This window comes from Crocodylus siamensis, chromosome 9 (genome assembly GCF_052110815.1).
Source record: "Crocodylus siamensis isolate JL-2025a chromosome 9, ASM5211081v1, whole genome shotgun sequence".
In the NCBI taxonomy this organism is placed as follows: domain Eukaryota; kingdom Metazoa; phylum Chordata; order Crocodylia; family Crocodylidae; genus Crocodylus; species Crocodylus siamensis.
Window position 1 is genome coordinate 49,346,691 of NC_143403.1, and position 144,179 is coordinate 49,490,869.

Sequence of the window (144,179 nt, forward strand, 5' to 3'; positions counted from 1 at the left end):
CTTGAGTAGAGTACTATCCCTTTTAATTCACAGCTTTAACCCTGTTTCTTTCTGCAGAAACTTGGGCTCTATCCCTTGCTTTTAATAATCCTAAATCTGCTTTCTTGGAAACAAGCCAAGGTTCTTGGGGCTATATTTGCCCTGAAGTGACAGGGCAGTAAATCTGATTGTGCCGAGCTCCATGACTCCATGGCTAAACTCCTCTTGGTATCTGAGCTACCTTGTGTAAAGATGGTTTGGGTATCTCTCCATTACACTGCAGTCACTGTGTAGACTTACCCGCACAGTCAGCTTGAGATACACAATATCACAGTAATCTAACCTGGAGGATGCTAAGATCACGATGGAGTGGTTTCCATCAAGCAGTCTGGTGCAGTTTGACAATCAGAATAAAGGCCACCTCTACCCTCTGAGACTTCAGGGACAGATGAGTTCAATGGGAACCTGGGCTGAACAATGTCACGGCAGTCAGAGGACATCTGCTTTCCACAAAGGATGAGAACTCTATGGCCACCAGCTCTTCACAGCTGCCTTGATCAACAGTATCAGCTCTGCTTTTCCTGGTGTGAACTGGAGTCAGGCATTTTGCATCTAGACTTTTTCAGGGCTCATGTGAAAACAGAAGTTATTCTGTATAATGAAAGTCATGATGCTGATCAAGTTTAGTTACACTGGTACCCCTATGCATGGAGATGAGGCCTCAGAGGCTACAAGCAGAGTGTCTTGTCTGTGCTACATGAGGAGACCCAGGACTGCTGTTACCAGTTGGCCAATAGGACTAAAACCTTCTTAGCATCTTACAACCTCACTTTGAAACCTCATGTCATAATTGTATTCATCTGGGAGATGTGAGGAAAGCTCACAATTCCTTTTCAGAGTTACTCTGAATAAGTAGGACACCAGGAGCCTTTCTGCTCCTGGCAGCATCCTCTTGGCCTCTGTCTAATATTAAGAAGCAATATTTGTAACCAAATAGGGCTAGATTGTGATTTGCACTGAATGACTATGCAGGGGAGTAAAACTCCCACTCCCCTTCAGCTCCAGCATTGGCTACCTGGGCCATGAGCTCCAGGGTTGGCTGTCTGAGCACTCTTGCTGTACAGCTGGTGGGACAGGCAGTGGCAGCTCCAGAAAGCTAAGCCTATGAAGGTTTTTGCATCAAAATTTGGCCAGTGGCTAAGAACAGTACCTTAGAGTTTAGATACAGCAAGGAGGGACTTATGCCTCAGAACAGGGTGTCAGAGTGCTCTTGGAGGCTGCTGCAGGAGTGGTGCAATTTGTGCATCACTCCTTGCCCCTACGTCCACCTGAAGACAGTCTAGCCCTTGGCAAGCACTCTAGCTGGAGCACTCAGATCCAAATTAATTAATGAAGCCCAGCAACAAAAATCACAGACCGGGGGATCCCCTGGACTGAAATTCTGGCCACGTAAGACTAAAGTAATTATGAGCCTAAATACATTTTCCATAGATAGAGCAGAGGAATTGATCAGAAAGCTGTTAGTGAAATCAGCAGTGTAGCCATCAGCTCCTGGAGACCTGCCATAGCACTACTATGTCAAGTTATCTTTAGTTTCTCTTTCAATTAGGAGCTCTCTTCTTGCAGTTAAGCTTGCTGCGGAACTCAGATCTTCCCACATATATTTGTGTTAATTTTTGCAAAGACTGAACTCTCCTGTGTAGAAAGAATCAACTTTGTAGCTGAATTATATTGTGGACACAGAAGGTCTGGGTTTAATTCCTTGGTCTACTTGCTGTGTGATGTGGAGACCTCTGGTGTGCTGCTGACCCACTCAGGCACGCCTGTGAGGCATGAGGCATTCCCCTGCTTGCAGACAGGGTCAGAGCAGTGAGGGCACAACAGTGGGAATTCCCAGGTCATACAATAATCAAACAGAAATCTTCCCCTACAGGGTATCACAAACTGTAACTAGGTTTGGTTATACAACATTTCTGGGCAATCGGAGCCGTGATGAGAGGAAGGAATATCTATTAGTTCACAACCTGTGCTGCCATAAAAATTTCTGTGGCAGTACGAGGGCAACATATGTTTGCACCCCTAGAGTGAGAGAGTTCTTCCTAATCTCCAACCTAAATTTCCCTTGCTGCAATTGAAGACCATTGCTCCTAGTCCTGTCCTCTGTGGCTACAGAGAATCCTCTGCCTCCAACCTCTGTGTCAGGGGTGCTCAACCTCCAGCCCATAGGCCAAATGAGGCCCATGGAGCCATTGCATTTGGCCCATAGGGCTCCCCGTGTGGCAAGAAATTTGGCAGCTGGAGAGGAGTGGCCATTAATACCCCCCTCTTCCAGCTGCTAAATGCCCAAGCCCCACATGGTGGGTCAGTGCCAGGTCATGCCCCCTTCCCCCCATGTGGCTGAATCAGGGCTGGGCCATGCCCCTTCCCTCCACACAGTTGGATTGGGGCCAGGCTACCCCCTGCTCCCCACTTCACAGCTCGATGGGGCCCTGCCACACCCACCCCAGGCTCTGGATCAGGGCCACTGGCTGGATCCAGTCTGGGGATGGACTTGGCACTGCCCATCTGTCCTGCCTACTACTATATGTCAAACTCTGCACTAAGCAACATCCTCTGTTGCCAAGTTCTGTGTTACAGCTGTGTCTGTTCTGATCCCATCAGCTAGGATGCACTCCTCAGGGGTTTATAATAGGGTTTACAATACAATCCCTAAACCATAGACACTCAAATCAACAGAGCCAAACTTAGACTTTCAGCACGCTCCAATACCAACCCTGTGACAAGGACAACAGTATCCCTCTAATCATCACTTACAGTCCCCCAGAGTGAACTCCTTGGAGGTATCATCAATGACCTGTAACCCTTCCCAGAAAATGAGTCCTTCCCCAATCTGTATTTGTGTAGGTGATTATTCTGGCCCAAGTGTGGGACTTTGCACTTGTCCTTACTGAATTCAATTTGATTGATTTTGGGCCAGTTTTCCAATTTATCAAGGTCATTCTGAATCCTAATCCTATCTCCCAAAGTGTCTGCAGTGGTACCCAGTTTAGTGTCATCTGCAAATAAATGATAACAGACCCAGGACAGACCTCTGGTGAACTGTGCTTCCAATTAGACATTGAGCCATTGATGACTGCTCATGAATGTGATGATCCAGCCAGTTATGTACTTTACTTCATTTTGTCTAAAGTGTATTTCCTTAGCTTACTACTGAGAATGTCATGAGATATGGTGTCAAAAGCCTTACTAAAAGTTATATCAGATCCATTGCTTTCCCCCATCCACAAAGCTCATCACCACAATGTAAAAGGAGAGTAGGTTGGTTAAGCATGACTTGCTGTTGATAAATCCACATTGACTAAGGTTGGGCCTAAGATTGCTAAAGGAAGGTCAACCTCTGTGTAGTAGAATGAGCTGAGGCCCAGCTGGAGCAGAGCCAGTCTCAGGCCCCAGGTGGAAGTAATCAGAGAATCAGGCTGTCATCCCCCAGGAAGAAGGACCTGCCCACAGTGGCCTATACAAGCTCAAACCAGATAGCAAAGAGGTGTCTAGGCAGCATATCACTTTGTTGTGCCTCTGGCCTACTGTCGCAGTGCACTCAGGTGCCCTGCGCCTGAACACGAAGACGGCTCAGGAGAGACCCCTACTGGCAGGAAGGGGGAGGCTCAGCTGCCAGTCACCAGGGCTGCACAGGTGCTGGTTGCCGGGGCAACCAGTAAAACCAGCTGACAGGAAGGGGCAGGGCTTAGCCCTTCTTAAGCCCAGGCAGGAGGCCAGGAGGGCAGTTCCTCTCTGATGGCCATGGGAATAGGAACTCGGCTAGGGCAGACAGAAGGGAGACTCTGGTGGTGTGAACATCCCCCAGTTGCTGTTGGGGTTGGGGAGCTCTCCCTCCCTCTCTCTTTCACTCTCTAGTAGGGAGTGAATCTAGTTTTTATGTTGTAGCCCAGGGGCTTTGGTTTCTTATGTTCACTGTTTTGACTGGAGGACCGGATGAGGCTATTAGGGGTTGGAGGAGGCCTCATAGGGACTCCCCAGTAGTGTGGGGCTTCCTGGTGCTGGAGAGGGCACAGCATTTGCGGGTTGCATTGGCCCCAGCCCCGAGCGAGGAGGGGGCAGCAAGGAGCCCCCAGAGCAAGGGGGGGGCAGCGAGGAGCCCCCAGAGCAAGGGGGGAGCAGCGAGGAGCCCCCAGAGCAAGGAGGGGGCAGCGAGGAGCCCCCAGAGCAAGGGGGGAGCAGCGAGGAGCCCCCCAGGAGTAAAGAGGAGTGTCAAGACACAACAGGGCCCAGGTCAAACCACGTCAGCACCATCTGCAAGGCTTGGGCTGTGGTGTAGGGGAGATAAAGGTACCGCAGGTAGTGCCCCCTGTCACTGGGGCACGGAAAATGGGCAGCCTCCCGCTGATTACAACAATCTATTAATCAAATAAGATCAAGGCATGGCAGGCGAGTAAGCAGGCAGTTGGCCAATTACAGGAGAGTGGAGCCACTCCCGGAAAAGCTCCGATAGTGATACTCCTGTCACACCTACCTAAACCTGTCCCAATGCTCTGGATCTCCTGCCTGTTCCTGTGTCTGTCTTGAATCTCCTGGTCTGCATCAGCTGCTTTCCTTGACCATGATCATGTCTTGATTCTCTGCTTGCTGTCCTGGACTGACATTAGTTTCTACTTCTGCTGACTTAATGCAATCCACTTGGGCTGTCTTGGTCAACTCTTATGTAGAGAGTGTAAATAAATAGATAGCACTAACAAAATGTTCCATGTTACTGATTTATCCCATAGGAACCTAGCCTAGAAGCCCCATCCTGCTATGCAGAGTGGTTTTGGATCTCTTCCTCTTCCTTCCCCCCTCACTTGTCCCCACCTAAATTAGGTTGTTGTTGTAGGTCCTGGCTCTCTACCAGCTTTGGTCTTACACATCATCTTTGGTTTTGGATATTATTATCTACTCAAATTAAAATAATCCATATTTTTTGGTATATTTTCAGGATTTTCTAGTTTTTGAAATGTTCTTTTTAATCACAAGGTGTTTTTTTCTAGTTACGGTTTAATTGAATTAGCAAAGAGCATTCCTGCTTTATTATTGTAGTAGAATTCCTGTTGATACACAAGGGAACAGATTGTGTAGCAGCAGAAATTAGGGACCCCAGATCCTTTCCAGTTCCTTGCAGTTGCTTATGCATTGGAGTCTGGAGCTGGGATTTCCCAAGATGCCTGAAGAAATATGTACTTCCAATCCCCATTAACTTGAACTGAAAGGCCTTGAAAATCTGAGCTTGCAGGATCATCTTATTCCTTTTATCTGCTGCTTCTTTAATGTTTTTTTTTCTTTACTGTATTACATTTACTGGCAAACTGAATAGTTCTTTTGATTCCTTTTGGTTATTAACTGTGCCTGGAATAAAGGTGGTCAAAACACTTCCAAAAACTGCTTTTGTTGGAAAATACCTTGACACGGAGACTGAAACTTTGTGCAGGATTATAGAGATTCAGATTTTTCATTTAAAAAAATATGAAAAACTGCATTTTAGTAGGGTTGAAAGATGATCATATTGGAGTGGAACATTTCAACTCTTCCTTTTGAAAAGTATTTTATTTGATATTATATTACAAATAATATAGGCAAAACCAAACCAAACTTTTGATTTTTGTCATAATGGAATGGTTTCATTTATGCTAATTAAAAAAAACTATTTAAAAAACCATTTTTTAGAAAATTGCAAATGTGTCTGGTTCTGAGATGCTTCAGAATACTCACGTCTGAAAATATCAGAATTTCCTGCAGAACAGAAGTGCCAGATTTGATCAGCTTTTTCTATAATAATTTGCCTTCTAATAAAAACTTTATGGAATTTTTGTGGTCACATAGGTTTGTTCTTCTCTTGTGGGTTGTTAGTAAACCCATTATAGAGTTTCCTATTTGGGGGATAAATTAACTATTTGGGCCAATTGTTTCCTAAATTATAAATAGTGTAGCTGCATCTGTGTGGTGCTTTGGGCAGCTAATTAGTGCTTTGGGCAGCTAATTAGCACAATGAATGTCAGTGTCAATTAGCCTGCTGTCAGGCTAATCATCCTGCCTGTGGCACTAAGAACTATACTGCTTTGAGGGGCAACCTAGAACAAGCCGTGTGCTTGGGAACCCCAGGGCTCTCATGCCTACCATTTGCCAATGCCCAGTACACAGTGATCTTACCATATAGATATGGGCTTATTGTTTAATAGCCAGGTTTTCTAAATGCTCTAAAGTTCATATTCTTACTTGGATTATCTTGAAAATGGCTCTGCCTTATGTGGGTCTTGGGTATGACAATGGTCTAAATTGTGTGTGTTGGCGGGGGTGGGGAAGGGATTGAGCAACTTTTTTGATATCAAATTATGTGATATCCTGACCCCTACAAATTCCACTTTGGCTGAGCATGCATGGACTCATCTTGAAATGTAAACAAATGGTGAGCTCCCACCATGGGTAACAGCAGGATGTTGCACTAAAAAGACATCTTATGCTTGAGCTAAAGGTCCCTATAGCTGGCAGTGGTATTGTTTTTTTTAAACTTCCTATATAGAATAGCCACTAGTGGGATATTTCTCTGTATTATGTAGGGCTGATGGTAGTTCCTCCAAGTATCTGCCTATTTCTAAGTCTTTATATAATTCTTGTGCTCTCTGAGGACTCGCATGCATTGTGTGAGCTCAGTTCTGTGAGGGAAGGAAATGCTATTATCCTCATATTACAGGTAAAGTAAAAGAGAGGTTGATAAGCGGCTTACTCATGGTCACAAGGAAAGCCCAGGGCTGAGCATGGAGTCAATCATTCAATCTGCTCGGCCATCCTTCCTCTCTCTTTCCTGACTCATCCTGCTCTGTGTTGATTCAGCTCTTGGGGCCAGGATCCATCCTACCATTTCCCTGGATTTCACAGAGGTCCTTTTAAAAAAATTCTTGCCTGCTTTGGCTTCCACCTTGGCAAATGGGGAGTCCAAAATAATGCTAAATTTCCATTATGTTTTTCATGGGAAGGATAGACACAGTTCCTTTACAACAGTATTATAATTCATTGATTGGTATTGTTGTACTGTCTAGGAGCCCCAATCAGAGCCCCAATAGAGCAGCTTCATGCTTAGGCAGCTTTTGTGCATGGGCAGCACTAGCTGCTGGTGGCAGTGTGTGGCCAAGCCATCACCTATGGTGGCAGCTATTTTTGTGCCCTCACTCCCTGCAGTCACTACCTGGGGCTTCTGCCTGTCTCAGGGGCTTTAACAGACAGCCTAGTCTGGGTTAACTGCCCAGTTGACTACACTTGCCTGGGATTTTGACTGGCAGCCCTACCCTAGTCCTACCACGATTCCAGCTGGCCACAGTTTGCACCTCCCAGACGGCTGCTGGGGATAGCAGCCTTTCTATTTAGTCCCACCTGTGCCAGCAGGCTGCAGACCAGTTAACCGTTCCTCTGAAGATCTGCTGTGGTAAGTGTATTAATCTCAAAAGACGAAGGAGTTAAGTTTATGAAACAATAAAGCTCATTTATTCAGAGAGTCGTTTTAACCTACTGATCTTGCTGTTCCCTCTTGCAATCCCAGGGCCAATGTAACAACTTACACATCACACTTTTAAAGGTATCTACACATCTTCCCCCTTTACATGTAACATATCCCCATGTGATACTAACATTGGAAGTTTAGCTGAACCCATTATTAAAGCACATTTTAGCAAGTCTCTATTCGTCTTTGTGTTGGCTTTTTAGCTCTAAGTGATCTTCTCAGTTTCTCTGTAGTCTCAATCCTTATTGGTTTAGTTCTTGTTTGGTTTTCTTGTTCAGACGTCTTTACTTCTGTGTCATTTTCAATCTCCTCTGTTGTTTCTTGTTGCTTTGTTGTTAACTCTGTTTCTTCTGGTGAATCTCATGATGCTGCTTCTTTTCTCCCTTTTACAAGCTGCAAGTGTCATCTGTTCTTTCTTAATACCTGTTCTTCTGTTGTGACTACTTGATCGGATCTGGGAGCTATTTGATGGGAAACTAGTACTTTTTATTTCCACATTCATCCATCTTCAATAAGCACTATATCTTTGTTGTACAGTTGTGATAACTCACTGGAACCCCTGTCATAATACCATTTTTGTTTGAGTTTGATTTAAAAAAAAATGTTTTCACATTTTGCTTTTCATTCTGATGAGCATCATCTACCAGATTTAGTAGCCTGGTTTTGACTTTCCTGTGAAACAGCATTTGTGCTGGGGACAATCTCTGTTTCATGGGTGTTGCCCTGTAATTTAAGAGTGACAGGTAAACATCTGTGTGTGAATCTGTAGCTTTTTTTTTCAACAAGGGGAACATTACTTCACTATTTATACTCCATTTTCCACCATTGGATTGTGGGTATTTAGGACTTGAAATGTTGTGACAGAATCCATATTTGTTTGCAAACTCTTTAAAATCAAGATAGTTGAATTGAGGTCTATTGCCTGTTCTCACAATTTGTGAAATCCTATGTCTAGCAAAAATTGATTTGGTGTGAGTTATGATATGGTCTGCTGTCGTGCTTTCAAGCAATGCAATTTCAGGATAGTGAAAACAATAATCAAGCACTAATACATAATTTTTCCTGTATGCATGAATAAGTCAATACCCACTTGATACCATGGAGCTATGGGCTCCTCCATGACCATCATTGGGCTGTTTTCTTTGCACTGATCTGTACTTTAGGGATATTGTACAAGCTGGTACAGCATCTTGTATGTCATTATTTATATTGGGCCAATATAGAGCAACGCATTGATCTCTTTTTGCATTTTTCAGTGCCTAGATTCCCTTCATGTATTCTGTTTAAAATGTCTTTTTTCAGCATAGCTGGAACAACAAGTCATGAGCCTTTGAACAAAATGCCATCCAGTACTGACAGCTTTTCCTTGAAATGAGAGTAGGGGCTAAGGATATGTTTTCCAGGCCAACCAGCACAAGTAGCTCTTATCACTTTTTATAATGTGGTGTCCTGAGCAGTAACTTCTGCAATTAGTGCCCACACTTTATCTGTGACAGGAATCACTCTTAATTAGATTAACATGTACTATGTCTGAGTCTGGAATTTTGTCATTTTCCATTGTCTCATGCTCTGGACGACGGATCTGCAATGAGTAGACGGTTTTTCTGGCATGTATGTCTAAATCATACATTTGCAGTTGAAAGGAACATCTCTGTAATCTGGGTGGCATGTCTGATACCCCTTTTTTTGCTATAGTTACCAAAGATTTGTGATCAGTTTCAGCTATCACAGGCTTCCCATAGATAAATATATGAAATTTCTTACAGTCATATACCAGAGCTAAATTTTCTTTCTCAGTTTGTGCATATAGACACTCTGACTTAGAGAGTGCCCTTGAAGCATATGCTACTTGTCTTTGGCTATTCCCACATTTTTGAAGCAAAGCTGCCCCAATGCCTTTAGAAGCATCTGTTGACAATTTAATGGGTCTTTTAGGGTCATAGTATTTTGGAACCAGAGCTTTCATTATTTTTTCTTTCAAGTTTTAAATTCAGCTTCATGTTCTTGTTCCCATATCCATTGAGCATTCTTTTGTAGGAATGATTTAAGGTGTTTGCTCTGTTTTGCTAAGTTAGGTAGATTAGGGTTACCATATTTCTAGTTCCAAAAAAGAGGATACCTGTCTGGGAAGTGGAGGGAGAAGGGGAGGGGGTGATGGAGGTGGGGAGGGGGGTGAGTTTCTAACATTTACAGTAAATAACAAGTGTTATTGCCTCAGAAATTTAATGAGAAACAAAAGCATTAAGTAAATGCTGAAGTTGCACTCAGAGGGCAGACTGCGCTCCTGCTTTATGCAATATCTGGTCCATCACTACAGTAAGCACTAGGTTTTCTTTTTCAGTCAGAAAATTGCAAATTGTCTGATTAAAAAAACCTGAATTCACCGATTAAAAAACCCCCAAACTCACATTTTCCATGATTAAATTGAAATGCCACTACACACACACACACACACACACACACACGTCAATTTAACACAATGTTTTATTGATTTATTTACAATTTTAAAGCAATTTGGAAGCCTACCAACACCTCAATCATTATAATAAAATAAATTTTAAATACCTATATTTTTTAACTTTAAAAAAAAAAGAAAATCAGAGCTCCCCCGCCCTCTTGGCTCAATAAGCTGTGGGTCCAGCCGTGGCTGTATTCCTCCCCCCCCCCGATGTTTTGTAGCACCAAGTAGCCCTGAGTGATATACCAGGGCCTGAGCCCTGCCCTGCCTATGGTGATGCCCCTCAGTCCCAACCCAAATTCCCCACAGCCAATCCTGCCAACTGGGGGGCGGTACCCTTGGGGCTGATCCTGCCGACTGGGGAGGGGGTGCTTCCCCCACAGCTGATCATGAGCCGGCCACTTCTGGAAGCGCCATGGTGCTCCACTCCCTGGCCGGTGCTTGCAAGGGGGGCACTGGCACTCCCACCTGCCCCCTCTGCCCATTGCCTAAGCGGTAAGTATGGCCAGTCAGGGGGTGCTCTTAGGGGGTGCATGTGCACTCCCATGCACCCCTTACACATCACCACTGTGGAGAAATATTTAGCTTCTTCCACGTTGCCAAAAACCTCTTTCCTGGTGGGAATGGGAAAATGTTCCCTTCTGATGTATCTGTTCATTTGTGTCTGGCTTCTAAGCAATCTCAAGGATCCATCTTTTTTTTTTCTATTATGACCAGTGAATGACCCCAAGCAGCTGGTTGCTCTACTTTTTCTATTATGACCATGTTAATTAATCTATCTAATTCCTTTCTCAGGTTCTCCCTTAGTACAAGGGGAACATTTCTTGGAACATGTATGGTGGGAGTATTTGGTTCTCTTAATTCTGTCTTGTTGACAGTTTCCCTATGCCTTGAAACACATCTTAAAACTCTTCTTCTATGTTCTTGCTTTCTATTCCCTCAATGGTATCCATTCTCTTAATCAAACCTAGAGTTTTACACATTTGCAACCCAGTAATTGTCACCAGCTTTCCTGGGACTGTTACAAACTGAACTTTTACTATATTACCTTTGTGTCTAACAAGCAGTGCACAAACACCCCTTGTTACAATCATGTTCCCATTATATGCTCTAAGTTTCACTTTCTTCTTCTAATACTACTTAGGTTTAGTTTTCATTTTTTGAATAATGTATTTTGGTATTACATTGACCTGTGCCCCTGTATTCTAATTTAGAAGTTACCATTAGTCCATTGGTGTCCAGGGTGACTTCCAATCACCAGAAGAATGAACTTCTTCTTGCATTGTACCAATGAGGAATTCTTCCTCTTTCTTGTTGCATAGAGCCTGCATGTGCTGTTTCTTGTGTGGTACATTCTGCTCCTTTCTGCAATCTCTTGCAAAGTGATTGAATGTTTTGCACTTGTTGCAGCACTTACAAAATGCAGGGCATTGCATGGATTTGTGATAACCCCCACAGCATCTGCAGCTGACCATTGTTTCTTCATGCAATTCTCTTTGGCCTCCAGTTGCCTGCTTCATAGTAAGGCCCTCCTTTCTGTATTGTTTGTGTGTTGTCTTAGGTTTTTGCAGTCTTGTAATCCTGTCTAGTTCATCTTGTTTTGGTTTTTCATGCAGATTCTGCAGTCTGGCATTTGTTATCTCAGCCACTTGGCACATTCTAACTTATTTTTCCAAATTAAGCTTAGGATTCTCTAGCAGTCTTTTCCTGAGGTTTGTATCCCTTATACCTAATACTCTTTGGTCTCTGATCATGTGCTGTTTTAGGTCTCCAAAGTTGCATGTCTGGCTCATCAGTCTGAGGTCTTTGACAAACTTCTCTGTTGTCTCACATTCTTTTTGCTGTCTCATGTGGAAATAATATCATTCAAAAGTTTCATTTTGTTTGAGTATACGATATTACTCAACCTTTTTTATTACTGAGCCCCAGCTTTTCTATTCTGCTTCTGACAGTTGTGGGCAATTATAAAGAGATGGAGCTTCTGGGCCTCCTATATTTTAAAAAATAGCTACCTTGAGTAGATCCTCCTTCTCTGTAGCTCCACTGGTTGTCATATATGAAGCTGTGCTTAAATTTCTTCCAAGTTTTCTGCTGCATTGCTAGGAAGCTTCAACTCCTCCGGAATTCCAAGATGCTCCATTTTTCTGTCTTTCTTCACACCCCACTCCTGGTACTATGTGTTATTCTCAAAAGACCAAAGAGTTAAACTTATAGAATAATAAAGCTTGTTTATTCAGAGAGCCTTCTTAGCCTACTGGTCTGCTGTTCCCTTCTACCGTCCCCAGGCCAATGTAACAACTTATATATAGCACTCTTAAAAGTATTCATACAGTAAGTCTGCCTGATCTTGTGCTTTCTGGTTTCCTGACCCTGGCTTTTGGATTCTCCCTTGTATCTGGTAATTTGATCTCTGACACCTGAACTCTGACTCAGCTTGTGATTTGGACCCTGCCCCTGGATATCTCCTTGGATTTGGTAACCTGGTATCTGACTTGCTCCTGAAATTTGATTCAGTCTGTGTTTTGGACCCTGGCCCAGGCTCTGGACCATCTCTGGTGGCCTAACTGCTAAGCCAGACCACCCATAACCCAGTCCCCCTCCTGCCCTAGTTACATTACTGGCCTCAGTCATGACCCATTTGGTTAAGTGCTGCACACATGTGGAACAAAGTGCCTGCCTTGGGGTACTTGCAGTCTAAATTAATCCTAAATGGCCTCTTGGCACAATTCTTTTTATGGTTCTTCATGTATGTGTGTGTCTTATGCATTGATAGTGCTTGTGTAAAATGCTGGCAGTGACACAATCATGTCTTGGCCCAAGGACAACCAGGACACTGTAAGGCCAAGAAGAAGAATTGCACCAGCAGAGAAAGTGCTGCCACATATCCAAGAAAACGATCTGTGAAGTTCCAATTACTGTGAATTAATATCACTTGAAATCTTCAGTATCATGGAGTAATTTGTATGTCATGTACAAAGTCTAATATGCACTTGAGCTCTCCAGTACAATGAAGTGCTTAGACATAGATTCATAGCAGGCATAGAAAAAGGAAATTAGTGATGGGTAAAGTGAATTAAGTAAAAATAAAATGCCAAGTTAGAGCATTTATCTGTCATATACATGGTTTTAAAGCTTTGAAAATCTTGGATTAAGAGTTGTATTAAAATGCTGCTACAGCAGAATATTGTTCTAAAATCATGGTCTGGTCAGAGGTGAGGACAAAATCTCTTCACAGAATTTGCTCCTAACAAAGTATATTCACATGCTGTCCCTGCTGCAAGATGTTGGAGCAGCCCCATACTGTCACCGCCCCAAGACCCTGGCTCCAGCTCCAGCCCTGCCTGCCTGTCCTGCTCCCAGATGCCACTCCCTACCTGCCTGCAGCCCCATTCCATATGCCGGGCCATGCACCCTGCCCATGTGGGTCGTGGGCCAGTCTCCACGGAGCTCCCATCTTCCTGCTTCATCTGGTGTCCCCTGTGGTAGGGACAGGGTGGATGGGCTGGGGTGTCCAGGCAGTGGAGCCAGGTCCAGCAGCGGCAGCAGTGGAGACTGGCAGCAGCAGCTGGAAGGAGCTGCCACTGCAGGGGCTGCTAGGAAGCAAGCCCAGCTGCCCCAGTCCCCTTTGTGTGCCCAGGGGTGGCAGGACTGGCTGCCCGTGTCACAGCCTGGACTGTCTCTCATGCCTAAGCCATGCAGGGCTGAGGGACCTGCCGTGGGCCAGACAAAATCTCTTGGTGGGCCAGGTTTTGCCCACCCTGCCCTAGCTGGACCTCTGTACAGCATACAGAGACATGTAGTGACTGGATGAAATACTGCAGTTCAACACTCTAGGAAAGAGGAGGAACAAAATGTCAGGGGCCTTCTTTCTTTTTCCAGGGTCTTACCAGTGTTTGCTTCTCTTTTTCTCTGTTGTCTCAGACAGCACATACTAGACAGAGCCAGGCATATAGCAGGTGGGATGTCTGCATGTGTGATAGCTGAAAATTATGTCTGATAAAGGTGCTTGCTGATGGCTCTATGAAGATTAGACCAAGTGTTTTTCTGTCATTTGTTCAGATATTAAGGTATATGCTGTTGTCAAGAGCTTAATTAAAGTCTAAGATGTAGTGAAGCCTTGTATGTAGTATAAGGCCTAGTAAATTTAGCAAAGCCTTATAGAAGTGATGGTAGGCCCTGTGGCATAGTGAAAATTAACCTTATCAGAAGAATGCAAGGCTTTTACTGCTATTGGTCAGTCTAAGGACAGTTAAAGTAAAAAGAATCTGAATGGCTGTAAGTTATCAGCATAAGTCAGAAGTTATAAATTGGCCGGCACATCTGGAAATCATTTAGAAGGAAGATACAGCTCTGTGAAAGGAACTACTAATTAGCTGGTGACCTGGATCAGTGGGCCTGTGGATCTCAAGGAGCCCAAGGACTGAATACCAGGGTCCTTCCCCGTACCTCTTGGACAGCGCTGATCAGGGATGCCTGACTTCGCTGAGCTTTGTGGAAGAGAAACTTGTCGTACATCAGAGGGTACTGCTGATAAGTTGCTGACACAAATTATTATTGTCTGTCATTATCTGTATTAGTATACTACGCATAGTTGTGTTTTTGTTAAGTCAATAAACCTTTCTTACCTTTATACCCTTGACCATACTCTCAATTCCGAACCCTCTGCAGGTGGCTGGGACATGCATGCTGAATGCTGTTGTATCCAAGTTCCTCCTGTTCCTGCACATGATAACACAGTGAGAGATTTTTTTTCTTCGCTGTTTAATTTAGTGTCCAGGTTGGGCAAGCCATTGGAGGCTTGCTGTGTCAGCACTTCTAAATACTGACCTGTAATGGCTCTAGATATTTCAGTCTGGAGGCTCCCATGCTGCCCTGGAGGTGCTCCTCAATCCTTAGACGTGGTTCCTGCTACTCTTGTCCTGGGCTCCCTACACAAATCCACTGATGCCCCTGAATCCTGACTAGCAGTGTCTTCATCTTATTCAAAATCTGGGTCTGCCAATATAACCCAGTCCTCCCTTTATTGCAATCCTGGGCTCCAAAATCTCTGCCAGTGTATCTTGATTCTGTTCTGCTGCCTCATGGGCCACTTAGCCCTAGCACCATAATTCTGATAATGCCCCTTTGCCCTAACTGGCAATATCCCTTGCTAGTCTAGTGAGTTAACTGGCCAAAATAGGAAAGCCCAGGACTTTAAAAGTTTTACCTACCTTACTCCCACTGAAATCCACTGAGATCCTACCTTAAAATCCATGAGGATTAGACGCCTAAGGCTTTATGAGCATCTGGGTCCAGACACCTAATAAGCCACAAATATCTCCCTTTCTCAAATATCTCCCTTCTGGTCCCAAGCTAGCATGTTGCACTTCCCATTTCTTTCCTCTTCAACATTTTAATGGTGATCCCATAAATGAAATATACATGGAAACCAGAGTCTAGACACAGGGGAGCAGGAATTAACACTGACTTATGCTAACTGCTTGTAGCGTTTACCATGTTTATATTTATTATTTTAATCTGTTTTCCATTAAAAATACATTATTTGAGGGATTAAGGGAAGATTATCCATTAGGCTGGAGGAGGAGGCCCCCCCGGTGTGTATGTATAAATTATTTTTTTTAGGTGTTTTATATAAACAAGACATAATTTTCATTAGTGAAATGTTGCTGCTCAGCTTGAACGCAACATGTTTCAAGGGTGGAATTGTTATACAGCAAAGGCATCAGGAGGGATTCCAAAATGGTTACAACAGTTTAGGTTTGGACATTAAGTTGACATCAAGGGGCCATGTTATCATCTTTGTTAGACTGACATAAATCTGAAGTAATTTTGCTGATCGGATGGGGCAAATTCTACTTCCAAGGACCCTGATTCAGCAAAACACTTAAGCGTATAGTGCTCTTTAACGAGCACTCATCGTGTGTCAGTTCCAGTGAAAATCAACAGGATTTAAGCCCGTGTCTAAGTATTTTTCCAAACAGAGATCAGATTATTCAAATGTTGAAAATCAAGCAAGTGCTTTGCTAAATGAAGCCCCAGATCTGAAGTCATATCTCTGGGCTTGATTCTCAGTTGCAACCAAGGCACACTTGACACCACAAGGAGAGATGTGCTCCTGATCCCTGCGTAATTTACAGCTGCCTAGGGATGCTCTAAAATATGCCCAGCTGACCTTGTCTCAAGAGACCTGTCCAGCAGCCAGGAATGACTGGAACACAGAAATGATATAGCTTCCCTTTCCCCCCTGAAAATACTCTCTATGCAGATGGCTGGAAGAGGGACTGCTTAGAGTTTGCTAATCCAGCACTAAGCCAGGCAGGGATTCCAACAGATGCCTAGCTGGGCAGATTTGCTGAACCAAGACAGAGGAAGAATACGAATATAACACCCTGACTTTTATAGAGTGGCACTAGATTTACATCTCTGGGACTGTGAGCAGAATCCAGCTCACTTTTCTTACAATATCCAGAAGATTTATAAATTCCATTTATTCAGTCTTGTGTTCCCTCCTTCCCCCTCTCCCTCTTGCTCTTTCCCTTTATATATTTCTTCTTAAAAAACCTTATGTTGGTTTATTTTGCATTTAACAGTTTGGATGGGGAGCCTTGGCTCCTCAGCATTTTATTCCCATCCCTTTCCAAGGCAGAGCTAAATGACTTCTGAACACTTTGACCAGAGTGTTTCCATTTGTTTTTTTAAAGATAGTTCCCTTTATGGCATCTCGTCTACTCGCCTGTGGCAGGCTCTCTTGACTATATTAGTGGTATTCAGCACTGTCCTTTCCAGTCAAAAAAGCCAACCAGTAGCTCTGGAAGAAGCAGCCTGGGAAATGTGGGTCAATCCCAAACAAATTAACTGTTTCACTACTGCAGCGATGCTCAATGTTCTGCCTCTGCAAGTCAGATGAGTGGCATGGGGATGGTCTGTGGGGCAGATTGCATGCAGGACCATGCATGCAGGGTTGTTTTGTAAGTGCAAACCCACACACAGGCCCAGCCATGTGCCTGCCTAACCCCACATGCTGGTGTGATTTAACGCACAGGGGCATATCATCTAACCTGCAGGGCTCCCCATTGGTCAGATCTTTATTAGAAGAACCATGTGCTCAGTGCCATTGCTTGCAGCCATGAGGTGCAGCATGTGCTCGGAGCTATTACAAAATTCTCCAAACACGTGGAGTTTCCTGGCGTCTTAGAATCATAGAAAATTGGGGTTGCAGGGGACCTCAGGAAGTCACCTAGTCCAACCCCCTGCTTAAGGCAGGACTATCCTCAACTATTGCTCCACAGTTAGCTGTGGCAAAATGCCATCTCAGTCTCTTCCCAGACCCTGCTATTAGGTTTCTCTTTGCCAACGTCTCCTCACCTGTCTGTCAATCTGGTTGCCCCTGGTTATGGCTACTATTTCATAGATTTCATAGACATTAGGGCTGGAAGGGACCTCGGGAGATCATCGAGTCCAGCCCCCTGCCCAAAGGGCAGGAAGTCAGCTGGAGTCATAGGATCCCAGCAAGATAAGCATCCAATTTGCTCTTGAAGGTGTTCAATGTAGGTGCTTGAACTACCTCTGATGGCAGGCTGTTCCAGACCTTGGGGGCTCGGACAGTAAAGAAATTCTTCCTTATGTCCAGCCTGAAACGGTCTTGTAGTAGTTTATGACCATTTGACCTTGTCATCCCTTGGGGCGCTCTGGTGAACAAACGTTCCCCCAGATCTGGGTGGTCACCCCTGATAAACTTATAGGTGGCCATCAGATCGCCCCTGAGCCTACGCTTTTCCAGGCTAAAGAGCCCCATGGCTCTCAGCCTGTCATTGTAAGGTCTGCTTTCCTGACCTCTTCTCTGGACTCTCTCAAGCTTGATCTCAAGCAGGTTCTGGGGGAGTAAACCTGGTCTCTTTTGTTTCAGCCCTATCCTCATGGCAGAGGGGTGGTAGTGGCTCAAGACTTGTCAATCTCTGAGTTGTCTGGTGATGCTTTTTAAATTGATTGGGTAACACCATTGGTGATGCATAGGGGGTGCACATGGGTGCACATGCACCCCCTGAGATTGGCAGTGCGCTCCCTGTGAAAAGAGCTGCCAGTGCTGCCAGCAGTGTCTGTGGGCAGTTGCCACTCGCCACCCCACCACCCGTCACTGCCGACACTGCTGGCTGCATCTGCAAGCGGTCTCGAATTGCCGGTGGCACCTGCAGGTGGTCACTGGCCACTGGTCAATGCTTTCACCCGCCCCCCTGCTGACGCCACCGTGGTCACCTGCGGAAGCTCCCTGCTTGCCGCTGATACTACCACCTGTGGGTGGTCGCCATGCCCCCCAGCCTCCAGGGGCACGCGGCATTCATGGGTAACACCCAACACCTGGTCTTCATTGGGCCCCAAAAGTGAGGTCATTTGAAAGCACCAGACATCAGCCAATGGGGCTGCTTTTGGTGGGACCTTAGTGATGAGGTCACAAAAAATTATTTAAGAGCCCTTCTTCCTGGAAGAAGGGAAGAGAGCCATATTGGGGAACGTGTGAACAACTGACCAGGCAGAGAGATGGGGATCTCTCTGGAAACTTACTGACGCACGATGAACTGCCTGCCTTCAGAGGAAAGCTCAATCATCTTCTGAATGATACTTGTGAGTAACTTACCCAAACCTTATTTAAAAACATAGCTTGCTATAAGGAAGATGCGTGTTCAAAGGCTACCTAGCCACACTGTTTCCTGTAAAGTTATTCTGTGATACCTCTCTATCCTGTACCCTTCCCCAAGCTTCCTCTCTCTAACCAATAAAGTTCTCCACTGTACCAAGTGTGGTGGACTTGCTGGGAGAGGGTTTGGGCATGACTTTTCTATTCCCCTGGTTCGGATGACCAAAGGAGGCTGTTTTTTGTGCTTCAGGCTAAAGGAAGCACCCCAAGTAATGTTCCTCGATTCATTCCTTGGAAAAAGTTGTTTAAGAAGAGCTTGAACTGATGGAGCTTGAACTGAAGCAGTCTGCAGGCTTCTCTGTCTATCTAATTCCAGGCTTGTCTGGGATCCCAGTCATGCTAAGAATCCCTTTCTGGTTGGCAGGCTCCCCATATTTTGTTGCCTTTTTTCAACTGTGCTGGGACACCTGGGTTCACCTTCCCTCCATTTCCAGGATTTTATCATTAGCTCTGGCAAATGCTCCCTCTCTCTAGTAGCTTGCAGTGCACGTTCCCTGGCTTTAGGTACTTTGTAAGGCAAATAACCCTAAAATATTAATCAAACATGAACATGAAATATCAAGGCTTAGGGAAAAATCAGATTCTGCACAGTTTGCATATTACACAGGGACGCATGGGATCGATAGCAGAGCAGATGAGAGCTGGAGCATCAATGTGCTTGCTGCTGCTCCTTGCTTGGGAAGTGAACAATCAGTGGGATGTCTGGGTTCTCACACCCTGGGGATTTGGGCAGCACAGCAAGTATGCTGTGACTGGAGTACCTCAGTATGGTAAGCACAGCAGGTCAATCCTACATGGCTATACTTTCCATACTGACCAACACACAATGCATACCCAGACTGTACCAGGTACATTCAACAGCTCAGCAGACACATTGTACCTGGTGTGTTGCGCAGGTTAGCATGCTTTACCTGGCACATTCCTGAGCATGGTGAGTCCCTATGCCAGAAAGGGCATAGTATATTAAGCTAGTAGCCTCTATTTAAACTATTGTTGGCACAACAACCAGTACATAAGGTGTGTTATATCAGGCACAGTCAGCAGCTACCCCCTACAAACTTGTGGTGCATGTATGTGTTTATATCTGGGAGATCCTGGGCCTGTTTAGCTGCATAGCAAATGATCCCTGTAATACTTACAATCTTGGTATGTAGTATCTAGTCCCTTTAGTGTAGGAATCAACATTTAATCTAGTTAAAATAAACATATTACATTTCACACTGAATTTCACTCTGGTGGAGCATACCCAACCACTGATCACTGCAGAAGCTGAAATCCTCCATTTACTCACAGTATGGTCAGCAGAGGAATTGCCAGAATGCATCAGAGCCAATGCCCATCTCACTCGGTGGCCAGCACCAGATGCTCCTGAGGAAGGTCCATGAACTCACCCCCTACAGGATCAGATGTGGGGTAATATGTCTCCCCGCATCAGCCCTTATCCTGATGTCTGGTAATTAGAGATTAGTAAACCCTGAAGTGCCACATTTAATATCCTTCTCAAAATTTGCTGTTGTAAATGCATGCTTTAATAACGTTGTCCCTTGCCAATGCCTCAGTCCTGACCAGAGGTGACACAACACGAAGAGTGCAGCTCAATTTCCACAGTGCTTTTAAACCCTTTGTCTTTCTGTTGACATGTCTATTGTCATGGAGTGAATTGGGCTGAGACCTACCAGCTTCTTTCACCTGCTTGCTCTGAATCATTAAATGGCACAATTTATGCTCTCCAAGGACCTACTTGGAACCAAACTGGCAGCAGCACGTACTTCATACCCCACCCCCTGCCCCGATCCATGAAGTTTCACAGCTCTTCTTTCACACCAGAAGGAAAAGATTTCCAATTTGCTTTCAGCTAGTTCAAAAACCAAAGTGCCTTCAGTTGGAGTCTAGGAATTTTGCAGTCCCAGCCAGACTGTGACCCTTGGAATCACATTGTGCTTTTTATATTTAAGGCACTTCTGCTATTGCAAATGATTTCTTCTTTATAGTGAAAATGAGCCAGTTTTCTATATAAGGGTGAAATCTGCAGCTGGAGAGAAAATTAACAAAGCTTAATGACTAGGATGCTGTACACTGAGAGAATAGTTAGTGAAAGGGCTATATACTGCCACTGGTCCACAGCAGGCTTTCCTCTGGGGATGATTGAGGGCTATAAACTGAAAATAGCACCCAAGAGGTACTGTTATGAATAAGCATATTGCCTTAACGGGTCTCAATAATGGAATCTATCTACAGGCTCCATCATTGCAGTACAAAAGTTTTCCATCGAATGTACGTCTCCTCTCAGCCCCCCACCCTCCAAGGCAGGAAAGTGCTGTTATCTTCTTTGCGCAGATGGGGAGCAGAGGCACAATGCTGGGCAGAGGCCTAAGCTAGTGCTGATTGAGCCAGCTCAGGTGTTGGGACCAACACAGCCTGGGGAAGCAGGGGGAAGTGGGACTAGCTGGAATGTGTCTCAGTCCAAAACTACAATCTTGGAGACCCCTGCTCTGCTGCTGCTAAACCCTGGAGGCAGATGATTGCCAGAGAGCTTTTCTGTGTGACCTGCAAAGTCCCCAAGCCTCTCAGTGATGCCCCAGCCCAAAACTGCCCCTGTCTTGATGGAGCTGAGCTGAGCTGAGCACCTTGGTATCAAGCTTACAGCTGGGCCGTATGAGGATCCAGGACTGATGTGTTCTCTGCCTGAGTCTGCTGAGGGCTTGACTTAGTAAGCATCCTCAGAGCAAGCCCCGTATGTGCTGACAGCTTTGGGTTCCTTCCAAAATGCAGTTGCTGCCGTTGATTTCTCTTAAAATGTGGCTGGAGGCAAAGGCTAGTGGTTAAATCACTCCCCCAGGAACTGAGATGCGGGGTCAGTTCCCACTTCTACTTGAAACGATGCCAACCCACATGCCCCAGGGGTAGGTCCTAACCACTAGGCCTTACTGGGGTGGGGGCACCACCCACCTGTTAGAGTTTGGCTACTGTATAGAAAAGGATTCAACATCCATTGGGCCCGAGGGAGAGAGAGCGCATGAGAGGGCCTGTTTTCTATTCTGGTAGTTAGGACACTTACCTGTGGAGAGGAGTCCTGGGATTTAGTCTTTTCTCCCGGGACTGGTTTGAGTCATACTGCACAATTCTTTAATACATGTTCAGAATAATCCCGGGAGCAGATCTGCAGGACTTGTTATGGGGCTGTGTTATGTGCCCTTGTATTGGGGCACTCAAAGGTCTTTCTCTCTGTCCCTCATGCAGAGCGGGGCAGAGAAAGAAAATGCTGCAGAAGCTTCTAACAGATACCTGCTGTTGGGATCCCCAGGCTCTGCAGCTATCCTCATTGATCTGCACCCATACTTTGGGTCCTGAAAGTTACTTAGCTGATGCCTTTATTAGGTATCATTTATTAGCTCTCATTTATTTATTAGTTTTGACATGCCTGGGCAGAACAAGCTGCTGGTTGTTCTTTGCTGATGTCATGTTCTGAAACGATGTCATCATGAGACTTGTTTTCAAGCCAGTTGTCTAATCTGACTGTACAAACCCTATGTAGATAAGAGACACTGTTCTCCAGTCAACTTGGAAGGGCAATCAGGAGTGCAGTTTGATCAGAGTGATTTCAGATGCTGTATTGGCAAAGGCAGGTCTGTGTTACAGAACATGTTGCTGCCATATGGGGATGGGATGAGGTTGTTCTGAGATATGATGGCATAGAAATCTCACTGGGGTTGCTTAATGAGCTTATTTTAAGAGACCACTCACTGCTTTCAAAGGCATGGTCACTCAGAGTACAGCCAGTCGCAGAGAACTGGGACCGACATAACCTCTCCCCACCCTGGATTACCAGCCTACCTCCCACTGCCAATGCACTCCTACCTCCATGCTCCTCCCCCACAGCTGCATACTCCCTATGCCTACCAATCTTCCTCTGCAATTCTCAGGGCTTGGCCATATCAATGCAGACTTTCACTCCAGTCACTTTCCTTTGCAACCATCCAGAAATGCCTCACTTGCCTGAGACACCCATCTCCCACCCCCTTGCCCCACTAGCTAGCCTCATTCTCCAGCCCTTCCTTTCACCCAAGCTCACTTTCTCTTCATCCACTTGCCTTTGTGCCTACACACAGACCCTGATGCAGCCTATAGAAAGCCCTTTGGATGTCATGGGGTCCACTCCTGGACTCATCATCTAACAGGATACCTCCCTCCCCTCCCCTCAACCTGCCGCCCATCGCAGCCAGATCCAAAGGAGCCCAAAGCAGTTTATAAATTACATTTTTATTTGGGTTGGGGGAAAAAAATGAAAAACCAAAATCCAAACCAGTCTGATGAACAGGTGGATGCTACATACAGGCTAGAGGGTGTGTGAGCATGTACAGTGTTCAGATACAGATATGGGCAGGGAGCAGGTACAGGTGATGGGAGCCAGGGTGAGTGTGTGTGGGTATAGGGCAGTTCAGAAGTGCTCCCTCAGGACATTCATTTACCAGACCAGAGAGGTGGCAGCCGTCTCTGGAACTGGGATGGAGCAGCACTCAAAGGCAGCTTATAGCCAGCAACCTTTGGGGATGGCTGATTAATAGTAGTGGGGTCCAGCATTTCCTGCTGGTTAATAACCCACCTCTTATCAACTGTAGATCTCAAAGTGCTTTACAACAGAGGTCAGTATCATCACCCCCATTTTACGATGGGGAAACTGAGGCACAGAGAGGGGAAGGGACTTGCCCAAGGTCCTCCAGCAGGTCCGTGGCAGAAGCAGGAAGAGAACCCAGGTGCCCTAAGTCCCACTCTAGTCCTCTGCTCAGTGGTCCACACTGCCTCTCTGGAATGTAGGATGGATTGGGCACTGCTTCTAGTGACAGTGATGATGACCATACCCAAGAGACAGTGCGGTCTTGAGTCAGAGGGGTGCTTCCAAGGCCAAAATCAGGTGAGTCACACCTGCCGTGAACTCCTCCAGGGTGCTTTGATGCCCATCAAGCACCAGTCACACCTGGTAAGAATAGCTAGGGAATGTCCCGTGTGTGGGTTCTCTGATGGCAGCAAGGACTGAGCTGCAATACAGACTAGACAATACAGAATAGACTATAAACCAGCAGCGATCGCTCTCTCCTTCCACTGGCAGCATACCCTCGTTTGCACAGAGCAGGCTTAATGACAGGACAGGGATAGATATGGTGAAGAGTGTGAATTTCTGGGAAGGAGCCTGCTAGGAGGAGGTTAGAAGCATGGAGGTGGTTCTGGGGTGGTGATGCTTCAGCAAGTGGTGGAATCCAGCCCTTGTTACTGAGGTCCATGCAACACCCAAATCTCCAATAGAAAATCTTGACGAGTGTGTATTGCTTAAGGGACGATTTGGTTTATCATAAATATAGAGATATAGAATATAATATATATCTGATAGGATCCTAGTACCCAGTTATAAAAGCACACGCTATTGCATCACTCAGACAGGAGGGGGGTCCATGCACGTTGCATGCACTTTTAGTTTAAATGTTCCGCAAACAGCCATGCGAATCCAGGTGACCTCTCCAGCCCCAGGTGATTTCCAGACAAAGGGCCCTGTCTCCAGGAAGGGCATTCCCATCAGAGGCGGAGTCAGAGGAGGGAAACAAAGGATGTCAGTGAGGAGCCGGTGGGTGTCCCCAAGACGTGTGCCATGGAGGAATACAGTTTGCTTTCTCCCCCCGTGGTGTATAGATTATATATATTTTTTATATATATATATATATGTGTGTATATATATATATATTTATATTTATATAGGTATCTCTGTGTTTGTTCTTCTGGCTGATGGTCTCTCTGTCTGAGCTACTTCATCCCACTCCGCAGCACCTGGTTGGCGGCGATCAGCATGACGCTGATGATGAAAGCGATAGCAAAAGCACAGATGAGGCTCTTCCGGACACACGTCTGCCTGATCTGCTGGTTTGAACAGGCTGCAGAGAAAGCAGTCAAGGAGGTTGGGGGCAGAAGAGGGACAAGGGGTAAACAGGAAGGGAGGGATTGGACAGAGGACGCATGTTAGTTTAATGTCCCCTGCAGCCCTTCATTCTCAGGCTGATGTGGAAGATCCATCCCCACCTGCACACCAAGGGTGTCTTCAGACATCCCTGTGCCCTCCCTGCTTTTAGCTTGCAGCCCACCTGCTAGGAAGACCACCTGCTAGGAAGACCCTCGTACATGAAGCACCATCCTGCTTGTCTGGCAAGTGCTGCTGAGGATCGCTCCCTGATGCGAGATGGGTGCTGACGGGTTTGCTAAGGAGCCCTGCCACAGCCTGCTGCCATTTGGCATGCTGAGCAGCAGCTCTCCTGCATGGCACCAAGTGGTCCCTTCCTGTATTAACATTCGAAGCAGCCTGGAGCCAGAATAGAACTGCCACTTTCTTAATTAAAAAGAAAAAAAAATGGGCTAATAGGACTCAGGTGATCTGGCTTGCTTGGTTCATGAATGCTTGGGAGGCGGGTGGGGGAAGATGGCATGTCACCATCTTCCTCACCCACAAGGCTGGTGGTGCCAGAGTACTCAGTAAACTCACTATGTTTTATATTGGGGGTTGGTAATGTTTTCTGGCAGCGGGCTGGAATGACCCTGTTTTGGCTTGAGGGTGGGCCAGCATTAGGACCTGGCCACCACTTCTCACTGCCACTTCTCTCTGACACCCAGTCTCAGTGTGGCATAGGTAAAACCCCCTTCATCAAACACTGCCAAAGCCCCTTCTCCAGGGTCTGGATTCAATGGCTCCAGCCTATGGGCCACAGGTTGTCAACCCATTTTCTATGAATGAAAATTCCCATGGCTTCCACAGCGAACTAGTATAGAAAATGTGCTGCTTCTAGTGGCAGAGGACTTGTGGTGCATGCATGGAGTTCTGTGACCTCCACAGCCAACATGTTTAGGAATTGCGGCAATCTTGTGTGTCAGCGGGAATGGCCAGTGTGGTGGGAAGCTCGGCTACATGTGCACGGAATGGGATGAGCACAGCTGTTTGCTCCACATTTGCACCAAATGTAGTTATCTCCACCATCCAGGCATATGTGGAATACAGAGGCCTTTACTGCAGATGCATAAAATGTACTAGCAACTGTGCTGCCTGTGGTGTGCATGTGGTGTGCATGTGGGAATGACTAGAACAGCGCTCCTTAATTTGACAGCATAGAACAGGAGATTTATGTACAGAAGGCAGTGACATGAAGGGGTTGTATACAGATCGTGGCAGCTCAGTGGTCTGTGTGTTGCCCATGTGCCCAGCACATGGGGACTTGACTTGTTTTTGAGTTTGATGAGGAGTAGGATGGGGGCAAGGGAGCCTGGTATCAACCAGTCCTATTTGCAGACCTGATATTAGGCACAGAAGCCAGTAAGAGCAGAAGAGTTTATAGTAGCCTATCAGAGTAGATATAGTCACATAATTTTGGTGTAGTAAGTCTCAACTGAATATGCACATTCCTGTGTGTGTGGCTTAACAATGGCTGTCAGTTAATTGGAATGAGCTAATTTGCTTAGAAAACAGTTATTGGTAAATAGTTGTCAAGAAAATGTCCTCCAACTCCACCAGCTCACAGTGCCTAAGGCATGCCAGGGACACGCACAAAGACTAGCATCACGTCTGGCTGCCTTCAGTTCCCCAGGCTGAATGAACAGGTACCCATTTACAACTGGGTCACTGAGGACAGGCTTTGGCACAAGAACAGAGTGGATCTCAAGCTCATGCTTCAGTGAGATTCCCCCATCCCTCAGCATAATAGTGCAGTCATACAAATTGGAATGCAGCCAATCAGAGTACAGGAAATCACCCAGTAAGATAACTTATAGACCAGTTAATGTTCTTAGGCATTTACACGGCAGCAGTATAACTTCAAGCCAAAATGCAGCCACCTCTGGAGTGGGATACATCTATGGTGAGCCCTCTCATTTATTCTCCTCTCTAAACTGAACAGTCTTGGCTCCTTCAGTCTCTCCTCCTAGGTCATTCTCTCTGGGCCTGTAATCATTGTTGTCACTGTCAGCTTAGGGTCACTTTTATCCTATGAGACGGTTTGATGGACAGATGTGTATAAGATGGGAAACTGCCTTCTGCATAGGGTCCTAGCACCACCTGCACACAGTGCCACTCCTGGTGGAAGGGCAACCAGGACTTTTCTCCCAGACTTAGGCATTCCTGAGGGTCACGATCAACTGATTCCTTTTAATGGATCACAAATGGCTTTCACCTACAACTTACTAATGTTTCTTTTCAGGTTAAGACCCAACAGGGCTGTGTTACATTGCTTGGGACACAAGAAGGAGGCATAATCCCAAGTGCAGTAGCTGCAGAGTACCATGTGAGCAGCAGGGAGGACAGAGGCCCTACTCAAGAACTTGTTCAAGATCAGTAAATTCCCGTGGGTGGCACCACACATCCTGGCATCACTTGGCCACCCAGACAGCATGCACAAAACTGACCCTGGGTCAGAGCGGGGGACAAAGCACATGGCACCAAGCCATACATCTGAGGCCTGCCCTCAGAACGCTTGGCCGTCCCAACCCGCACTTCAGTCAGTCCCTCAGCTAAGACAGGGTAGCTGGTCAAGGAGGATGGTGCATCTCCCTGATGTTACCCAGCCCTGCATTAGCTTCTGCTGTATCAAAGCAAACCCAGATCCTGCTTCCGGTGGAGACAGTCGTGCCTCTTCCACAGGTAAGGCTTGTTAGGGGCAACATGGCTGGTGAGGGCTGGTGTCACAGTGGGAACAGAGACAGCACATTGTGACTGCCCACATATGGAGCTGGGTGCCCCTGCACGGCAGGCTGTGACGGGAGCTGGGGGAAAATTGTCTGACAATTTTTTTCAGCAAAAAATGCAGATTTGACAAGCGAAATGTTTTTGTGAATTTGGGTTGGTTTCACTGAGTTGTTGCACAGAATGATCAACACAATTTGCTCCAACATTTGCTAAACAAACAGTTCCAGCTTCTTATTCCAAACAGCTTTTGAAATTTCCTTCTGTTTTCTTTAAAAAAAAAGTTCAGAACCACGCGAAATGGGGCATAGAGCCATTTCTTTGGCATTTCAGTTCAGGCTGACCTGAAAAAGAAAATTCTTTTACATTTTTTGGAACTTCCCAAAATCTGAAAAAAATGGCTGTTTGCATTGATCTAACTGTGATCTCCTGGGCACCCTGACTATCCTTCTGTCCCGTATCTACACAGCATCTTGCACCATAGGGTTCAGGTCCATGACTGTAGGGCAAATACCAATAAGGAGAAGCTCTGCCTGTGTCTGCAGCTGTTGGTGGAAGGGGGCACTTACTCTCTACATCAACGGGGCATTCCTCAGCATTGCCCATGTGGCTCTCCTCTTCAGTCATGATGATGTTCTCAATGTCCTTCATGGACAGATGCTCGCAGAAGGTGTCATACAACAGCCTCTTCAGCTCGTCAACTGTCAGTTTCTGCATGTCGCACTGTGGTGGAGGGGGAAAGATCACGAAGAAGTTATGGCTCTCTCATGGGGGAATGCAACCCTTGCATTATTGTCATGGAAACTCGCATGGGCATCGCGTGACTTCTCTTTGCATGTTACAGGGTTGCCCTCACATGGGCTGCCCAACCCTTAAGCACCAGCCCCCTTCTCACAAGGGGTGCAGATTGTCACTGCCACCATCCACTCACACTTCAGCACAGTGGTCCCCATCATGCATGGGTCATAGCTATCAAAGAGTTGCTGCCTGTCACAAGTCATGTCAGAGCTGTCATATGGTCAACAACTATGTCATGCTACGGGGAACAGAATGAGTTGAAGGAACAAAGCGACAGGGTGCAGCACTGTATACAAATGTGACAGAGGTGCTTCAGGCAGGGGACTCTGCTGCCTGCAAACACAAGATGACTATTTGCCATCCCTTCCACCCCCACACCCTTAGTCACACTTAGTGACACCAGGCTCCCAGACACCTAGAGAGCTGGAGACAAATGCCCTGCCTGAGCTCCATTTTCCCTTCTGACCATCCCTGCTCTGGAGTGCAAAATGCACCGAGAGGAAAAAGATGATCCAAAAATTAGCCCCAAACTGGAAACTTCAAACCAGCTCCTGCCTGGAGAGCTGTGCTGTGAGCAACAGCCTGTGGGAGACCCATCTAGGGAGGCCCAAGGAGTTGCATAAAACAGAGGGGATGCCAGGCTGAACGCTGCTCTGACTGTCAGTGCCGGGGAGTGCAAAAACCCGAAGAATCTGGCTCCCAGGAAACGGCACTGCTCAGAAAGAGGCCAGAATTTAACCTGCTGCACCTCAGTTTAGATCAGTGGTGTTAGGTCAAGGATGGATATGATCAGCAGCTATCAGCTACTCCTAGTCTTCTAAAAACACGTTAAGTTACATCTGCAAAGAGGCTCCTGTTGCAGTGTAATGCAGGGGCCCAGAGACAGTCGGTGGGGCCTTTGATAAAGGAGGCAAGGTCCAAGCCAGATTTCCCTCTCACTGATGACCTCCAGGACTGTCAAGCCTTTGCTGTCCATGAAGCTTAGGTAGCTGCAGACACAGGTGTTGGGGCAAGGCCTTACAGTGGAGGAGCTGGTCATTGGTCATTGCTCCTTTAGGATACTCTGGTCAGGCTAGTGAAAACTGAAATGTCTCAGTGAAATGCAGCCTTTGATGCCTAGCAACTGCTCCCTAAGACTCAGAACAGCCCAGGCTGTCATGTGAGTCTGCTAACTTCACAACAGTGATCTTGCCTCAGCCGGGATGTATTTAGCATATTGGTGTTGAACTATCAATAGCTACGTAGTGGGGATCTGTATGCATAGGAGGTGGGGGATTTTGGGGTGAGATTTGGGTTCACTTTGCAGCAGCTGCCACTGGTGATGTTTCCTGTATTGCCCTACTAAGTGTGATAAGAGCACACATTCCAGTTTGCATCATGTCAGCAGTTCCTGTGCATCTCACTTGCCTTCACTCCTGTAGTAAGGGACAACATTTCTCTTATCCACCCTGCTCCAGTGCTCATGCTGCCTGCTGACCTGATCCCACCGATATCGTCAGCAGCCACTTTGGTGCTCTGGATAACAGTGATCTACATTGGAGCACACTGCAGCTGTGAGGGGCAATGGCTTTTGGTGGGTCTCTATAGATGAGGAGTGTTGGTGAGGTTTGGGCTAAGCAAGACCTCCTTCTTATGAGTAACATCTTTCTCTTCATTCCCTCACTGCACTGGCTGCTCCTTCCCAGGCAGATCCCCAGGGATCTGAGGGAAAGACCAGGAGTGGTTTGTACCTCTGTGATTAGAGACATGTCTAGAACTGCCATCTCTCTGTGTTACCTGTCTCCAAGGAGGACTGTGTCTAGCTCAAGGCTTGGGATCTAAGGATGAGGCTGCAGTGGTGTCAGGGAGAAGGGAGAGCATGGAGACAGTCCTGGGCAAGGGGTACCTCCTACCTTCCAGAAGACAGTGTCGAAGTCTGTGCCGTGGAACTTCTCGGGGATCCCCGAGGTGGAGAGCTTGGGACCCAGTAACGTCACAAACTCCTCAAAATCCACCTGCCCATCCCCTGAGAAAGAAAGAGACTGGAGTTATTGCTCCACAGCATGGAGAGCAGCAGCCCCTGGTTGGGCCAGTGGAGCCAGGCTGGCTGCCTCCTTCCCTCCCTTTGCATTGAGCATCAGCTGTTTACCTTATCCTCCCCCTCCTCTTTCTCTGTCCGTCTTGTCTCTCTTCTTCCTTTCTTCCACCTCTCTTCTGAGTCCATCTCTCCCTTTTTCCTCCCATTTTCCCTTTTCTTTCTATTTAACTCCTCCCTTCTTTCCATCTCTCTCTCACTTGCATTCATCACTTCCCTCTTTTCTCTTTTTGTAGCTTCTCTCCCCCTTTTTTCTCCCTTCTGTCTGATTGCTGGGTGGTATCTGAGTGCTTTCCCTGCCTTCTCTTTTGGAGTCACTTTTCCCATCACAGTGCACTTGCTTTGATTTTTGGTTCATTTCCCTGCCTCCTCCCATGGGTGACTTGCCCTCTCCTGGGTGCATTAGCTCAGATCCACCCAGAACTGTGCAGGATCCTTTGAAGGAGTGATTAAGCCTTCCAGAAGCCCTCCAGGTAGCTTTTGGAGAATGAGTGGAGGTGGAACACACAGGAGGGACCTGGCTTCTCCTTCCGTCAAAGTGCCAATCCACTGCCAATTTTTCCCCAAAGCCTCAGCCCTTCAAAAAAACCCAAGAACTCCAATATATATCAGGTGCTGCACAAACACAGACCCAAGATGTGGGCCCTGATACAAGAAGCTTAGAGTGAGAAGTTACAGCCTAACCACATAATCTATTTCTGTCATTAGGAAATTGTGCCCGTTCTTCCCCACCCCAATACTTTTCTTCGATTTTTTTTCCTGAACACATTACTGAGACTTTCTGTATACCTCTAAAAAATAGATGAAATGTTGGTAATGGTGTTTGGGGCCTATTTGCTTAATTAGTTTGAAAGAATCAGAATGCAAATCCATGCAAGAATTAGAAAAGGCAGAAAAGGATCTGTTTGAAACCCTTCCAAGTGACAATATAATACTGGCAGTTCTGAGAGGGTCTAAGAGCATGTTAACTGATGATCCTGTCCCCACACAAGCCCTCCTCTTCTGGCCCAGGAGGTGCTGGGGCAACTGGAGTACTGCCTATTGAATGCACAGCAGGATGCCAACATTGAGCACTGTGAGTTCAAAATAAAGCCCTGGAGGTCTTCCATTAATGGATCTCTAGAAATAGAGGCTTCCACATAGGGCCCATATGGGAAAACTATATGCCAGGTTGGGGTATAAAGGTAGCTCTGTAGCATAGAAGCTGTTGCTAATCCCATGACTTAGGACTTTGCTGGTTGCCAGCTGGGGCCAGAAAAGTATTCGCTGCTCCATAAATGCCATCCACCTCTGGATGGGGTGATTTTACTTTCCTTTGTCATTGGCCACAGCTAAGACTATGCGGGTTTGACTGGGGTGTCATGATAAGCCTGCAAGAGCCAGAAGCCCAGAGGTTCCTGGCTAAGGAATCTTATTCTTCTACTTGAGGTCAGGAAGGATTTTTTTTTCCCTAGGTCAGACTGGCAGAGACTGCAGGGGTTTTTGCCTTCCTCTGTAGTGGATCTTCTGGCCTTATACCAACTTGAAGCACGCACTGCATCTAGAAGCTTGTCTAAGTCTATCTCAACCATGCAGCTGGTCCAATAAAAGATATCACCCACTGAAATCCTTGCCTGTCACATATATATTAACCATCTACCTCCCCATCATAGCAGTGGCAGGGCACTGGCAATTCCCTCATCTCCCGTACCTGTAGCACACTACGGAGTGTTCTTCGTGTTGCAGACATAGTTCCATGTAGTTGTGGGTGAGCAAATAAAATGGTGATTTGGGTTTTTTTGTTTTGTTTTTTTGTTTTTTTTGGGGGGGGGCGGGTTAAAAAAAGCCTGAGAATGCAGAGGCCTGTACTCAGTGGTCCAGGAGGCTCTTTCCAGCCCCACATTTCTATTACACTGAAGTGTCCTTGCCCCTGCTCTGTGTAGCCAGGAAGGGCAGGTGGCCTGCAAGTTGGAAGTAGGGACTGCGTGTGCCACACGGACAGGCCAAATTAAGCCATCAGTCCCAGCAGAGATGCATGGTCAGTCACTGACCTGAATGCAGTCTCCATATCTGAGGACTCAAAGAATAAAAGAGAGGTACAGAGAGACAGAACAGGATGAAGGAGAGAGAAGGACAGATAGAGCAAAGAAAAGGGAGGCAAAAAAGATCTGAGTGGGAGGCACGTGAGCACAACTGAGGGTGAAAATCCTGAACTGGGGAGAGACACTTATATCATCAACCTCACCTGTGTCCCTGAACAGCTGTGACCCTCTGCCCATCACTACTGCCTTCCAGGCAACCTTCTTAAAGTGCTTGGCATGCCCATGTGAATTAATCCTCACCGTCTGTCTCTCAGTACGGTAGCAAGGGGGACAGGACAGACATACATACCTGGATGCCATGAAAACTATAGAAAGCCTCTGTTGGCACTGCCTCCCCCTGCTCTGTTCCTTCCCACCCCATCCAAGAAGATATGATATGATACCCTGCTTATGGGCTCAACACAGCAGGAAAGTTGATACCTTGGGAAATGAGAGACCTGCAAGATGGGGCTGCAGCCTCTGTCTGGCATTTGTAACTATCTACCCCTGTGATCTGGTGCCTTTGCCAGAAGAGTTGCAGCCTCTGGGTAATTATTAGGGGATGCCAGAGTTAATTATCTCCTTTATGCTGATGATAACTTTGTTCAGCTGTCAAGGGGGAAACTGGGCCTCTCCAGAACTGCAGCCAGCAGCCCGATCCAACAGTAAGTGGGATACTCGCAGTCAATAAACCATAGATCTGAGGGCTCTGTGAACCACAGCCAGCAAAAGGTAATGAGAAATTCAGTCACACTTCACTAGTGAGGCCTGAGCCTCACAGCAAGGGCTGAGCCAGAGATCAGCATCCCAGGGTAGGAACCAGGGAAGATGGAAAGTCCAGTCAGCACCTCTAATGCTGCAGGAGAAATGTTGCTACTAGGGGAAACAGGACACCACTAAGGTTAACCAGATAAGGTGGGAAAGAAGTTGACAAGCTTTGGTTGAATTTCCACTGGAAATGGGTGGTGTTTGGCTCCCAATACCATGTGCCCCATCTTTACCCCAGCTCTTAGTCATTCTTCATCATAGGGTCACAGGAAAGTAGGGCTGAAAGGGACCTCATGAGGTCATCTAGTCCTGCCCCATGATCATCCCATTCCCTGACTTAAGCATCCCAGCCAAGATAACCTGGCCTAGAAAATGTCCAGAGATAAGATGCTACAACTTCTCTAGGCAGCCTGTTCCAGTGCTTGACCACCTTCGTAGTCAGAAAGTTCCTTCTAATCTCCATCCTTTCTATAATCACTCTTCAGGTATTTGAAGACTGTTAGCAAATCCCCCTCAGTCTTCTCGTCTCCAAACTAAATAATTCTAGGTCTTTTAGCCTTTCCTCATACATCTTGCTTCCCAGGCCTGCAATCATTTTTGCTGCTCTGGACTGGACTCTTTCTAAACTGTTCATATCGTTCTTGAAGTGTGGAGCTCAAGACAGGACACTACTCCAGCTGAGGCCCTCACCAAGTGATGAACAGAGTGGAAGAATCACTGGTTGTGGCCACATGAGATGCTTTACCGCACAGTAGACTAATCTACTGCACAGTAAAGCATCACTGTTTAACTGTGTGCTAGGCTATTGTGCAGTAAAATAGGCTAATGCACAGTTATCTACTACCTGAAAATACAGCTAGTAGATTAACTGTCCATTAGCAACTGCATAGCAATGCATGTGTAGATGCTGGCCAGGCATAATTTGCTCCTGGTCAGCCCAGACAGCAGGGGACCTACTGCTGCCTGGCTACGCTCCATGTGGTGGGAACTGTGCTAGCTGAAGGGGAGCTGTCACTCTGCCACATGGGGATCGGGACCATCCTGATCCCCACGTGGCCAGGAGAGCTGTCCTGGCAGCTAGGATTGTTGCATTCCAGTCAGGTGGGGCGTGGGTCAGGACCTGATCCCCATGTGGCAGAGAGAGGTGTCCCTGTCTGGTGGGGACAGCTATGTGGGGATCAGGAGAGTATGCGTCTCACCACCATGTGGGGATTGGGATCCCCTCCAATCCCCACGTGGCTGCCAGGCACCCGATCACATGTGGATTGGGTCTGATCACCACATGGCTGGGATGCAGCAGTCCCAGCTGCTGGGACAGCTCTCTCCCCCCATGTGGGGATTGGGACCAGCCCTCTGCTCCTTGCCAGCCTCAGGCTGGCACCTGGGGGGCCTAGAGCTCCCCTTGGTTGCTGCAAAGGGGCAGAACAGGACAAAGGGGCAGGAACATCCCTGTCTTACCTGCTCCAGTTGAGAACAAATTTGCTTCCAAGCCAGTGCACATGTAGACCCTTTCCCTGGAGGCTATTTACTACTTCTTTTTTGATGCCCAGTAATCTTACCATGCACTAATAACACATGTAGACAGGCTTGCTGTTGGCTTTTTTGCAGCAGGAATACACTGTTGGCTTATATTCAACTTAAGGGCTCCTGTAACCCCCAGATCCTTCTCTGCTGTATTGCAGCCTAGCCAGCCATTCCCCAGTCTGTATTTGTGCATGCAGTCATTCCATCACAAGTGCATGGCTGTATTTCTCGCGGCTTGGCTGCTGGTGCGGGTGGAGCCCCTTGCTCCTGGAACAAACTTAGCTGGCTCCTATAAAGGGCTAGAATCAGGACATGCCATACTCTAAGGGGTCACGTCCTGGTCCCATCTTGGTGGGTCAAGATCCTCCCCAGGCTGTGTGATGAGGCCTGGCATGAGAAACTAAAACCATACTTTTCGACTGTGCTCCTCTTCCTTCAGGGAGGCCAGAAGGGTGGTTATACATGCTGCTGCCCTAACCTGAAATCTTCAGAGCAACTTCATGCTGCCTGCACCTTCAGTGGACTCGACTGAACACAGCTTTGTATCATCATGTGATGACTCTGTTCTGCAGGATAAAGATCTTGGGAAGAGGGAAGATGAATAGGTTGTGGGGCTGTGGGTGGGGCTGCACTGGGCCCAGAAATGCTCCCACACTAGATCCAAGGGAATGGGGCTTTGCAGCATAACTTCCCTTTCTCCCATGAATTGCATTAACAAGCTACTTTGTAGCACCAGCCAAGTACCAATGATCCCTGAAAGTCAGCTCTCTCTGGAACCGGAGTCCCTGTGGCATGGCTGATCTATATGGCCGGGGCAAATGCACTGTGCTACTTGCCCTGCATTTGCCTGTGCTGGATCTGTCTTGTGGATAAAAAGGACTTTGGTCTCCAGGGCTGTCAAGCCAGCACTAAAAATGAATAATGAAGGGAGCTGATGACTTGGCAGCCCTGCCCAAAAGGCTTTTAGAAGAAAAAAAAAATCCAATAAATTAACAAGCTGTTTAAGAGGATCAGTAAAGAGTGATGGGAACAGGCTCCAATGTGATCCAGCAATGAGGGAGGCTGGTTCTGCTCGCAGTCATTCTCTCTTTGTACAGTGGAGTTGCTCTGCATTTACACCTGTAGCAGTGAGACAGGAATCCCATCCCATGTGGGCAAAGTAAAGGGCGTGGTTCTGTCCCTCTCCCCTGCCCCTAAGCAATGCTGCGGCAGCATACAGGGGCTGAGCTGTGCAGCAAAGGGGTTGAGGGCGAATTTTCCCATTACAGGTATGGGATAGGGCTGCTGTAAGCAGCCACACACTGCAATCCTTGGCATAGTGAGGATACTGAGACCAGGGAAAGGGAATATCCATAACACAAGCATGCTGCTGTGCAGATGCTGGATGCTTCAGGCAATGGAGGAGCCCTCAAGCAGCTCTTAGGAAGCAGCTGGAAACTAGAGCACCACCTGGGCTGTTCTATTTAATAGCAGGGTCCAAACCACTAAAAAGCATGGAGGTAGCTCTGAGGATGCAGCTATGAAGTAAAGCAACCCCTCAGCTGCTGTAGTTTATACCAGGGGCCACTCAACCCCAGAAGGGTCCAGAATCTCAAGGGCACAGAGAATTCAAAACTATGTTAAGACCCCTTTGATTAGTGCTGTGACTTCTGGAGGTGCAGCCCCAAGTCCTTCCTTTACCTACCTGCCATATCGCACCCCAAGATTCCTCCTTTATATACCTGCCAAGACCTGAGACCAGGGTTTCATATTCATACTCCTCCCAGAGGTATTGCTAGCAGGGGTGCTGCTGGCAGCACACTCCCTGCAGCTTATATCAGTAACAGTATCAGCTGTTGCAAGGAAACGTATCTGACAGCTCTAGGTCTCAGGCATATGGCTGCTCACCTTGAAGTCAAGCCCTGGCTCTAACTAGGACACCTGTCAGCCTGTGGCCCTGACTGGGACACCGGATGTACTTCTGACTGTCCAGAGAGGCTGGGCTGTCAGGAGTGCATCAGAGCAAAGCCCAGGTGGTAGAGCTGGGCTGGAGAAAGGACACCTGATTATTTGCAGTCTGTGAGAACCAGGCTGCACACTGGTAACAGCCCAGCATTATAGCGGACATGATGGTGATGATGATTAATAATTATAGTAGATATTCATAGAACATTGTAGGGACACTGGCTTAGTACAAATGTAGCAGCAGAGATACTGTCTGCCTTGCCCAGTGGAGGTGAGAAAGAGACAAGACCTAGGGCTGGAGAATGAGCGGAAGGACATTCCTTCTCCCTGGGGGAGAAGAGAGGGTGAAAGAAGGCTTTTGGGAAGACTTGGGGTGCAAGGAGAGGTTTGCAGCAGGTGAGAAGAAGATGCCTGGAAGGCAGGAAGTAGAGAGAGTCTCAGGGTTTGGGGACAGGAATATGAGGAGCTGAGGACAACAGGAGGCAGCTGCAGTAAAAGGTGAAGGTAGGGAAGGAGATGCTGGACCTAGAAGAGTGCCTCTGCAGCAGTGGGGTAGGGGAAAAGAGAAGACTGCTGGAAGAGGGTGGAGCTGTCATTAGAGCAGGCACCCATGGGTTAGTCTTCAGGGGAGAAAGTTACAGTGATGAAGGAGAGGGAGCAAGTTCTGGGAGGAGTTCAGCCATGATAATAGCACAAGACGCTTGACACTGTGCTGCCTGGTACGCGGAGTTAGACAAGGGGAAGTGAGAGGCCTCCTGGTGCTCACAGCAGGACAGAGGGCAACCATAAGGACTGAAAAGGGAATGCTACAGCGAGGCTTCTGAGTGCAGACAGACCCTGGAGTTCCTTCTGGCTTCCCGAGGCTACTAACCAGGTCCTTCTGCGTCCTCGCTTGGACCCAGCTGTCATGGAGCAGGATGCTGACTGCCTGACAGATCCTGTTCTGAGAGTTGTGGGCAGGAGGGAGCTATTACATCGGTAACAAAATGAAGGCAGGTGACCAGGGCTGTAGCCCTGGATGCTGACTTAAAGGAGGGGCAGAAAAATAGCAGCTGCCATGCAGCTGCACAGTCACATCATGGGCATCAGCAGCCAGAAGTCATTGGTCCCCCCCTGCATGGCCTCTGACCCTGGTGCCCAGCTGCCCTGCCCCACTTCTGTACTGTGCACTAACAAACCTAGACTAAATGATGCTCGTGTTTCCCATATACTGTAAAAGGAAATCTGGTTTCAAACATCACTTTCATTCAAATAAAAACATACACCTGTACACAAGCAGCTGCCCCTGCCATGGCTCTTCAGTACAGCTAGAGCCCTTTCAGATCTATTGCACAGCTCTCTACTACTCTCTCTCTCAAGAAGTAATAACATTTGCTAGTAGCCATAGTAGGCTACTTATCCAGTGATGGATGAGTCATTGGAGGGTGATAAGGTACACGTATCTGCTGTATGTTATATAAATGTTTCTGTTCCTATTAGGATTTTGTAAATCCTGTTGCAAAATCTGAATACTAGATTTTAAACTGGCCACCTCCTGTCTCTTTAACAAGCATTTAAAATATAGCAGTGTAAAAACAGATCATGTGCTTGGAACGAGGAGATGGTAACAAAACTGGGAAGGAACTGCACCCCACGGGCTGCAGATCAGCTGCATTCTTCTTCCACGCTGGTCCAGTTACTCAGAGACAAGGTCTAGCTAGCCTACAGTGCAGCACACTCCTCTGCAGAGGGCAGAGGTAGTGAGTGGCTGCAGAGGAAGGCAGCTCTGAAAGCACGTCCCATCCTAGACAATCACAGCCCTACTCGGGCACCTGAGTGTATTTCATGGTGCTGTCACCTTTTACAGCAGTGATATTATATTCATTCCCATACAAGCTAAGCTGGAGGCAGAGGGGGAGAGAATGGAGCACAGCGCAAGGGAGAGAGAGATGGAGGGAACAAGACAGATAAGGAGAAGGACAGAGATAAGGGCCATAATTCTTCTCTTGCAGGATGCATCTGTGGGAGTTTCTTGTCAATGGGGACTGCCTGTATGTCTGGGGGGTGGGCTTGGCAGGGAGTGTCAGAAAGCAGAGGGAAACAGATACATACTGTGGGATGAGATGGAGACAGTGAATGAGGGAGATGGAGGATGAGTGATGGGGAAAGAGGGAGAAAATGAAAGAAAGAGGGGTAATGGAGAGAGAGCAAACATGAGAATGGGGAAAGAGAAGGATGGAGAAAAACAGCAGAGAAAAGGGGGGAGAGAGGGAAAGATGGCTGGTCTGAGAGCGGGTGAGTCATTTAATGGAGAGGGAGAGGGAAGCGCCACTTTGTGCAGGGCAGGGTCCTGCTCTGCTACTTCTCCTCCTCCATGCTGACATGAGGGAGTGCACATTGCACACAATGGTGGGCCTCAATATTTGGGTTGGGGGATCACTCCCAAGGTATTTCTGGGCTCACCTCCCCTTTTCCTGATCTCCCAGGCTGACCACAGCTGCTCACAATCCTGCTGCATCCATTAGTGGGAGGTAGTACCCATGTGGTATAGCCCCAGCAGGACTGTGATGGCTGCCTCCCTTTGGTGGGCTTTCCGACTTCCAAGCCAGGGTTGAATTTACCACATGACTTGAAAGCAGAGGAGATAGGATCAGAGGCAGCACAGACGGAAAGAAGGGTGATGGGAAAGGGCTGAAAGAGGAGAGAGAAAGGAACCTGAGGGGATGGGGGGGATCTTGGAGGGCATACGAAGCTCCCCGCCCTGCACAGCACAGCTCTGTCCTGCCTTGCCATCCATAGGCCCCTGGAAGATGCTGCCTGAAACAGAGGTGGGACCCGGAAAGTTCCCAAGACCTATGACAGTCCCGAGAAGAATGAGAGGACAGGGCTTACCATCCATATCCAGCCGCTGGATGATGACCTCCAGCTCCACCTCATTGGGCATGTAGCCCAGAGACCTCATGGCTGTGCCCAGCTCCTGCTTGGAGATGAAGCCATTCCCATCACGGTCGAACACCTTGAAGGCTTCCCGGATTTCTGCAGGGAGGGAGGAGAGCAAATATGCTCAGCAGCTGGTTTGCCCCATCATGCACCATAGTCCTGGCTCTGACCCCAAGGAATAAGCACAGACATGAAACAAGATTCCCTCCTCCTCCCCAAAGCAAATCAGACCCGGCTGCCAAACTCACTGGAAGAATCAGCTGCCTTGTCTGGGTAGTATCTCCCAGTGGGAAAGCACAGCTTCATCTTGGTGTCTTCTATTCACGGAGGACTCTCACTCAACTCCCATACCAGCCTTTAATGGATTGAATCCTCCCAACCTTTCTGTGCAGAATGAGCCATTCTTCTCATTACACAGATGGGGAAATAAAGTGAAGGGAATCTCCCAGGTGGCAAGGGAAGTCTGTGGCAGAGTAGGGAACTGAACTGAGGTCCTGAATTGAACAAAGTCCAAGGTGAGTTTCCTTAAACCTCCCTTCTTCTTTGAATGGCATTCTGTCTACAGCAAGTACATGCCATTAGAAAAACATTTTCTAAAGAACTAAGCCACCAGTCTTAAAAATTATTCCGGCAGCCATGACTTGGCTGGACTGGGCACAATAGTAGCATTGTCACAATGATTTCTGTCAAATCTTCTTGCAAGTGTTGGATTCCCTGGTAGTTTAGTATATTAATTGCCTTTTGCCAATAGCCAGCACCTGCCATTTAGATGCAGACCATTGAAATAGTCTTATCACATTTTAATAGATTCATTTCTAAAAACATAGAGCAGTGTCCATGTTGTTCCACCTGCACCTGGTGGAGTTCTTAAATGAAGAGTGAACAACATTTTGAAAAATAAAGTCTATGTGACTTTTCAAACCATGAGCACCCAACACCCACAGCCTGCACCAGCTGGCTTTGACAGAACCCTTTATTCTATGTACATGAGAGCTGATAGGAAACAGATATATCAGACCCACAGCAAGGCGACCAATTCCCAGATCTAGGTGTCCTTCTGTGTAAATTTTAGAGGAAAGTAAAAATAGGACTAATAAAGGGAATTAGATCTCATCATTTTTAGCAGTATAGAGCAGCTTCTTGGGTCCGATCATTCAGCTGCAATGAGCAGGCCCTTAATGCATAAATTGTAAAACATCTGCCTAGGAGGGTCCAGATCATTGTCCCTATTTTACAAATGGGTAAACTGAGGCACCAGGAGGGAAAGTGACATGTCCAAGGTCGTGCAGTAAGTTGATGGCAGAGCTGGGGGCGCCCTGTAGGTCTCAACACTCTTAGCCATGCATGATGGCTTCAGTCCAAACTTTTTGTTGTTTAGAAAGGGCTTTGTAACAAGGCCTAATTTGTAAGGAGAGCAGGGGCTAAAGCAGCCAGGTGGTTATGTGACACATACAGGACCCATCAGGACCCATCATTTTGGAGGGCAGAACAAAGGCACAAATGCTCTGTGGGAGCTCTCAGGCTTGGAGGAAGTTGGCCTTAGCTGGAGAGCTGTGCCGCAAACACAATGTGTGTGAACACAACGACACCCTCCTCATTCCATGCAGGCGATTAAGTTTGTAGGCAGCGTTATGTCTTTACTTAACTATCAGCCTCCCTATCTCATCAGCTGCTCTCTGGGCACTTGTCTGTAATTATCTCTCATTTCCCATTACTGTTATTCTAATTAATAACTAGACATTGCATTTCTAGAGCAGGGACATGCCCAAAGGACTCCCAGGGAATCTGCTAAGGAGAAGAGAGAGAGAGAGAGAGAGAGAGAATGTGTGTGTGTGTGTGTGTGTGCTTGCACGCACACACGCGTGTGCACAGGAGATCAAGCGAATTAATGGGACTGCCTGGTATTTGTATGTGGGTGTCAGCATGACATGAGAATGAATCTGTGTCCATGTGTGAGAACGAGTGAATATTTGCATGGAGGTGTATGTGTTTTGATGTACTTTGTGTGCACAAGGGAGTCATGTGCCCGTGTAAAGATGTGTACGCAGGGGTGAGTGTATGGGCACTAGCAGTGCATTTGGCATCTGACCTCCCTTCTCTCCCTGACTGCCATCACACCCCACAAATGCCAGGCCAGTGGGGTCAGTCACCTTGGAGAGATTATAGTATCTCTCACACCTCACCCTGTTGGACCCTGAGCCTTCTGCTCTGGTACATAGGCTCAGAGCAACATAGAGCTGCATCCACCTGCCAGTTTGTAGGGCTTGAGAGGAAAGAGGATGCATTATAGGCACCCAAAGGGGACTGACATTTCAGTTTGGGCCTTGGGAGAGAACTCTCAATCACCTTAGATCTCTTCCTACCTGTGGCTCTCTCACCTGATCCTGGTGATACACCACACTTATATTCAGGTAGCAGTTCCCCTTGCCCCTTTCCTGCCCCTTTCTCTCTCCCTACCCACACCAGCACACTTATGAACTTCTTCCCTATCCTCTGTGCCTTCCTCACCCTGTGCCCTTCCTCCTTCTCTCTCCTGCTAGCTCCTTTCTGCCTTCTGTACCCTTCCATCACATCTGCTTTTACTCCCTTGGCCTGCTGGCCCATGCCCTCTCCACAGCCTAGTTCCTCTGTAGCCTTCCAGCACAGCTCCCACCCTCTACCCTGTCTACTCAGCTGTCGGAGAGGCAACTCCCCTGCAGTACACACAAGGGCTGGGAACTCTATACCCAGAGTAGAGCATATACATTATATAGAGATGGCAGCACCTTCATCCAGCTGAGTGGCTTTCAAGCACATCAGCACCTGCATCCAGCCTGGATCCCCAGGGACACCGAGTGCTCCGAAGGCCATGATCCCACCTGTTACAGAAGTTCTGCCCCCTTGGGAAGGTGACTTTGAGGAAGGAGCAGGTGATGATCCAGGGATGAGTCAAGCCTCATCCCGAGGATTTCCCTCTGGGAGAGACAGTCCTGACTGGCCACTTAGGACCCCGGGCACGTGGGAATGGGGATGTGCTGGCATGGCCAGTGAGCACACACAGTTATAGCTCCCCTCAATTACTGTTTCCATAACCATAAATGTCGATAAGAAGAATTATACCAGGTTCTCAGGGAAAGAGATTCAGATACCAACCTACACTGCAAGGTCTTTGCCTTGACTCCTTCCTGCCTGGACTACAGCAGGGAATCTCGGTGGCTCATTTGCCACCGAGACGCAACAGCAATCCTGGTTCTGTCACAGCCCAGCATGTGGGAGCCTCCAGCAACAGCACATGACTGCATTGCTCTGCTATAGCACCTGGGCACCTCCTGAACTGAGGCAGGACTGTATCCCCTCTACTGTTTCGCAGTGCAACACCCAGGCACCACAGCACTGAGGCATGACATCACATCCATGATAACCCAGGAGAGCATCCACCACTGAGACACTATTGCATCCTGGAGCTTTATGGTCCCTGCTTCACAGCCAGAAGAGCCCAGACAGATCTGAATGGAAAATGGCATCTGTTTCATGAAAACAGCTGAGGTTTCAGATTTTGTTTTTGTTCTGTTGAAAGGTGGTCCATAACCACAGGATGGCCAGGGACCAGAGGCTGCTTTGGGATGAAGAAGGGCCAGATGCAAGTCCTTCTTTTCCCTGATTAAAGCTGCTGATTGTAAGCACATGGCAGTGACCACGTCCAAGGTGAGTACACTGCTCACTAGGCTGTAGTCACTGCCATTTACCCAATAAATATGTAAGGGTTTACACTAAGTAAACAGCTCTAAGAATGGTTCCAAGACAGATCTAATAGCCCTGTGACTAAAGTGATATGGGGTATCCAGGTTCAAATCCTGGCCTCTCTTAGCAGAGCTGTAACTCCCGCTGCTTTGGGGATTGCCTTAACCACTTGGCTATTCTGTGTCTTGACCTCATCTTTCTCCCTCTCTGGCTTTTCTAGAGGGAAGAAAAATGAAAGAAAGTAAAAGAGCAAATAAATCAAGTGAGAAATTGGCCATTTGAAATAAAGAGGAACATAAACATAAATTAGAAGTTGCACAATGTGAGCCTTCAGCTCTCCCTCTTTCAAGGGAATTCAATGCTGATGGAAGATGCTGGATTCACAGCCCCGAGCCCATGTCCAGGGAACAGGTACAGCATGGATAGCAGCTACACATTTCCACTCCCATCCGCGAAGTGCTGCACAACACCGCAAGACTCATGCTAGGGATGAAAGGGCTTCATGAATGTAAGTAACCAGTATTGCAGATCGTGGGCATCAGTGACCTTGAGGCAGAGTGCTGGACTAGAATCAGGGCTGTCCAACTGGTGGCCCACAGACTCCCACCATGGCCTCCCCAGGGTTTGGATGCTGCTCCTGGCTATCTGTTGACTGCTCCTGTTTATGCTGTAAACACCCTCCAGCCCCCTTCCCCGGCCACCAGAGTCTCCAGGCTTCCTCTCCTTCCTCCAGCTTCTGCTTCCTGCCATTACCCTGGAGGGGGAAGTGGGATGTGGTCTGTGGCCACTCAGAAGTTGGACAGCCCTGGACTAAAGATCTCTTGAGGTCTCTTCTAGCTCCGTTTGCTACTATCCCTTGGTGTTAAGGGAATCAGCTAAAAAACCTACCCACTCATTATCACTGCAAGCAGAATTTGAGTTTGACTGGAAAAAAAAAAGGGTGATTCTAACCATTAGCAACCCATCAATGTCTGCAATCCTAAACACTACACATATGAAGAAAAAAAAATCACTAGGGCAAGTAGAGCAAGAAACTGTGAGCAATTAAGCAGAATGGGTTATAAAGGAACAAATCTTGCTATGTAAGCTTGATTGTTTGCTTTTAATATAATGGCAAATTAGTCGATGAAGAGAATGCAGCTCCTATAATACAGAAGGATTTCAGTAAAATGTTTAACAGAGCCTCTCATGAAATGTTATCTGTAAAATGAATTTGGCTTGGTTAAGAGTGCTGATACAGACTAGAAACTTGGTTGAGGGACTGTAAGCCAAAGGTAGCATTTGAATGGTACTAGACTGAACCACATGGAGGTGTCTGCTTGAGCATGGCAGTGATCTTATGAAGATCTCATTTAATATCTTCATGAATGACCTACATAAATACAAAGTTAATTTTTATGCTTCAGGACAGAGAGAGGGGAATCATTTTCATACCAGATGAGGGCTGTGAGAATGAAGGGCTTGACCCTTCTCTTCCTGGTCAGTCTAACTTATTCTTGCCCTTTGCAGCAAACTGATGCAACAGAACCTGAGTGTAAAGTTCAATGGACTGCATTCAGTGAGGTCTACACTGGTAAAAGTTACACGCTGAAGGGACTGGGGGAAGGTGTAAGTGACAGCATAGCTTTTAAAAAGATGTCTCACTTGGACTGAAGGGCTCCCATTGATGGAAATTCCATGACACCCTTAGGTAGGTAAGGTCACCCCTGAGCCTGCGCTTTTCCAGGCTGAAGAGTCCCATGGCTCTCAGCCTCTCATCATAGCACCAGTTCTCCTGCCTTTTGACCACACACGTGGCTCTCCTCTGGACTCTCTCAAGCTTTTCTCCACATCCCTTTTAAATTGTGGAGCCCAGAATTGGATGCAGTACTCCAGCTGCGGCCTCACCAAGGCTGAGTACAGCGGGAGGATGACATCCTGAGATTTGCTTGAGAAGCATCTATGGATGCAAGCCAGGCTTTTGTTTGTTTTACCAGCTGCAACATCGCATTGGTGGCTCATGTTCATCTTGTGTTCAATCATGACCCCCAAGTCCCTTTCAGCCATGGTGCTAGCAAGTGTAGCACTGCCAAACCTATAAGTGTGATGTGGGTTTTTTTTCCCAAGGTGGAGTACCTTGCATTTTTTGGTATTGAATGTCACCAGGTTTTTAGCCACCCATTTTCTGAGCCTGTTGAGGTTGGCCTGGATCACCAGCCTATCCTCAGTTGTGAATGCTTTACCCCAGAGTTTGGTGTCATCAGCAAACTTGGCCAGTCCACTTCTGACACTAATGACCACATCATTAATAAAGATGTTGAAGAGTGCAGGTTCAAGGACGGAGCCTTGGGGGACACCACTGGTCATGGTGCACCATGATGATTTACTTCCATCAATTACTGTGAAGAACTGGAGACTACTTACCCAGGGTGGTTCCCCGCCCAAGAGCACATGCCCAGCTGGAGCAGTGTGGCCACACTACAGTGGGAGCTCCTGATCTGCCCCGGCTTGACTTTACCACCTCGCCAGGTGAGGGGGATTGGCATAATTAAGCGGCTGGGTCTATTTCCAGGACGGAGAGGGGAACCAGGTGGGAAGTGAGTGAATGGACAGGATGACACGGGCAGGTAGGGTGGTAGCCATCCGCTGCCCAAAACTGAAGTCCCCAGGAATGGGGCAAGAGACCGATCTGGTCTTACAAGCTTGGAGGAGCTCTCACAAAAAAAAGAGAGAGAGAAGAAAAAGAGGCGCTTTCATTGTTGTGGGTTTTTTGTGCTAATTGATCTCTGTGGGAGGTCAATTAAGCCGGTGCAGCAGCAGTTACAAAGGAAGGAAAAGAGCCCCACTTATCCACAACTCGGGCAGCTAAATGTCTGGGGTGAAGACAAGTAAAGAGAAGGGTTGCATTGAGTCCCTGCAGTTGGGGAGGGAACTTGGCATTGATGACAAGTTTTTTTTCTTTTTTTGATTCCCGTTTTTTTTTCTTTTTGTGCCGGAACTGGACCTGGCAACATGAACTAGGTGCCAGTCATTGTTGGGTCGGGGAGTCACCACCCCTCCCCGCCTTTATGCAAACCACCAAAGTCGTGGCAGGAGAGATACGAGCGAGAGAGAGAGAGAGAGAGAGAGAGAGAGAGAGAGAGAGAGAGAGAGAACCAACCCAACCATGCTGACTGGGGTCAGCACGTGAAAGGAATGTCAACTGGGTGCAGTGGTGTGCGTCCGTACTTGGTGATCACCTGACAATTACCACTCTCTGGGTTTGACCTCGGAGACAAATCCCCAGCCATCAGACTGTGATGTAGCTGAGGCTACAGTTGGCCAATTTTTCCATGAGATCACGGGACACCAGATCAAAGGCTTTTTTAAAGTCCAGATATATGACATCAATCTCTTCTCCCTTGTCCAGGTGATATATCACCTGATCATAGAAGTCAGGACCCTCTGCTACATGTTGGTGACTTCCAGCCTGAAAACCCACACTGTCAGGGTTTATTTTCTTATGTCACAAAGATCAGAATCCCTAATCAGGCAGGCCAGCTAGGGCTAATTGCCTTGGCAGCCTAGGCTGGATTCCCAATTGACTGCTGGAGTGCAGTCACCCATTTAGTTCCACCTATGTCAGCAGACTCCAAGCCAGTCAACAGTTCTGACCTAGTCTGCTGTGGTCAGCCATCTGGTTCCTGACCCTGGTTCTGGCTTGTTTCTGGATTGTGGCCTTGGATTTCCCTGAGGATCTGTTTCCTGGCTCCTGACCCAAGTATGGCTCTGTTCTCAGACTTCACCCTGTGGATTGTCCCTCTGATTTGGTAACTGAGCATCTGATACCTGGATCCTGACCCTGGCCTTTATTATGGACTCTACTCCTGGATTTCCCTCAAGCCCTAGTAATTTGGCTCTTGAAATCTGACTGGCCCCTGCCCCCACCATTCTTAGTGGCATAACCATTAGGCAAGACTGCCTAAGACCTGGTCCTGTATGATCAACCCCATATTGGATGATGTGGTAACCTGCTCAGAACCAGCAGGACCAGAAGAGCAGTACCCAGCTTGCAAGATGTCTAGACTCTCTAGAGCCCTAAACTGAGCAGACCCACCTGAGCACTGAGCAGTTTCCACAGACTGAGACAACCCAACCTGGAGGAAGTGGCAAAAGCTGAACATGGTGAGACTGAGGCAATGCTGGTAGGAGGAGGAAAAAGCTATGAAGACTTTCCCCTCCTACTCCATCCCCTGCTCTTGAGGGAACCTTTCTGTTAGTTGCGAGTTCAATTGCTGCCTCAGGATCCTGCCAGATCTTCTGTACTGCTGGCTCCCCAAATACCAGGGTAGCACAAAATGCCAGCACTTCCCTCTGTGCCTGGCCAGACCACCACACCCCATCCTGTCAGACACAGTTTTGGCCACAGTGAACTGCACAGCTGGGGCCTCCCAGCTCATCTGTTGCAATGCAGTGTCAGGATGAAGTCCCATGCAGTGAGAAACCAGGACCAATGCAGCTGCCAATCTGCTTTGTAACAGCCCACTGCCACAAGCACAAAACTCCATCCCTCAACACCCTGGACTTGCTCTCCACTGAATACTGGATTGCTAAACCAAGCAGCACACACAAGTACAGCCCAGCCTAGACCGACGACGAACAGAACAAATACCCAGGTAACAAACAGGGGCCAGGGCAGTACTGAGATTAGGGGGCCAGTGCACACATCTTCAGGAGGCCTCAAATGCCTCTACACAAACGCTCATAGTATGGGGAACATGCAGGAGGAACTTACCCTCCTGCTAGCTGACACCAACCCAGACATAGTGGGGCTCACAGAAACACGGTGGGACCCGATGCATGACAGGGCAATGAATATCAAGGGCTATAGGCTGTACAGGAGGGACAGGACAGGGAGGAAAGGCGGGGGTGTGGCACTCTACATCAAGGAGGAATACACATCCTCATCAAGTAGCACGAGGTCAGAAGAGGGGCACACTGAAGTGCTCTGGGTCAGCTCATGGAGGAAGTTAGGTCAAAGGACGTGGTCATCATGGGTGACCTGAACTTTCCAGACATCTGCTGGGAAGAGCAGTCAGCCAGGTCTGACCGCTCACATAGGTTCCTAGCTGAAATATAGGACCTCCATCTAACCCAGGAGATGCACAGCCCCACCAGGGGAGGCGTCTTGTTGGACCTGGTGCTGGCCACAGGTGACGACCTGGTGAGGGGGCTGTGGGTGCTCGACCACCTGGGCGACAGCGATCATCGCCTGCTGGAATTCACCATCCAGCGCAAGGTGGCAAAGGCCTGCAGCAAGGCAGCAGCCCTGGACTTCAGGAGGGCAAACTTCAATGAGCTAAGGAGAATAGTCGGGGAGGCACTGAGGTCCCGGGGGGGAGAGGAGCCAGGTGTCCAAGGAGACTGGTTGCTCCTTAAGGAGATGATCCTCCAAGCAAAGGGAGGTAATCCCATCATGGATCAAAGGGAGAAAGAGGGCGCAAAAGGCCCCATGGCTCACCAAAAGTATCCAGGAAGGTCTAGCTAAAAGGGAGGTGTACACCCAATGGAAGGGACGGGCCATCACCAGGGAGGACTATACCTTGGTTGCTTGGGGCTGCAGGGGGGCAGTCAGGAAGGCCAAGGCGGAGATGGAACTGGGACTAGCTACCCAGATCAAGGACAACATGAAGTCCTTTTTTAAATACATAGGGGGCAAAAAGAAGGTACCGGGTAATGTGGGGCCCCTGCAAGACGCACTAGGAAATTTGGTCATCACACCAGATGACAAAGCTAAACTTTTTAACAATTTCTTTGCCTCTATTTTCCTGAGCAGGAACCAGATCAGGCCCCCTACTGCCCCCCTCCTCAGGCCCCAGGGGAGGTGCACCTAGGCCAAGGGTCAGTGAGGACCTAGTCAGGGAACTTCTGGAGGACTGGACATATTTAAATCAGCAGGTCCTGACAATCTCCACCCCAGAGTGCTGAGGGAATTAGCTGAGGTCATTGCGTGACCCCTGGCACAGCTTTACAAGCACTCACGGTGCTCTGGTGTGGTGCCAGAGGACTGGAAGAGGGCCAGCGTGGTTCCCATTTTCAAAAAAGGGAGGAAGGAGGACCTGGGAAACTATAGGCCAGTTAATTTTACCTCGATCTTGGGTAAGTTTTTGAGAGAATTATTCTGGCACATGTCCATGAGGGGTCAGCAGGGGATTGCATGCTTAGAGGCAACCACCATGGGTTCATTAGAGGCAGGTCCTGTCAGACCAACCTGGTGGCCTTCTATGACCAGGGCACAAAATCCTTAGATGAAGGGGTAGCAGTGGATGTAGTCTTTCTGGACTTTCGGAAGGCCTTTGACACTGTCTCTCACCCTGTTCTCATTAAAAACCTGGAGGACTGTGGTGTCGACACCTACAGTCAAATGGGTCGCCAACTGGCTGGAGGGCCACACCCAGAGAGTGGTGGTGGATGGGTCATTTTTGACTGGGAGGGATGTGGGCAGTGGGGTCCCCCAAGGCTCGGTCCTTGGGCCCGCACTGTTCAACGTCTTCGTTAGTGACTTGGACGAGGGGGCAAAAAGCACCCTGTTCAAATCTGCAGACGACACTAAGATGTGTGGAGAAGTGGGCATGCTAGATGGGAGGAATAGGCTCCAATCGGACCTAGACAGGTTGCAGGGGTGGGCAGATGAGAACAGGAAGGGATTGAATGCTGACAAGTGCAAGGTGATACATCTGGGGAGGAAGAACCAGCACCATACCTACAGGCTGGGGAACTCCCTTCTCATCATTGCAGAGGCAGAAAAGGATCTTGGAGTCATCATTGATGCCAAGATGAACATGGGCTGGCAGTGTGGGGACGCAGTCAGGAAGGCCAACCGCACCTTTTCATGCATCCACAGATGCATCTCGAGCAGGTCCAGGGAGGTGATCCTCCCCCCTATGCAGCACTGGTCAGGCCACAGCTGGAGTACTGCGTCCAGTTCTGGGCGCCGCACTTCAGGAGGGATGTGGACAACATTGAGAGGGTCCAGAGGAGGGCCACTTGTATGATCAGGGGACAACAGGGCAGGCCTTATGAGGAGAGGCTACAGGACCTGAGCCTGTCCAGCCTCCACAAGAGAAGGCTGAGGAGGGATCTAGTGGCCTGTTACAAACTAGTCAGAGGGGACCAGCAGGCATTGGGCAAGTCCCTGTTCCCCCGAACACTGCCAGAAGTGACCAGGAGTAACGGTCACAAGCTGGCAGAGGGTAGATTTAAGCTAGATATCAGGAGGTGCTACTTCACGGTCAGGGCAGCTAGGATCTGGAACCAACTTCCAAGGGAAGTGGTGCTGGCTCCTACCCTGGGGGTCTTTAAGTCAAGGCTAGACAATCACCTTGCTGGGGTCGTTTGACCCCAGTACTCTTTCCTGCCATGGCAGGGGGTTGGACTTGATGATCTGCTCAGGTCCCTGACCCTACCAACTATGAAACTATGAACAGAATCCAGCCCACGGTCATGATGGCCCAGGCCCTCCATTGGGCTGGTCCTGCTGCCTGAGAGATCTCTCTTCCTCTATGACCACTCTCACATGTGTTCCTCTGCAGAACAGTTTTATACTGGGATGAAAACACAACAGCAACCTCAGCAAAGAGGGAAAAGGGCACAGCTGTATTGCAACTATACTCAGTCCAATCACACAGCTTCATCCCTTACTCCTATTCTGAGCTACAATACCTGGATAACTGCACCAAAGGACAAGACCAAAGGTTGATAGGTTGGAAGACTACATATCTTCTCCTTAAAAGCCAAATTACATACTTGAGAAATCTAAAGACACAATTTATTTTCTATCTAATCTCTGGGGAGGTTTTACTAAACTAGTCTGGCTTCCAGCTGTTTCTGAGGGTGTTCAGGGATATTGCTGGCATGCGCATTTCATAAAATCAAAGGGTTGGGAGGGATCTAAAGGCTATTTTGTCTACCCTTTCTGCATTAATATAGGATAAGCTGCTCCTATACAACCTTAAAAACCTTTGGTGAAGAAGGTTCCTGTAGGTTGCTTTGCTCCTGCAGGAATATTGTACAATGTGGGACAATTGTAGACCTTGTAAAGGAACACCTTGAGAGGCTGGACACCTTCAAGTCAGCTGGTCCTGACAGATTACTTAAGGAGCTGGCAGGCATCATAGCCCAGCCACTGGCAAGGATATTCGAGAACTCGTGGTGCTTAGGTGAAGTACCTGAAGATTGGAAGAAGGCCAATGTGGTGCCCATCTTCAAGAAATGGAGGAAAGTAGACCCAGGGAACTACAGGCCAATCAGCTTGACCTCCATCTCTGGGAAGATTTTGGGAAAAATTATCAGAGACCATTCTTGACAAGCTGGCCTATGGCAATATCCTGAGGGACAGCCAGCACGTGTTTGCTGTGGGTAGGTCTTGCCTGACCAGACTCATCTCCTTCTATGACCAGGTGACGTATCACTTGGACCAGGGAGAAGAGATTGATGTCATATAGCTGGACTTTAAAAAAGCCTTTGATCTCATGTCCCATGATCTCCTTGTGAAAAAATTGGCCAGACTGCAGCCTTGGCTACATCCCGGTCTGATGGATGGGGAATCAGCTCTGAGGTTGGACCCAGAGAGTAGTAGTCAGGGAAGTGAATCATCATGGCGCTCTGTGACCAGTGGTCTCCCCCAAGACTCTGTTCTTGGACCTGTTCTCTTTAGCATCTTTATTAATGATGTGGACACTGGTGTCAGAAGCAGACTAGCCAAGTTCGCCAATGACACCAAACTTTGGAGTAGAGTGTCCACACCTGAGGATAGGCTGGTGATCCAGGCTGATGTTGATAGGCTTGAAAAGTGGGCAGGTAAAAACCTGATGGCATATGATACCAAAAAATGCAAGGTACTCCACCTCGGGGGAAAAACCCCGCATCATGCTCATAGGCTTGGCAGTGCTACACTGGCTAGCACCACGGTCGAAAGGAACGGCGGATCCATGATTGACCACAAGATGAACATGAGCCACCAATGTGATGTAACAGTTGGTAAAGTGAACAAAACTCTGGCTTGCATCCATAGATGTTTCTCAAGCAAATCTCAGGATGTCATTCTCCTCTTGTACTTGGCCTTGGTGAGGCCGCAGCTGGAGTACTGCATCCAGTTCTGGGCTCCACAATATGAGAAAGGTGTGGAGAAGCTTGAGAGAGTTCAGAGGAAAGCCACGCACATGATCAAAGGGCAGGAGAACAGGCCTTATGAAGAGAGGCTGAGAGCCATGGGACTCTTCAGCCTGGAAAAGTGCAGGCTCAGGGGGGACCTGGTGACAGCCTATAAGTACATCGGGGCATGCATCAGGATCTGGGGGAACGCCTGTTCATCAGAGTGCCCCAAGGGATGACCAGGTCCAATGGTCACAAACTCCTCCAAGACCATTTTAGGCTGGACATATGGAAAAACTTCTTTACTGTCCGAGCACCCAAGGCCTGGAATAGACTCTCTCCAGAGGTGGTGCAGGCATCTACTCCGGTCTCTTTTAAGAAGCGTTTGGACACCTATCTTGGTGGGCTCCTTTGACCCTAGCTGACTTCCTGACCCTGGGGCGGGGGGCTGGACTCGATGATCTTCTGAGGTCCCTTCCAGCCCTAATGGCTATGAAATCTATGAAATCTAAATCTTCCAGTTCAGATGAAAATTCTTGCCACCAGACCACATAGCAAGCACAAGCCCAGTACTACCTTGGGTATCCATGAACCAGGTTGTCATCAAGACAGCAGACCAGCCCTACTAGGTCCTGTAACAGCTGGCTCATCCTCTTCTGAGTCCAGGTGCAGAGGATATTCTAAATAGTACGTGTCTGAATGTATATCTTCCCCATGGGAGATATGCTACATCAGCTACTGGTGGTGTTCCTAGCTGAGCATTCATTTCACAGATGCCTTGAGGACATGATTACCTCTTACACATGCTGTGTTTTTGGCTGCTTAGTTTGATGACTGTGTTGGCCTGTAGTGATGTGGCTGCTATCAGGCTGTTCAGGAGATCTGCTGTGGACTTGAGTTGACAATTGTTTTTTCTTTGACAACTAGTGTCAGGTATTGACACTGTCAGTGTTTCCTATGGGTTTATCAGGTTTCCACAATGTCTCTTGCTGCTTCTTGATGCTCTCAACCTGTAATACTGTAATGGCTTTTGAAGTGTTCAGCTAGTGTTGAACTGCAGCGTCTCCAACAAGTGACAGGCTCTTATGCCAAAAACAATATGATCACATATCATCTTATCATGAAACCTGCCTGTGAAATCAGAGCATTGTGCTAAGTCGCATAGGGCCATGAATCTTCAACAGATTCACTCTCTTCTTGAAATATGGAAGAGAACTTTTATATTTTAAATCCTGTAAACAAAGGTTAAGGAGGAGGAATCAAATATTTGACATACTCACTAATTACATTAGTACATGACTCTGCTTCCTCAGCCATCAAGTTGAAGGATGCCATGATGTCCTCAGACACGAGACTGATCAGATGTGTGAGAGAGCTGATGTGCCCCATTTTGGCTTGTTTCTCAGGCCTGGTACTTGCTTATATCCCTTGAATATTGCTTTCTACTTGGTTCAATTCTCATCAGCAAGGAAGGCAAGTTGTTCCAGAGCTGGTGATGGATAGACAGGAGCCTCAGTGCTAGCAGACACGGCTTACATATGGGTTCCTCTGTGAACTATGCAGGACTTGCACTGAATTTGCTGTCAGAGCTGCTACTCTTGCCCCATGCTGCCACCATGTAACATTTTCTCCTCTGGGGAACATTTTCTCCCCTGAGGAACAGCTCGTCTTGCAAGCAGCACAGCAGTAAACCCCAGCAGAGAGAGGAAAAGACACAGCTTTATTTCAACCAGTACAACCACCTGCTTCTCAGCAAAAGGAATCCCCAGTATCAGGATGGCTGTACTCTAGTGCACTGGTCTCCAAACTTTTTTCATCGTGCACCCCATCAGTAAAACATTTTTGAGCATGCACCCCCAATATATGTATATTTATATAAATATACATATAAATAGAAGTTCTAATATTTTCTTCCCGCACCTCAATGGATCTTCTTGCGCACCCCACTTTGGAGACCACTGCTCTAGTGAGCCCTCTAGTTAGAGCACAGATAAAGATTGGACCACTACTTTCCTTGACAGCAACACGCCACTGGACCAACAGGACTACTTCCAACAGGGGTAGGTTCATGTGTGAGGAGGATAAAATTCTCCTAGGAGCTGGGGATGGATGGTAGAGCTCTGGGGATAGACAGAAGAGACCATTGACGTCATTGGGATAACGGAGACCTGGTGAGACTCCACCCATGACTGGACCATGGGTATAGAGGGCTATACCCTGTACAGGAGGGATCATGTTGACAAAAGGGGCGGGGGTGTAGCTCTGTATGTCAAGGAAAGCTACATGTCCCTGCAAGCTGATGTTGGCAACCAGCATGGACAGCTAGAGACCCTCTGGGTAAAAATTTGTGGGGAATACAGCACAGGGGACACAACGGTGGGAGTCTACTACAGACCTCCCACTCAAAGTCCTGAGCTTGACCAGGAGTTCACCCGGGAACTGACTGAGGCCGCTTGCTCCAGGACCTTGGTTGTCATGGGTGACTTCAATTACCCAGACATCTCGTGGGAAGATCACTCAGCAAAATCTGAGCGGTCGCAAAGCTTTCTCTCGTGTGTGGATGACCTCTACCTGACTCAAGAAGTCTATGGGCCAACGAGAGGCAAAGCGCTGCTCGACCTGGTACTGGCTACGGGGGACGACCTAATCGGCGACCTAGTGATCGATGGGAAGCTGGGTGACAGCGACCATGAGCTGATCACCTTCACCATCCACCGTAAAGCTGGCAAGTCAGTCAGCAACACAGAAGTCCTTGACTTCAGAAAAGCCGACTTTGACAAGCTGAAGAGGCTTGTTAGTCAGGCCCTTAGGGACCATGACCACAGGGAGATGGGAGTTCAAGAAGAGTGGTTGCTTCTCAAGGAAGCGATCTTCAATGCACAAGCTAAATCTATTCCAACATGGAGGAAAGGCAGCAAGAAGGCACAGCAGCCCCCCTGGCTCTCCAGGGACCTAGCAGACCTCCTACGGCTAAAAAGGAAAGCCTACAAAGGATGGAGGACGGGATTCACCTCCAAGGAGGATTATTCTGCACTGGTCCGGTCCTGCAGGGAGCAAACCAGGGAAGCCAAGGCTGCAACTGAACTCCAACTAGCTCCAAGCATCAAGGACAACAAAAAGTCCTTTTTCAGATATGTGGGGAGCCGGAGGAAAAGCAAGGGCAACGTTGGACCCCTGCTAAACCAGATGGGGCAACTGACAACTGATGCCCAGGAAAAAGCCAACCTATTAAATAGGTACTTTGCGTCAGTCTTTCATCAGTCCCATGGGACGCCCATGCCTGCTATGGGACAGGGAGATCCGGGTGATGGGGATCCCCTACCCTCCATAAATGCTGACCTCATGAAGGAACATCTTGAGAAGCTGGATACCTTCAAGTCAGCCGGCCCTGACAATTTGCACCCCAGGGTACTCAAGGAGCTGGCGAGCATCATAGCCCAGCCCCTGGCACGGATCTTTGAAAACTCCTGGTGCTCTGGTGTAGTGCCTGAAGACTGGAAGAAGGCCAATGTGGTGCCGATCTTCAAGAAAGGGAGGAGAGTGGATCCGGCTAACTACAGGCCTATCAGCCTGACTTCTATCCTGGGGAAGATCTTAGAAAAGTTTATTAAGGAGGCCATCCTTGAGGGACTGGCCCAGGCTAACTTCCTAAGGGATAGCCAGCACGGGTTTGTTGCGGGTAGGTCTTGTTTGACCAATCTCATTTCCTTCTATGACCAGGTGACCTATCACCTGGATGAGGGAGATGAGATTGATGTCATATATCTTGACTTCAAAAAAGCTTTTGATCTGGTATCCCATGATCACCTCTTGGCCAAACTGGCCAGCTGTGGCGTTGGCTCCACCACGATCTGCTGGCTGGGAAATTGGCTCCGTGGTCGGACCCAGAGAGTTGTAATCGATGGCAGTCACTCATCGTGGTGCCCTGTGACCAGTGGGGTCCCTCAAGGCTCTGTCCTTGGACCCATACTGTTCAACATCTTCATTAATGATGTGGACATTGGAGTCAGGAGTGGACTGGCCAAGTTCGCCGATGACACCAAACTTTGGGGCAAAGCATCCACGCCAGAAGATAGGCGGGTAATCCAGGCTGACCTGGACAAGCTCAGCAAATGAGCGGACGAGAACCTGATGGTCTTTAACACCAAAAAATGCAAGGTTCTCCACCCTGGGAGGAAAAACCTGCAGCATCCTTATAGGCTCGGCAGTGCTAAGTTGGTTAGCACTACAGAAGAAAGAGACTTGGGGGTCATCACTGACCACAAGATGAACATGAGCCTGCAATGCGATGCTGCGGCTAGTAAAGCAACCAAAACGCTGGCTTGCATCCATAGATGCTTCTCGAGCAAATCCCAGGACGTCATTCTCCCCTTGTACTCGGCCTTGGTGAGGCCGCAGCTGGAGTACTGCGTCCAGTTTTGGGCTCCACAATTCAAAAAGGATGTGGAGAAGCTTGAGAGAGTCCAGAGGAGAGCCACGCACATGATCAGAGGTCAGGAAAACAGATCTTACGATGACAGGCTGAGAGCCATGGGACTCTTTAGCCTGGAAAAGCGTAGGCTCAGGGATGATCTGATGGCCACCTATAAGTTTATCAAGGGTGACCACCAGGATCTGGGGGAACATTTGTTCACCAGAGCGCCCCAAGGGATGACGAGGTCGAACGGTCACAAACTCCTGCAAGACCGTTTCAGGCTGGACATAAGGAAGAATTTCTTTACTGTCTGAGCCCCCAAGGTCTGGAACAGTCTGCCAGCGGAGGTGGTTCAAGCACCCTACATTGAACACCTTCAAGAGTAAATTGGATGCTTATTTTGCTGGGATCCTATGACCCCAGCTGACTTCCTGCCCTTTGGGCAGGGGGCTGGACTCGATGATCTCCCGAGGTCCCTTCCAGCCCTGATGTCTATGAAATCTATGAAATCTATGAAAATGTCTCACCACTTAATGCCAAGCTCATTTTTATTGAGCTGTCCCTTTCTAAATTCTTCTTAACACATGCACATACATTAAGTCAAGCATAAATGAGGAAACAAATCACTACCCCATAAAGCAAACAAGCTATTTCTCCTACAGGCTGTAAAGAAAGAGAAAGAGGGAAGGGGAACTTGCAAATTCCTGGGAGGTGTTCAGACATAGCAATGATGGTGGTGGCACTGATCTGGATGTATCAGTGAAGGGGTAGATGGTGAAAGTATCTTTTTCATACAAATTTACTGGATCTGGGCTTGCAATTCTACTAAAAGCCTTTGATCCCTTGTAGAAATTAAAACTGTTCAGAATCCTGTCCCAGAAAAATTTTACTCCTTCCAGGAAAGCACTTAGAAGCTGTACCATGCTTTCCAAATCAGGTGAGCATGAAAATCAATACTGCCTCTTGTCCATAAGCCCCAAGGAAAAGGAGTGAGGAAAGAACTGCATCCAAGTGTTGAGCCAATCCCAGTGTTGAATGTATATAGGTGTGATTTATGCCTTGGCTACTGGAATGGGGAGGCCTCATCCGTAAAGTCTCAATAAAGGCTCAGAGACTGATAAATCTTTGGTGCACTAATCTGCTGGACTCAGGACATCCTTTATAAATCAGGTGCTGTGCGCCAAGAATATGTACGTGTATGTACATGTCCAGCCTCACGTACAGCATTGGCTCCGTGCAGGCGTGTATGTGTGTATATCTTTTGTACATAATGTAGACCATTATACAAGGAAGGGTGCATGCTGGTGCAGTGAAAAGTGCAAATCCCAGCACTGAAACACATGGCCATGCTCTGAGCTAGCCCAGTGTAGTACACTTTCCATACTACTACATATACCTTGGCAAGGCATGGTGTCTGTACAGGGTATCTTCCAACAGGTGCACAGATGCGTTCAGGACTGCCCAAAGTCAGATTCCTTATCCAAGCAGTGCAAGCCAGTGAACCAAGCCACGTAGCTTTGCAATTGATTACCAGGATCATTAGTTGTTATGCAATATATTCTCATGATAATACATTCTTAAGTATTCCGCTGCAAGGCTCAGGTCTGAGTGTAGTGCACACTCCCCCGCTCCCCTAGCCTGTGCTGAGGCTGTGTCTGTACCACCAAGGTTTTCCCAGTCACTTTCCTCCAGCAACACTCTACAGTAACACAAATTATGTGCTCTACTTACATGTCTTTGATCTGAGAAATACTGGGAGATAAAGAATCAATTACAAGCAGCAACCACTCTGTGAAGTAAGCAGTGTTATATGTCCTATGTACCAGTATGGGTGTGCAACTCTGTGTGTGTGAGAGAGACATCTATTTAAAGAAAATGTTTGCATTTGCATAGCATTTCTTATCTACAAAGCTCACAGTGTTTTTCAAGGGCATATAAGTGGCATTACCATACTTTTATAGATGGAGAACAGGGGAAGCGACTTGTTCAATGGACAACAGTCAACCATAGACAGAGTCTGGAGCAGGACATAAGAATTCTGGCACCTGGCGCAGTTCACAAAAATCTCTCTGTACGCCTACCTCTCCATCTCTCTAGGAGGAAGGTTAAGGGACGTGAGAGTCTAAATCACTACATGGCAGCTGGTTTAAATCCTTTTTTAAGCATTTTTATTAACGTATAAAATTTAATGACCAAAATGAGAATTTTTTGCAGGGACTATTCACTGCCATTGATCTTTTTATTTTTTATCTCACTAAATTGAGAACAACATTTTTGGAATTGCAGTAAAAAGTTCAGTTCCGGGTTTGGGTTTTGCAAGCTTTTTTTTATTATCAAACTTGTACTGAAAAGAGCTTTTAAATGTGAACAGTTTATATTTTTCACTTTCTTTATTGGAAACATTTTCATGGGAAAGCCAGACAGTTTGGTAAGTAGCCCATGAAAATCATTGGCATTTTTTAACTTGGGGGCTTTTGAAAATCCTACTCCTGACCACTCAGCCTTGCATTCCCATTGTGATCCATGGGTTGCTTTTTCTCTCTCTTTCTATCCATGTGTCCCTTGAGTGTATCAGTAACCACTGTGCTCTAGGTTGGTTGGGTGTGTTGACACCAGTCTGGCACTGTATTGAGGTCCTACTTATTCCTTCTGTAGTTAATGTGACCCTGCATTTCTGTCATTTCTACAACTCACGGAGTGCCACTTTACTTGTACTCTCCCCCTACGCAGCTGTGTGGTTTGGAGGTAGCCAGAGTTCCTGACTGATGTATTCAGCTTGCTCTGAAGTTCCCATATGTCTGGACCTCACCAGCTGCAAACAGCAGGGTACAAATTATGAGCCTGAATCCACTGGGGGATTTTATATAGTGGAAGGATGCCTCCCATGGAGACTGGCAGCCACATAATGGGGTGCATGTCGATTTGAAGGCAGAGGTGGGGTTGGTGGCAGGAGACAGGGATCTGACTGGGTGAGGACGGGGGGGATGAAAACATGCTGGAATCTGTTGGGCAGGAGGGAAGGGGACTTACCGTTGCATGCGACAAGGACCACTGCAGAAGCAAAGGCAGTCACTTCCAGCAGCACTTGCAGCTATGTGAATGTCAGGGCTTCATTATTGTTATACTGTTCCTTTAAACTCCTGAGTCTACCTACAGGGGGCATGTTGTAGGGCAGTACTTTACACCCATGCTGGGCTCTGCCAAGGAATATTTGTTTTTACTCTGCCTTGCTATGTTATGCCCCATCATCTGGTTGCAGACTCACATAAACAGCGGAGGATTTGCAGTCCTCAAATCCAGCCGCTCTGAGGTTCAGGGTTGGGGGACACTCCAAGTCTTACTGTCTTGCTTCATCACATGAAAGACAAAGATATTTTGTGGAGTGGTATTTTTTGCTGGACCAATTGCATGGTTGGAAGAGATTTTAGACCAGCTTTTAGAAAAGTTATTTTCTTCAGGTCTGAAAAGAAGAAACCACAGCTTAAGCTAAATAATAAATAGAAAGATAGCCTGTGAAAAATTGTAAATGCAAATAAAAACAGTCTGCCTAAAGGAATGGAATGAGTGGCAAAGAGAGCAAGAGCCATTGGTAGAACAAGAGAAATGCAAGAGCATGGATAACCTGGTAAGTAGAAGAGCAAGACTATTCAAGAAGGAAGAGAGCAGTGCAGGGACATTAGCAGTTTGATTACAAGCCATAAAGTCAATGTCTGTATGTAGTCCTTGATTTTCAGTGTTTCTTCCTTAATTACCCATGTTTCTGCTGATGAGAACATCCTTCTTTATTTCATTGAGGTATATTCCAAGTACACGGCTCCCCGAACACTGGACAGTGGGACTCTGTCTTTCTCTAACGCCTAGTTCATGACTGTGGGGCAGAGATGTACAGTACTGCTACCTAGCGTGATGCCCACAGGTGGTGGATAGTGGAATGACCTTCAGGGAAGGTTAGCTGTGAAATAAACAGGGGTAACTCTGATGAATTAGCAGCTGTAGAACAAGCAATGGCAGCACCACCAGGACGTAGTGAGGACAGCAGAAAGCAATGGCTTCCCTCCTGAAAAGCCACATACATCCTTTGACAGTGCTGTAACATGGCGAGTACAGGTTGCCACTATAATAAGCCTGCCCAGCCCCAAGTATGGGTCTACAAGTCCTCAACAGTTGAGCAGGCAAAAGAAGATGTTAGAATCTCAATGGCTGCAAAGGCAGATGAAGGCTGCAGCAGAACAAGATCCCCAGTTGTCTTGGTCTCCTTGCCACTGGATCAACACCCTGCTCTGTCAAGAGCCACGTGAAAGCTGATGTGCAGCAGCTTCTCCCCAATAAAAGAAATCATGCACAGGTGTCTTCCATGCCAGCACATTCCTCAAGCCCTTTGGTTACCAGTTAATGGTGATGGGAATCAGTTTGTGAGGCCTGGAAGCTCTTAATCATGACCTGGCATGAAGGCAACAGTTACAAGAAGGTTGTCTAGTGCTTGGACAAGACAGGAATATGATTCGGCAGCTGTAACTGGGACAGAGCAGCCCTCTTCAGGGTCTGCTCTGCTCACCCCACATGGGGCAGGGGCTAGAAAAGGTGCCCTAAACATAGCCTGTCTAATAAAGTATTCTGTATTTCTTCTTGGCTGGATAACCACATTCAGAGGGATCACCTTTACTGCAGTTGAAAATACCAGTGAAGACATACCATTATTTTTTGGACCTGGAAAATTAAGACCCTCATGGACAACCCTAATACTGAATGCTCAAAGCACCACACCGCAATTGTGGCCCAAGCACTTAGGTGACGCACCATCAATGTAGCTGTACTGAGCAAGACCCAGCAAGCAGGAGATGGCCAGTCCAAAGAACATGGAAACAGCTATACCTTCTTTTGGAAGGGTAAACAGGAAGGAGAAAGCTGACTTCATGGAGTTGATTTTGCCATTAAGAATAAACTGATAAACCAACTCAGTGAGTTCCCTATTGGAATTAATGAGCACCTCACGACTCCATCTTAAATTGGTGGGTTGCCAATATGCCACTGTCATCAGCATGTATGCCCCAACTCTTGACACCACCGATGAAGCCAAGGAGGAATTCTATGCCAACCTTGACTAAGTCCCTCCTGATGTTCCAGAGGAAGACAGACTTATTCTTCTTGGTGATTTCAATGCCAGTCAGAAGAGACTCTAAGCTCTGGAATGGAACCATTGGCAAAGAAGGATTAGGAAAGGTCAACTCCATTGGCATCCTTCTCTTGACCAAATGTGCGGAACATGGACTCACCATTATCAACACCCTGTTCCACCAGAAAAACAAGTACAAAACATCATGGCAACACCCACAATCTAAGCATTGGCACCTGATTGACTATGCCATTGTCTGTGCCCGGGATTGCAAAAATGTCTGCATCACTCAAGCTATGCTAGTCGCTGATGACTGCTGGACTGATCATCAACTCATCCTCTCAGTTATGTCACTCAAACTGGCTCCCAAATGATGGCTGCAGCATAAGCAATGCCGATGGAAGATCAATGTTGAAGGACTCAAGGACCCAAGCAAGTGAGACTTTTTCTACCAGTGCCTCAGTGAAAACTGGTGAATTCTAATCAACAACAATGGGAGAATGTCAACAGAATGTGGGGTGCCCTCAAGGCCACTGTCATCAGCGCTTGTGAAGAGACACTTGGATTCTCTTCCAGGAAACATCAAGGCTAGTTTGATGAGAATGACTGGGAGATCCAAGTGGTGATTGATTTCAAGTGTAAGGACTTTTGTGTTTGGCAAAATGACACCAACTCCAAGCAAAAGAAACTGAATCTCCAACAAGCCAAGGCAGAGGCCCAAAGGCAGATACACGATACAAAGAACAAATGGTGGGAAGACAAGGCTAAGGAGACTTAACATCTGGTTGACATCCATGATATGGACAGCTTCTTCAGTGTCACCAACACCATTTATGGTCCATGTACTCAGGGACTAACCCCTTTGAGATCTAAGGATGGAGGAGACCAATGCCCATTGGAAGGAAAATTTTGACGACATTCTCAGTTGAGACTCTGCTGCTGATGAGAGTATTCTTAACTTCATCCCACAGCACCAAGTCAGAGATGATTTTGGAATCCCTCTACCCCTTGACAAGGTGAGGAAAGCCATCAAGCAGATGAAGAACAACAAGGCATCTGGAGTGGATGGAATCCCCACTAAATCTTAGAACAGGGAGGGGAGGAGATCACATTACAGCTTCTTGCCCTCATCTTAAGGATCTACAATGAGAGGAGATCTCAAATGATCTCAGGGACACCATGACTGTGACAGTCTTCAAGAATGGAGACAAGTCTGACTGGAAACTACAGAGGGATCACCTTGCTGTCCACCACAGGAAAGACCATTGCGTGAATCCTTCTGAACCATCTTCTTCCACTTACTGAAGAGCTTCTCTCAGAATCGCAGTTTGGATTTAGGGCATCAAGAGACACAACTGACATGATCTTCAAAGCTCACCAGCTGCAGGAGAAATGTTGGGAACAACATAAGCCTCTGCACGTGGCCTTCTTTGAACTCACAAAAGCTTTAGACTGTCAGTTGAGAAGTGCTGTGGAGGATCCTTCTGAAGTATGGATGCCCACCAAAATTTGTCACAATTTTCTGCTTACTCCATTTTCAGTAATGGATATATCACAGATCTCTTTGTGGTTAAAATGGGAGTTAAGCAAGACTGCGTCATTGCTCCAACACTCTTTTTGATAGTCCTTGCCACGGTGTTACATCTGACCACCAACAAGTTTCCAACTGGAGTGGAGCTAAACTACCAAATGGATGGGAAGCTGCTCAACCCCAGCTGACTCTAAGCCAAAACCAGGACCACCCTAACCACAATCATTGAGCTCCAGTACACTGATGATGCTGTAGTATGCGCTTACTCAGAAGCAGACCTTTAGGCAAGTGTCAATGTTTTTACTGAGTGGCATACAAGAAAATGGGACTGACGCTTAACATTCGGAAGACTAAGGTCCTCCACCAACAAGCTCCTAATGAATAGTTCCCCAGCTCTGGTAATCTAGATCCACAGTGAGACTCTAGAGAACATTGAGTATTTCCTGTAACTTGGAAGCCATCTCTCGCAGAAGGCTGATGTCAATGACAAGATCCAACAAGTGCAGTGCAACCTTTGGATGCCTGAAGAAATGGGCATTTGACAATTGTGACATTACGTCTGAAACCAAGCTCATGGCTTGTCAAGCAGTCATGATCCCCACCTTGCTGTATGGAGCTGGGTCATGGACAATGTACAGAAGACATCTTAAGTTGTTGGAGAAGTACCATTAATGCTGCCTGCAGAAGATCCTCTGAATCCAGTAGAAAGAGAGATGCACCAACAATAGTGTCTTCCTGCAATCAAACATCATGAGTACTGAGGCAAAGATCATTCAGTATCAACTTTGTTGGGCTGCCCATGTCATCCGGATGTCTGACTCCAGATTCCTGAAGCAAGTTTTATTCTCCCAGCTCAGCCAAGGCATATGCTCAAGAGGAGGGCAGAGAAAGTACTTCAGGGACATTTTCAAGGCCAACTTTAAAAAATGCAACATCAATCCCAACTCATGGGAGACTATCACTCAGGACCACTCCAAATGGAAGAAGAGTCTGCTGCAGGGATCTCAGTACTTTGAAACCTCATGACAACAACATGGAAAAGCAGGAGTGGCAGAAACACTGTGTTGCGGACCAAATAAAAAATCCAGCGCCACCCATCCTACATAGAAACATATGTCTGAGCTGCAGTAGAGTCTGTTGATCTCAGATAGTCCTCATCAGCCATCCTTGGACACACAGATAGTCATAGAAGACAATCATCCTCGACTACAAGGGATTGCTGAAGAAGAAGAAGAGTTCTATGACTATCCAGGTAGAGTAGGTGATTTAGAGAAGACTTCTGTTTCCATGCTTGTCCCTTAACTTAGAGAAGACTTCTGTTTCCATGCATGTTCTTTAACTGGCTGAGTAGTTTCCTGCTTCTTGCCTGCCATGGACCAGTAGGAATCATGGACAGGATACCCAATCAGGCCACAGGCACATGGGGATGAATCATTCTGTTGCAGTGGAAGGAGAGTCCTCCTGGATAGTGAACCCTCACATGGAGGCTGAGGATGAGTCAGATAAAGGGTGAAGGTGACTCATCACTGTGACCATTCACATGGTCACTGCTATTGACAGTGGTAATTGTTTGTATTTTGATAGCACATAAAATTCCTAGCTAAGATCAAAGCCTACTGTGCTAAGGACTGGACGGATCGATAGTTAAAGACATACATGTTCATCCCTGCCCCAAAGAGTTTATGATCAAAACAGCAGGGGAACGGTGAAACCAGGACAAGAACTCAGGTTTTCTTATACCTGGTTTAGCACCCTAATTGCTACACTGTGTTACCAGCTGTTCAACAGGAGACATGTTTTTGCTCTAATGTGGTACCTGCTATGCATGAAATGCTTTTGATCAGATCTCTGTGTTTTCAATGAGTGAATCTAAAACCAGGTTAATGGGAAATGAGTGAATAGAAAAGTTAATAAAGGGAACAGCTTTAAATAGAACTCAAACATAGACACTTTGAAATACACAGGAGTTCCTTTCTTTGCTAGGTAGCTTTTGGGTATAAGAGGCACGAATTTCAAGTTATTTTCTGGCCACTGGAGGATTTCTGTGTTTAACTTGCAGGGCAATAGAATTCAAGATAGAGGGCTTTGTACAAAAAATGATAAGAAGGCTTGAAATCTGAAATAAAATGTGCTCCCTCATTCATTCCAAAAAATGCAGGATACCAGGCTGATTGGCGGCACACCCTTAATTGGTAGAAATTGTTGTGGAACCTATTTTTAGATTTGCAATTTATGATGTGTTTGCACAGTGCCTAACAAACTGAGGCCCTAACTTGGTTTAAGTTTTGCCATTGATGCAATGTAAATGTTCCATCAGCATCATCAGTAACTGATACCAATATTACTCTGTAGAGATGTCTACATTGCTGTCATCAAGTGGGTGCAATGTTGTGTAGAGAGCCAACTTTAAATTGAGCCAGCTTGGGTACTACTACCAATCTACCAGAGCAGTGCCATAGCAATGAAGTTTGACACCTGAGGCAAAGCCCGCAGCAGCAGCCTGCACTTACCCCATGCACAGACTGGGGGGCACATGCCCCCTCATTCTTGCCTGGGAGCATAGGCAGAGGGAAAAAGATCTTATTTGGAGGGGCTGAGTCAAACTTAAACTTAAAAGATATTTCTACAGGGACACAGACAGACACACACACAGACACTGCCTAGCAGGTAAATGTGTAGGGGAGAAGTGGGGGGGTGGAAGGAAGGGTCATGGGGGGGCAGATCGAGGGCCCTGCAGTGAGGGAGGGAGGGAGTTGGGGCTGGGGCGAACAGGGCCCCAGGGCAAGTTGTGGGAGGGTCAGAGCCCAAGTGGCTCATCCAGGGGTGCAGGGGACTCCTGCCACTGTGTGTACCCCTGGGACAGGCATAGGGCACCTGTGCCCTCTGGATTTGTGCATGAGGTGGAGTTAGGCTGCTGATGCAGGCTGGGGTGCTGCGCCCCACTGCCTCTGTCCCAGCAGCCATGCAATGCCATGTGCCTCCTGCACATTGGCAGCACTGAGGCCCCTGCCTGCCCAGCAACAGGAGGCTTATGGTATTGCATGGCTGCTGGGTCAGCGGCAGCTGGGAACACAGCCCACCCTACAACAGCAGTCTGCCTCTGTCCCATGCACAGACTGGGGAGGCACGTGCTTCCCATGCCTGCCCCAGGGATACGCACAGTGGCAGGAGCCCCCTGGGCCCCTGGACGAGCCGTCTGGGCTTCGACATTCCCATGATCCCCCCAGGGCTCTGTTCACCCCAGCCCTTGCCCCACTCCCTCCCTCTCCATGGGGGCCTCAATCTGCCTGCCCCATGACCCTTCCCCCACCTTCTCTCCTATGCACTTACTTGCTGGGTGCTGCTCCACACCTGGCAGGGCTGAGTTGAGTTCCCGGCTGCCTGTAGGCTCCAGCTGCTCATCTGTGTCTGTGCGAGCCCCTCCCCCCCGTTGTAACCACTACAAACCTGCACCCAGGCAGCCCTGTGTTCCTCTGTGCTGCCACCACTGCCTGTGTTTGCATGGGGGCTAAACCCTGTTAGTCCTGGCCTTCTGCTGCCTAAGCCTGGGAGTGCACGCAAAAGCAGGAGCTGCCCTTTCCCCATCCCTGTGCCCCCCCAAAAATGAGCCACTCGCAGCTCCATCCTGCACCCTGCCCCAGCTGGGCAGTGCCTTTGCTTTGGCACCTGGGGCGGTCACCCCACTTGCCCCCACCTTGTTATGGCACTGTACCAGAGGCACCACAGAGCTCAGCACAAGCTAATTTACCCTTCAAGAAGAAGACATACCCCAAATCCCTGCTTGTTTGGCACTTGTACATATGTAAAAAGGTGAGCAAGCTTTCCTGTATTTTAGTTGTATATGACTGTATGCATAGGGCACCTGCTAAAATCTAGGCTTCTCCATGAAGTTAGAGAGACCAGGGCTGTGGAATATCCCAAAAAAGAAATTACTGCTACTTACAGTCAGGACAAATTGCTGATTGATCCCTCAACCATTTGGGCCCATACTATGAAATGGCACTGATGTTTCTTTGTTTAACATGGCTTTGAGCAGTCATTGTGACTTTAGTACTGAAGTTCTCTGCAACAGGAATGTCAGACTGAGGAAGAAATCAGAGAAAACCATGACATGCAAAGTCAGGTTTCTGCTGTGTAATATCCTTGAGGCTTTCCTTCCTGTCAATATATTTATTTTCCGACTCAGACAAACTCTAAAGAGACTGAATTTCCAACCCCTGGACCTCCACAGAAAATCCATCCCATGGTTTGCACTAGCCTAGGTCTTGCATCACTGCCGGCAGGATGCCTGTGAAATGCAGAAATGACAAGAATTACTAGTCACTATGAAGTCTCAGGCCCTAGCACTTTTAGTTCCCAGTAACTTGAGGCTAGCCTGGACTCCAGCGTTGGCTTCTCTTCCACTGAACACTGCACCTGAACATGCACATTCATTGGTCTCAGATCCTGGCCTTGTTGTACCACTGAGGCACAATGAGAGCAGGATGTGACAGCACCCATCCCTTTGTGGTGTACTGGATACTGTCACCTTCTGCTATCTGCCTGATACATTTCAAATTCAGAGACAGACTCGCACCAAAGATAGGAACTTTTGAATCCTTGTTTCTGCTAAGTCAGCATGTACCCAAAGGTTTAACTCAGCTCTGTGCAAGTCTAGCAAAAAACAGGTTTTCATCCTCTGCTAGCTTCTTTTATGCCCCAAGACATGAGATCAAAGTATATGTCTGTGTCACTGTGAGGCATTGCCCCAGAGCTGTCAAGAACAGCTTCCAGCTGGGATAAGCTTCACATGGCACTTAATGGCTTGAAGGATCCCTTTGGGCTCAACTGGTAGACCTCCTGTCTGCAGCACGCAAGGGTCCTGGTTTCAGCCCTGGCTACTTGTTGGAAACATACACAGCCAGCCTGGCCTTGGTAAGTCCCATCCTTCTTGGAGGACATAATGACTCTCTGGTTGACTGTGGTATAGCTGGCACCAGCTGAACAGAGCAGGAGTGAACAGATTCATTGCATGGTTTATAACACTAAGATGAGACGAGAAAGGAGGAATGAGGTGACAGAGACCTGTTGCTTTGAAATGGATCCACTTTAATTCCCCAGACTCTGACTAAAACATAGCCCTTTGGCTTCTCCATGGGACAGTTCCAGTTTCCCAGCCCCGCTTCTTGGTAACCTTGTAGAAGTCCTTTCACTTCTCCTAGTGCCTTTCCAGTTTTGCTTCTGGGTTGATTTGCCTTTAAAGCAGATACCAACTATTCCTGTTTTACCTGCCCGCCTTCGAACAAACCATGAGAATGGAGAATCAGGATAAAATAGTATAGCTCTGTTTGTGTGGTGAGGTGGGGGGGGCATACTTTTAATTTTTAATCCTTTATCTCCTCTGCCCCAGGGGTTTGAGAGAAGATGGGACCGTCTGTTTCACTATAACCAAAAAGAACCACATATGTATGTGGGAATTTAGATCAATTAAGCTGCAAATACAAGCTTATTTTCAACAAAGCTCTGTCTTTCCTTCTCCTTAGGAATCTCCTGACCCTGATGCAGACACTTTGATGCTAAAAACCTATTTATTCTGGGAGATCCCTACAGAAAATCAATCCTTTGTTTACTGCCTTTCAGGTGTCATGTTTGTTCAATCAAAACAAGTTTTTGTCTTTCCTGTTGCCTGAGTCCATCAGCTCACACAATCTGCAGCATGGAGCAGTCACGGGGGACGCCCAGATCCTTCCTTCGCCCACTCTGAGGATCTGACTCATCAGCCAGTGGTGGGAGAGACTCCTTTCCTGTGCCTTCTCTTGCTCTTTTTTGCAGAGCAGGGAATAACTACAGCAGAGTGGTGCATTTCCTGGTGAGAAGCATTGCCTCCTCAAGCCCCCAGACAAGAAGTAGGAGGGCGTTTCCTGTACCCCATGCTGGGTAATAACACAAGAGGACTCCAGTTTTCGAAAACTGAACTACTGGTAATTAAGAGAGACATTTACAGAGATAATGTCACAGCAGCTACTGCCCAAGCCAGGTGTACCCTTTCTAGTGACTCCTTCAGTCACTTCCCTCCTGTGACCTGATTTCCTCCCTCCAACTTCCATGCACATCATTACACCTTTCCTCCTACAAAATTTAGGCTTTGTTGTGTGGCTAGTAGCCCTCTGTGGGGACGTTAATATGTAGCCCTCTGTGTCCACTGGCAGCCCATTGTGACCCATTAGTCCTCATATTCCTTCAGGCATACTAATCTTTGAACCAGTCCCACTTGGTTAGGGACTTGCTTCCTCCTTGTTGCTTCATGAGGCTGAACTTGGGTCCTTATTCCTAGTTCCTTTTTCCTGATTCCTTTATCAGAGCTAATCTGTGCACAATTAAAAGTTGTGAGTAATTTCAATTACACAAGTTAAAGAGTTAGAATTTCATCAGAAATGTATATTTACTAATAAAGATGTGAAATAATATCATGTCTCAAGTACATAGCCCTGAAAGAAGACCTGAGATGAGGCTGGGTTTATGGGGAAAAATCCTTTTCGAGTCACCCCAAACCACATGTGTCTGCAATCGAGGGACTCTTCTGAAGAAGCCTGGGCAGAGACCTGCCTGATCTGAAGCTTAATTTCTGCATGCCAGGCTGGTAACTCACAGCCCTTCAGGCCTGAATAAGAAACTGAGTTTGGGCTGGGATTATGGGTAGAAAACCTTTCTTTAGCATCCTCCTCAAATTGCCATGGAACCCCAGATCTTTTAGATCCTGCCCTATATCAGTGGTAGGCTCTGGGATTTTTTCCCACCTGTTCTTACTATAGTGATCCACCTAGACCCACTGCAGAGTACTGTGCTCAGAAGCACTTTTTATCTGAGGAGCCGACTGAAGAAGTCCAGGGAGAGACTTCTGTCGGGAATCTCTCCCCTTTGTCCACACTTGTGCTTTGCACTAAAACTGAGAGCCGCCCTACTGCAGACTATTGCATGGGTTACAATCGGGCCAGCCTTTAGGCCACCTTCGTATACTTTGACATTAACAACAGACTTCACAGATTTGGAAGGGAGGGCTGGTAGATACAAAATCTCATCTGCCTTTTCACCCGCCTCTCACATTACACTCTCTCACCTACCTTTTACAACTGTGCACTCTAACTTCAAGCAATGTAACCCAAGACTACAAACAGTGAAAATCGGCTTGAGTAGCCCTTCAAACCTGTGTATCCTCTGCATACTAATGAGGGCTTGAATGCCTTGTGCTCCTGAGGCTGGCGGGGCATGGCAACCGCCTGCAGGCTGTGGTGGTGGTGGCAGGGGCATGGTGGCGGTGAGCAGGGACTGCCCTCAGGTGGCCACGGTGATGTTGGTGGTGAGGGCGGGCTGAGCGGGGACTGCCCACAGGCGACCATGGCAGTGTTGGTGGTGAGGGGTGGCAAGTGGCAATCAGCAATCTCTGACTGCCCACAAATGCCGCAGGCAGCGTTGGCGTCAGGGAGGTGGCAAGTGGCAACCACCTGCAAATACTGCCAGCAGTGGCCAATCTCAGGGGGTGCTCATGCACCCATGTGCACCCCCTACGTGTTGCCAATGAATGAAGGTATGCAGATAAGGAATATGCAACGATTTCACTATGGAACATAACCTTAGTCAAACATGCAGAACATAATCATGGATACACATGCACAGAAATATGAGGTTTTTTTAATACCTATCACTATAAGCATGGAGCCTACTTCAGTGATGTGAGACATCATTGCAATATTTGACATCTTAGTTCAGGTTTACACTACGTTAAAAATTACACTATGTTTTTCTTCTTTGGTTTGTCTTATTAAACATGCAACAGTTGTAGCAAAACCCCCAGCTATTATTGTAATAAGCCCCTTTTTTATATATTGTAAATAGTGTTATGTTTGTATTGATTTTTACTGTTTCATATTAACACTGTATGATTCAGGCCTGCAATGTGGGTTGGCATGAGTGATGTCAAGCATTCATTTTGTGTGTCAGGTTCCCATTGTGTTCCCATCTTGTCCCCATGCCCTGTTGTGTAAGTATGTTGCAGTTATGACTCACATTTAAGTCTGTAATCTCGCCCATGTAAATTGGTTTTCCTTGAATGCCTGAAGCAAAAGAGTGAATGGATGAGTGAAACACAATGATAGCAGGACCCCATACTAAATCACCCCACCATCAAAACCAATACGTGGACCAATGACCCAGCCCTCGGAGCCACCCTCAGCATTCAAGAAACAAAAGATGAGGCAACCTACCATTGTGCCATGCTGCACATGCTCAGACATTGCCTGGACAGGCCCTCCCCATAGGAGATCATAGGTAGTCTATCCCATATAAAGGGATAGTGAAGACTCATTGGGATGCTGTCTCCATCTGGACCAGACCTGCTCCATGGCACACTGCCTATCAACCCAGAGGCCCTGCTGGCGACCCCACTCTGGACAACACCTGCTGGAGAAAGACCCCGACTAGCCATTGAGGACCCCCTCCCAGCCTGGATAGGTAGCTATCACTCCCACCCTCTCTTCAACCAAGGACTTGGACTCTGTTTCTCTTCCCTACCTGGACTTCAACCCTTCCACTGAGTCTCTTTCTCCTGCTGCCATTGTGTGAATGTGTGTGGGAACCAAACTGTACAGTACAGTGTTCATTTAATAAAACTGTTGTTTGGATGCCTGAGTTGGGTTCTGCTTTACTACAGTCTGGCCCTGCTCCAATTTCTGCTCCTCGCCCCTCTAACTTCTGTCTCATTGCTCCCTCTCCTGCTTCTGGCTCACCAATACCTCCAACACCTGTCCCATGCTCCTGTGGCTCCAGCCGTCCTGAGCTCCTCTCTGCCTGCAAACCCCTGTTTCTTTGCTGTTGTCTCATCCCCACTGCCTTTTCCCTTGGTCTCTGCCACTGTTATTGCCTTGTCTCCACTGCCTTGTCCCTGGATCTGTGCCACTTGGTCTTTAGTTACCAAGCACCCCAAGCGCAGGTACCCCAAACACACACACATACATACCATACCATCCAAGTTAGGAACTCACCTGTGTGTATGTGTAGGTGGGTGGCATGTGTGTGAACTGGTGAATATATATATATGTAATGTCATCGCTTGTGTGATATACAAATTAATGTTCTGTGTATGTGTGTTGGGTGTGTGGGTATTGACAATTGATTTTTGTCTAACTTTTGGTATGTATAGAGTGTAGGTTCTTGAATTGATGATAGGTGTGCATGTGCAATTGTACACCACACCCTCCTGTCTAACAGCGTGATATTGAGATCCTAAGCTTTGGCCTGACCCCACAGTGCAACACATTCTTCTCACACAGAAATATAGGCCAATATGAGGATTCTTGGGTAGGAACCTGTCATGAATTCTCACTATGAATGTATGAAGTTTTTCATTTAGAAGTATTTTTCTATTTTGTGCCTGTTGTTATTTTGTATTTATTTGTTATTTATTAAGGTAAAATAAATCACATATATTTAAATTAGTTTCCAACAGGAAAAAACACATTACTAATTTTCTTTCCTTCATTTTTTCTCATGGAAACACATGGTTTGTATATAAACCCACACTTATGTTTCCAAAATTAATTAATTTATTACTGTATTTAATCAAATTCAAGACAAATTTTGCCTCTCATTCAACATGGGGAAAAACATGGCCCATCTTGTACCAGCACTCTGTCTCCAGCTAGATCCAGGGATGGAGCAGGACCTTGCATGAGGATCATGAGGCATCACACATGAAGATTGGGTGGGGATTGGGCAGCAGCATGTGCTCATGATGGGCTGGGGGATCAGGAAGCAGCATGTGCTGGGGGAATGGACAACAACGCACATGGAGGGATTGGGAAGCAGCATTGGTCATGGGTAAGTGCAGCAGCACGCATGAGGAAGCAGGAGGGGGATCAGGCATCAGTACACATTGGGATTGGGAGGCAACAGATGTTGGGGATGAGCAGCAGCAGAGGTAGACAGCAGCATGTGATGGGGATCAGGCAGCAGTGTGGATTGGGAATCAGGTGGGAGGGTAGGTGGATGGGGGAGCAGTGGTGGGTTGTAGATCAGGCAACAGGTAATAGGGGTGCAGGCTTGGGGAGTGAGTGGCAGGGAAGCAACATACAGGGGTCAGGCTGCCTGCCTCACCCCTCCACAGTCGGGGACAAATTTAAGACAACACGCCAATAATTTGATTCTATAAATGGAAAATTACAGCGAATTATAATGCTATAATTTTTCATGTATGGAATCTACCTATTTGGTGTGGTCATTCTACATTCAAAGTCATCTTTGATTGAGGTAAGTACGGTATGCATTGCAAAAATAAATAATTATTATCGATGCATACTATTCCATCTGATAACAGAACACCAAAGACAGCTGAGAACAGATGAGAACTGGCTGAAAATCACAGTATTAGCACCAGTAATAGTAGTAGTACGCATCTGTCTCACAAGACAATAGAATGATTATTATTATTGTCTCGCAGGACAATATAATTATTATTATTATAGAATAGACATCAGCTCACTGAACATAATCCTCACTTGAATGATAAAGTAAATTTGGAGTAACTTTTCCAGAACACAAAGCCTGGGAAGTGTATATGGAGTCACTAAGCTTCCCACATATCTGTGTCCCCCTCTCACTCTTGCTGGTTTAATCCAAACTAAAGGCAGGTGCCAGCATGTTTGGAACTAGCTTGGCCACAGGAGTTGCTGGAGCAAAGGAGAGCATCCATTTGTTCATTTATAGGGGCTCCACTCCTGAACCGGCTGCCAACTAGGCATGATGAGCCCAGTCTACCCTATCATTGAGTGCATTTCAGTTCCACAACTTTTTGGTGGCATTTCCTCTGCCAGGGGTAAGACTAGTACCCCCTGTAATGTGCTCTTCTGCACAAAGTAATTGGCACCCTAGACCAATGTTTCCCAACATTTTTGACCCTGTGGCACACTTACATGGCTTCCACCACCCCGTGGCACACTGGCCAAGCTGTGGTGGCGGTGGGAAGGGCAGGGGGGAGTGAGCAGCAGAATGCCACAGAGCAGCAGGAAGTGGGTGGCACAGCATATGAATCACTGTCTGGAGCCATGCCCTTGCATCTGTCTGGCTGCCCATAGTAGCAGCAGGCAGGGGACATGGCTCCAGCCCAAAATGCCATGGGAAATATGGACATGCCTGATGTGGCACACTGGTTGGGAAACACTGCCCTAGCGGTTGCCAGGTTATTTAACCACCTCCCAGTAGGGCTGTGCAAAACAGCACCGTTTCATTTCGACTTCTGTTTCACCATTTCAAAGGAACAGTGTTTAATTTCTCTGTTTCAAAGCACTGTTCTGTTCCATTTTGTCAAAACTGTTTTGCTGTTTTGATGCTGTTTTGACAAGTTTCGCTGTTTTGCTCATAGGCTATAATGGGGGATCATGGAAATGCCTACAACTTTGTTATTTCCTGCCTGATTTGGATGAAAATTGCAGGGATGGTAGCCCCTCCTGGAGGCATGAAGTCTGCCAAGTTTCTAGGAGAGGGGTGCAGGGTTTTTTGTGAAACTGCACCTCAAACTGTTCATAGCAAAACTAGCATCGCTTACCAGCAGTGGCAGCCAGCTGGCATCCTGCATGAGGGTCTGGAGGCCAGCTCCCCCCAGGAGGAATCTGGCACAGCCCCGCAGTCCTCCTGGGTGGTGTGGGCCCTCAGATATATACGTGGGATGACAGCAGGCTGCCGCTGCTGGGGGAAGTGATCAGGGAGCTGGGGATCGAACTAGATGTCAATATCAGAGCAGTCCTTCCCCTCTCTTCCCCCTCCCTCTCCTTAATTTCTGTTTATCTGCAAGCAAGTCCAGCTTTGAAACTCAAAACATTTCAAAATGTTCAAAACATTTTGAGTACCCTCGTTTCATTTCAAAGCTTTTTGTTTCATTTCAATTTCACTGTTTTGAGCTTGAAACATGTTAAAACATATTTGAAACAAAACACCCATTGAAATTTTGCACAGCCCTACCTCCCAGCACTCGGTGATTACAGTCACAGGTCATTCCATCTTCTGTAAGTTATGGTAGCAGGAGTGTAGCAGGCCAGTAGGGGGTGCTCCTGCCCTGAGCCACCCATCTCACTGCACCCAACCACCTTCTGGGCTCTGAGTGCCTCCCTGGGGGTGCCTTATATCTAGCCGACCCCCCTCCTGGAGCACACACGCTACCTAGTGCTGCCACCACCCAGGGTCTGGCCTGATCCTGGCACTGTACCCCTTGGGAAACACAGGCCTAGTAGTCTTTGAGGGCACTTGACCCACTTCAAGAACTTGGGATGCTTCCCTCAGTCTAAAGCACAAATAGTGGTCTTCCTTGGTCAGCGGAACCAAGGGGACCCCAAGGCATAATCTAGACCCACTCCCAATAAGTCTCCCATGCTAGGTACAAAGGAGAACTTTATTGGTTACAAGGAGTAGGTTTAGAATAGGTTACAGAGTAGAGCAATATCAGAGAGATCCCATAGAGCAAACAGGGTGACTGGGTAGCCTTTGATCACGTATCTGAGTTACTGTGAGCTACATATTTAGTTAGATCTCAGGTAGCTTACTCATGAGTATCATCCAGAGGCAGGTGGATATACCCTCTGGAGGCAAGCAGTTCATTGATCAAGAGTTTCAAGAGAGAGAGCAAGTTTCATATGGTCCAGCTCTTTTCTCGCTGAGTTTTCATCATGGCTACTGCCTCTCCTCCTGGGCAGTTCTTAACTTATATAGCCCATATGACCTCATTTACTTGGTCCAATGGAGACCAGCACCTGTTGGCTGCCAGCCAACCAATTTGAAATGTATTACTGGTTGCTGGGCAGACTAGCAGGGTCTCTAGCCCCTTCCCAGTCAAGTTGGCATTACTTAGAACAATAGGGAGCATAAGCCCGTCACCCAGGTATGTGATGCCAGTCATGTAGGCAGAGGGAGCAGGTTTCCCCCGTCCCTCGGGAATGTATCCAGCTCAGGTTACCTAAAGAGATGAGATGTGTCCCCTCTGTAGAGCCCATATTAACCAAATTGTCACAGAGCAGAGTTTTTAGGGAGAGACAGAGGTGGCAATCTGCCACATGGAGAACCTGACCTGACTGTATTAGCACCAGTACAGTGTTCTTAATTCCCCAAGAGGGAGGCTTCATATGTATTTAACATCTATGTGTGTGCTTGTTGATGTCATTGTTTCTGAGGCATTCATACAGCAGCAACATGGCTTGGTATGCTTGCTTTCATAAGAGCTTTGGAGCTTTTTCAGTTGCTGGGATATCTCCACTTCCTACCTTTTTTAATTCTAAAATTCCATCAGTTCTCAGTCTCACCAAGTCTGTGGAAACATACATAATGATTGCCAGTATTGTACATAACCCCAACTACTTTGTACCTGCAATGAGAGAACTTTTATTTTTGAGAACCCTAATCAATTTGCAAATATGTCTGATGTTCTCTGTTGAATTAATCAGATTGGTGACATGGTTTAACTAGCAACATTCCATCAACTTAAATACAAGAGACATAACTAAATACAGGGTACAAGAAGCAGTTTTGGGGGGACAAGGAAATAGGATACCACCATCTCTGAAAAGCCAGAAATTGGCATTTGAAAAGGCATGGTTTAATCATCTGATATAAAGGTAGATATGCACATAGTTTTATTTCAACTTACCTAATGTCATTACAGCTTCAAAAAACTCTTTTATTACAGTACCAACTTAGTATCACATATAGGAATCTCTGGTGGAAAAAGCCAAGGATAAAATGTAGCCTGAAAACACTTTTTCAGGAGTGTACCCCAGTGGTGGAGAGGTGTGGTTTGGGGTGACATGAAAGAGAATTTGCTTCCCTGTGGGCATGGGCCCCCGCTCTGCATGTGGGGTTTCAGCAGGCTACTGCTGCCAGCTGGGGCCAGCAGCAACTGCTTGGCATAGCCTTTGCCAAACGCCAGGAAGACTGAGGTGCTGCCGCCGGTCCCAATTTTCTAATGGTTCTATGTCGAGTTAACTAATGGCAGAATCTCTTTGCCAGTTCTGCAGGTCCTGGCTTTGGCTTTATCTGTCTGAGTATAAGGATGCATCTACAATGCATAACCATCTATCACTACAACCCCGTGCCTTCAAACTGACTTCCTGGTGCCATCTTCAAACTCTTCCACACTGCAACCTAAGTTTCTCCCTGGGGACTGTGGCAGGGCATTGTTGGTGCCTACCACTTTAAAGGCTGAGCCAAGCAGCCAGCAGGTGCTTGATTACGGTGGCCATTTTAGAACTCTGGCCGCCTATATAAACAGAGCAGTTTGCTGCTGGCAGCTAGGCAGAAACATTGCCTGGTTGAAAGGCTGTCTGAAACATCTTGGTGGTAAGGGCAGGCGCATATGGGGCTGGTTTAGTCCTGGGCATGACCTAGAACTGCACCCTGCCAGGAGTGGGTGGCCTGGTGGGGCTCCCAGTGGCATGGGAACCTCCAGGAAAATACCAGACCAGTTACCACCTTGGTGGAAGGTGGGTTGGGGCTCTTCAATAATCCGTAGCCCCCACATCACTATGGGTAGCAGCTGGGGCCAGGCATGGCTGTGGTCACCTGAGCCCCCACTGGGGAAGGAAGTCCCATAGCTCCAGTAAGGGGGTGGAAGATGTGGAGCCCCAGTAAAAGTACTCCCCAGTGGAGGGGTAGTGATGTAGAGCTCCGGTGGATGTGGAGCCCCAGTGAGAGTGAAACCAGAGGGCTAGGAGCCTGGTGTGTGTATGTGAGTTTGTGTAGAGTTGCCTGGTGAGGGGCCACTACCCTGGTGAGAGTTGTGGGAGAGGCCCAAAAGATGGTACATCTGCCACCCAAGGTGTGTGCTAGATAAAGCCTATGGCCAAAGGGGCCTGCTCCAAGAGGGAGCAAGGCAGTACAAGTTGCCGATGCATAAAAGAGCTCAACAGTCTCTGACCTTCCTATTAGCTATTCAATGACACTGACTCCAGCTCAAGAGAAAAGCAATGGCTCTTTCCTTTCAGAAGTGTAGGGAAGGCAAAGCATGGAAAGTCTGATTATCAATGCAGGGTGAGAGGAAGTGGGAAGTTTGTAAATGAAGGGCAGCTTTGGTCGCTTCTCATATTCCCAGGACACAAAGAGAAAGGGACAGACTTAGAAACTCACAGCATGCCTAGAGGAAGGTTTGACCTGTGGGCTGCCTCAGATGCAGGGTTGGATTGCAGCCCAGGGCAGTTATTTTTGTAAATCAAGGGATGAGTGAAAGGTGCTGGGTGGCTGTGCTGCTCTTCCAGACAGGAAAGGAGAGGGAACCTGGCAATAACCATCCAGCAAGTCTCATTTCAGCAAATGAACTAAACAGAAGTGAGGAGGCAACAAACAATATTAGACATCTTGTTTTATGTACTCCTGATTTGTACAAGCACACGTGGCCTTAGCAGCCAGGCAGTTGTCTTACTCTAATGAAAAGGAACCATGCCATTGATGCTGCAAGGAGTTGCCAGAACACAGAACTCCTTGCATTGCCTTTTTCTGAGCTATCCACTCAAGTGCCCCCATGTACCTGAGATCTGGGAGAAGTGTGTCCCTGGGCACTTTTATGCCTAGAAGAGAAGCTGGGATCAGACTCCTGGATGCAGCTGAGATAGAGCCTATTTGGGCTGGACAATTACAGAGCTCAGCATGGCAGCTAGAGCTCTGGGTTCGCTGGAAAGAGAGAAGCACTCAGAAAATGCTTAGCCTCCTGGACTAGAGGCTACATTTCCTCTCTCCTTGCTTTCCTTGGACTGCTGGCCAAGGAGAAGCCCCGCCTCTAAAATCTGGGTCTGGTCTTTCTCACTAGCATGTCTCTTTTAAAACAATTATAAGCCCCAAAACTGCAACAGATGGAAACAGCTTCCCACACTGACAGGGGGCAGGAACCTCTACTGCTACCTTGCCCCAGCAAACGGGTTTCAACATGGAGCTGCAATGGTTCTGTCAAAACTGATACAGGAACCCCATGGCCCATGAGTTCGGACACTCAGGTCTGTTTAACTTTCCAGCTCAGTGACTCACTGTTGGGACCAGATGTGTGTGTTCCTTCAGGACTTGATTCCACATTGTACCCAGGGTTCCCTGGAGACATCCAGGTGAACTCTGGGCTCATGGATTTCAACATGGTCCTGCCATTTCACTTGCAGTTTGCCTGGGACAGCAAGCCCATGCTGCCTCAGAGTGGCATTGGGAGGGACAGAAGGGTCAGTGTTACATTAGTCAGTGCAATAACACTGAGACTCCTGAGAGTCTTGTGGGACCTCCCTGAAATGATCTGGATTTGACTGAGAGGGGACAGGGCTCTACAACATTCGCTACATCCTCTGCAGTGAGACGGAGGGCAGAGTGGCCCATGATAACAAACCCTTTGTAGCCCTACATGGGGCCCATCCATAGAAAGTTCAAGGCTCGTTGGGTTATTAAAAAGCTCTACTTTCTCAGATTGTACCTGAGCAGGAAGTATCTGGCTCTAGGATTCCCACAGGAGCAGCAGCCAGGGACATTTTTTAAGCTCCCAAAGCAGGTAAGAATCCCTCCTGATCTCCCCTTCATGCTCAACAGCACATCCCCTCCTCCCCACTCCCATCCCCTCCTCCCCTGCCTCCTGCTAGTGCTGTCTCCTGGCTGACTCAGAGGAAGGGGGAACTTTCAAGACACTCCTACCTCTCTCCAGTCCAGCTGCATGGGGAACTGGGCTCAGCTAGGGACAGCATAGGTGGCAGGTGCGTTTCTCCTCTCTGCTCACTACCAACCTACTGCCACCTCTGCTATCACTGTCCCTAGCTAAGTCCAGCTTTCTGCCCAGCCCAGCGGGAGTGAGGCAAGAGTGGCTCTGGAGCTTCCCCTGCTGAGGCTGGCCATTGGTCCTGTTTTATACTGGACCATCCTGTCTTAAAACCCTTTGTCCCATATTCATTTTTGAATGAGGAACAGATGGCAAAAAGTCTTGTTTTTCAGCTCATTGGTGGAAATATGTGTCAAATCGTTTGTCCTCATGATGCTATTGCATGTGCCTATAGGTAGGGTACTGCACAGCCAGGAGGAGCAGGGTTAGGAGCCAGCCAGAGAAGGAGGGAAGGAGGTGGAGGATCTCAGGGGCTAGTTGCTCTGCACCTGTGCAAGGAGCTATGGCTGCAGTGCATGTACAGGAACACAGAGCCAAAGCGCTGCTGAGTGCCTGAGCTCCCTGTCCCTGGGCTGGGTGTGTGCAGATGGGCCTGGGCTCTTGGGGCAGCTGAGCTGCCACAGTCAGGCAGTTGATCTGCACACACGTCCCTGTGCTGTATTGGCACAAGGTAATGACTTTGAGAGTGGGCACGGGGAAGCACTGCATTTGTATCTGCTAGAATGCCAGTGGACTGGGAGAAGGCTCTTGTCACTGTCTTTGCACCCACAGAGCAGCCCGGTGAGGCCCTGGGGTGTCCTGCTGTGTGGGGAGGGGGAGCTTTGGCTTCTGGGCAGCTGGGCCAGCTCATTAAGCCATTATTTCTCCTCCAGAACAGGCAAATCTGTCAGTCTCCTGGGGAAGGAAGAGATGGTCTCTCTGGGCAGCTGGATGTACTGCCACAGGCATCCAATGCCCACTGACCTGAATGTGGCCAGAGAAGATTCCTGGATGCCCAGTGTCTATGCCGAATGCTGATGGAGGGGGAGGGGGAGTGACGTCCCTGTGCAGTGTGTGCCCCTGGCTTCCAAGTGTGGAGCTGGGCTGGACTGAGACTAGATCCCAATGTGGCGACAGGGTGTGCAGGCCTCACACTTACTATGCCATATTCTCTGTGGGATTCAATGTCATTAAAAGTGAAAAATTAAAGAGAATTAATATTTTATTATAATAGCAACAAGTCAAGGCTGGTACCATTTTCCTCATCTTTTTATGGTAGCCCCACTCCTCACTGCTGATTGGCTGAGGAGGTGGCTGTTCCACCCTTCAACACTGATTGGCCAAGGGGGGTGATGGTCCCACCCCTCATATAAGGGATGTCCTGTATTCTGGGGATTCATCAGTGGCCACCCTGCCTCTGCCCCTGCGTCAGTAGTGGGCAGATGGGAGGGGAGATGCCTGAGCACATAAGAAGGGCAGGGGCACCAAGGAAGGTGGGGGGATTCTTACCTGATACAAGGACTCTTTTTAAAGTCCCTGGCTGCTGCTCCTGTGGTGTGGTCTCTCCACCCCTGTGAGAGAGGCAGGGAAGCTGGAAGTGGGGTGGCCACTCGCCCCACAGTACCAGTCATTGCTTCCTCATCCCTTTTTACAAAATCTAAGATTTGCCCATGGTCACAGGGGGGTGGTCCTGTATCCTCTCCCCTGAGCCATCATGAAGCATCTAGCAGCTCTGTTTGTGCAGCACAGAGACCAGTGCCTGGTGTAGGTTTGCTGCAGTGCCTTGCTGTTTGCTCACCCACAGCAGGCTGTTAGTAGCAACTCAACTCACTAGCAGCAGCCACATGGGATGTTATTGCTCAGGTGCTGCTCCTCTATCTCATGGAGCTGGAGCTGGAGCTGCAGCTGTGGTGCCTGTAAAGGAAAGTCAGAAAACAAGGTGGTAGAATGGATCCAAGACTAGGGACTGTGATGTAGGGTATATCTACAACACATCCCCTGTGCTCCTGAGTGTGTCCTGATCACACATGCCAGAACTGGAAATCTGGCTTGGATGCCATTCTGGGTTTGGTTCACAGGAGATCACCAGCTAAGCAGAGTGGGGCTTGTTCAACACCCTAGATGGGAGCAGCCTTATAAAAGGGATGTTGCATTAAATTACAGAGTATTGGTTGGCCCTGTGCCCTAGGGGGTGCTGTGCTACTAGAAACAGGACATAAAATGACTGTCTAGAACAGAAGATGCTCCACCTATTAGGCATGTCAGTGGACTTATGTGATCCTATTTCATCCTGCACCAGGCTCTATAAAACTCTTAATACAAAGGGCAGGGGAGTCCTCCTTGCTGCTTTTTTGTGGCTCAAAGTTATGGGTGAAATGACAGTTGATGCATTCATGGCTTTTCAGGGACTTGAACAGGGTGAAGCAGAGTCATACCTGAATCCATTTTGACTTTCAACAGGTGGATCAGAATCTGGCCCTCTGAGTCTTGGCCCCTCAGGGTCATTAAAGAGTCCACATATCTCTTTGTCAGGATAAAAACTAAATTTGAGCTCCTTCTGAACCTCTAGCTCTGCCTCAGCGCCTGTAAAGTATACTCTTTCTCTCTTTTGGTTACAACCAAAAATCCAGCTCTTTCTCTCTGGAATTTCTGTGTTACTAAACATCGTTCAACAGCCGAGGGATTCTGCCCCAGAAGTGGCTATATTTCAGTGAGTGGGAATGCTGCTTTCTGTATAGTATGTGCAAGGAGAGTGGTCGCTCCTTAAGGAGACGATCCTCCAAGCCCAAAGGAAGGTAATCCCAACGAGGATCAAAGGGAGCAGGAGAGCACACAAGCCTCTGTGGCTCACCAAAAGCATCCAGGAATGTCTCCTTGCTAAAAAGGAGGCTTATACCCAATGGAAAGAAGGGGTCACCACCAGGGAGGACTATTCTGTAGTTGCTCGGGGATGTAGGGGGCAGTTAGGAAGGCCAAGGCAGAGATGGAACTGGGACTAGCTTCCCAGATTAAGGACAATAAGAAGTCTTTTTTTAAATACATAGGGGGTAAAAAAAAGGTCCCGGGTAATATGGGGCCCTTGCAGGACGACATGGGTAACTTGGTCGTCACACCAGACGGCAAAGCTAACATGTTTAATGATTTCTTTGCCTCCGTCTTCCTAAGTAGGGACCAGAACAGCCACCTCCCTGCTAGGCCCCCCTCGGGCCCCGGGGGAGGCACACCTGGGCCACGGGTTAGCGAGGATTTAGTTAGGGAGCTTCTGGAGGGGTTGGACGTATTCAAGTCAGCCGGCCCGGATGATCTCCACCCTAGAGTTCTAAAGGAACTGGCCGAGGTCATTGCAAGTCCCCTGGCACGGCTTTACGAGCACTCGTGGTGCTCTGGTGAGGTACCGGAGGACTGGAAGAGGGCCAACGTGGTCCCCATCTTCAAAAAAGGCAGGAAGGAGGACCCGGGAAACTATAGGCCGGTTAGTCTCACCTCGATCCTAGGCAAGCTGTTTGAGAAAATTATGTTGGCACACATCCATGAGGGGCCAGCAGGAGACTGCATGCTTAGGGGCAACCAACATGGGTTCATCAGTGGCAGGTCCTGTCAGACCAACCTGGTGGCCTTTTACGATCAGATCACCAGATCGTTAGACGCAGGGGTAGCAGTGGATATAGTCTTCCTGGACTTCCGGAAGGCTTTTGACACTGTCTCTCACCCTGTTCTCATTAAGAAACTGGGGGGCTGTGGTGGCGACACCCACACAGTCAAATGGGTCGCCAACTGGCTGGAGGGCCGCACCCAGAGGGTGGGAGTGGATGGGTCCTTCTCAACCTGGAAGGACGTGGGCAGTGCGGTCCGCAGGGCTCGGTCCTCGGGCCCGCACTGTTCAACATCTTCATCAGCGATTTGGATGAGGGGGTAAAAAGCACCCTTTTCAAATTTGCTGATGACACTAAGATGTGGGGGGATGTGGGTACATTGGAAGGAAGCAACAGGCTACAATCAGACCTCGACAGGTTACAAGGGTGGGCGGACGAGAATAGGATGGGTTTCAACACAGACAAGTGCAAGGTGATGCACCTCGGGAGGAACAACCGGCACCATACCTACAGGTTGGGGAACTCCCCTCTTGTCAGCACGGAGGCAGAAAGGGATCTGGGGGTCATCACTGACTCCAAGATGAACATGGGCCGGCAGTGTGGGGAGGCAGTCAGGAAGGCCAACCGTACCTTGTCATGCATCCACAGATGCATCTCGAGCAGGTCCAAGGAGGTGATCCTCCCCCTCTATGCAGCACTGGTCAGGCCACAGTTTGAGTACTGCGTCCAATTCTGGGCGCCACACTTCAGGAGGGATGTGGACAGCATGGAGAGGGTCCAGAGGAGGCCACTCGCATGATCAGGGAGCAACAGGGCAGGCCCTATGAGAGGCTATGGGACCTGAACCTGTTCAGCCTCCAAAAGAGAAGGCTGAGGGGGGATCTCGTGGCCTGTTATAAACTAGTCAGGGCGGATCAGCAAGTATTGGGGAAGTCACTGTTTCCCCGAGCACTGCCAGGAGTGACCAGGAATAACGGTCACAAGCTGGGAGAGGGTAGATTTAGTTTAGATATCAGGAGGCGCTACTTCACGGTCAGGGCGGCTAGGGTCTGGAACCAGCTTCCAAGAGAAGTGGTGCAGGCTCCTACCCTGGGGGTGTTTAAGAGGAGGCTAGATGAACATCTTGCTGGGGTCATTTGACCCCAGTATTCTTTCCTGCCAGGGCAGGGGGTCAGACTAGATGATCTGCTCAGGTCCCTTCCGACCCTAGAAACTATGAAACTACTATGAAACTATGACTTCAGCATTCTTCTGAGTGCAAGGAGCTGTACAAAGTACTTGTTTGTATTCTTTTCTATACACAGCATCTTGTAGGCTCAAGAGGACTATTTTTTTCATTTCAGTTCCATCACAATAGGATTGTCTTGCATGTTTGGGATCAGGGTCCCACCAAAGAGGGGCTTCAACTTTATATGCTAGCACTGGTCAAGGGGGTTGGCAAATGTGGGGAGCCCCAGAACAAAAAGCATTGTTAGACAGACTCACAAAAATTGTGTGTGTGCGTATGTGTGCATGCGCACATGCATGTATGTGAAAACACTGGATTTAAAACCAAACCTCAGTTTCTGGAGAGGAGGTACAGCTGATAATTAGATACTGGTACACACACATCCACACACACACATTATGACTCAGTGCTCCCATCTTCAGCATTGCTATCCTCTTGTGGCAGCCCTGTCACACATTCATTAATGCACCTTGATAGTTAGACAGATCCTGAGCAACTTGCTAATAACAGGCTTGATCAAGAACTGGAAGCCCTGTCAAGCAACATACAAATTGCCACCCTCTGCCAGAGAATCAAATGTCCATGTGGCACATGCACATAAGGCTGACCTGCCCCAAGGATCAGGGTGCCCATTGCTGCTTAACCCACAAATCTGCCTCCTGCTCCAAGCCTTCCTGTCTTCTATTTCAGACACGCCTGCCCTTTACCTGCCAGGATTACATCAGCCTGCATTCCCCCATACTTTGTACCCCATTTGCTGTGCCCCATCCTACCTGCTTCATCACATTCCTCCATGTCCCTGTCTCCATGCAGTCATGCCAAATAATCTTTTACCCCATGCATGCCTGCCTGCCCCACACCTTGCTGTGCTGTAACTGCCCACACAGTGTTTCATGTGTCTGCACTGTGCACTTACGCTGGTCATCTGAAGTCCTGCCCATATCAGACTACTCTAGTTGTCAGTCACATCTCAGATAGGCAGCTGGCATTATCCATCCCCACCCACCTTCCCTTGCTGGCAGAGTTCGAAGGCAGACATCCCAGTGTGTGTTCTTTATCTCAGAGATGCTCCTGCGTTTGAAGGGGAGCGATGAAGAAAAGGTCAGAGAACAGTCTATCTCCACTGGCCTGAGCCTGCATTGTGACTGGGGCTGCTATAGGTGCCTGGATCAAAGGGTTCCCTCTGGGCTGGGTGTTCCCTGAACCTACAGCCCCCATATAACCTGTAGATAGGATCTGAGACACGTGGGAAGGGGGCAGAGGGGACTGTGCAGCAGACAAAGGAGGGAAAGGTTCTCAAGAATGTCAGCGAGGGTTAAATAGCCATCTGGGCAAGTGGGATCATGGATCTCAAGGAAACCAATACCGGAGTTAACTGGACCCTGTGAAAAAGCTCCAATCCCACTCTTCTGGGCTTTGAGCAGGTCACATCGCATAAACCAATGGCTACACAAAGAGCATCCCACAGGCTTGTGTCTGGAGAAACTGCTGTCAGGGAACTTACACTGCTGGGGCCTGGCTACTCTTGACCCTGAGGTGCTGAACATTGCTTCCCACACACGGCAGCTCTACTGAGCTATTAAACCATTGTTACAATTGTCAAAAAGCAGCAGTCTGTAGCTGAAGTGTCTCCCTGCAGCCTGCTTGGCAGGTGCTTTTTGTCCATCCCCCCAGAACCTGGTGGTGCCTGCCAGCCCCTGCTCTATGGTGCAAGCTGCCTGTGCCCCTCCAAGCAGAAAATCCTGAGACCGCCAACCCCAGTGCCCCTTCCCTTCTCCATCACTGTCCTTCAGCACCAAACTGGAGCTTTACTCAGCATTATCATTTTATGGGCCCTTCTCTCCAGTCCCTCACTGGCTGACAGCCTGTCCTATGATGCTCCCAACACCCTTCTTGTGGCTGCAGTGTGACACCCCCCCAGGCCACTGCCTTTAGCAGAGGGAAATGCAGACGTTTGGCACAGAGTGGAGATCCCAGGCGACCTTGAGTCTCCAATGACTTCTAGCTCAAATCGATCCCTGACGTGTGCTCCCTGTCAGGTTGGATTTGCCAAGCACTGACATTGACTGGTGGCCTTTTCTAGTCGCTAGTTGTTCTTTGCCTTGAGTCCTTTCCTCCCATCCCCATTGCCCTGAAGCCAAGGAAGTTCCACATACCACTTGGGCCCTGGGAAAACCACTGGGATAAATGCCGTCTGTGGGGGCGGGGGGACATGCCTGGAGTGGGGATGTCATTGTCCCACCTGCTTCTGTCTGACTGTGGTTATTTCACTGCCGTGCTTGAATGAATGTTCACCAGGTGCCCGTGTTGCAGAGCAGAACTCAAGGTTCATTCTGGCCTCTTTGCCTCTCCCCTGCCACTAACCCACTGTGTGCAGCCAGCATGCAAGGTAGTGTGGCTTACAGGACAGTGTGTGAGGCTGAGCCTCAGAGCCCTGGATTCTACTCAGGCAAGGCAGTCCGCCTGCCTGTGCCTCACCTGCTCCATCAGTAAAGTGAGGACGGCAGTACTGGCCTCCTTTACCATTCACTTTGAGAGCTGCTGATGAGCAGTGCTCTACAGGAGCAAAGTAGTATTATTAATATGAGGTCAAATGACACTGCCCTCCTTTCTTAGGTGAAAGGACCTTTCAGTTCTGCTGGGGCTGGGGTTGTTCTGCATTTTCACGGAGACTTCACTCCTTCCCCATAGTGACATGAGCAATAGTGAGAGACCTGGACTAGGAAGTTAGAAGCTAAAGGCCCCAGAAGAGGGGACGTGCTTCAGAACAGAACAACCCGAAGAGGCAAACCTCTCCAGACTTCGTATCTGACTTTGCCCATGTCTACAGAGCAAAGGGCTTCAAGTCAGGACAACTGGACTCTGCCAGCTCTGCTGATGATTCACTGTGCGATCATGCTTTCTCTCTACCTGAGTTTCTGCATCTATCAAATGGGGCTAATGATTCTGAGCTCCTGCAGGAAAGAGCTTCAAGATCTGTTGATGAATGGTGCCTTTTAGGTGCATTGCATAGCTATTTATAATCCATCTGTTTTAAAGTGGGTGTGTCTGAGGGTGCTGGTTTAACCCATTACAAAAAGAGACTTTGCTTAACCCATTGCAAAGGGAGGCACTGGCTGTGAAATGGGGATCCAGACTCAAGGCTGAATCTGGCTTCTGCCTCCCCAGGCATCAGGGTGCCTGGATTTGAGGCTCTCAGGCTCTTCTCTTTGTGATGACAGATACAGATATGGGAACAATAGCCAAACCAGCCAGACATGGCTCTGCATGCCAAGCTGTCTTTAGGGACTGAAGCCCCCAGGGGGGAAGTAGCAGGGATACATGGCCTCAGTTGGAGGAGGAAGCGACAGAAAAGAGGGAAATGTGCACCTGGCTTGTGCTGTCTACAATGCTTCAGACACCCAGGCATGAGCTGCAGTCCCACTAGTTGCATAAGCAAGACTGAAGAAGAAGGGAACCAAGGACAAGTGAGGGACGGAGAACATTATGAGCCCAATCCTGATCACACTGAAACCAAGCAGAACATTGCTATTGGAGGAAGGCTCATGCTGTATGTAAGGGCACCTGTAGTGTCACAAAGATGTAGTATGACATTGAAAGCATTATGCAGGGCTAACAGGGCCTGTACATAGCTCATGGGGACAGTGAGGTCTACAGGCCATTGCTGGGGATATACCATTGTGGGCAATATGTTCTGTGCACTGTGGGGATAATGGGATCTGTTCGTGTTCGGGTATTGGAGGCTGTGCGCTGATATCACTAGGGGTAATGCTGACAATGCAAATGAAGCAAACCCTGTAATATGGATGTCATGTGTGTAATAGCAGGGGGTAGTCTGCAGAGCTGTGCTGTCTGTTAATTTGGACTACAACTCCCAAAAACCCAGGCTGGGAGGCAAGGGAAAGAGGAAGCTGGAGGCTGGAGTAAAGGGAAAAGAGAGCAGTGTGCACGTGGAACCTGGTCAGCTCTACACAGAGGAGTGCGCAGTGGAGCTGGAGATCTCAGTGGCTTGGTCAGCCTGGACTGGACTGAAGGAGCTGGACTAGACTTGGGGGCAGCTCAAGCTGCTGTTTGAGTGATCTAGGGACTAAAGGCTTGTTTGGGGACACCTCTGGAAGTGTGTGTATGGGAGGGAATTTAAGGTGCTAAGTGAATGATACCACAACGTTGATGTTTCTTTACCTTTTACCTGTTCCCTCCCTTTGGCCCATTGGCATGTGATTCTAACCCCTATGATTTTCTGTATAAAAGTGGGAACTCCCTCTTGCTTCTTGTGTCAGTTTTTGGGGCTGCAGAGTTGGCACAACTCAACTCTCCTCCAGTGCTGGAAGGGGAGTAGATAAGACATCCCTGTGTAGACATCAGCCAGTGCATTCTTTACTGCTTTTATGTCAGTTAAGCTTAAAACATGATGAAACTGTCAGTGTGGAGTTATAGAGCCAGAGATAACAGTGACAGTAATTCCTCTTATTTTATATATGAGGTTCTTCCTGTCCTAATCACACACCCACACACACACCTCACTGGGGATTGCACAGACATGCATACGCACTCACACTCACACAGTCACAAAGAACATTCACAGACATAAAACTGTGCATGTGTTTTATGTTTCTCTCCTTCTTCTCCCTCTCTCTCTCTCTCTCTCTCACACACACACACACACACACACACACACACACACACTACATTGAAGATAACACAGAAACAGAAATATACAACGTCATGGAGATTTCTCTTGTGTATACATATACATCAGTATGGGAATCTCTCTCTCTCTCTCTCTCTCTCTCTCTCACACACACACACACACACACACACACACACACACACACGGTTGGGGATTTCTCTCTGCCTGTCTTACACACACTTTTGTATCCATCTATTTTCTACAGGAGTTCAAACACAAAGAGCAGGATTCTACTGAAGACGATACTCTTCAGAAAACTAAGCCACAAAAAGGAAACTTATAAAAAGTGGAAATTTGGACAAATAAATAGGGAGGAGTATATAAGCATTGCTCAAGCATGCAGGGATGAAGTCAAGAAGGCCAAAGGGCAATTGGAGTTGCAGGCAACAATGGATGTGAAGGGTAACAAGAAAGGTTTCTACAAGTATGTTGGTAGCAAGAGGAGGACCAGGGAAAGTGTGGGTCCTTTACTGAATGGGAGAGACAACCTTGTGACAAAAGATGCACAAAAGGCTGAAGTTCTCAATACCTTTTTCACCTCAGACTTCACAGGCAAAGTCAGCTCCCAGACTACTGCATCTGGCAGCACAGTTTGGGGAGGAGGTGAGCAGCCAACAGTGGTAAAAGAACAGGTTAGGGACTATGTAGAGAAGCTGGACATATACAAGAACAGGGGGCTGGGCAGGATGCACCCAAGGGTACAGAGGGAGTTCACTGATGAGACTGAAGAGCCATTGGCCATCATCTTTGAAAACTCATGATGATCAGGAGAGGTCTTGGATGATTGGAAAAGGGCAAACATAGTGCCCATCTTTAAGAAAGGGAATAAGGAGGATCCAAGGAATTACAGACCAGTCATCCTCACCTTAGTCCCTGGAAAGTTATGGAGCAGATCCTCAAAGAATCCATTTCTAAGCATTTGGAGGAGAAAAAGGTGATTACTGATTAGAAACAGTCAGCATGGATTCACCAAGGTCGACTCATGCCTGACCAGTCTGATTGCCTTCTATGATGAGCTGACTGGCTCTGTGGATGTGGGGAGGCCAGTGGATGTGATATACCTTGATTTTAGCAAGGCTTTTGATATGGTCTCCCACAGCATTCTCACAGGCAAACTAAGGAAGTATGGGCTGGGCAAATGGACTGTAAGGTAGATAGAAAACTGATTGGAGCATCAGGCTCAGGGGTAGTATTCAGTGGCTCAATGTCTAGTTGGCAGCCAGTATCAAGTGGAGTGCCCAGGGGTTGGTCCTGGGGCTGGCTTTGTTCAATGTCTTCATCAATGACCTGGAAGATGGCATAGAGTGCACCCTCAGCAAATCTGCAGTTGACACTAAGCTGGCAGAGAGTAGTAGATATGGTGGAGGGTAGGGCTAGGATTCAGAGTGACCTAGACAAATTGGAGGATTGGGCCAAAAGGAATCTCATGAGGTTCAACAAGGACAAGTACAAAGTCCTGCACTTAGGATGGAACAATCCCATGCACCGGTACAGCCTGGGGGCTGACTGGCTGGGCAGCAGCTCTGCAGAAAAAGATCTGGGGGGTTACAGTGGATAATAAGCTGAATATGAGACAACAGTGTGCCCTGGTTGCAACGAAGGCTAACGAAGGCTAACAGCTTACTGGACTACATTGGTAGGTGTGTTGCCAGCAGGTGATTATTCCCCTCTATTTAGCACTGGTGAGACCACATCTGGAGTCCTGTGTTCAGTTCTCCCCGCCCCCCCTGCCCATTACAGAAAGGATGTGGAAAAAATGGAGAGGGTTCAGCAGAGGGCAACAAAAATGGTGAGGGGGCTGGGGGACATGTCTTATGAGGAAAGACTGAGGGAACTGGGCTGATTTAGTCTACAGAAGAGACAGAGAGGGTATTTAACAGCAGCCTTCAACTACCTGAAGGGGGGTTCGAAAGAGGGCAGAGCTAGACTGTTCTCAGTGGTGGTAGATAGAACCATGATAGAAAAAGGAGCAACGGTCTCAAGTTGCAGCAAATTTAGGTTAGATATTAAGAATTTTCTTACTAGGAGGGTAGTAAAACACTGGAACAGGTACCCAGAGAGGTGGTAGAATCTCCATCCTTGGAAGTTTTCAAGACCTGGCTAGACAAAGTTTGGCTGGGAAGATCTAGTTGGGGCTGGTCCTGCTTTGAGCAGGGGGTTGGACTAGATGACCTCCTGAGGTCCTTCCAACCCTAATTTTCTATGATTCTATGATTTCACTTAGCAGATGGCCAAGGTGCAGTCTATGACCAACTTGGGAGTTACCTGACATAAGGAGCAAGTCATTATGCCCCCTGGGCACCTATGTGCCCACATTATAGGAATAGCATCAGCCTCCAGAGATTTACAGAGGTTTTCTTATTCCTGTAATGGGGGCCTTTACATGCCTGGAGGAGGTCATGAATCCCTCATAACCCATTAGTCAGGCAACTCAGAACTGGTTACAAACTGCACGTTGGTCATGTGCTGGGTGAAACAGAATTCTGCTCCCAGGACTGGTAAGCTCCTTTTTTCATATACTTAGTACAACCTTCGCTGCCTTCCCTATCTCCCTTGGCTTCATTTGTTCTTCCTTCTGGACCTGGCTATCTGTTCCCTCCCTCTCATAGCACCTGCATCCCCTTCTCATTGAATGTTTCTTCATGCCACTTATTTGATAGGATTTAGGAGTTCCCATTCCTCCTTCCTTTTCTCTCACTCCTTTTCTTTGTTACTGATTCTGCCTTTCTTGTTTGTCCCATATTTTCTATTATCTCCTTCCCCCAATTCTTGCTCCTCTATATCCATTCTCTCTGGCTCTCAAATCTCTTTAGCTAAATCCATCTTTTCCATCATATCAATTTTCTCTGCTTCCCTCCTTCTGTCTGCATCTTATATTCTTTCACTGCATTGCAAACCATTTTACTTCCTCATCTTTCATCTCCTGCTTTCTCTTTCTCTCCATTTCTTTGTCATTCACTTCTCTGCTTCCCATTTCCCTTTTCCTCTTTCCCTCTAGTCCCATCTTCTGTCCCCCAATATTCAAGCTTTCTGTCATGCCATCCACTTCTCAGTATTCCCCTCTCCTTTTTCCCTCATTCTCCATCTCTGCTCCCTGCCCCCATCTTGTGGCATGAATGTGCTTCTTGTGTTTGGCTCATAAAGATGCATCCGCCTGAGCCATAAAAGCAAAGTGTTCAGTCTTTACTTTCTTTCAGGCTGGGGCAGGTGTCACTTCATCCTCTTACCCTGATAATGGGCTGATCAGCCTGAGGGCCTGAGAATGCCTTGGCTGAGCTGTGGGGAGAGGATTCCCTTATATGCTTGGTTAAATTAGCCTGTTATGTCACAACCATTGCATTATGCACATGTGGGGTAAGTGGTGCTTAGGGGCGGGGGGATGAGGAGAGGGGAGACTGGAGGTGTAGATAACACAAATTCCTCTTCCTGCTTTATTCTGTTGGTAACTTCCTCCAACCTTCAGTGCAACCAGTCCCTTTATATATATCACTGTTCAAGCTAACTGGGCCCAAGCTATTTTGAAGAGCTGTCCCTGGCTAAGGGATTATTTTCCCACCAAAGTGCAAAACTTCAAGAACACGGGGGTATTCTGAAGGTGGATGACCCTTCAAAGACTTCAATGTTAAAAACTCCAGGAACTTGAAAGTTAAGGTGGCTTTAAAACAATGTACCACATAGTCTGGCTCATTGGAATATCATAACCTTAACTCTGCCCCAGCAGCACGGGGACAGTGAAATTTCTCAGACTAATCTGGGAGTTACTGGTTAATGTTAGATTCACCCTTGAGGTCAAGGAAATTAGTGGACTCAATTTAGTGTTTTTCAGAGAGAGAAGCCAGTTAGGAGAACAATGGTAAAAGTGTTGGCTTCATTTATGGCTGAGCTGCCCAGCTCTTGTTCATGAATGTTTGGCCTGGGAAGGTGTTAGGCTTTGCTTGCTTTTGGACAATATCAGCAATATAACTAGCCCAGGTAATGCCTGTAATTTGTACTGTATAACCAGGTATTTCCTTGTGTAAAGCTTGTTCTCTGAGAAAACATTTAAAAATGCAAGACACATGAAGAAATTATTTAACTGTCTGATTAAATTAAGAAAACACTGTGCTTCTGTGTTTGAACTCCTGACTTGGAAATGGGGCCACAGCATGTCAGGTCTTCTGTGAATCAAGCAGTGCTTTTCCCTGCACATAATGGTGTTTATGAAGTGAATTATTCTGACGTGAGCAAAAATGTAATTTGCAACAGAGAGCCTATTGATGTAGCTTGGGACAGCTCAGTTCTTGCTCTGCTCTGACAAGCACCCTACTCTCCTTACCTAAAGGCCTTTTAGAGGCTCTCATTGACATGGATCTCACTCTTGCTTTCCATCAAGCTGGCTGCAGTTTAAGCTCGCGTGCCAAGAAATTGAGCCATTCCTCCAGAGGGTTCCCAGATGTCCTGGTGTCAGCGCAGCTGGGCAATCAAGCACGTTATAATGCATGCAGTGGACTTACCAATTCAACCCCACAGGCCCTGGGCTTGGAAAATCTTCATTTTGATTGGTGAGCAGATCCACCGATTAGGTAAGGGCTGGGTGGAGCTGAACCTACCCTGAGGGGTGGGGGCAGGGCAAGGAGCCTCCTGGACCTGATTGAAGCCTGCATTTTGGAGATCCAGCAACACTTTGGGGGTGGAGCCTTCAAAGTAAATAAAAAGGAGCTGTGTGCCCAGCACATGGCAGACACGTTGGGGTCAATGAAGGAAAAGGGGGCTGGGGAGGAGCTGCCCAGCAGGTGAAGCAGCACCCAGAAGAGCTCCAAAGACCCACTCCCTTGCCGGGACTGACACCTCAACCCCATCGGTGCGCAGAGCAGCGCATGGGGCTCAGACCTTGGGGCTGCTTGTGGCAGTCTGGGTCTGCATCCCCTGGCAGGTGGCCAGGGAGCAGATCACAGATCGGTGCTCAGAGCCCAGACCCTGGGAGCCGCTTGAGGTGGCTCGGGTCTGCAACCCCTGGCATGCGGCCAGGAGTGTGGTGCAGAGATTGCTGCACAGATGGTCCAAGAGCGGACCGGGACTCTGGGCGCTGCTTCAGGGTGGCTTGAGTCTCCAATCCCTGGCACAAGGCCAGGCTGCTGATGCAGCAGCACTCTGCAGTGGGTCCAGGAGCTGACTGAGCCCCAGTGTCATACAAGGCAGCCTGGGCCTCCAACCCCTGCCATAAGGAGCAAGCCAAATGGTGCACGGGTTGATGCACAGGGCTGTGAGCAAGCCTCAGGACAGGATAGAGCCCAGGCAGTGGCCAGCTACCATGCCACAGATCTGGAGCAGCCCTGCATCACTGTGGGTTGTTAGGGTTGGGAACAAGGGTATCCCACAGGGGAGGGAAACCTCTAGAGGGAGCCAACAGTAGCCCCGGTGAGGTAAGTCACCTTGTCCCAGCCCACAAGGGGTTGAAGGGGCCTGGAGCATCGTCCCCTTTTTCCCTGGCAGAGCTGTGGCCAAGCTTCCCCTCACTGAATGGGGAAGCCCTGGCATAGTAGCACCCTCAACACCTGGAAGGGTGAGCAAGCGCCTCATATTTTGTCATTTGTGCCTTATATTTTGTCATTTGAGGTTTCACTGTTATATGAGCACACATGGGCAACTCCCATGGGGGGGGCACTAGATCGCCAACTTGGGGGGGCCCCTAGTCGCTGATCACTGACCAGGGAAGATCCCTCATGGCCAATTGCTGCCCGGGGCAGGGGGAGGAGGGGGGACGTGTTTCTGACTGAGCCAGTGGCGAAAAAGAAAGTACACTTCCAGTTTTGCAGCTGGCGCTTACAGGGGGTGCACAGCCGATCTCAGAGGGTATGCATGCACCCGCATGCACCCCCTACACATTGCCAGTGTGAGTACAAGTGTATTCTTATCTTTGATTTCCACTTCATACATGACAATGTTCTTTCATGGACTGTAAATAGTTAATTGCATTTATCCCAGTTGACGTGCTGTATTTACCTATACTTACCTGTTACAGATCTGTTGCTTACCTGTGTGGGTTGAAGCTCTATAGGAGGTATAAGTCAAGTATATAATATAGTTCTGTACCATTGAATAAGTGATTTTATGTGTGTGTGTGTGTGTGTGTGTGTGTGTATAACTTTATTTTATTAATTAATAAACCTGTATATAGTTAAGCAGTTGAGTTTGGCCTGACTCTATAGGGAACTGAGGGGAAACTGTGTGCAGCTGACCGTTTCCTCCCACAGCACCTCTGCCTGCTGACCATCCCCTTCAATTCGGAGAGGGGGGTACATACCCTGTGTATACCCAGGCTACATGTAGAAGGTATTTTACAAACAATGGCATATTTAGTGGCAGTGGTGGCTGGTTTTGGAGCTTGTTTGCAAACCTTGTCCCTTTTTGAGGTTGAATCACTGGGAGTGTGGTAGTTGCACCAGGGATGTTGGGCTAGGCGCTGTTCTACAGGGCAAATCCATTTGCTTTTGAATAGATCTCCTCTCCTTGTGTTCATAGCCCTATAACATCTCCATAGCATCTCTATTCCTGGCTTAACCAGTAAAGCAGCATTAAGAATGGGTTTAGAGTCCTTGGCTTCTTTTAATGCAGTTCAGCATCTGGAAACAAGGAAGGGGAGCCAGTATGATGTCTGCCATCTTGGCCATCATACTTGAACTGAGCCATGGTGCTCAGGAGCTAAATGCTTAAGCTACAACAGTGTGAGGTAAGTTGCCAAGGCTGGTGTCTGTAGCAGGTTCATATTTTGAGACTCAGTGCACAGGTGAACTTAGAACACACTTTCACCAATGGGTTACACAACTATGATACAAACAGCAGTTTTCCACAGTTGAACAAATGCAGAATACATCCCATATGCAACATAGAAAATGTAGGTTGGATATTAAGAGGAACTTTCTTACTCTGAGGTTGGTTAAACATTGGAACAGATGACCTACACGGATTCTGAAATCTCCATCCTTTGAAGTTTGAATATCTGCTTACATAAGCACTTGGCTGGAATGGTTTTAGGCAGGGATGAGCCTGCCTTGAGACCTCCTGAGGTTCCTCTCATACTTATTTTTCTATGATTCCATGATTCTTTTGGTCCCCATGGATTGACAGGTGTTATAAATCCATACGCTTCAGGACATTAAGCAGTCTCTGGACTCAATCCATCTGGTGCCTTCCAGTCATATGTCCCTTTAGCTAGTAAGTTTAGAAGTAGTAAAGAAGCTTCTCTTATGAGCAGGCTTTGACATAACAAAATATTGCCAGGGTTCTTGTACCTTTTTCTGAAGCAGCTGGTACTAGTCATTGTTGGAGACAGGGCGCTGGTCTAGATGGGCCAATGGCCTGATTCTCTGGGGGTGCTGGTGCACATTTTCAGTATTATAGTGGTGTGAGACCCATGCAGAGGTCTTAGAGCTTTGGCCAACCAGAGCATCATGCCCCGTAGTGGGAGAATATTGTGCCTCCATCTTGAGCGCAGTTTTTTTTGTCAGCAATTCCTCCTTTCTATTAACAGCTCAGCACATGCTTTCCCTGGGAGTTTTAGATGTTTAGCTGCAATGGCAGACACAGTGAAGCCAGGGGGATTAAGGTCAGGCAAAATCTGTGTAAGGGTTTTTCTGTTGCTAAAGAGCAGAACCATGCTTTGGGATATCCTCAATTGTCCAGAGATGGGGGTTTTGCATTTGTAGGGAGGGTGGGGGTGGGAGTTGTGCAAGTCCTGTTGACAAAACATATTGTTTATTTTCCAGTAGCAACCAAGGGCCTCAACTGAGATCGGGCCCCATTGTGCTTGGTGCTGGGCATATGCTTGGCAGGAAACAAGCTCTGTCCAGAAAGTTTATAGTTTATGTGGATAGGGGGTAGATAAGAAAGGAAAAGTGAAACACTTCATCTAAGGTCACTTGGCTGAGACAGAAATAAAACCCAGGTCTTGTAAGTAGGCTACAAACAGATGTCACATTTGTCACAGAATAAATCATTTTATCCCAGGAGGAAATGCAATCATTCAGACATCCATATCCATTATTTCAGGATAAATCTTAAGATTCATGGGGTAAGAAACACTGTTTATCCCTGGAGGCAAAGTGCATCTGAATGATTATCCTGGGATTGCATCATTGAATCAATGGCACAAAAACAGCAGTGCATTTAGCTGTACACTAAACCCTGATTAGATAAATGATATCTGTACATACCAATCCCAGGATATTTGTTCTGGAACAAACATGGGCAAAACCTGTCTAGGGGCAAAAACAATTTTGTTCCTAGCCATTCTACCCACTAAATCATGGTGCTCTGGGTAATAGTTATCACAGCAATAGGACCTTGTGCCACACAGGCTGCAGGATTCCCTGGTATTGGTTTGATTGGTGTAAGGCACTGCCTTTTGGGTGGGAGCACTAGAAAGGGGTGCTAATGAGTTAAATGATGAGAAATGTTCATAGATTCATAGCTGGAAAATGTCTGAACTTGATTCCAAAATTTCCATTCATGGTAAACTAGTCCAGTATTTAATTACCCTTGCTGTTAAAAATGGGCATCTTATAAATGAATAAAGCTGTCTAGCACCCATTTGCTTGATTAGGAAACACTTTGTTTTCAAATGTCTGATTCTGTGAAGATCATTTTTCTGGAAGGGGAGGCAGAGCCAGAGTATGTCACATGAAGAGGTAGAAGCTGACCTGGTGGTGCTCTGCTCAGTGGTGTTCCTACATTCATCCCAAGATGGGTGTATGTAGTATATTGTGGGGAACAGTGAGGAGCTTCACTATAGGCAGAGCTAGGAATGAGCAGTAAGGGCTTTCCAGACAGTAAGGGAAATGGGTTCAATATTAGGAAAAGAAAGGTGGGATTATCAATATTTGCACTGAGCCACATGACAAGAAGCCACAGCATCCCAAAGTAGGGTCCCCTCCTGGGTGACATCACAATGTACTGCCATGGAAACAATAATTATATCACAAAGTAGCCATTATGAAATCACTGCAGTATCAAGTAGAAGTAGTAGAAAGAAATAGGGAAAAAGAGAGAGCCAGACATTAGAAGAGTGAACAGATTTGAGCACAGACTGTTCTGGAGCAAGAGATACCTTGTGAGTGAGGTGGGAGAAACAGAAGAAGAGAGAGAGGAAGAAAGACAAAATTGAAACAAGCAGATAAAAAAGGAAATAATTAGACAAGAATCAGTGAATTAAAGGGAATGTATGAAAAAGAAACTCTTAAACAGTCATCTCTTCTGGGGGTCAGGAGGGAGATTGTGGGGGTGTCTACATGTTCATTAATCCACAGTAGTTACTGCACATTTAATTTACTATTTGCTTAATGAATTTACTATTTACTAACTAAATGTGCAGTAACTAGACTTACTGTGCAGTATTGCCGGTGCATAGGTTTTCAGTGATGCTTACTGTGCAGTAGCCTAATACTACCACACACTACAGTAGCCTATTAGCACAGTTTTTGTCCAGCACACTACTGCACAGTGCTATTAGGCCACTGCACATAAAGCGTCTTGTGTAAATGCACTCTGTTAACATGAGTTGGGGAAGGGGATCTTGGCCAGAAGGGGCAATTCCAAATACCTTAATCACCAAGAAAGGTTATTCAGAACTTGAAGTGATTTCACATATCCCTTCCATGTCTCTGGCTTGTTTTTCACTCCCTTCTTCCATAATCTTCTAGGATCACATGAGCCAGAAAAAACAAGTGGCTTTGATACCAAGTTCTCACCATTGGCACATATCTCTAAGAAGGCAGAGGCAGCAGGCTGGACAGTAGGTTAGAGTGATTGGTGCCTCCTTGCCTGGAAGAGCCCATAGCCGCCTCTTCTGGGACCTGCTGGCTGGAAGGATGTAGACAGTGCAGGGAAGTCCGTGCCCTAACCTGATTTTTTTCCCCACAAGGCATGAGCAGCTCACATTCATCTGCCTTCTGTGACAACAAGGCTAGTAATGGGGGAGAGGAGTAAACGTTTTGGAGAAATGCTCTTACGGCTTTTTCCATGGGGAGGCCAGTCCCATGGGCACAGACAGCAATGTGAGTTGGGACAGCTGTGATCAGGTCCTGGATTTACCATAGACACCCTGTATGACCTTGGCCAGATCTTGTGCTGCCATAGTTCCCTTCAGTGCGATGGATATAATGCTACTGCTCTGTCGGCTCCTGAGCAGAAGTGTGATGGTTGAAAGTGTTACCTGATATGGAGCCTGGATAACGGCACTGAGTCCTCCCCAGGATGGGCACATGAGCAAGCCCAGAGCACCAGGCAGCACACTGAGCCCATGCTACAGCAAAGAGATGGTGTGGCAGTGGTTAGGAATTGCATGACGACTCACTAACCTGTGCACTTCCCAAACCGGAGGTGCTGCCAGCAGCAGAAGGGGGAGCAAGCCATCGCATGAGGGAATGGAAATAAGGTGGGACTCAGGGGAGCTCAGCACCTTGAAAACGGTGCCACCATTCAAAGGCGGCTTTTGCCAATTTGACTAGATAGGTCAGGTCTCCACAGAGCACTGCTGAGCCCTGAGGGGAAAATTTGAAAGGTATTTAGGTGCCTAATGATGCAGATAGGAGCCTAGTGGGATTCTCAGAAGTGCCTCAGGCTCCTTCACTGTACAGCACCAGCCGCCCCTTAGCTTTGGTGAATGCCAGTCACACACAGCAGTGAGGACTAGAGCCCCAGGAGCGTCTAGGTCTCAGGCCTCTCATCCATGCTGCCTCAGCTGTGAGCAGACACTTCTCCTGCCCTCTCCTCTGTGACTGCTCTGCATATTCTGCTCTCCTAATCTCACTTCCAGCTGTGGCATCACTTGTGTTACTGTCCTCTGAAGTCCCTCCACCAGTTCCTAATCCTCAAATGAGAGAGGGATTGTGCTGCCAGCAATGCATTTGCATCTCTCAGCCCCTCACGGGCATCCTGATTTGAGGGGTGCCTGCTGCTCTTACCAGGATCCAGCAGTTGGAGAGAGAGCAGCAGCTGCCTGTGCCCTCTCAGGGGTCTCTTTGGCTACTCCGCAGTGATGGACAGTGGTTGTCCCCGTGCCCTCCATACCTGAGAGCGTGTTAAAGCAGTGAGTGGCAAAGCATTGAGGTAGGAAGCACAGTTGCTGGTCTCCCTTGTGTCTCTAGACATAAGGAGCTCAGCGTCTCTGCCTTGTTCACGGTCCAGGCTGGAGCTGTATTTACTAAGCTGTCATTTAACTGCCTCTGTGCTCTCTTTGTCTCCTGCAGTGCCCGTTCTGAGACCTGGGGAAATGCACAACAAAGGCCTTGATCAAATGACTTTTTAAGCCATGAGCCCAGATCCAGGCACTTTCCAGTGTCAGGGGTTCTAAGCTCGCTCGGTGCATTCAGTGCTAGGGAAGAGCCTGGGCTGAAAGCCCTTTGGACAGAGGCAGCAAGGGTCAAAATATATGTGTCCCTTGCTGTGGGAGAGTTCCCTCCTTGCTTGCTTGCCCCAAACATGCTCCTCACTAGCCAGTGAAGTGAGGGTTCACCAGCACCACTATAGTTTTAAGAGTGAGCAACCAGAGCAATTGTCCAGGGCTCCAGGGCACAACAGCCTTGTTAGGCTGATTTAGTTCAAGGCATCAAATGGGAAGGTGGGATGAGGGATGAGCCCATGCCACAGAGTCTAATAGTGGCTTTCTTTGCTCATCTGGAAGGCAATGAAAAGATGGAAACAGCAGGAGGACAGGGTATGTGACTAGGGCCCCGAGCCCCTCCCAGCCCCAGGTAAAGCAGCAGCACCACCGCTTCACAGCAGAAATGTCCATGCGGGAGTTTCCAAATTTCCCCCTGCTCCTTTGAAGGGAGATCTGGCATCTGTGCCCCCACAGAGATATGGGAGAAAGGGCCGCCCTGATACTGCTAGTGCCTTCTGTCTGCCCAGCCCAGCACAGGGGTTGGTGTGGGGTGGGTATGGTAGTGCTGGAGGATGGAGGAGGATAGAGGAGGTGAACATGAGTGGGGGAGGGAAAAAATGGACAGAACCAGAGAACTGAGGAGTGGATGAAGGGGACAACGATGGGGAGGTTCAGAGGCAGGGAGAAAGAACTGGAAGATGGATGGAAAGAGCCAGGGGTGCAGAAGGGAATAGGGTGGGGGAGGTAGGAAGGGAAGGGGAGCAGAGTGAACAAATGTGGGGAGGAAGAGGCAGAGCTGCAGTATTTGAGTGGTGCTTGGCATGAGTCTGCCCTCCCTCACTCTGCTCACTCCTTTTGTAAAAGCTCAGAATGTACCTCCTGCAAATTACCATTATAAACTCAGTGAGTTGCCTTTGTTTCTTTTTTTTTTCTTCCATAAAATCAATCTTCAGTCCATAAAGCCAACCCCCAGGAAATTGCTGGGCCATTCAGTGTGTGCTGGTCGAAATCCCGGAGCTCTCATTTTCACATCAGTCCAGATCCTGCACCGTGAAAGGGGAAGGGAGCCCTTTGTTGTGCTGAGGGGATGGAAGCTACTTTGGGGGGATTGGGCTGGGTGGGAATAAGCTCCTTTCTTTTCCCCCTGCTGTATCCAGTCTCCACACACTGATGCAAAAGCAGTGCATCACCAGGTAACATGCAGAGACCCAGTAAGATGCAACTAGTGGGCTGTCATCACTGTTTGAACTTCAGACATAAAGCTTTAAGGGCATCAGCCACTCCTAACTGAGCTAAAGAATCAGCCCTTTGGCTCAGACCCATAACCAACACATTAACCTCCTGCGTGGACCAGCCGCAAGAGGGAGACAAAGACCCATGTTCTCCAGGTGCAGGTTTAAGTGCCATTTACCAAGCCCAGGGAGCTCCCTGCTCTACTGCTGAAATGATACAGCACAGGCAGGAACAAAATGAGCATCCCTGACGTCTGGCTCCTGGCCCTGGAAGGACAGCCTCTCAGGGCTTGTCTACATGAGGACACCCAGGAAAGTTAAACCAAATGAACAATAACTGTGAATCAAAATGGATTAGTAAAATCATATGAAAGATGCTGTGGGTGGGGGAGGGCAGAGATAGTGAAGACAGGGAGGAGGGTTGTGGGAGAGCACAAACATTCAGGATTAAAGTGGCCTTGATTTGGGTTAGTCTGATTCACAATGATAAAGCGTCTTTGTCCAGACAAGCCCTCAGGAGAGGGGAAGTCAGGCTCTGGTGCCCGTTCAGTAGCTGGCATGTCTCCTGAGATGGCTCATTATTTTCATGCATGGCGGTGGAGGAATTGGAGGACTGTGTGCTGGAAGCTGGGCCGAGCTGTCACCAACTCACTTCACCACTGAGCAGCTGTCAGACCACTCCTAGCCACCGCACACCGGTTTGTTTAGAACTCGATGTTTCAGGGCCCGGCTGTGAAACTGGGGCTGGGTTTGTTCAGGCTTCATGTCAGACTCCAAGAGGATGGTGAAATGGGAAACCAGCCCTTCTGTCCTTTCCATGGGCCACCACTTCTGTTTGATCAGCTTCCATGTGCCCCTCTTCCTGCAGAGCTGCTCCTAGGAAACCCTAGGACAATAACTCATATTGTCTCTGATTTAAACCGATCTGCCTCTTTGGAGAAGGTGGGGATTCTTCTACGGTAAAATCCTGTCCACTGCGAAATCCCTGTTGACTTCAGTGAGACTAGGATGTCAGTGCAGGATTCAGGTACTTTGCTGTTGACTTGCAAAAAGGGCAGGGAGATGTGAACAGAGTGGGAGCTGTGGAAGTGGTGAAGGGTGACTATTTTTGTTTTAAAAGTAGCCCCTGAGTCAGCACCTCCTTTCTTGATAAACCCAGAAGGTTGGAACCTCCTCTGGCCTGAAGACCCTCAGAGTTCTTAGTGATTCTGGACGGGTAGGCACCCTGGGGTGAGTATAAACTGCAGTACCCTGACCAGGATTGTGGCACTATCCCAGAAGAGGCTGTCTCCCATCCAGGGGGGTCCATAGAGTCATAGAAAGTTAGGGTTGGAAGGGACCTTGGGAGGTCATCTAGTTCAACCTCCTGATCAAAGCAGGACCATCCCCAGCTATGTCATCCCAGTCAAGGCATGAGCCATCTACAGGGTTTCAGGGGTCCCTTGCAAACAGATGTGTGGCTTTGGAAGTTTAGGCCTGACTTAGGCACAAAATTTAAGTGCTTTAATGAAACAGGCACAAACCCCTGCTTGGGCATCTTGCATTGTTTGAAACCTGGTTTGTATCAGCAAAGTGTACACAGAGCAATGTACAGGCACAAGCTGAACCAGATAAGAAACTGAGACTACAAGTGTCCCTGCAAGGATTTGCCTCAGTTTAACTAAATGGGATTTTAAACTGATATCAGTCAAAACAAGGGTAAATTCCATGTGTGGACAAGGCCTCTGAGATAGCTGACAGATGTCCTCAAAAAACAGAGTTCTGTGCTTGCCTTTAGCGTCCCAGGTTCTCACTTTAAGGAACTCCAGGGAATCAAGGACGGGCCCTGGATGCTTCCAGCGGCAGTGCCTCAATTACCCTATCTGTAATAGGGAGCACATTCTTTCCAAATTCCCATGGGCTTGTAACGATTAATTAGCTCATGTCTGCAAGCACCTTGAAGATGCCAAGTGTAATGACTGAGCTTCATTAATATGATCGATCATTTCCCTCGTGCCGTCTAAGTGTCTGCCTGGTGCTTAACAGACATAACAGAAGATACAGTCCCCGTCCTATTCTTCCTGTCACTGATTTGTACTGTGTGTCCTGGTCCCTCTTTCCCACCGTGTCCACTCCTAGCTCATCCATATGCGATGGTTTGTAGCTGCCAAGGAACCAAGGCCTAATTGAATAGATCCGTGTGATGTATTTGTATCGACAAACAGCAGATACACAGCCCAAAGTCAAATAACAAGATGGTACAAGCAGGAGTCTGTCTTCTAGTCTGAGCTTCCTAATCTATCATTTGCTTCTGCCCCCAGGTGGGGTGGGGAGAGCTGCATGAGAACCTACGTCGAGCAAAATTCTCCTCTATTACCATTCAGCAGTCTTGGAAACCACAGAGCAAAAGGAACCTGCCTTCTTAGCACAATACAGCTTGCTGTCCTACTACTGGCTGGGCCAAGTAGAGCATTTTAGGAGCCTGCTATTGTACTTGCACAAATTTCCTCTTTCAGTCCAAGCAGCAGATACTCATGCTTGAAGATCTGGAGGTTCCTGGATTCAGACCCTTTGACAATCCATTTAGGGACACCATTCTCATTAGTGCCCTCTCCAGGAATTTAAACTTGTTTGGGATTATAAAGCACATGGGGCAATTCACCTGTCAGGGAGAAGGTATAATTCTGGGTAAATTCAGACCCCTGGGCTGAGTATCTGTTGCCCTTCATGTAATGTGGTATGTAAGAACTGACAAGTGATGCCCAGGGGCCTATCTTGGCCAACAGTGCTTCCTGATTGTCTTAAACACACCATAGCTGCCTATGACATCCCTAGGATGTCCCTAGGATGACCCTTAGGGTGTCCTTCTGGACAACATCAATTAGGGAACAAGCCCCCCTAACTAAAAGTACATCCCAGCAGAGCACTGAGAAATTGACCTCCTGGATGAAGGGTGATATCCTAGGAGAATTCCAGGATAGTGGAAATATTTTTCCTTCTACCAGACCCAAGTATCCCAGACAGGCCTTTGCCTGACAAATGCTCAGTTTCAAAGACCATGGCGTTTCCTGGCAGAAAGTTGCCAGTGTGGATCAGGCATCAGGTCCATCTAGCCCAGTTGCCTATCTCAGATGTTGGTCAGCATGAAGTTTCTCAGAGGAGGTGTCAGAGCCCTGCAGCAGCTGAAGTGAGACAAGCCTACCCCCATTAGGTCTCATCCTTATCTCTAGCAGTTAGGGATCAACTTAAGCCCTGGAGCACCAGGTTCTGCTTTCCTTCCAAAATCTTGTTCCAGCCAAAATCTTGTTACAAGACCTCTGAAAAGTCTCATTATTCATGTAAATGTCTGGTCTTGTTGTGACTCTTGCTACATTTTGGGCTTAATGACTCCCAGTGCCAGTAATGAATTCCTCCAACCCTTCTGATTTCAGTGAATGCCCTTGTTCTTCAGTTATGAAACAAGGAGAAGAGAAGCTCCCTCTCTGTCTTCCCTAGATCATACTTTATTGCATGTGCAGTTACCAGATGCCTCCCTCTTCATTTCCTTTTTAATGCAGACAACCCCAGTAATATAACCTCTGCTGATACCATATTCTGGGGGGTTCCCTTTAGCAGCCCGTTTCATCAATGCCTTGGTGTGGGCTGGATGGGACACTCCTTTCCTTGTTGACTGAAAATGAGTGGTAGTAATGGAATGGGTACAGAAGGGAGCAACAGTTTCTGGGTTCCATACCTGGCCCTGCCACTGACCTTAGACAAGTCACTTCATCTCCTTGTGCCTCAGTTTCCCCATTACACAGAGAATCTTCCCATATAATCCCTTGGTGTTTTAGAAATGTAGGCTGGGGGTTTTAGTGCTGCTCAGGAGACTAAACATATCTGGGACATGGGTGTGTGTATCCTTTGGTCACAGAGCTTTGATATAACTGTCCAGGAGTTTTTTTGTACATGGCTGTGCTGGCTCAGCAGCAAGGGGCTAAAGCCCCTTTAGGAATGATCAAAGGATGATAAAAGGAGAGGTATACATAGGAAGTTTTGGAGAGCAAGAAGCTGGTAGTATTGCATTCTGCCTTGCCATAGTGTCCTCTGGAAAGGACCATTTGTCTGCCTGGTTTATGGGGGGGAAATGGGGGAGGGAAGAGGGTGCAAGATGCGGAGGCAGGTTTTGCAGCCTGTGCTGAACTCTGCATTGCCATTGCTACTTTGTGAGTTTCAAAGTAGCTCGGGCATGTCTTGCCTAGGTATATCTACAGGAGCTGCAGTCACTGCAGTATGAACTCAGAGAGTACTGGGTTTTTCTGCAGAGGCTGGTGAACTGAAGAAAAGGCAGCTCACATAGGTACTGCAAAAGGCCTTCAGCAAATCTAGCTGTTGCCTGCCTCTGCATGTTAGCTAAAGCCTCTCTGTTATAGGTAGGCCACAGGCTCAGGCTCATAGTTGGAGCCAGCTCTCAGGTATCTGCTCCTGTTAATTTCTCACCTGTTTCCTCCTTCAAGAAGCTGACCAGGATGGGTATGGGCAGCTCAGAGCATGAAGTGTTGGCCCCAGTTGGCTTGTGGGCTGGGAGCACAGGTGCTGTAATGAGAAATCTTTGCTCTCTGGATAACTTGCATATGCAAATAATGCAGCAAAGGCCTAGAGAACAGTAAGTGCAATGATCTAGTGTGGGGGTGAAGAATCTTTTCTCCAACATGGAAACAATCATCTGTCCTGCTCCGGCCTGGCAAAGACAAAGGGGAGACATGCTTTCTATGCAGGAACAAGAGTAGCCAGTGTTTTACCCTGACTTGGGAGGAAAGGCCAAACAAGCAGTCTCTGTGCACTGGGTGGCAGTGGCAGCCATTCTTTTGCCCCTGAAAATCAGGAATCAGGGCTGATGCTCCAGTCTCCCACCCCTAGTTGCACTATTGCCCATGAGACAGACAACGAGCCTTCTTGCTGACATGGAAAGGATGTTGGGGAAAAGGGCTCAGGCTTGGGAGGAAACTATAATAAGACTAGACTGTGCTGTGGGGAGAAGTGAGGCAGCACTGAGAAGATGAGAAGACAGAAGTTGTGGGGCAGCAGAGCAGGGACAGGCGATATTTTGCATTCATGAGAAGCAAAGAGGGGGACCAGGACAGGAGGAGAGGCTTTGCTTCATGAAGGAGAGAACAAACAGCAGCAGGTATGCTTGGGAGGCAAAAAAGCTTCAGGACAGCATACGAGACCAAGAGACAATGAGGTGGGGGTTGGGTGGAGATGTGTAGAAGAGCTCACTGTGTACAAGAAAAACCAGGGAGATGTGAGGATGACCTTCTCTGAAGGACTGGCTTGTACTCACCTTGGCTGCTGTGTTCAGCCTCAGCCCCCTCCTCGCCTTCAAAAGGACAATTGGCGAAGTTGCCGCAGTGGAAATGATCAGAGGCTTGGAATGGCAGTGAGGGAGGGGGATATTTCTGGAGAGAAGAAGCGGTTCAGTGTGGAGAGGCAAAGAAGGACAAGAGATTGGACAGAGATACAGATAGTGATGGAGGCAGATATCCAACCAGCTGAGAGCTCCCATCCCCTAATGCAAGAACAAGAAGTGATGGAAGAAATGAAAAGGTGTCATTCTGTAAACAAGGAAATGAAGTGTGTTTCCTCACACAATGCGTAGCTTCCCTCTGAAGCTTGCTGAGGCAGGCTGTGATGGAGGCAGACAGCACCAGGAAGCCTAGGCATTGACACAGTATCAGTAGTGACTCAGAGTCAGGTACAGTCACAAGTGTCATAGTTGGGAATGGACTAACTTCTCCTTAACATGACGTTGGCAAACAGATTCTGCAACCAGCATCCAGGTTCCACTGTGCTGGGTCCCATTAGAAATTAGTTTTGGAGACATTGCAGTCTAAACAAATAAGACAAAGGGCATCATCCTGCTTTACAACTTGGTGGGAAGGCCCTGAAAGGAAGTAAAGGGAGTTGCCCAAGGTCATGCAGTGAGTCAGTGGCAGAAGCCAAAGCCAGAATTCCTGAGTCCCAGTTTGGCGCCTTAATCATGGGACCATCCTTCTTCACTGTCTAATTTTGTTCCCAGGGGCAAGTTCCATCCTGGGGTAAGCCCCCTGACTTCAAAGGCTTACACCAGGCAGGAATTTGGTCCCAGTGAGTCAGCTGCTACATTACTGGGCTCATGTTCCATTTAAGGAAAGTGGCTGTTAAGAAAACTGTGAACAAAAGGAAAGAGGGACAGAGGGGGGTGGGGGAGACAGAGAGAGAGAGAGTGAGAGAGAATGAACCGAGAGAAAAGAGGGGGAGCAGGAAATATGAAAGACAGACACATTAGAAGTGTAAAGACAGGAGCAGTAAAGGGATGTCATCTATGGCGTGTCCATAGCTCAACTTTCCTACTCTGGACATGGGCTCGGTATCCCTTAATATCTCTGAAAAACCTGATTGACTCTTGAACATAAATGCAAGTTAAGATGACGTAGTAAGATGCTAGGTTTCCAAGCCCCAGTAAACCGCACAGATTCCAAAGGTACTTGTAACCCTTTAAATATATCTCCAAGCTATCCATCTTCTTCTATACAGAAGTTGACCTCAGGCTGTGGGCCAGCAAGAAGCTCCTTCCCCATGGCAGTGCCGTTTTACACAGTGAGGTGCCTTCTGGGGACTTTGCACTTCCCAGAAGCAATTGGCCTCAAAGGGTACAGGGGACTTGACACCTTACTGAATAAGCCATCGGTTAACTGGACAGTCTAAAGACATGGGCCTGTTCCATGCAGGTGCAGTGTTCCTGCTTCCTCCATGCCAGTGTGGGGGGGCGGGGGGGGGCGGAGACTGTTGAGTTATCCCTTATAAACAAGAGACTGGAGGGAATTTTTAGATCTGGGAATGATGAGCAGAGAGGTACTGTACATGCAAGAGGGAGAGGAATGCCACATTCCCCAGTGCTCCAGGCCCTATGTGCTGGTAGCAATTGGGATGTGTAGGTGTCCTGCTTGTAAAGCTGCTCTCCTTGACCTACCAGACTGGCCAAGACTGATCAAGGAGCAGTCCCACCATTGTCATGTGCCCCATTGCTCCCTGAGTGAAAGGAAACAGCTGAAGGGGCCTTGCCATCAGCTACAATGTCTTGCCCCTGAGTATATCTCATCTTAGGGAAAGAATGCCTGGAGGAAGAAGTCCTCCCTCTACTCACACAACAGACACAGCAAAGGCAGGAGCTAGGAAAGCTGGCTTGTCACCCAACTCCACCCACACACTACAGCCTTACCCTGCAGAGCCAAGTATCTGTGACCCACTTGGTCCTTGGCCTGTATTGAGTCTTGTGGCAAGGAGTTGGGCATTTTTGATATGGTGCATGTCTGTCCAGCAGAAACTAAAGAATAACACCCCAACTCCTTGGACATTCACCAGCAGATAGGGATGTTGCAAAGTCAGCAGCAATGATGTAACAGGGGTTAAAGCAGCAGAAACCTGACCTGGTGCTAGGAACTTCTGGGAGAGTAATTCTCAAGCATCAGTAAGCAGAGGTAGAGTGAAAATTGATTTGCCTCCTATAGCTAAATCACCTGTAAACTTGCAATTCCCAGTTGCACAGGAGGCCAAGGAAGCTGCCGGCCTGGAAAGGGTGGAGGAGGAATGGGATGGAAACCTCTGCAGGGAGCACATTCCCACTCCCTGCTCCCTCTGCTCTGCTTTGAAAATCTGAAGTGAGGATCCTAGCTAGAACTGACAATGAAGTGACAAAACATAGAGCTGCTGAGACTCAGGCAGCAGCAGCTCACATAAAAAAAGCAAACATCACTCACATATCATGAAATATTGTGAAATGAAAACAAGTCGCTCATGTGACACTGTAATAGGAAGCAGCAATTACACTGCTCTGTGATAGGGAAACGCAGGTATCCTCATATCATGGTATACTGTGACAGGAAAGCAGCCGTCACTTGAGTCACATTATAAGAGGAAAACAAAAGTCTCACTGCATTGTAAGAGGGAAGCAGCACCTGCTCACATTGCTTTGTGATAGAAAAGCAACAATTACACTCTACTATAATAGGAAGCAACAGTTGCTCACATTGTGTTGTGATAGGAAAGCAACAGTCATTCATGCACAGAAAGCAACTGTCATTTCTGTACTCTGTGGTAGTCATATGCAACACAATGTGACTAGGAAGTAACAGTTACTCACTTCATATCATGATACTGGATAAAAAGCCAGCAGCACCCCATTGCTCAGGTCACGGTGTGATTAAAAAGCAACAATCTTAATGGTATGATTACAGCATAAAATTTTACACAAAAACTATTTTATGGAGTTATATAGAAAATTAATATTTACTTATATAACACTGTATGGCATAGCTACACAAAAGGAAGTCAGTCATATTTTACTATAACAAAAATATTTTGCGTTAGAAAAGTACATTGTTCTTTCAATTATATCATTATAAAGCAACAGTAACTTGTAGGGATAGGGGATACATTGTTATATAAAAGCAATCCACTTGGCTCACACTGTGCTGAAAATCAAATCTCCCCTTTGTCCAAGTGGGGTAAAAAAGAAACAATTGCTCATGTCATCTTATTGTGATGCTGTATTAGGATAGCAACAATAATCTGTCATCTTAATATGACATTGTGTTAATTGCACCATGCTAAACAGCAACAATTGCTTATATCATATTATTGTGACGTTATGCCAGGATGGCAACAATTATGCATACGCTATTGTTGTGATATTGTGACAGGACAGCAATTACAATCCTATCATACTATTGTGACACAAAGCTAAAACAGCGTCACCCATGTCATAGTATTATGACACTGTACTAGGACAGCCACAGCTACCCATGTCATAGTACTGTGACATTGTGTTAGGTTAGTAACAATCACCTATGCCCTGTTCTTGTGACATGTGCTAAGATGGAAACAACAGGTCACAATGCAATATTGTGACCCTGCTAAGACAGTAACAATTTGTTGTGCTGTATCAGAGACACTGCGCTAGTCAGAAGCCAACCTGTGTTTATACCTGTGCAAGTACAGTGACCAACAACTCCTGTCCACGTCATATGATTGTGACACTGACTTAGCACAGTAACAGGTGCCCATACCATACTGTTGTGACACTGTACTAGGACGCTAACAGTCACTCACGTCCCAGTATTGTAGCACAGTGCCGGGACACCAAGAATCAACCAAGTCACAGTGTTGTCGTATGGTACTGGGACACCACGAGTCAGCCACATCACACTGATGCAACGCTGCACCAGCCAGCAACAGTCATCTGCCCTGCCGTTGTGACACAGTGCCATCCATGACGGTGGCAGTCACCTGTGTCATACTGTCGTGACATTGTTCGGCGCTGGAACAGCGACCGTCCCCTGCATCACAGTGAGGACAGCAACAGCCACCCGTGTCAGGCTGTTGCGCCGCCGCGCTGGGACAGCAACAGTGGCCTGCGTCACACGGCTGTGGCGTGCTGAGACAGCAGCAGCGGCTCATGCCCCTCGATCGTGGCACGATGCCAGGGCAGCAGCCATCCCCGTGCCCTACCGTTGCGATCCGGCGCTAGGGCGGCGAGAGCCAGACCTGTCACGCAACTGGCGCGCAGTCGCTTTTGTCACTGCGCTGGGCAGCGAGAGCCACCCCCGCAGGCCGGGGCACAGGTGCCGGGCCCGGCCAGCCCCGCGGCGCTGCGGCCGCGCTCGCCGCCTGCTGCAGACCTGTTGCCCGCGCCCGCCGGGGCCGGGCCGGGCGCCGGGATCCGCAACTTGAAACTCCGGAGCGGATCCCGCAGTGACTGCGCGGCGGGCACACGCGCACACGCGCACTGACACGCACACGCACACGGCCCCTCGGTGGCTGCTCACGCCCGCGGCCCCTCCGCCTCTTCCGCTCCTGCCTGCCCCGGGCCACGTCCCGGCGCCCCGCCGCCCCGCCGCAGCCTCCCCCGCCGGAAGGGGCCGGGTTTGCACCCCTGCTAACCCCGGGCTCCCGCCATTTCTCTCCTTCCCTCCCACGCCGGCGCCTCGCTCCCGGGCTCCCAGCCCTCCCCGCTCACCTGCTTCCCTCCAGCCCCTCACCGCTGGGGCTGCACCTCCCTGCCTCCCCTCCCTCCAGCTCTTTCCTTCCTCCCCTGGCTCTGGGGCCTCTCACTTTGTTTTGCTTTCCCACCCCCCCCCCCCACACACACACTCTGCTGGCTTCTGTGCTGGGAACTCTCGCATGGCATCGGGACCTGCCTCCCCATTGATTTTCCAGCAGCCAAACTCCAGTGTCATAAAACAGGTGCCAAAGCTGCTTTTTGCTTCCCCTGACTCTGCAGCCACACCATGAAGCAACAACATCCTTAGCTACACAATGACTCCGGTGTCACTGTTGTCCTCGCCCCCCATCCCAGCCACCCACTCTGCTCTGATGGGCACCTACTGACAAACCCTCTTGCCAGAAATCACTCACCCTCCAGTTCATCCTCAGGTATCTCAACAGGGTGCTGCTCGGTGAGGATGTTGGGGATGGTGTAAATTCCCCGGTACATCAATGCCGCGGTCACTGGATGGAAAGGCATCTTCAGAGCTTCCTGAATCCCGAACTTTAATCACGAATTTCATATGAAGCGCCCTGGCTGGGGACAGAGTCCGGAAAAGCAAAACTGGGCTCCCCCTCACACCTCCGATACACACCTACCTCCGGGTGCAATCCCAAAGCACCCCCACCCCTTCAAAACAGGCGCTTGCTTCCTCCTCTCCAGCAATGGGTTGAGTGGGACAAGCAGTTCTTTACGTTGTGAAGGAAGCCAGATCCCAATTCCAGTTGAGCCGTTGTCCTAGGATTTGGGGAGTGTAGGAGGAACAAGAGGATGCAGGGATGAAGAGGTTACAGCTTCATTGGCCACAGTGTATCCTCTGCACTCATCTGCTTTAGATCCCTAAGCAAAATCAAAAGGGATGAAATATTCCAGATGGCACCTAGTTCCTGGTGAAACCAACCAAGTAGAAGGGTCTCCCCATTCTGGGTGCGATATCCCTCGCCGCTCTCTCCTCTCCTTAGGTCTCTCAGGCAGGCAGAAGAACACAGCTGTGCATCCTTCTGAATTTTTCACCCAGGAATTCTCAAACACACGGACACAGCTACCCACTGCACAGCAACACCCTTCCCAGAGGCTGGCATGGCTTCAGGCCAGGTCCTGAAGGCCAAAGCTTGGGTCACCCCCACCCCTGCGCTAAGTTTCCCCAGCCGGACTTCAGCGCCAGACTTGCTTTCACAGCCTCTCTCTCCACTCTGTGTAGCAGTGCCGTCCTCTCGCTCCTCTCTCGTTCACTCACTCACACGTACCGTACACACATGCTCCCCCCACTGCCAACCAAATGAACATCTGAGCGGTGAAACAGCTAAATAAATAAATAAATAAAGCCACTTGCAGAGATAGGGAGAGGGGGAAGGCATTCCCCTTCCCCTCTTAGGCTTAGACCTTATGTGAACCTGACCCACAAGTTGGCTATAGGAAGCAGGCTGAAAGCCTGCAGCTCCCTTAGAGATGAACAGTGACCAGCCAGCTCTGATCGCTTCCCTGCTTGCTGCATGGACCCCTTAATCCTTAGGGTATCCCCTGGCCTTGTTTTCTAGCAAGCTCAGGAAATCTGGGTGCCCTGTAAGTCATGCCCTTCCTGCTGCTGCAGTCTCTGTGACATAGCATTTTGATCTCTCAGCCCCTGTGTGGATCCTGCCATTGTTACGTAAGCCACACAGAACCAGACCAGCAAGGTTTAATCCTGTTCCCCAAAGGATAGTGGAGGGAATCCTTTAGGTTCCTGGGAGATGTTGGTTAGGGAGCTCAAAGCTGGGAGTGCTGTTGCACTTGCTTCAGAGCTAAGGGATCTGCCTCAGCAACTGCTGGTGCATTTCTGGAGAGGCTCACAGGGGCTTCTGTGCCATCAAGGGATGCCCTGCTCTCTTTTTTTGCTGAGAATGGGAGAGTGTTTCCCCTGCAGTCTCCCCATTCACATATGCTTCATACATATGTAAAATATGCAGGAGCCGGGTGTCCCCCACCCACTGTACAGGGAGCAAAGAGAGAAATTTAGAAATTTCCAGACTGCATCAAGCCCTAAGATGCATGTAGCCCAGTCCCCTCTGTCCAACAGCGACTAGCACCAGCTGCTTCAGAGGAAGGTGTGAGGAAGGTGCCAAAGATATTTCAGTCTGATAGTTCTTAAGGGCACGCAGAGGACTGGATGGTTCTAGGGCATCGGCAGCAGAAGACAAAGCCCTTCTCCTGCTCATGGGGCTGATTCGAGCCAAGATCACCAGGAATTCTTGTACTGCCCTCATCTCTGTGGTATCTGAATGTCTTCTCTTTGTGCATTAAGCAACGTGACTAAATAACTGTCACATGCTTGCTCTCTCCTCCTCTCCTCAGGGGGAGAAGTGTATGCATTGGATCAGTTGCTTTGGAATTTATATATCATCTATGTGCACATGTTGCTGTGTGTTGATGAGAAGCAAGAGGTTTATAATGAGCTAGAGGGACCCACAGAGGGCAGCTACTTCTGGGGCTGCCTGGGGCACAGTAATACCCATTAAATGGACAGCAGGACAGAAGGCATCCAAGTGCACTCGCCTTCCATCCTGCACTGATGGCAGCAGCAAAGGGAATGACTGCTAGAGCATTGCACTGAGACTGGACAGAAGAGTTTCCCTTCAAGGGGAATATTTGCTGGCAGACCCCTCTGTGCTCATAGTCACCTGATTAGACAGTGCATTTTAGGCAGCTGGTGTTTAAAAGTGGAAACTGATGTATGGGATCTACAGGGGTGAATGCAGCAACCAGGCCACGCTCCTGGCTGCTCTCCTGGTAGGTGCTGGGCCCTTGGAGAATCACTGGACCTTTCCATAGTGCAGGCTGGTTTGGGTTTGCTGACAATATCTATGAAGCAGAAGGATTTTTATACTGAATTCTCAACACAAAACCAAGTGACTGGTCCATCCAGACCTTTTGGTGATTCCCTGATTAAATAGATCAGATCAGCAGACCACCTGGAATAGTGTCTCTGTCTTTCTCTTAAACTATGCTGAACCACTAATTCAGTATCCCAGCTCCACTGGACCAGACCATGATCTGTCCCTCTCATCTGGCAAACCCATCTCTTTCTTGACTGGATCACAGCTCAGTCCACCTTGGTTCAATGTCCTTCTTATGACAGTGGTCCACACTAGCAGCTTCAGAGGGGGGAAAGCAGCCCTGAGCTGTGCCTTGATGTGTCTGTAGTGCCAGATGGAGGTTTAATATTCCTTGACTGCACGCAGGGGTGGATCCAGAAGTGGGAGGCAGTGGCACTGTCATACTCCCTTTTCAGACCATGCTGTGGGAGCAGCAGCCCAGGACTTTTTCTAAGTCCCTGAATCAGGTAAGAATCCATCTTCTCCTTCCCCCTCAATTCTCAGTGACATGTTCCCTCCCTTCCCCTCACTTCCCATTTCCCACCTCAAATGCACCACTGCTACTGTCCCCACTGCCCTCAGCTGACCCAGGCATGGGAGGAGATGCAGAGCTGTTCCTACCCATTCCAGTTGGGCTATGTGGGAAGTCGGGCTCAGCCCAGGACAGCAGATTGGGCAGGCTCCTCCTCCCTGTCTGGTCCCTGTGGGTGTTCGCCACCAGTCCAGGAGGCAGAATACTCCTGCCACTACTGTTGTCCCCAGCTGAGCCTGATTCTCCATGCAGCCCAGTGGAGGAGGGGCTCTGGAGCTCCTTCCACCCCCAGGTCAGCCAGGGACAGCAACAGCGGCAGGTGGAAGAAGGGCAAATGGCAGGGGAAATGCCACGGGACATGGAGAGGGAAGAAGGGTGTGCCAGAAGTGGAGGGAGTGGAGATTCTTACCTGATTTGGGAATTGCAATAAGTCCTTGGCTGCTGCTTCAACCTGTGGCTCCACCCTGGTGTGGGGGAAGGAGAAAGGTGGGGATGGGGCTGCAGTGTTGGTTGCTGCTCCTACATCCTCCTTTACAAAATCCTGGATACATTCATGACCAGATGTAGTATCAAACCCTACTGTAGCAGTCAGTCCCATGGGTCAGCTGCACTCCTGGCAAGGCTTTCAGTGTCCTGCTGTATGCTTCCACTGAGTGATCCAAGGGTCTTGTTGCCTCTTCATGCTTTGGTGCTCTGGCACTGACAACAGGGCCAGGATCTCAGGCTGGAATTATCTAGTCAAGCCCTGTAGACAAACCTAATCCTATGAGGCACTGAGCACCCTCACTACAGAAATGAACTCCTGCTTCCGGGATAAATGCTCCCAGTCCTTACTTATCTGCTGTGCCCTAAGTCCAGGCTCTGCTCTGAGCTCCCTGTGACTAACACAGCTCACGGCCTGATGCTGCCTTCTGGGCACTCAGCACTCAGTGGTAGGCACAGGGCTGGGTGCTAACAACACGCCTGATTCTGCTCTGACACTGTGCAACAGCAGTCCCAGTCCCAGTCCCTGGATTTTGGAGGACTGCCTCTTGGCTGACGCTGGGATAGGCAGAAGGAGAATCCCATCCAAGGGGAAACCCTGGCAGGGCACATTTATTATTAACATCCCAAAGACATAAATCTGTAGGTGATTTGTCAGCCCCTGGCCCCTCCAAGTCAGAAACGCCTCTTCTGAGCCCTGTGCCTCCAATCTGCATCTGTGTAAAAATCAGTAATCCTCAGCGGAAAAAGAGCACACAGCAGCAAAAAAGGAGATGCTGATTAAAGCCATCCCAGCTCAGAAACACTTTTTCAATTATTCCTTTCTTCCTCCCAAGCACTGATTACATTTTTCAACTTATTTCTCACTTTGTCACTGATTAATCACAGCTCTGCTTGCTTAACGGGAGAAGAGGGCTAACAGATACCCCATTGTGGAGGCATGGGACAGCCTGTCTTGATGGGGAGGGGGGATGAACAGAGCCCTGCTGTGGAGAAGCTCACACCCTGGCATCTCTCCGTGGCATGGATGTGCACTGCTCTGTGGGAGCTTGCACTGATGGCATCCCTGTGAGACAGGCAGAGCACTACTGGGAAGGAGCCTGTGCTGGTGTCATTGGATTTGGCATGGGCAGGACACTGGTGGAGGAAGCTCCCACTGCTGGAAGTTCAAGGCCATCCTGTATGCCTCCAGAAGCTCCTGCTACTCCAGACCTGTGCTCAAAGCAGTTCTAAAAGCCTGTGAAGCAGCAGGTTTGGATTCATGGGGAAGCTGAAGCTGAGCTCCAGAGTCTTTTTCCTTTTTTACCTTCCTCCCTATTCCAGACTGGTTTTACCTTTCCTTGGCCACAACTCCCTGACCTAAGGCATCTTTAGGTCCTCACCCAACCATAAGTGTCTCATTTCCCCAGCTTTGACCTCTCCCCACCTGATGCTTCTCATCTCCCTGTTCTCCACTAGCCCATCTAAAGCCTGTCCTCTCTGTCTGTCTTTGTTCACCTTGGCTGATGTTCCGATGATCTCCTCAAATCTTTGCTTTTCCCAGAGTGGCTATGCTGCAGAAAGTATTGATCCTGAGGTCTAGCAAGTCCTCTCTGACAGCTGAGGCATCCCTGAGAAGGGAGATGCCCTTTGCATTGAGTCAGAGTTGGCTAAAACCCACCAGAAGATCAGGACTCAGTTCTGATTGAGATGCAGCTCACTTTTAAATCTTTATTAACCCTCAAAGGATTTGGCCAACACTATAAAATACTACTGGAGGAAGTTCAGAAAGTGTGTTAGCAGCTGGCACTGTCATGGCACCAACATAAAGGGGCTTACAGTAGTAGATTAACAGGTAGTACTTCTATGGCAGTGCTGCAAGGAAGCTCACAGCAACAGCCCACCAGCTGGCACTGCTTTAGTACCACTGCCAGCAAGTTCACTGCCAACTCTCAGTGGCAGATCCCTGGCTAGAGCAGTGGCTGTCACTGCTCTGGGCGTTCTCTGAAACAGGAACCAGACAGCCGTATCAGGGGGGTCACTGACCCTGCCACTGCGTAGGTGGGGTCTGAAACCAGCAGCCTTGCTATAAAGTGTCATTACCTTTCATAATTTAAATGGAGTCAGGGCTGGCTGGTGCTTGGATAGATACCTAAAGGACTGATGCTTCCTAGATGTTCTTTCTTCTGAGGCCATGGCCCCGTTGTGTTAGGGGTGCTGTCATTCAGTCATAAATCTAAGCTCATTGTTTCCCTTGTCACCCTCACCAATATCAAGCTGTTGGTTGCTGCATCTGCTGTTGTCTCACTACACTCAACAGCCCTGCAATGCTGTGAGCATGCTTTTCAGAAGTAGGCCTTGTGTATGGGCCCCAGACACTTGTGAACTGCACTGATTGCCAGTGGGTTTCCAAGTGTAGTATAATGGGCAGGTTTTATCTAATAAAGTCCCAAATGGCTGAGTATCACCCTACTAGAAAGACTACCTTTATCTTCACATCATATCGCCACAGGAAGACAATCGTCACATGTCTGGCCAGGTGCTCTCTGTGAGCTCTTATGGCTGTGGATGCATTTCCTACCTTTGGTCCAAAGTAGCTCAAATCTGGCAACACTAGGCTCATTCTTCCTCCCAGACATTTGACACTGGAGGAGAATAAGGAAGCAGGAGAAGGGCAGAGGAGGGATATTAGGTTTCGGTTTCCAGCAGCAGCTGCTCACTGAGCTAGAGGTATTTTTGATCCATTCTTTTAAGTATCATCAAGAGTACATGAAGCGTGGGGGAAGGCAGCTTTTGTCAGGTGTATCAATCTGAATGAATGAATGCAGAAGTGTGAACTCCAATGTCAAGATAAGTGTCTTTCACTTCCTTGCCCAAACAGCATTGCTGCAAAGTGATCAACAGCTGTCATGTTCCCCCTTAAATATGGCTGCACTTCAACATGACAATCTCTGTCACATGGGTGTGTCATGTTATGACATGTGCCCTTGGGGGATCATTCAGCACGAAAGGTGTCACAGGAATGTGAGACACCATCAGGGATCTTGGTAGTGTCTCTGTAGTTGGTGCTATGCTTAGTTGTAGAGGTTTTTGATATGAAATTGAATGTCAGTGTGTGCATGTATGTATGTATGTGCATGCATGTTTATTTGTTTGTGTATGTGTGTGTGCTTGTATGAACTCATTTGGTATAGATTAATGTACCTGTCACTGCCACTGCTGCTGCTACTGCTTTGTGCATGGGAGATGCTGGTCAGGGGCTGTATAGTGTCCCAGCTGGCGTACACATTCATTTTTATTAGCTCACTCTTACTTCTGAGCTGATGTGGTGACTAATGGGATCTGCATATGCATGTGTGTGGGCAGCTCTGGAGTAAATTCCCCATAACCTCTTTACATCCATTCATATTCATTCATGTGTAAACATCTGTGAATATACTGCTTGCCTGGTATGTACAAACCTCAAGCAAACTATAGTTAGCAGTAGGCCACAGACATGGGCATCTACGGCATCCAGACAGCACAGAAAATGGCACAAGGACAGACATATGCACACACAGGTAAATCCCTCTTTGATTCACTTTGATAATCACAATCCTGATCCTTTTCCTGGTGCTCAAGTGTCCCTGGACTCCTTCTCTCTCTCTTTTTCTTTATAGCCACTGAACCATATTCTATCCTCTGCTTTGCCCTTACAATAACATTGACTTCTGTGGCACTGGCCCAATGTAAGTGACAACAGAAAGTGGCCCAAAATGTTTTGACAGAACCCCTACTGCTTTGCTCTTGTTCTCCATCATCTCTTTCATGCCTTGGGAGTGCTCAAATGGACCATACGTGGAAAATTACAGCTGATACTAGCAAACCAACATTTCTGCTCTAAACAGCCATTTGAATAGCCTGCCTCTTCCCCCCACCCCCTTTCCTTCGAGTGTTGTGGTTTTTAGCCCTTCTGGATATACCCTCTTGAGGATTCATAGCAGAATGACCTAGTACAGTTCTTCTACTCAGCTACACTGAGTTTAGTATGGGAGTGTGTGTGTGGCAAATAATGCTGATCCATCTCTAGGGAGGGTGGACTTTGGGATGGAGATTCATTAGGAACAATATCCCTTGTGAGAAAAGAAGTGTCTGCCCCCTGGATGGGCTGGTCCTGAGGTCCTTGGAGACAAGCCAGTGCTTTCATGATAAGAAATGACTACCAACTTCAATAGCCTTCAATGCACTTAGGTTAAGGCCTTGACATTGTAAGGGAGGTATTTAGATGCCAAAAGGGGGCCTGGTAGAGTAAGGTGTATGGAAGTGTAGCAGAACAGGGTCCAAAGAGAGTAAAAGCAGTTCCTAAGTGTTTTCCTGTGTTATTGTAGCATGGACTGCAACAACCATCCGAGAAGCTGGGGGAATGCTCAAATGATTTATTTGGGCTACTGTGCTATGCTGCAAGGGATGCCAAAGCTAGCTAGGTGGGATGTCTACACTGTATTGATAACAGGACTTCCATCTTGTGGTAGCTCAACTGCAGTGTCTGGTAGGTGCGTGGGAGGAAGAGCTTTGGATACACCCATACCCCACCCTTCCCTACTTACCTGCTTTCAGGGCATGGATCAAATACTCTAGATAGGCAAACAAGTGGACAGAAACATGGATATTTAGGGTCCCATGGATGGTCCATCAGTAGCTGCTGCAAGTTAGGATTTGGGGGCAGTGGCACTCTTGTGTTGAAACCCAGGACTTTTGATAGCTGTGTGTAAGTTAGCACTGAAGTCTATCTGCCAGGCTGGTTCTAGCAGCAGGCAGGATAGTGACAGCAGGGGAACTGCAGTTTAGGGTTGATGGGACTTTGCGGAGTCCTGGGGAATAGGAAGGAGAGGGCAAGAGAGGAGAAAGTGGCTGGTGTCTCAGTTGTTGACAAAGCCCTTTGCTTCCACAAGTCCTTAATTCATCAGAACGTAACATAAGAGCAGCCTGCTAGGTTCTCTGTCACTGGAATCCAACATACTGGCAACGGAGAGGGCTCTCTTCTCTAGGACTATGCATGATGGCACTTGAAGCTAGCACTGCAGAAGAATCCCCAAGGAATCTAGGTATGGTAGCACTGCCAGCTGGTCACACTCCTCCTGCTACCTGCCCTGAATGAAAGGGAGCTGTTCTCTGTCCTTGGAGAGGCAGCAGTTCTGTGCTACTTCCCGGTCTCTCCCATGACTTGAAATTACCCCAGACTCTTATATGTGCCATTTTCTCTGATGCCCCCTTTGAGCATAAACCCTTTTGTGCTAGGCGCTGCATACATACACAGTAAGAGACTAGCCCTTCCCTGAGGAACTTCCACCAGATAAATGGGTGAGACCACGCGTGTGAGAAAGGAATCATTATCCTCCACATTTTACAGTTGAGGAACTTAGCCCCAACCTTCATTTGTACTGGCACTAACAGAGCAACACAGAACAGCCAGCAGAGGATCCAGCCCAGGGAGCTCAAGCAACTTGCTACAGGTCACACAGAGAGGCAGTAGCAGAGTTAGGAATGGATCCCTGACCTCCTGTGTTGCTGCCCAATGCGGTAGCCCCAAAGCCACTTGCCCATCTCTTGGAAGTTCCTCCTGGCTTTGTACTGCCCCTGGCCTGGGAGATTCAGTGGACATGGCTCCCTGTGGAAGTGCAGAGGAACCAGGATGACTGTGGCAGGGCAGCTTTGGTGCCTGCTACTTCAGGGGGCTCAAGCAAGCTGTGGAGCAGCTGGCAGGTCTGGTGAGGCCTAACGTTCAGACCAACCCCAGGACGGCCCACTTGTTACATTGGTGCATTGGCTGGGAAACCTCGACTGGCCGGTCACAGAGATTCCCCCCCAGGAGAGCTGAGTTAAGGGGGCAGGAGTGTGGCAGGTTACTTTTGGCGCCTGCCACTTTAACAGGTTTGAGCTGGCTGTGGAGCAGCCTGCAGGTGTGTTGCAGCCTAATAAGGCGGTCACATGATTGCAAGAGGGCTCCTGGATTGGAGGATGGGACTGCGCAACCTCATTATAAACCCAGGCCCTCAGAGCTGAGGTGCTAGTTGCTGTAGGGATGCTGCTGGTGTAGTGTTGCCCAGCTGGAGACCAACTACTCCCAGAACACCTGGAGGGTCAGGATAGGAGCTATGGGGATGGAGGAGGTTCCTTGTCCTAGGGAATGACCTAAAGCTACACACTGCTGGGGTAGGATGGTGTGGTGAGGTGGTCCCCAGGAAATGTCACATCAGTGCCTTCCTAGTGAAAGGTGAGTATGGGGTGCAGTATAGCCTCAGCCCCCATGACCTGGTAGGTTACCCCATAAAGGGGACAGTGAGGGGTCCAGGCATGTCATCAGAGGCCTGAGGCCCAAGGGTTGTAAGATCTAGTAGCCCAGGGAGGGGATGGTGTAGGAGCCCCTGTGTGGGGGTATGTATGAGTGGGCTGCATGGAGTAGGGTCTGCATGGGCAGGCCTGAAGGACTGCACGAAAGCCGGCCTTAGAGATCAGGTAAGCTGTGTTTGGAGTGGCCTGAGAAAACAGACCCGTATGAGAGAGAGGGGGATAGCTGCTCAGAAACCTAGCCAGGAAACCCTCAACTGGTTAATGCTGGGGCCAGGATGAGAACAGTCAGAGGGCCAGGATGCCCACTGTGAGGGATGGCCAGAGTCAGGGGCCTAGAGTCCCTACTGGTCTAGAGGCGAGGCCAGTGCCTGTATGGCCAAAGGTCCCAGGAGGTGCCACTGCCAAGAAGGAAAAGGGTCTAGGGGAGTTTGCAGCCCTGCATGACAGCTGAGGTTAGGCTGCCTGACTAGGAGGGATTTAGGTCGGGGTCTGACATGTCAGTCGGGAATGTAATGGGGCCCAGTGTGGGGATGGAGCCATATAATGGTGACATCTGTGAGGCATGGGACACAGTGTAGGGACAGTGCAGAGCTGTGTATTCTGCCCTTGACATTGGGCAGTAAATGGGCATCCTCCTGCCTTGTAAGCATCTATTTTTGTTACCTCAGGCATGACAGGTGGGCGGACTGCCCTAGACAGGTGGGCAGGCCAATGATTAGATAGGCCTCATGATGGCCCCCCTGTCACAATGACTCTGGCTGTAATGACTCCTGCTAGCTATTCATGGCAGCAAGATAGGTTCCCAGGAAGCCCATTTGCTGTGAAGAGAGGGATGGCTTTCCCAGCATTGAAACTGCATCTAGTTACAGACTGCTATGCAACTGCAGCTGTTCAGCATTTTTCTCCAGGCACCTATATTCCCCTTCCCCAGTCACCCACCTGCCACCTAATATTTTGTTTCTTGTATTACAGTCAGAGGGAGCCTGTGGTCCTCAGGCCAGGAGGTGGTGGGGTTCAAGTCCTGCACTTACAATAATAATACCCTGTGCTTCTTGCCTAGAAAGTGCTTTGCAAACATTAATTAGCTGGGTTAGAACTTGAGCTCATCTCTAGTGTTGACACTGCAGTCAGAGGAGGCTGATGCTTTCACTGAGGCCAAATCCTGCCACATGCTAAGGCTTTCCTGCAAGATGCTAAACACTCTCTGATCCCCTTGAGCTTGAGGGCATTCAGTACCTCACAGCATTGGGCCCTTAGAGATGCTGTCCTTTGGTGAAATTTTAATCGGGAGTCTCTGCCGAGATCTCAAGGAGGAGGGTCTTGTCTTGCAGTTCAGCAGAAGTGGGCACCAGGGACTCCTGTCTACAAGGGAGAGGAAGGTGTCAATCCTAAAGTGCTCTACAAGTGAGCTGGTGAAACTGAGGCCCAGAGAGAAGTGGCTGGTAACCAGTCACTGGTTGAAGGTTACACAGCAAAGGAGTGGCAGAGCCAGGACTAAGATTCCCATCCCAATCCACTGCCTTAGCTCCTACTCCACTCTGCTGCCCTATGTCTGTAGCAGTGGCAAGAGCAGTGGAGGGCTCTAGCATGGCAGTCCACATAACCTCAACCTGTACAAGAATGGCTGTTCCTGATTATCCTCTGTCCTGCAGCACCTTGCAGATTCTTTTACCCCTGGCAAAGGGTAACAGGGGGTGTGTATTCACGAGATGCTTGACTGCGCAATAGCGTAGTTTACTGCGCAGTAAGTGCATGCATCTATACATGCAAATGATTACTGTGCAGCAAATGCAAGTAACAAATTTACTTGTGAGTAGTTGCTGTGTAGTAACACATGCGTAGATGTCAACCGGGAGCAAATCTGCTCCCTGTCAGCCCTGCCACTAAGGGGCCAGCCTAAGGCTAGCCTCAGGCTCTGGGGCTGAGAAGCTCTCCTGCCCCAGGGCTGGGCTGGCTGTATGGCAGCCGCAGCCTCAGGCCCTTAAAAGCCTGCGGGCATTTTGAGCCCTGGAGCACATGCAGGCAGCGTGAAGCCACTCCAGAGCCCTGTGTCCCCTTAGGCAGGCTACAGGCTAGCTGCATCAGCTTGCCTGCACCCCGGCACCACTCCCTGGCACCACAGTACCACACAGCTGCCAGGATCATGCCATCCAGGCCTGCAGACTCTTTCAGGCTCCTGCCAGGCCTATCAGCACCCAGGACCAGCTGCAGACAGTTCCTGGACACCGGGGCCAGCTACAGCCCACCCCTAGCAGCCTGCCTGGAGCCTGCAGGTGCTGTGGGGCATTGCCTGGTCACACCTGCCAGTCCTGTGCTGTGCCTCTGTGCTGGATGCTGCAGGCCTGGGCCTGCTTGGTTGACTTACCATGGTCCAATGGACTTACATGGGCTTTCTGCCTCTGTTAATCTTGAAGGCTCAAGCTTTGCTCTAGTCTAGGAGAGGATATTGTGTCCAGGAAATCTACATGGAGATGTCCCCTCTTCCCTGCCATTGCAGAGGTTGCTGAATGACGGCTGTCAGCCACCAAAGGGCATCACTAATGAGTTCCCAAGACAGGGTCATCCTCTTTCTCCTCACTGGCCAGAAAGATATGCCTGGGGGCCCAATAAATACAACCAGTAGCAATCTGAACACCCTACCCTACCCATGTTGCTGTCACTTCCCCAGTATCAGGTAACAGCCACGATCCATATCTGTAAGTTTGTCACATATATGCCCATTTTCATTGGCTTCTAGGGGAGATCAAAATGAAGAGTGGGCTGGTACTTAATTCCACAACGTATGTGGTGATCTGTCAGCAGGTCACTGAGCTCCCCATTCCCAAGAAAGCTTCTGCTACAGGTGAGACAAGAAGCAGACTTCCTTAAGGGAGACTTTGAGAGGCTGTGACATTTGTATTTCACAACACCTCAGGAGAACATCCTAATGGATTAAAACAGCATGTTGCAGCATGGTGATACTCTGAGGCTGGGATTTTCAAAAGAGCTTAATTGGGTTAGGTGCATAACTTCCACTGAAATCCAGTGGGTTTGGGGGACTTAGGTCTCTTAAGCACCTTGGAATGTCCCAGTCCATGTATCCCCAAATTAATTCTGCCATCATGAGCAGGGATTCTGGTTTGCTCTCATTTTAAAAAATCCCCAATTTTTCGTTAAAAAAGGTAAGCCCAAAAAGCCACTATATATTGGTGGTGCTTCATTTTAATCATGGAAAAATGTGGATTTAGAGTTACTTTTTTGAGAGGTTACTTTTTGGGGATTTGGGGCTTACTTTTTTCAGCTGAAAATTGGGGATTTTTTTTTAAATCAGAGAAAAGCAGGATCCCTTAGTGGGTGTCTCAGAGTCAGAGTTGGATACCACCCCAGTAAAGCAAGGTGACCCCAGAAATTCTAAGATGGCTGGAGCCTCTAATGTATGTTGCTACAGTGGGACCTTGTTCTGTGCCCTGGGAAGGAGATGGCTAAGGTTGTCTTGCAGGGACTGAATCTATTTAGACTTGAGAAAAAAATTACATAATTACTTTAAAATTATGTAAAGTGTTTATGATTTTTTTTTATGAGCAGTTTATCCCCATGACCCCAAAGATATCAGGCTGGGCCCATCCCACAGAATTTTGTAAATGAAGCAATCATGAATTTTCAAACAAAAATGAAGATCAAAGAAAGATCCTTCCCCCACCTGGAAAGAGACCCCATATATAAACAGATGATAAGACAGTTGTGTGCTAGCATAGAAGAAAGTAAGGCTGGAACTGACAGAAGGAAAAATATCTACCATCTACTGTATCATGATGCAGAGCCTGTCTGTCTTGATATGTACCCCCCTTTTTCTTTTGAGATGAATAGTTTCCCTTTCTCCCTATCTATCATCATGGATATTCCCTTATATATTTCTCTCTCATTTTATAAGACCCTATTACCCTGGCATCTAAGCACTAACTAGAATCAACTGCCTAGTCTATTTTCATTGATTAAACTGAGAAGAAAGGGAGGAGGGGGGGGCAAACAGTGATAAAGGAATTGGATTTATAAAATTCCCCCAGCAATAGTAGTTCCAGGTGTTATTAGCAACAATGGTGCTGCCTTCTAAAACATGCATTATTTTTAGCCAGGTAGGGTCCCCTTTAAGCCATTGTTTTATTTAAAAGAAATTTAATTTTCAAAACAGTGTCATTCTAACTAAATGAGAGCATGGGCTATGATTTCTATTTGAAAGCCATTCTTCGCTTGCTCTCAGCATGAGTAGGGAAATTCAATTAAAGTAAAGAGAATCCCATAACAGCAGCCCATGCCAAAGCGAAACTCAAACTTCTTGAATTTCCTTATGCATCTAGAATTTGTGGGGGATTCTACATTTGGCAAAATGAGTACCTTTCTCTGTTCCCTGACCCCTACTGAGACCAGTGCATCACAGACCCTAGCAAAGGTTTAGGTGGGGTTTGGCTCTAGTTTGAGAGAGAAGTTTGGAGGGAATGGTTCCTGCCTTGGGCATCATGGTTTGCCTGTCCATATCTCATGTTCTCATCAGTACATTCCTCTCTTTCTCAGACCGCTTCTTTTCTCACTCCTGTGTTTTTCCAGGAGTTTTGCACAGCACCTACCAAAACTGAGGGGGGTCTGATCCTGGTTGCCTCCTTGTACTCCCACACTAGAAATATGAAAGCAATGGTCTAAGCAGCATAGGCTTTATGTTGTACCTCTGTACCTCTGACATGGTAACAATTTCTGCCAGGATGGGGAAAAAACTGAAAAGAACAAGCAGTGGATAAATACGACTCCCCCCGCCCCCCCCCCCCCCCAAAAATGGAAAGGGAATACAGAAGCAGTGCACATCTTTAATTATCCAGTGTGTACATATTAATGAGATGCTGGGTGCATCTGCACAAGACACTTTACTTAAGATTAGAGCTAATTACAGTGCAGTAAGCATCATCGTCTACATGTGCAGATGCTTACTGCACAGTGATTGGGTCTAATTGGGAGTAAATTTGCTACCTGCACATGCAAATAGCAAATTAACTCTCCATTAGTTACAGCTGAGTAGGTCTACAGCTGAGTAGGTCATGTGTAGACTCCTGACTGGGAGCACATCCTCCTGACTGCGAGCTGACTGGTCAGCCAGGCTGCAGGGGGTGAGAGATTGCTCCCTGCCCCTGGGAAGTTGCCTGCTTCCAGGGTAGGATCCACCACTGGAGCCTGGGCAGGGACAATGTCCCCCTGTTTTGGAAGTGGGGAGCTCCCAGTGCTAGCTCTGAAGTTGTAGGTCTGACACTGGGTAGAGTCTTCTCTCTCAGCACTGGCCCCGTGACTGTAGAGCTGGTGCTGGGCAATAAGATTTCCCAGCACCAGTCCTGTGGCCTCAGAGCTGGTGCTGGGAGAGAAGGATCTCCCGCTTGGGCTCCACCACTGCAGAGCTTGGGCTGGGAGGTAAGTATCTCCCAGCCTAGTCTCTGTGACCATGGAGCTAGGGCTAGGAGGTAAAAATATACTATCCCTGGCCTACAATCGCGATTGTGAAGCAGGGGCTTGCAGCTTCCTGCTGCTGGGACAGGGTGTCATTGTCTCTGCCCAGGCTCTAGTGGCAGAGCTTGCCCCAGCAGCAGACAGCTCCTGGGGGCTGTATACTGGCCCTTTGCCCCTTGACAGCCCCTGAGCTAGCACCCAGGGGGAGCCTAGAGCTCCCCCTGGCCGCTGCAGGGGGCCAGTGCAGGGGCAGGAGTGCTGCCATGAGCCACAACTCTGTTTCCATGTCCCTGCATATGTAGACAAGTTCCTGGGAGAGTTTACTCTAGAGTAGTTTACTGTAGAGTAAACTGCTTCTGGATTATTTGTATGTGTAGACATGCCCACTGTGTATATTAATAAACTTACTTTGTCCTTGACAAAATACCAGTCTGGCAAGGCAGCAGAGACTCTATTGTGATCAAAGAACTGTGAACTGACCTGGTGTCAGCAAAGTGGCCTCTGACAGTACTTTCTAGAGGCCACTTGAATTTAGCTTGACATTGTGTTTTATTTCCAATGCATATTGCTGCAAAATACATAGTAATTGCTAAGACGGGGGCATGACTCCCTCCCACTCTCTGCTGGAGTGTACTAATATTTAGCCCTAGAAGCTTCATGTGGATTAGAGGTCTGGTCCAAGTGTGCTGGAAGAATGGGCTTGCATCACAAACCTTGGATCTGGCTGTGATGTACTGGTGTGAATCTGCTGAATCTAGATGGATGTCGGATCCAAATGCAGACCTGAACTTCTGCCAAGTTCAAGGGAGTCTGGATCTGGGGTATTTTAGTTTGTGCCCACCTCTGTGGTATCTCTGGTTTTGCATTTAAGCTAGTCTGTATGTAGCTCATGTATGTAGCTAGCATCCATGACAGAGTTCATTTCTGTAAAGCCATGGCTTCTAGGTGTAGCTGGCAGCAGTGCCGTCCCATCAAGGGCTGATCAGTGAATATCATTTTGCTTGTCTGAAGACTCAGCTGGTATCAAATGGAGTGCCCCAGGGGTTGGTCCTGGGGTGGTTTTGTTCAATATCTTCATTAATGATTTGGAAGATGGGATGGAGTGCACCCTCAGCAAGTTTGCAGATGATACCAAGTTGTGGGGAGTAGTAGATACACTGGAGGCTAGGGTTAGGATTCAGAGTGACCTAGACAGATAGCAGGATTGGGCCAAAAGAAATCTCATGAGGTTCAACAAAGACAAATGCAAAATCCTTCACTTAGGATTGAAGAATCCCATGCAGTGCAACAGGCTTGGGGCTAAGCAGCAGCTCTACAGAAAAGGACCTGGGGGTTACAGTGGACAATAAGCTGAATATGGACCAACAGTGTGCCCTTATTGCCAAGAACGCTAGCAACATAATGGACTGAATTAGTAGAAGCATTGCTAGCAGTTCGAAGAAAGTAATGATTCCCCTCTATTCTGCACTGGTGAGGACACATCTGAAGTACTCTGTCTAATTCTGGGCCTCCCACTACAGTAAGGATGTGGACATATAGAATAGAGGCAATCAGTGAACATTTTAAATGGTATGGGTGCTGGGGCACACAACTCCTAGGGAGAGGCTGAGAGAACTGCTTATTTAGTCTGCAGACGAGAAGACTGAGGGGGGATTTGATAACAGCCTTTAACTATCTGAAGGGGGGTTATGAAGTGGATGGAGCTAGATTGTCCTCAGTGGTGACAGATGACAGAACAAGGAGCAGTGGTCTCAAGTCACAACAAAGGAAATTTAGGTTGGATATTAGGAAAAACCATCTCACTAAGAGGTTGGTGAAGCACTGGAGCGGATTACCTAGAGAGGCAGTGGAATCTCCATCAGGTTTTTAAGGTCCAGCTTGACAAAGCCCTGACTGGGATGATCTAGTTGGAGATGGTCCTGCTTTGAGCAGGGGGTTGGACTAGATATGACCTCCTGCGGTCCCTTCCAACCCTCATTTTCTATGGTTCTATGAATGTAGTTTAGGGGACCTCTTGTAACTGGACTTTCTGGGGAGTTAGAAAGAACTAGATTTTGGTTTCTGAACCCAGCTGGTTTGTGCCGTTTCAACTTGAATTTGCTTATATTAATGCTTGCTGCTTCTGGACCTTTAAAGGTGACCTGCTAAAGATCATTATAAATATCATGTTTGGGCCCTTTTTGATTCTCTGTAATATGTATAAAATAACAATATTTTGTTGTTGTTGTAGTGATTGCTTCCTCCCTCCTACAGAAATGTTCAGCCTATCTTCTTGCAGGGCTCTCGGTCCTACATAAAGGAATGGGGGTATGATGTGTTCACTTCTTGAGAGCAACCTTGTTTCTCCTAAATGGCTACTGGACTTAATTTATGTGCTGGTTTTTTTACTTTAAAAAAAAACCCTTTCCTTTCTTTCTTTCATTTTATTTTTTGTATCTGTGATGTCATAATCCCATTAGTTCTCTGCTTCTCCATTGAGTGCCCAGAGTACACAATGCCTGAAAGTCTGCAAGCAGAAATAGGAAAAAAAATTGAAAAGCTTCAGGTCTTCTTGATAAATCATGAAAAGTGTACCACCTGATCTTCTTCCCCAACCCCCTTTTCAGATAATTATAGAGACTGACTCACTATTGTGAGGTTTCACCATGCAAAAAGAGCAGCCAGAAGCTTTTTGGTCAAAACTTCCTTCAACTTAGACTAGGAAGAGATAAGAGAGGGGAAAATAGTTAAAGTTTCCATAAGAGAAAACAGTGTGCAAATTGTGGATTTTTTCTGTGACCCCCTGTATTGAAGTGAATACAACACAGCACCAGAGAACTTACAGGTTCAGTCGGCAGAAAATAGAGGCATAATGGTTACCACGTCTAAATAGACCACGAAACACAGTCTGAACCGCCTGCAACTTGAACCATCTCAACCAAACAGGATTGCTGCTGCTGCATCGGCTCACCCCCCACCTTCATTCCTCCCCACCCCCCCAAGCTGTTGAGTAACTGTAGGAAAGATGTTTCACTTCCTTGTGCCTCAGTTTCCAATAGCACCAATCTCACTTTTAAAAGCAATCTGAAATCTACTGATGGAAAGTTCCAGATAAAATCTGAGTATTATTACTACTTTCATCATGGAGAGGCCAGAAGTAGTATGTAAACAGCTTTTTATCTTCTGGTAGTTCCAGTCTTAGACAGACCCATGAAGTGTGGCGGCAATGGTGAAATGAAACAGAATTATTTGTAAAAGCAGATCAGAAAAATGAGAATTAAATGGTACTTTAATTATAATTTAAATCTAACTAGATTTTCCATTCATTAGTTGCAATTTGTACAGTATTGAGTGCACTTTTTCAAAGCTCTGGGGAAACACTAGGAATGAACTTGGTTTTCTCCGCTCTCAGAAAGGAAACTTATTGCTGGAGTGGATCATATCAGTGAAATCCAGGATCTCAGTCCTGATAGTGATCAGGACCCCACGAGGTAACCAACAGTTGTGGATTTTCTGGGTCAGTCACAGATTTCTTCCCAGTTTGCTTTAGGTAAGGTGCCTGGGAGGGAGACATCTCAGAGGATGCTGCAATGCACTAAACTGCTCCAAGAAGACATTCCTTTTTAACCCCGATAGCTAGAGCCTGGTGTTTGCCCTGAAGCAGGAGACTTGGCGTCCCACCCGAAAGGCCGGCCTTATTTTCAGCATTTCCTTCTCACCATGTGGACGTGCTCATTATCCATATGCGTGTCAGATCTCTTCCCGCAAAGCTCTTGGCTTGAGCACTGCTTCTTGGCAGCCAGTCCCACAAAAACCCTGCGCTTTTGTTCCACACTTCACCTCTGCTGAAAGCCCCATTGTTCTGCATTGTGAGCCAGGGGGAAGAGAAGACCCAGTCTGCTTTCCCTGCCCAGCTCATTACTTTGTATGTTGTCATCCTGTCCCCTTTTGTTTCGTTTCTGAGACAAACACTCCCACTTTCACTGAGATGAGATGCGCTTCTACCAAGTCCTTGAGCTTATCAGGAAGTGGCAGGATGTTCCCAGTGAGGGCAGTTCAGTGTGAGAAATCCCTCAGCCCCTGATGTAGCTGAATCTGAGAAAGCCTTTGTGGCTGGATTATGATCCCTTCCAGTTGGGTAAGTGGGGGCATTTATATGTATTCTCGCTCAAGCTACGATGGCAGAGATTGTACCTGTGCCTGTGTGTATACTGCTTACACTTGTTCCCCGTGGGACTTTTTGTTGGTATAACTGTCTACACTAGCTTTTTTCCAGTATAGAGATGTCCTAAGAGACTCCCATCCTGATCTGCACTGGGAAGAATTTTAAGTGCAGACCTGACCTCAGCCTGTGAAGTTTGCTTTTTGGATGCTGGACATGCATCTCCAGAGCTTGATGATCAGCTCTTGCATTATCCAGGACTGGCAGGGAGAGGCAGGGTTGTTACTGCTCTCTGTCCTAACAGCAGAAGGCAGACTAGCAGGCCCAAGGGCATGTGTGGAACAAGGCTGAATGCAAACTTGATAGTGTTCACTGCTGCTACTGATTAGGGCTTGTTTAGTGCAGATGGGGTCCCAGAGTCCATTCCTCAGGGACAGAAAAGTGCATTGCTAGCACTTCCCTCTGGGCAGCCAAGGGCCCATGTTAGTGAATGCAAAGGCATCAGACTGGTGGAGGGGTCCCTGAAGCCGGGTGAGGTAAATCAGGGGCTGACTCTCATCACTGCTGGGGGGAGGAGATTAAGGGAAGCATTGGAGTTCTTTCTCTGCCCCTGACTGAATGGCTGTTACCTACTGCCTTGTACGCTTAACTGCTAGGCTTCGAGAGAGCACACCATACAGAACTGACAGCTGGAGTGGCCCTGGGACTGGCAAAGGTTGTGCTTGTATAACATCGTCTCCCACACAGGCTCCTCTTGGCAGCCTGCGCGTGGCGGCGCATAGCCAGGCAGACAGTGCACTGTGTTCCAGGAGAGACTAAGTGACCCCAGGGCAGCCCCAGAGGCTACAACTGGCATTATCCCGGGGCCCCTCAGGGTATGCCAGGACTGAGCTGTGCTCTGATGGTGCAGCACTCTGTACAGTGAGGCCTTGATCCTATCTGGACACCAGACTTCACCAAAATAGAGACAATGAGTAACAACAGCATGCAGATACCACACATATGCACGTGCTACAGCAGTGAACACACAGGTGAGTGAATGCATGGACACCCACATGGTACAACTTTGGACCTCATGGAGGTGCGCACACATTATGAATGACAGACTCATATGTACACATACACATAGCTGGACCTGGCATACACACACACTCCCTTCTTCCCTCAATATATTGAGGATCACATGCAACAGACGAGTGCTAGAATAGATATCTTGTGCACACATACATACTCACATGCATACACTGACTCAGGATGTGTGGGAAGTCATCCGCTTCCTTGCCCCTATGAAACCTGCAATGACACCTCTAGGATGGTCTCTGATGAGACTGAGCGGCATGTGTAAGAGCCAGGGGCCCTGCCAGCACAGAGGTTCCCAAATCCCTTCCTCCCCACGCCATTTCCTCTCCTTTCTGCTCTGTTGTTGAATAATGTTGCTCTATGAACTCACTGGGGGAGGGCAGCAGGAGCTGTATAAAATATTAATGGCCCAGGTCTGGGAAAGGCGTACACACTCTGGATGAATAATGGAGTTCCCAGACGACATCTCCATCCTGATCAGATTGAAGGATTAGCCGCCAGGTTGCAGTTTCCAGGCAGGAGCTTTGCTCCACACAGGCCAAGAAAGTAAGTACCAAATGATATACCACAGCCCCTCAGTACTGACCCAAGCAGCCCCTTCTTTGGCAGAGCACTGTGCATAGCAGGGCTCAGGAGTTATCTGGCAAGTGGCTTCTCTCAGAGGGCTGCATGTAGTCAGCCGTTCCTGATAGCAGAGGCTGGTGTGCTGAGGAATATGCAGAGGAGTAGGGATGCCCGGATTTCCTTCTTCTCACAGTGTACTTTGGGCAGCATGATCAGGAGGCCTTGTTCCCGCAGAGCACATGGGAAAGGCTAAGGAGGACACCTTGAAGGACGGGACAAGAACCCAGTCTGTACAATTCTGGAGGAGGGGTTAACACCGGCTGGTGAGCTGCCAGAACCCACCTGGAGATGGGGCTCAGTCCTCACCCGGATACAGTGTATTGATGGGTCCACGATACCACCAGTGGGTAGCATAGCAATCCAGCTTACGCCCAGGCCACATGCTCTACCCTGCAGGGGAGAAGAGGGGCATGGGACGCAGTCACCATGCAGCAGTATGGCTGGCTAAGAGGACATACAGAATGTCTCCCTGCACAGTAGAGGAGCAGGACAGGAGCACAGATCAGCATCTGAATAGCATAGCCCCACAAGAGGCTAGATTTCAACAGCCTCCACCTGTATCCCAGTCCACGACACTAGAGGGCACCCGGGACACAGTCTCTGATCTCCATTTCCTTTACTCAGTAAGCTGTGGTCCCTTGCCCCTGAGGTGCTCACTCACTCTGCCCATGGGGGTTAAAGCTGCCCTGCCACCATTGAATGTCCTAGGTATGAATAATACTTCTGCCAGTTCAATTTCATGAGCCTCAGGAGTCCACCTCAAGCAGCTGAAAAATTCAGGTCAGGTTCTCCTCCTGGGTCTGCACTCAGGGTTCATACCAGAGGGCAACTCTCCTGCCCACCCTGCCATACTCTATGAGATCTGGGCAAGCTCTCTTTTCTGTAGGTCACATCCTAGTTCACTGTGCTGCCCTTGCAGGATTGCTCCCTGCAGGTAGTTTCCCCTGGTTTTGCCCAGATTGGCTCTAATGCCTTTGCAGATGATGCTTCGCTACAGCTCTGTGCAAACTACTCCACAGTTCCATGGAATTCATTTCTAGGGAATTCCCCCAGATTTTTCCCAAGTATTTTCTTATCTTCAGGCCCTTTAATTGCTCCCAGTCCTTTCTATGCATAGGGGCAGGCTTGTCCATGGTAAGGCTCTGTGGACCCCACTGGAGGTGCAGGTGGGCTGGATTGGGTCCCAGCTGTTCATGTGCCTCATGTTGTCATGTACTTTTCCTGATGTAGTGCTCAGCTAATCCTCTTTGAGGAATACAAATCCCGCTCCCTTTGCAAGAGCAGACTAAGGGGTCTCCAGTTCCTAATTCTTTCAGGCTTCTTTGAAAATCTCAGCCAAAATTCTTCCTACCTTGAGCAGCCTCTCCAGCCCTCAGTCCTTTGTGTTTGTCTCCAAACTCCCCTTACTCTGTCAGTGTTTCCCTGCTCACAAGATGCCTCAAGCCTTTACTGCGGCTGAGCTTCTTTTCCAAACCCATCACTTCTACCATTTCTGCCCCTGTGGCATCCCCTCCCCAATTTCCATTACATCAAACATAAGATACTTGCTTGCACTTGCAAGCCTTGTCCTACCTACTTACATGTCTTCTCTCCTGTGCTACTGAGATATTGATGGTTGTCTTCCCAGCCCACAGTACCAGCCTTTATCACCCACTGCTTGATTTGCAAACAGGCCCCTTTGTGCTTTCTCCCATGATGTTCCTTCCACTTGGGAAGAACTTCACAAAGCCCCTTTCATTGTCCTCCCTCAATCCCTGCCCCCTTACCACTTCCCATTGCTGTGGTGCTTATGCAAAACTTGACAATGACATGGGGCAGCTGCAATGAGCACCCTTTTTCTTGTGCCACCGGTGGGGGCTCATTGTTTTCTCAGTCCCACTTGTCTCTTGGCTTCATTTGGACTGTAAGGTCTCTAGGCCAGAACTGTTCTTTTGTCCTGTGGTTATACCCAGGGGCTAATGTAATACAAGTAATTATAATGCATGCTATCAGACCTATGACCAACATTTCACATCTAAGTCCTTTGGAGAGGGAACGTCATACCTGCATCATGATTTCTCTGTATCGGTGGCCCAACACCACACAGGTTTTGATGCTACATTTCAGGGCAATCTTATGTCAGATTTGCTGTTTTCTGTCTCCCTTCAGACAGAAGACTTAAGGGGAAGACTTTTCCCTGCAGCACAACACACCCTGGTTTATGGTCCATCAGCCAACCTCACTCCATGGGACAGTTCTCAGTTCTAAGGCCATTTGATTGCATTTTATAACTCCTTTTTGTGAAAATGAACCAAAATGACTTACTAAAATTTAAGTCTATTTATGCAGAGGATTAGTTCTGTCATTAGGGTGATGGGGACAAATACAGACAGGTAACTAGATACTCCTTTCCCTTACTCTATTAATTTTTTTTATTCTGTACAGAAAGTAAGTCAGCTCACATATTTATTTATGTATTTATAAAGCTGCGATGCTTTTAAATTGCCTGGAGCCGATTTCTTTGGAGACATGTACATATTTTTCTCTTAATATTTACTCCATTATTTTATTAGAGATTTCAGACAGATGTGTCACACAGTAATTGCCAGGATCACTTCCATTTCCTTCTTTGAAAATGATCTTGCTTCCACCACCGCCCCCTCAGATCCTTTTGACTTCAACATCCATTGTGAGCTGTTCCATACATTGTTAGCTAATCCCACCAATGCCACAGGATAGGTGTGATAAGGACTCAAGGATTCGTATATTATTTTCATTTTTGCAAGGAGGCATCATACCTGCTTTCTACCAATAGCTGTTTCTACCAGTGTTCCCTGTTACTTTTTAATCATTCAGACTTCCTTCTTTATTTCTTTTTGTTTAAAGTAGATTTTTAGAAAGCATTTTAGGAGCTCAGACATTTCAGAGTTATCATTAATTTAATCTTCCCTTCCTCATTTATTAATGAGCCTACTTTTTCACTCATATTTGTTATGTTCCCCTGATATATCTATAAAAGCACTTCTAATTCCCTCCAGTCTAGCATAAACTCATTTTATTTCTTTTTTACTACCCTTATCTTACCCTACTGACTTGATTTGACTGTGCATTCTGTTTTCCTCCATGCATTCCATTGCATATACATTTTCCTGTGACTTATTATTATTTTTTATATTTTCCCAATCAATATGTAGACTCATTGCACCAGGTGCTGTACAAACATCTAGTAAAAGACAGCCTCTGGTACAAATAGCATTAAAGTCCAGAAATGACAGACCATGGGTAGGGGAAAGGAAGGATTATTTCCCATTTTTGGAGGTAGGGCACTGATGCATAGAAAGATGAAGGGTAGATGCCAAAAGGGACTTTGTTACTGTGAGGCTCAATGGAGTAGGGTCAGGACCAAAGCTGAAAAGAGATGGGGACAGACAGTTTTAACACTTCCAGAGACATTGCCTTACCCAGGATGACTGCCTGTGACCATCTGGCTGCATCCTCAGGCACTGGGTTTGGAGAAGGATGCACAGTGTCATAGCCAGCCTGGATGTGGTGTGCCAGTGAGACCCAGAGATTGATGCTGCGAGAGCGGTAGGACTGGTGGTGGCGAATATCCAGTCAAAAATGTGAAGAAGGGACCCTCATAGAATACAGGCTCCAGCCCTTCTCCCATTGAATGTAAAGGAATAACTGTCACCATCTCCAATGAGAGAAGGATTAGGGACATGGAGCCTCACCCCACAAAGTTGTGGCCACCTTCATTTATAGATTTCCCAGAAGTTTCTCAGCATATCACCAGTGTCCCTTGCTAATACATTTGCACCTACAGGCCATGTATTTGCTGCTCTTCTGTGTTACTCCAGTCTCAGTTATATCTGTTGGTTTGAGTGTCCCAGCTTGGAGAATCAACCAGTCAGCTGTGCCCAGCAGGCCCTATTCTGCATCATTTGGTATTTATTTTCCCCCTTACACCTTTGGTTGTGGGCACTGTGAAGGTTTTGTTTTCTTCTGAAGCATCAAATCCAGCTACTATTGCAGATAGGATACAGTAGGAGTCAGGGAATGAAACCAGACAGACTAGAGGTGCTCAGGCATTTTCATAGCCTGGAGCACATCTTGATAGAGAGATTCTCTCATAGACACTTGTTCCTTTCTCTGTCACCTGTACTCCCACTTTCTGACCAAAACCACCCCTCCTACATCTCCCCTTATCTTTCCCATAGGCCAGCATCCCACTCATTATATAGCATGCTGAAGGCAATTCTGCTTTTCTTCTCCCAGCTGTCTCGGACTTAGAGTCCAGCTGCCTTGCTTCCCTTCTTCTCTATATACTCTTGCTCCATTTTGGTGGCTGGAAGCCTCCTCTCTATCTAATGCCCCTAATCAGTGGGCTCATCTACACGAAATGCTTAACTGCACAGTAGCATAGTTTACTGATCAGTAAGCATGCACATCTACACATGTGCATGCTTATTGTGTACAAACCCCCCCCAATTGCAAATAAATGTGATACCTAAAAATGCAGATATCAAATTTACTCACAATTAGTTAATGCGCAGTAATGAACATGTAAATACGACCTAGAAGCAAATTGCTCCTGGGCCAGCCCTGCCACTAGGGGCCAGTCTCAGGCTAGCCCCAGGGCTCCAGGCTGGGAGCCTCTCCTGCCCCAGGGCTGAGCTGCCTCTAAGGCAGCCCCTGCCCAGGTCTTTAAAAGCTTGCAGGCACTTTGATCTCTGGGGCACACCAGCAGGGAGCCTTAGGGCACTCCAGGCTCCTGTGTTGTGTCCCCCTGGGTAGGCTGAAGGCCAGCTGCCCCAGCCTGCCTGCACCTCAATGCCACTGCCTGGAACTGCAGTGCCACATGACTACCAGGCCTGCACCATCCAGACTTGTATGGTGCTGCGGCAGCCCAGCTGCAGGCAGCTTCTGGCTTCTGGGGCCAGCTCCACCTGCCTGCTGCCCACCCCCTGCAGCCCGCCCTGAGCTTGCAGGTGCTGCGGGGCATTGCCTCTGGGTGTGGCCGCCAGTCCCATGCTGGATCCCTGGGCTTGGCGCTGCAGGCAGACCCAGTGGCACAGGAACAGCTGCACAGAGGCCAAGAGAGCTGGCATGGGACCCATGATGGCCTTGTCCTCACTGGCGCCCATACCCACACCTGTGCTCACCACCTGGAGCCCCAACTGGTCAATGGAGGAGACTGGTGACCTTCATAGATGTGGGCATTGGAGTGCCCACCCCACTCAAACTGGCACTGTGGGGTGAGGCAAAGGTACAGTGCCAGTTTGAGTGGGGTGGGTGCTCCAATGCCCACATCTATGAAGGGATGTAAGATTGGATGTGTGATCAAGGGCACAGCTGGTTGGCACAGCAGTGCTGCATAAAGGTCAAGGCCTTATGGGCACAGTGGTTTGCCATCACCGACCACAATTGTTGATCAGGGAGCGCCCTAGGGTGGGGTTGGGAGCCATGGCAGCAGGTGCTGACAGAAGCCTAGCCAGTCCCACCCTGAGAACGCGGAAGGGGAGGCAGGCTGCCTGTGGCCAGTACCTGGCAGCCCACCAGCCCCAAGGGGATGAGGAGGCTCAGTTTGGCTGCCTGGACCCAGACTTGCCTGCCTGACTTACCATGGTCCTGGGGCACCTGTTCATGCCCAATCCCTGACCTGAGGCTAGGCACTGCACAGTCCTTGGTGCAGAGCATTGTATCCCTGAAATGTTGCCAGTGTATACAAACAACTTTCTCCTGGCTCTACAGGGCCTGCAGCTGCACGTGGGGGAGAGGCCACACTTGGCAGCCAGAATGTGGCTTCAAGGTCTCCGTTGCCCATAGCCAGGACCCTGCTGATGTGCTGGCTCCACCAGAGGAGGACCCTGGACAGGACCCTCCTCCTGAACCACCTGGTCATGGCACTGGAAGATATTTGGGACTGGTGGGTGAAGGATGTGGCCTGCCGGGGCAGGTGGTGGGCAGAGGACATTGCCATGAGGACACGTGGCACTGGTATGAGGAGGCATGGGACAGGAATGAGGAGGTAAAGGACCGGGCAGACAGGGAATTGTGCATGCAGCTCCTGGCCTTGCAGCACAAGTGGATGGAAGCGCTGTGGGAGCAGAATGCCATCCTGGCCTGGGCACTGTAGGCCACAGTTGACAACTGCTGGGTCCTAGACACCGTTCTGGCCCTGGTGGTCACCTTTGTGCTGCCTTCTACCTGGGCCCTGACCCTAGCCCTTCTTGGCCCCTGGCAGCCACCAGCTGCCCAGCAACAGGCCCAGACTGGGCCTTGGAGGAGGTCCTGCATTGACTTCAGCAGACAGGAGCCCCTGACCCAGACCCAGACCCCACCCTGGTTCTGGTGCCACCCAGCCCCACACCTGGGCCCAGCCCTGCCACTCGCACCAGCTCCATCCGGGCATGGAACCAGAGCTGTCTGCAGTGGGGCCAGGAACACATGCTGGCCCTGCTGACCCATGAACACTGTCTGCTGGAGGGGGATCTGCCCATGCTGGGGGACCACTAGCCACCATTGCCCCAGGCAAGCCCCCTGCCCACCACATTTGCTGCGGTTTCATAGTTTCATAGTTAGTAGGGTTGGAAGGGACCTGAGCAGATCAACAAGTCCGACCGCCTGCCATGGCAGGAAAGAGTACCGGGGTCAAACGACCCCAGCAAGGTGGTTGTCTAGCCTTGTCTTAAAGACCCCCAGGGTAGGAGCCAGCACGACTTCGCTTGGAAGTTGGTTCCAGATCCTAGCCACCCTGACAGTGAAGTAGCACCACCTGATGTCTAATCTGAATTAACCCTCTGCAAACTTGTGACCGTTATTTCTAGTCACTCCTGGCAGTGCTCGGGAGAACAGGGACTCCCCCAGTGCCTGCTGGTCCCCTCTGACTAGTTTGTAACAGGCCATTAGATCCCCCCTCAGCCTTCTCTTGTGGAGGCTGAACAGGTTCAGGTCCTGTAGCCTCTCCCCATAGGGCCTGCTCTACTGCCCCTTGATCATGCAAGTGGCCCTCCTCTGGACCCTCTCCATGTTGTCCACATCCCTCTTGAAGTGCGGCGCCCAGAACTGGACGCAGTACTCCAGCTGCGGCCTGACCAGCGCCGCATAGATTGGGAGGATCACCTCCTTGGACCTGCTTGAGATGCATCTGTGGATGCATGACAAGGTGCGGTTGGCCTTCCTGACTGCATCCCCACACTGCCGGCCCATGTTCACTTTGGCATCAATGATGACTCCAAGATCCTTTTCTGCCTCTGTACTGATGAGAAGGGAGTTCCCCAGCCTGTAGGCATGCTGCTGGTTCTTCCTCCCCAAGTGCATCACCTTGCACTTGTCAGTGTTGAATCCCATCCTGTTCTCATCCACCCACCCCTGTAACCTGTCTAGGTCCGATTATTGCCTATTCCTTCCTTCTAGCATGCCCACATCCCCACACATTTTAGTGTCATCAGCAAATTTGAACAGGGTGCTTTTTACCCCCTCGTCCAAGTTGCTGATGAAGATATTGAACAGTGCTGGCCCAAGGACCGAGCCCTGAGGGACCCCACTGCCCACATCCCTCCGGCTGAAAATGACCCGTCCACCACCACTCTCTGGGTGCAGCCCTCCAGCCAGTTGGCTACCCATTTGACTGTGTGGGTGTTGACACCACAGTCCCCCAGTTTCTTAATGAGAACGGGGTGAGAGACAGTGTCAAAGGCCTTCTGAAAGTCTGGAAAGACTACGTCCACTGCTACCCCTGCATCTAAGGATTTGGTGACCTGGCTGTAGAAGGCCTCCAGGTTAGTCTGACAGGACCTGCCTCTAATGAACCCATGTTGGTTGCCCCTAAGCATAATCTCCCCTGCTGGCCCCTCGTGGACATGTGCCAGGATAATTCCCTCAAAAAGCTTGCCCAGGATCAAGGTAAGACTAACTGGCCTATAGTTTCCCGGGTCCTCCTTCCTCCCTTTTTTGAAGATGGGAACCACATTGGCCATCTTCCACTCCTCTGGCACCACACCAGAGCACCACAAGTGCTCATAAAGCTGTGCCAGGGGCCCCGCAATGACCTCAGCTAATTCCCTCAGCACTCTGGGGTGGAGATTGTCCGGACCAGCTGATTTAAATACATCCAGTCCCTCCAGAAGTTCCCTGAGTAGTTCCTCACTAACTCTTGGCCTAGGTGCATCTTCCCTGTGGCCTGAGTAGGGCCCAGTGGGGGCGCTGATCCGGTCCCTGTGGTGTGCGCACCTGCAGGGGAACAGTCAGAGGCTGGAGTGCTGGCCTCCTGTCCCCAGGCTCTTCTCCCTAGGTGTCTCCACCCCATGGCCCCCCACCTTGGGATGGCATACAAAGGACATTGTACAAAGTTTTCACAGGGAAGAAGGTGTTTTACTGTTGGTAGGTGTGGTGGAGGGGCTGGTTTTTTTGGGTAGGGAGAGGGAAGGGGGGCTCTGGTGTGAGGAGAATAAAAACTTGTTCTTCTGAGACATGTCTGGAGTGAGCATGGGGTGCTGGGGGGGGTGGTAGGAGAGTCTGTAGGTGGTGATGTAGGCGGGCTAGAGCGGGGAGTGCTGGAGGAGATGGCCAGGCAGCACCTCCTGCATCTGGTGCCCTGGCCTCTGCTGGCAGGTATGATGCTTTCCTGGGGACTCAGCTGTGGGGAGGCTACCACTGACACTGCAAGTGGTGCTCCCATTGCCAGGCATCCTCTGCATGCCTTGCCTCCTTTGCCCAGGCCTTGTGGAAGAGCTCCCCCTGGGCCTTGCAGATATTAGGCAGCACACCGGCTGCAACAATAACCTGGGGGTGGTTGTCCTCAGTGCACTTGAGGTGGGTGGTGAGGGTGTGTCAGTGGCTCTTGAGTTGGCTGAATGTGCAGTCAGCCAGAGTGCAGGTCTGGCCCAGGCAGTGGTTAAAGTGGGCCTGGCAGGGGTCCAGGTGGCTGGTGTAGGCTACATGAGCTAGGGCAGGAGTAGGTAGGTGGGGTCCTTGATGGGGAGGGGTGGGATGCCCACAGTGCTCAGCTGCAGGTACAGCACCCCCCATGCAAAGCACCAGATCAGACAGGCCAGAATTCCTGAAGCCATGGGTGGTGTGGGCACTGCCTGCCCAGCCGGTGCTTACATGTCTGAAGGCCCCATGGTGTACCACTACAGCCTGAAGCATCACGGATTAAAAGTCCCTCTGGCTGTAGTAGAGGTGGTCTGCATGGGGCAGGCATGTGATGGGGATGTGGGTCTCATCCAGGGCCCCAGTGCACTGAGGGAATCCCAGAACATGGAACCCCACCACTTCTGCCAGGGGCTCATACACGTGGACCACGGTGTCCCCCAGCACATCCTGGAGGGCACCGCACACTTCCAGAACAGCTCCCCAGTGGTGGCCTTGCCCATGCCAAACAGGTGGCCGATGTACTGTAGGTTGGCAGGTGTGGCCAGCTTGAGCAGGGCGAGGGCCAGGCAAGTATTTGCAGGAAGGGGCAATCACATGCCCGTGTGCTGCCACTCCAGGTGTGACTGGAGCTGCTCCAAAAGATCCTGGAAAGTGGCATTGGCCATGCAGAAGGCCTCCAGCAACTGCTCATCATCCCCAGTGTGCTGGATGATGCACTGCCACCTGTCTTGGCTGGCCTGGTGGGCCCAGAAGCAGCAGGGCTGAAGGCCCAGGAGGGTGACTGGCTCTGGCAGTGGCATCCTGGAGCCCATTGTTGGTGTCCCTGGCAGGGTCTGGCCAGGAAGACAGGGTGGAGGTGGCAGATGAGCGACAGGAGCAGCTGTGAGATGGCATGTGGCAGGTGGGCAGGCAGTCACTGTGTGGGGGGGAGCTGGGAGGAGCCAGACGACCGTGACCCACACGGTGGTCAGTGTGGCAGGCCAGCAGGGCCAACACTGGCTAGCAGGAGCATGGGAAGCTGGTCGTCACTGCCAGGGGCAGGGGCAGGGGCAGGGGCAGCTATGCTACAGGGGGGCAGAGGTGGTGAGGAGAGTGCTGCTGCATGCTGCCCCTGTGCTGTGCATCCTGCTCCTGGCCAGGGAAGTGGCTGGTCAGAGAGTGGAGAGCAGGGCTGCCTTTTAAAGGGGTTGTGGGCTGCTGCCTGGAGTGCCCCACAGTGACAGCAGGGGCCCATTGCAAGGCCTGGGGAAGTGGGAGCAGATTGGCAGCAAATCCTGCTTCCTTGTACGTGTAGATCCTTTCTCAGCACCATTTACTTCTGAGTAATTTACTCCTGAGTAAACTGGTGCTGCAGCAAATGGACATGTAGACGTGCCCAATGATAACTATTCCCTTTCCTGTTGTCTAGCACTGGTCCTACCAGGAACAGCTAGGCTGGCTTCTCCAGCCATCCCCTCACAGAAGTGGTTAGGAGATGCTGAGCAGAGTTGCCCCTTCTTGAGGCCTTTGTGGGGACCACTCTCAGCATAGTGGGCCAAACTCACTGCTAGGATAACTTGACTGAAGTGCAAGGATTTACATCGGGGGGACTGGGTTCCTTAAGAAGTTACAACAGAAGGATGGTAGGTAAAATACTCCCAACATGTCCCATGCTACAGGGGACTGCATTCAGCCTTCTTCCATTACTTGGTATTCCCAGATGTGCTTTACACACTGGTTTTGGAT

At 48.4% G+C, this 144,179-nt stretch overlaps 1 protein-coding gene across 2 annotated transcripts; it reads right to left on the reverse strand.

The window, feature by feature from the left end:
- Positions 1-22,919: 22,919 nt before the first annotated feature.
- On the reverse strand, positions 22,920-113,330 carry CABP7 (calcium binding protein 7). Of its 2 annotated transcripts, XM_090063760.1 has the most exons (5): positions 112,483-113,330; positions 39,419-39,562; positions 30,070-30,182; positions 27,949-28,102; positions 22,920-24,593 (listed from the first exon to the last, which is right to left on the reverse strand). In XM_090063760.1, exons 1-5 carry the CDS (start codon positions 112,589-112,591, stop codon positions 24,466-24,468), a joined length of 648 nt encoding a protein of 215 aa, XP_089919886.1. In that variant the 5' UTR covers positions 112,592-113,330; the 3' UTR covers positions 22,920-24,465. The 2 variants fall into 2 exon arrangements, with proteins under 2 accessions (XP_089919886.1, XP_089919885.1); XM_090063759.1 differs by having other exon boundaries at positions 24,478-28,102.
- Between the last annotated feature and the right edge of the window lie 30,849 nt (positions 113,331-144,179).

Bases quoted from the DNA above. Each gene is read 5' to 3' on its own strand.
- CABP7 (XM_090063759.1), bottom strand. From the start codon at position 112,591: ATGCCTTTCCATCCAGTGACCGCGGCATTGATGTACCGGGGAATTTAC. The intron at 39,563-112,482 runs GTGAGTGATTTC...CCCTCCCTGCAG, and splicing joins ACCTGAGGATGAACTGGAGG to AAATCCGGGAAGCCTTCAAG. The intron at 28,103-30,069 runs GTAGGAGGTACC...CCTCCACCACAG, and splicing joins TCGACACTGTCTTCTGGAAG to TGCGACATGCAGAAACTGAC.